This window comes from Schistocerca serialis, chromosome 2 (assembly GCF_023864345.2).
Source record: "Schistocerca serialis cubense isolate TAMUIC-IGC-003099 chromosome 2, iqSchSeri2.2, whole genome shotgun sequence".
In the NCBI taxonomy this organism is placed as follows: Eukaryota; Metazoa; Arthropoda; class Insecta; order Orthoptera; family Acrididae; genus Schistocerca; species Schistocerca serialis.
Window position 1 is genome coordinate 982,485,018 of NC_064639.1, and position 118,028 is coordinate 982,603,045.

The following is a 118,028-nucleotide window of genomic DNA, read 5'->3' on the forward strand; positions in this document are numbered from 1 at the left end:
CTGACAGAATTACAATGTCATCAGCGAACCTCAAAGTTTTTATTTCTTTGCCATGGATTTTAATTCCTACTCCGAACTTTTCTTTTGTTTCTTTTATTGCTTGCTCAATATACAGATTGAATAACATTGGGGATAGGCTACAACCCTGTCTCACTCCCTTCCCAACCACTGCTTCCCTTTCATACCCCTCCACTCTTATAACTGCCATCTGGTTTCTGTACAAATTGTAAACAGCCTTTCGCTAGCCTTTTACCCCTGCCACCTTCAGAATTTGAAAGAGAGTATTCCAGTCAACATTGTCAAAAGCTTTCTCTAAGTCTACAAATGCTAGAAACGTAGGTTGCCTTTCCTTAATCTATCTTCTAAGACAAGTCGTAGGGTCAGTACTGCCTCACGTGTTCTAACATTTCTACGGAATCCAAACTGATATTCCCCGAGGTCGGCTTCTACCAGTTTTTCCATTCACCTGTAAAGAATTCGTGTTAGTATTTTGCATCTGTGACTTATTAAACTGATTGTTCGGCAATTTTCACATCTGTCAGCACCTGCTTTCTTTGGGATTGGAATTATTATATTCTTCTTGAAGTCTGAGGGTATTTCGCCTGTCTCATACATCTTGCTCACCAGATGGTAAGAGTTTTGTCAGGACTAGCTCTCCCAAGGCCGTCAGTAGCTCTAATGGAACGTTGTCTACTCCCGGGGCCTTGTTTCAACTCAGGTCTTTCAGTGCTCTGTCAAACTCTTCACGCGGTATCGTATCTCCCATTTCATCTTCATCTACATCCTCTTCCATTCCCATAATATTGTCCTCAAGTACATCGCCCTTGTGTAGACCCTCTATATACTCCTTCCACCTTTCTGCTTTCCGTACTTTGCTTAGAACTGGGTTTCCATCTGAGCTCTTGATATTCATACAAGTGGTTCTCTTTTCTCCAAAGGTCTCTCTAATTTTCCTGTGCGCAGTATCTATAGGTTCGTTTGAGCAGCTACCAGACAGCGCCAGCCAACAGGCTGTACTGCGCATGCGTAGCTACGATGACGTAGGCAGCCCGTGCTTGGTGCTTGCTCTGCTCATACGCTTTCCGTCGCATTTCTGGTGGAATTTCGTGCGTGGTGAGGCATCTCGCAACCCTGCGGCATGTTGTTGAGCGGACATACAGAGTTGTGCTTGGAGCAATTGTTGTATCATATCCCGCCCAGATAAAGGATGCAAATAACGAAGCAGTTCTTGGCAAAATATAATTTCAAAATTAGACTCCACAGCTCGAAGTACCATAACGTTTTGCTATGGGGTGACTGACAGATTTTTATTTTTTTTTCTAATTCGTACTCTGCAATATTGTTATGTAGCATTTACAACAGGTTTACATCTACAGAGCACTGCAAAAAGCTAGTAGGATGGAACACAAATTTCTTGCAAAAAAGAATGAAACAGTTTCTTGTGTAGCTTGCACCGGAATAAAGGACAATAAATTTCATGACTATTTCAAAATGTGAAAAAAATTAACAAGGTTGTCTGCGAGGCAAAGAAACTGTAGAACTGACAGTTTATATTCCACTCTACGAATAAATATGAAGCCATTTGGGGAGTTAAAACGACAAAACATGGTATGCTGCCACTCTACAATTTAGCATAGAATGGCATTCTATAAATTTAAGACGTAAACACCAATTAAGAAATAGCTTCAGGCCTAGAGGAAGTACTAGACAAGTGCCTTGTGATCGAAAAACACTTTCGCAGAAGGCAGACTTGTAAAATTCTGCTACAGCTGTCATTATATTTGAAACAAAATATTTAATTCAAAACTACTGACCAAATTTGCCTACTTAGTCAGCTTCAAGTAAATGTTTACGTTTGTAGTATTAAGGGATCTTTCAGTGTCATAAAAGGAACAGAACATCAGAGACTATTCCAGCAGCATCGGAATTTCATGAACCATACTAAAATGCTTCATTCCGCTCTAATTGCACATTTCTATGTCCAGATGCACTATGAAGTACATGATATTCAGCTTTTCATGTGGTTTTCGTGATACCAATTTTCTTGGTCCAGTACTGTATTTTCATGTTTGGTTCTTTATTATGGTATAATGTCATTCGTCCCAGAAAATGAAAATTTGCACTTGAAATTGAACGAAGTTGAAAGTAGCCAATAAAGCGGAAAGAAACACTTCGTTTCAAATAAACTTACTCAGCTTGCTCTGCGCATGCGCAGAACTGGCAGCTTGGGTTCGCCGGAAAAATTTTTCCGGGTAGCACCCGGCTACTTGCTGCTACTGTCATACGGAAAACCGGCCACGCTTCAAGTAGCCAGAAGCGGGAGGAAGACACTGCTCATACGCGAATTGAGCTCTGCGCATGCGCACGAGCCCGCTGGCAACTGCTCATACTAACCTATCTTACTCCTAGTGAGATAAGCCTCTACATCCTTACATTTCTCCTCTAGCCATCCCTACTTAGCCATTTTGCACTTTCTGTCGATCTCATTTTTGAGACGTCTGTATTCCTTTTTGCCTGCTTGATTTACTGCATTTTTATATTTTCTCCTTTCATCAATTAAATTCAATATTTCTTCTGTTACCCAAGGATTTCTATTAGCTCTCGTCTTTTTACCTGCTAGATCCTCTGCTGCCTTCACTACGTCTCTCAAAGCTACCCATTCTTCTTCTACTTTGTTTCCCCCATTCCTGTCAACGGTTCCCTTATGATCTCCCTGAAACTCTACAACCTCTGGTTTAGTCAGTTTATCCAGGTCCCATCTCCTTAAATTCCCACCTTTTTGCAGTTTCTTTAGTTTTAATCTACAGTTCATAACAGATTGTGGTCAGAGTCCACACCCACCCTGGAAATGTCTTATAATTTAAAACCTGGTTCCTAAATCTCTGTCTTACCATTATGTAATCTATCTGAAACCTGTCAGTATCTCCAGGCTTCTTCCATGTATGCAGCCTTCTTTTATGATTCCTGAACAAAGTGTTAGCCATGATTAAGTTGTGCTCTGTGCAAAATTCTACCAGGCAGCTTCCTCTTTCATTTCTTAGCCCCAATCCATATTCACCTACTGTTTCCTTCTCTCCCTTTTCCTACTCACGAATTCCAGTCACCCATGACTTAAATTTTCGTCTCCCTTCACTATCTGAATAATTTCTTTTATCTCGTACATTTCTTCGTCATCTGCAGGGCTAGTTGGCATATAAATATTTACTACTGTAGTAGGCATGGGCTTCGTATCCATCTTGGCCACAATAAGGCGTTCACTATGCTGTTTGTAGTAGCTTACCCGCACTCATTTTTTATTCATTATTAAACAGACTCCTGCATTACCCCTATTTGATTTTGTATTTATAGCCCTGTATTCACCTGACCAAAAGTCTTTTTCCTCCTGCCATCAAACTTCACTAAATCCCACTATATCTAACTTTAACCTAACCATTTCACTTTTTAAATTTTCTAACCTACCTGCTCGATTAAGCGATCTGACATTCCATGCTCCAATCCGTAGAATGCCAGTTTTCTTTAATTTTTGTAACACAAAAGAATATAATTCACAAAGTACCAATATCAAATTCCTATTAGGCCTACTACAAGCAAAAAGCTCTGTTAGGAAAGTGTTACACATTTCATTCATACACACCAGTTTTTCAAGCATAAGATCGAGAAGTAGTATTACGAAATTTTTATATGAATTTGAAATCCTATTATTCTATAATTTGTTTGATGTCCCCGTATCTTCTCCTTTCTCGTTCTAACAATGTCATCAATTCTGTAGCTATTCCTGCCACTGTCAAAATTTGTTCGCCAATAAACTTCAACAACCCTGCCATAATCACAGGTTTAGTTATCCCACATGTTCCTATAACACTTTTCACATTACTTCCAGAATAAAACTTAAGTGGCTGTTAGCTGGGGACTGTACAACTGGTCCTCACTAGTGTAGCAATCTGACCAAAAATTTTCTGTCAAATTATTTTCTTGGATACACTGAGAAGATAATACATAATCCTCCTCATCTATTACTCCTGTTAGTCGTTTTCAATTCTGGTAGTCTGAATCTATGGATTTCGCAAGTAATTAGAACACTGATCATTCACAAACCCATCAACCACATAATCAGACAGCAATTGGCATTCATTCGTTCAGCTTCACTCTGCTCAGTTCATATAGTGCAGTCAACTTTTGTCTGAGGGAAGTTTTATTTCTAGATGCAACCAGGATTCTCCTGACAAACATCACGTACACTATGCACACAGTCAAAACTCAACTTATTCATTCAGAAAACTTAAAATGAATGTGTTCAAAAACCAACAGGGATGCGTTTTCAAAATCATACAAAGAATCGATAGACCAACATGCACCGGATGCTAGCCACTTGTGAAACAAGTTTCCCCTTCAAGAATATGAATTTGGCACCCCCTTTTCCCAGTAGCATCTAGCACAGCCACATTCCTGTAGCCAGAAGCAGGAGAATCCACTAAAACACGATTAAATTTCACATGCACATGAGCCCACTCGTAACTGCTAAAATGAATCTAATGTAAACAGTTGTGACTTCTTGCTCATCGGAGGCCTTTTTATTGTTATGAAGCATTGCCCACGACATTTTGCTGTTGGCAGATGCTTGCATGAGCACTGTCATTGTATATGGCTAATTTCCTTGGCAATTTATGTTTAGTTTTTTCTCTCATGTTTTATTGTTGAAGTACTATTCTGCAATAGCAGGATATAGTAATATCCTTTGTTAGAGTATTGGTTCTTACCAGTCAAATCACAAAAATTTAACAGAAAACTAAATGAAAAATTCCTGGAACTTTAAATAACTCCCAGATTTTTCCCGGATCTCGCACATCATATACTCCCTGGATACAGTTCAGGAAAGGCACCCCTCTTCCTTTCCCTTTAACTCTTCTGCCAGGAGCCACTGGCTCCAGAAGCTTGTGAAAGCTAAGTCCTTTTGCATGTTTCTTCCCTGCTGCCACTTTGTGAGTAGATTTTTTTATCTGTCCATCTACATTACAGCATATGAACTAATATTGTAGTGTTATACATATTTTGCAACAGGTTAGAAAAAATTGCTTGTCATTAGGATTTGTGGAACAAGATCAGACAAAAATCATAGGCAACATCAGTCATTACAATATTCATTAGTACTTTATTGATGCTTCATATTTTCCAAATTAACAACACTTAATCTTCTTCTTCATCTGCTGCTCCACCACCTGAAGTGGCCTTCCTCAGATTCTTCCTCTTGACACGGCCTGGACGTCCACCTCCGAAGGGAGACTTCAATGAGAAATCTATGTGCTTCTGAGAGTCCAGCCGAACAATAAAGCTCGGAATATTGACAACCTGTTTCCGAACACTGAAAGAAGAAAATGAGAAGCATATAAGTAAAAAATATTATTTATGGCTAGAGAAGAGTTAGTAAATTGAAATGAGTTGTCAAAGCTACTAAATTCTTTTATGGCATTTGAGACTGAATTGGCAACACTTAGCAAGCAATATTCTCTGAAATATGAGAGGTTTCTTCTGAAGTGAAGAATGACCCCCTAAACACACTAATACAATTGCCATAAAATTGGCAATAATAATGCTTCCTCATACCCAACATTATATATTTAAAGAAACAAGTTTATAACATTCAGTGTAGAATTTACAACTTCCTAGCCTAGAAACATTTCAGAAGTGTTAAAAAGTGGTTTTGGATAAAAAACTTTTCAACACTGTTGCCTTTATTCACTTACTGATTACAAGGGTATACAAGAGTTCTGGGGTTTGGAAACCAACCAAGTGGTGTTCTTTACTAATTTGGCACTCCTTAACACGGAAATAAAAGTTTAATCCCTAATATACTGTCTTCTCTGCCCAGCTACCACTCATCCCAAACTACTTCAGGCTAATTACTATTGGTTGCAAAATCTATGGTTGCATAATGTAACTTGTACAGTATGTTGCAACCCTTCTTGTTTGTAGGATGGTAAGGTAGAGGGGGAGAACGACTTCAAAGCTTAAGTTCTATAACCACCACTGAAAACGACAGCTGAGACAGGTAGGTTCTTACATTTGTGAGCAGTATTATTTCATCAAAGCCATTTTCGAAAGGTGTGTGAATGGCCCAGATAAATGGAACTTTTAAGTAAAGGACATTGACAAAAGAATTTGTGCAGAAATCCTCATTTGCTTGTTTCAGCACAAAGTTCAGAGATTAGAACAACTCATTTGCTCTACATCTGCATGGAACAATTCCACAGAAGCTGAGTGAAGCTAAAATTATCAGTTTTAATTTAACTATTCCCACAGTATGGAATAAACACAGAGGAATTACATGTCTATGATTGTTACTTCTATATGACAAAAGCAGCAGGAAGGTAAAAAATCTTGCATACAAACTCAGATTTTGACAATCAGACCTGGCCCTCATTGTCTAGGCCTGCCAATCCACTCAACACCATCAAAGGATACATTTGAATTCTCTGAAGTCTAAATACACCATTAAAGTAGAGTCTTACTCCAAGTGTGGTACTGATGCCAATGGGAGCCCAAACAGAGCTTAAACAAATTCCGTGAAAGACTTTGGACTTTCAGAAGATGCAACAATTTCTGGGACCATGTATCATGGGGAGGCCACAATGTTTGGATCATGGATTTACTGCACACTTAATAGTGCATTAGGAAAACAATGCACAAGCAGTAAGGCGTAATACCTTTGAGATTTCAGAAAAATCTAAAGAGATATTTTACATGTCAGTGGTGTACCGGTGCATTGTGACCCTGAGCACGAGCTGGTGGATCTTATCCCACTCATTTTTCTATTTACATTTTTTCAACACTAGTCATTGTTTTGTTCATATTACATTTGAAAGACAACATTATGAAAAGACTTTTTGCATGAACTTTTACTGAATTTCCAATGTTATTTGGCTGTTTACTAATTTTTATTATTACAGCAAACATTTTACTTATTTCTATATGATAGTTAAAACACTGCCAGGGGCCTTCAAACTTCTTCATATTTGATTGAAAAACAAGAAAATGCTTCTCATAAAGTTGCTATTATAGTACATCCAACCTTACATCCCCATTTTTGGCACACACATTTACAAAAATGTCGCACTGTACATGGTTAGCACACAAATTGCTGGAACAAAGTTTTCAAAATGCTAACAAGCTTTTTTCCTTAATTCGAAGTCACCTTGGGCATACAAGAAAACTGCTTTCATTCGATGTAGTAGATACATTTTTAATTGATGTTTTCTGTGTCTGTATGAAAAATATCATCATGCAACTTGTAATGTCGAAAGCACATTTGACCTTACATTAGGCTCATATGTTGGCATATTTTAACTCAATGAAGTTATTTACACCTTTGATGCTTGACTTGGGCTTTCAAACCTTGAAACCGTGTCTGCAGATTGCAGTGTCTAGGGGCAAAGCAGTCCCAGTACCTTACCAGATTTGACATATTAGGGATTTCAGAAATTATTACAAGCATACATTATGAGGAAAATACCACAAAAGCAAGGACATGAATAGCTGGCACCTGGTAAGTGTCAAAATCTCCATATTTTCTTCTTCTATTTCACTTCTCATTTAACTTTTTACCATTTTATTGCACTTTTTCACTACCTTACTGTAACTGCTTTCTAACTTCAATGGGCACAGATTTTAATGATGGCACAAAAACAATGCGTTGTAGACCTACTAGTGTCACACTTTAGTATAAAATCATTATTTATGGGCAAACATAAGACAATCACTGTCAACATGTTTCCTCAGATCAGCATACAAAATGGACTACAAAGAAAGGGTAGAAACAAAAAGCAGAACGCACTGCCTCACACAGGACAGTGAAATTGAGAACGGCGAGCTAGAGGACTTATTGCACACAATGCATTACCACTGTTTAGTTTGCTATGTTTATACTATGCAGCTCCTAAAGAACTACACATCTTCCAATTCAAAATTTTAATCTTCACTACAGAAATACTTACACTCATATTGATAACAATGGGTTGGAACAATTGTTTCCCCACCCTATCTGCACCTTAACACCTACTCACCTTCAAGGGCATCGTGTAACTTACGGTACAAGAATTTATAATGAATTATCAGATAAACTAATTTGCATTTGTTATTTACAAGGAAACTACGTTGTCAAAAAGTATAACTAACTGCATTAATATTATTGACCAGTAGACTAACTTAGGCACAAAAATGGAGGACAAACAAAAAGACCATAGTACACTAAAGATTTTTACCACTCCATATCTTCCTCAATTCACTGGCGCCCTAGCTCAAAACATTTCAACAGTACTTCACAGGTATGGGCACTGCAAAAGAGTCTTAGCAGACGTTGAAAAATGAATACTTCATTTTTCAAGTGGCCTGCACGAAAACACTGACATGTATTAACCTAGGTAAAACAGAAAGTAACAATAAAAATCTGTCTTCCAGTAATATTACATAGAATGTTGCAATTATCATAAACTGTTCTCCAACATACCGAATATGCCTCTGCCGAATGAGAACTCTTGCATGATGGATTGATTTAGCAAGACCCAGTTTGAAAACCTGGGTCTGTAATCTTCTCTCCAAGAAGTCTTCAATCTTCAAACCCAAAACATAATCAAGCTTCATACGACCTTCATCCAATACTCCAATTCGTACCAACCTCCTCAACAAGGCATTACCTGCAAATCAGCAGCAAAAACTGATTGTTAAAAGTCAATAATGATGAATGACAAAAAATACACAAAATTACCCAAGTATAATCACAAATATGAAACATATGACATTTTCCCCCTGTATTTGCTCCTGCTATCAGAGGAGAATTACCTGTAACAATACTTATGTAGTGTGCACACAAAAATACATGTATTTCCTTGGAATACTTTAATCATTACCTGAAGACCTTAAGTTCTGATGCAACTGGTTCAATGCAATAAAATGAGACTTCATTTTACAATGACAAAATGTTTTTAAGGAAAAGGCAACTGCTTACCTAAAAAGGATTTGTGTATGATCCTCAGAAACACACACAGAAAATGAATACTAGCTCACAAACACCTCTCCCCCCCACACATCCATCCATGCTCACGATAGCAGCAAAACCAGTACATGATCTGGATGGGGGAAGAGTCTTGTGCACAGAGTAGAGAAAGGAAAATTTAAGGTGAGGTAATGAAAGAGAAGTCAGCAGAGGTTTAGGCTAGGGGGACTGCAAGAGCACAGGGTATGCTGAAAAGAATCCCGATCTGCATGTGCTGGAAGGGAGTGTCCAAACAACCCATGTAACCTAGCAGCTGTTTAAGTCACTGGCATGGCAATATGTTCGGCAACTAGATGGTCAAAAGTTCTTGTTCGCCACAGCCTGGCGGTGAACATTCACGCACATGGACAGCTGGTCAGTTATGATACCACCCCACTTGCGTAACACTGCACCCAACAATACCACGTTGACAGCTTCACTACATATGTCATTTAGAGACTGCCGCCAAGTTTCTGTGCACTATGCAGGTGCAAATTCTGTCACCAGCATATCCTGTACTCTACCACTCCCCTGGCCTCAACATCCACTAACTTTTTTCCACCGCCTCACCATACACATAGCCTCCTCTCTTGTGTGTATCACTCCTTCACCATCCAGACTGCACTTTCTCTTCACACAGTCCCACGTGGGCTAGTACTCTTACTAGAAAAATAGCAAGAGCTTAAAAACTAGTTTTAACTTTACTGTTAGATGTTCTGTGCACTTCACATATATCCTCTATAGGTAACTGCTTGCCTTTCTCTTACTTTGTGCAGCTCACTATTAACACAAACACACACAAGCATTCCATGAACAGATAAAAATTAACGATACTAACCCTCAAATAAGCGACGAGGGTCTTTCTCCTCCAACGTCAGCAGTTCTCTTGCAGCCTTCCGTATTTTGGCCAATGTGTACTTCACACGCCACACTTCCCGCTTGTTTCGCAGGCCGTATTCACCAATGATCTTTAATTCTTGATCAAGACGAGCCTTTTCATATGGACGCCTTGGTGTGACATAGGTCTTACTAAAGACCGACGGTATGCGGCCGTTAACCATATTCAGTTACTAGCCTTCACCTAAAAAAAAGGTAATTTTATAACAGTTCACTTTTCTGAATAATCTGATGGCAAATATAAAATACAATCTGTATATGTACATTTATTTCAATGTTAAATATGAGCAACAGGCAAGACTGAAAATTTGACAAATTAGAAGAAACTGAGAAACTCAGCTAGGTAAGTCTGGGATAAAAACTCACAAATAACAAAAACAGATCAAACAAAAAGTATATAGTAAGGTAAACTCAATTTGCAATAAGCAGAATATTTAGGGAAAGGAATTATAAAAACACTGACACGAAATCAATCAGGTCTCACAGCAAATACTGGCAGCAACAGGTCACAAAGATTCTTTCTCACGAGTATGTCTGGTGCTTCACTAAGACATGCAGCTCTTTCAGCTGTGAGTGGAGCAGAGAAGATACAAGAATGGTCCGAGATGAAGTGTTGGAAGCACTGAAGGAGAACTAACTAAATTTCCTCATTCTGATGTTACACCTTAAAAACCAGTCACTAGAGCTTAATATTAATTTCAACATTGTTTATTCATCCACACACAACAATTACAAAACTCTTGTTTCAGAGCCATGAATCAGTCTGGCATGGAGAGCCTGACTGGGATTAAACTCTGAATTTTTTCTAGCCTCATAATGATTAGAGATTCTGACATACAAACCAGTCTCTTGCCCAGTAATGAGGCAATCTGGAAACCTTTTTTATTACTCATTGTATGCAACACACACACACACACACATTTTTCTAACTAAAATATCATTAAAAATGTCCAGAGATGTCTTGAAATGGTTATTACAAAAAAGCAAGCTTTATGACTCCCTATTCCGATAACAGCCTTTCCTCACATGTAACCAAAATAAGATACTTAATTCTATATATTAAAATTATATATAAAAACAAAGATGAGGTGACTTACGGAACAAAAGCGCTGGCAGGTCGATAGAAACACAAACACAAACATACACACAAAATTCAAGCTTTCGCAACAAACTGTTGCCTCATCAGGAAAGAGGGAAGGAGGGGGGAAGACGAAAGGAAGTGGGTTTTAAGGGAGAGGGTAAGGAGTCATTCCAATCCCGGGAGCGGAAAGACTTACCTTAGGGGGAAAAAAGGACAGGTATACACTCGCACACACACACATATCCATCCAAACATACAGACACGAGCAGACATATTTACTTTAAATATGTCTGTATGTGTGTGTATGTTTGTGTTTGTTTGTGTGTCTATCGACCTGCCAGCGCTTTCGTTCGGTAAGTCACCTCATCTTTGTTTTTATATATAATTTTTCCCACGTGGAATGTTTCCTTCTATTATAAAGATACTTAATTCCTCGCAGTTGCCCCAAGTATCTCATAGAAAATGTGCCATATGTGATGGTATTAGAGCAAAATTAATGAATATCTCAGTGCATCCCACTAACAGCAGTGGAAGCTCTTTGGAGGTGAAGAAGCAATGATGCTTCTAACTTACAGTTTTCACCTGCCACAACAAGCAGTTACACAGCACCACTAGCATGGTTTCCATAAACAAGCTGGATGGTACCAATTTCAGAAATTTATGGCAGTGGAAAAGTGAATCACAAACAACCCACATTGACTGAAGTACAACTTGAATGAAATAACAGATTCCATTGGAAGAGGTGGGCAGATGGGGTGCAGTGTTGCCTGAATGCAGACAGCCACACTTTACACAGCTCTACTGAATGGCCTCTTCCACTTTGTTCCAGAGCCATGAATCAGTCCGGTAGAGAGCCTGACTGGGATTAAACTCTGAATTTTTTTCTAGCCTCATAATGATTAGAGATTCTGACATTCTGCTCAGTCTCTTGCCCAGTAATGAGGCAATCTATCTTTTTACTTCCCCTACTAAACAAAACATGTCTCATAACATGCACATACACTCCATGTAAACACAGTAACAAATAAACTATTACAGAATTTTTCACAGCCTTACTTAACTTAGAAAAAGCATTTGATAATGTACAACCAAGATTTAACACCAACAAAAAGATGAATCAAGCTACCAAGTGGGAGTAATCCCAGTACCTGGGGAATGAAAGGCAAAGTGCAACCAGTGTATTCAGAACACCCATTACTTATCACTGCACCAAGATTCACTAGCAGCAAATAATTTTCCCTATACTAAGTTACTTAGATCTTGCATTTTTTGCAGATTATGATCATCATATGCATAAAATAGGCAACAACATAGTACCTGACTTTTTTTTACCTAGTTGAGGTTTCATGAATAACCTTGTAATGTTAGTTTAACTGATAAAAGTGCTATAAATACAGGTGTGTTGCATACACAGACATCAGCTAATGCTCTAACCTTACCACAGCATTTACTTCCACCATTTGGGATGGCCACAAGTTTTCCAGTTGAAATTCCCTGATTCCCAGACAAGTTTTAGCATATTTCCACAACAAATTTTTAGATCCTAAGGGTAAGTTAAAGTTGAAAATCCACTTTGCACCTACAGTACACGAAACAATAGTGCAAACAAGAAAACATCTAAAAAACTTTCAAGCAGATGGTGTTTCCTGGTGTAAGCAAAAATCTTTAAGTACCAATAACATCTTGTGTATGAACTGTTTTTAGATGGAGAAAGCAAGCCAATTTGTGTGTGCGCGCGCTTCATTAAGATCACTGATATTTTATTTCAATAAAACAAAAGACATTTCAACACAAAAATATGCATTTCCTTGGAGTCTCAAGATTAATTTAAAATACCTTCACAAATTTCAGGAAGAAGTAGGCATCTTCAAGAAGTGATAAGGCAGGGAAGAATTGTGTAAACATAGGTGACCACCAATAAAATGTTGGTTTTACTGTTTGTTATTGTCAGTAATTACCGAATGTGTTATACCTATTATTTTACAGGTATTGTGCAAATTTTCTTTCGAGAAATATAGGTGTACATAGCGTACAAACTGCTAGCAACAGTTTTCATATTATCATCTTCCATGATTTCTAACACATAAATTACTTCTGAAATGCCAAAATGTACTTCAACAAATAAAATGTCTATGAAATGCCACACTGTACACTACATGTGCGGTAAGACAGTCAATTACTGAAAGCCATCACCCATGGCCTCTGGCCTGCTGACTAGCACCACAGTCCTGGGTCCATTGACAAACCATGAAAATCCACTGCATTAAGCCACAAAGGGGCCCAGCCTGTGGGCAGATCGATGAGACCAGATCTGACAGGCAGGGCATGCACAATAGTGGTAACTGAAATGGCTTCAAATTGGCACACCCCGACCCATCAGATACCTGCAGAAATGGCTTCCAGTTTTTTGCTAGTCATGGAAATCCTCTAGTATGGAGAGCAATTCACAAGCCACAGGCAGCATATTGATGAAATGAGACCATGGTGATCAATCCATGCACAGGTAACTTTTTCAAATACTCTGAGAATCAATAATGATGAGGATAGGTAGCATTTCACCGTAAAGATGATTGCTGAGCCACAGACAGGAATGTAGAAAGCCACTCAACTAAATTTGTAACCACAGCTTCTGTCAGAAAACGAGGTCATACACACATTCACACAAAATTCATTTGAGCAGTTGCCAGAGAGTGCTAGAAAACAGGCCATACTGTGCATGCACATCTACGATGACGTGGGCAGCCTGTGCTTGCTGTTTCCTCTGCTCATACACTTTTCATCGCATTTGTTTGGAATTTTGTGCTTGGTGGGGCATCACCTGGCCTGGTGTTGTACCTGTAGCAATTGTTTTATCATACTCTACCCAGATAAGGAATGCAAATAAGGAAGCAGTTCCTGGCGTAATATCCATTTAAAAACTAGACTACAGCTCAAAATACCCAACATTTTGCATGTGGCGACTTAACAGTTTTTTGTTCGTACTATTGTTTTGTAGCCTTTCAAATCAGGTTTACATCTACACAGCATTGCAAAAATGCTATTAAGAAGGCAGACAAATCTCGTGCAAAAATAAAAACACAGTTCCTTGTGTAGCTTACCCAGGAAGAGAGAACAAATTATTTCATGACTAATTCAAAATGTGTAAAAAATTAACAGTTGTCTGAGGCAAAGAAACTTTACAACTGACAGTTTATATTCTACTCTATGAATAAATATAAAGCCATGTGAGGAGTTAGAATGATAAAACACAGTATGTTGTCTGTCTACAATTACAAAAATTAAGAAATAATATCAAGTATAGAGGAAGCACTAGACAAGTGCCTTGTGACTGGAAAACACTTTCACAGAAGGCAGATTTGTGAAATTCTGTTACAGTTGACAATATATTTGAAACAAAATATTTAATTCAAAATACTGGCAAAATGTGCCTGCTTAGTCAGCTTCAAGTGAATATTTACATATGTTCATACGTATACAGCATTAAGAAATCTTAGTGTCAAAAGAAACAGGACATCAGATACTACTAACAGCATTGAAATTTCATAAATCATACTAAAATGCGTAATTCAGCTTGAAGTGCACATTTCTATGTCCAGAATAACACTGAAGCACCTGATATTCGCCTTTTCTATGTGGTCTTTTGTGATACCAATTTTCTTGGAGACCAGTTCTGTATTATCTCATGTTTGGTTCTTTATTATGGTATAATGTAATTAATGCCCAAAAATGAAAATGTGCACTTGAAATTGAACAAAGTTTGAACTAGACAAGTGTGGAATGAGACCTCGTTTCAAATAAATTCACTGCCTCGGCAGAAAAGTTAATGGAAGCAAATTTATCTACCAAACCGGGGGGGGGGGGGGGGGGGGGGGGGGGGCAAAAAAAAAAAAAACCAACAACTTAATTATGACAATGGTCGATTGATGATAATGTGGAAATAAAATCAGAAAACAAACTACTAACTTATTTTAGTCTTGAGTGATTATAGGAATCTACATTAATTCATTGATGGCTCCCAGCCACAGAAATCTGTCTTGTTTTCATTTCACATGGGAGTTAACGAAGAGAGAGCAGCAATTAGCATATACATGGGTCACGTGAAGAATGACCCCACTATAACAACATTGCTCTGCACATGCACGAACATGGCAGCCTGGTGGCACCAGAAAATTTTTTCCAGGTAGCATCTGGCTACTTTCTACTACTGCTCATACAGCAAACAGCCACACTTTAAGTAGCCAGAAGTGCGGGAAGGCACTGCTCATAGGCGAATTCAGCTCTGCGCATGTGCACGAGCCTGTTGGCAACTGCTTAAACGAACCCACAATCACTCAGACAACTCATGCACACACGACCGCCATCTCCGACCGCTGTGTCTATAGTCCCAGAATCAGATTTTAACAAACCAATCATTCTCTGCTCTTCACTGGCAGCTGCTACGCTAGTGGCAAGAAGTGGTGGCAGCACTTACTATAAGCTGAGGGGAGTGATAGGAAGGGGACAAGCAGTAGGAACGAGGCAGATGGGAAGCGGTTAACGTAATCAGCTGCACTCAGCCAGTGACTGTGCATGCAGGAAATCATTTCATATGCTGAAACAACATTATTTTAGGGTTTTTTTCCAAATTTCCTCGGCATGTTTCAAGTTCCCCGATTTCCAGAACCTCTGGCAACCCTACCATCCAATTTGCTTGCTTTGTTATTCTCAAACCCAGTAACAGGAAGTTCGTGCATTTGCAATAATATAAACAATCTTAATATAAGAGATAAAAAGTCTAAATTATCCACAATAAAAATAGGCAAGGTATCAAAAGGTTAACAATGCTTATAATTAGCGGTAATCAGAGCAATAGGAACATTTAATTGCAAACATTCTTGAGCTTTGTTTCAAATTTCGAACCTTCAAGGTCCAAAGTATATTATTAATTTATAATAAAAGATTGGTCCTTCCATGGATGGGCTGCTGACAAGAAAAAGTTACTTATTTTAAAACACTGTTGTATACATGACAGTATGTAGATTACTTAACAGATGTTGTCTACTACTGACTCAATTTGTGGTCCTCTCATCAGCTTAATGGTGTGACAAACAGTGATATGTGAGCAAACTGTGCCCAATAAGTAATTCTATACTTTATCTTTTATTAACTTTGGCAATGAGCCTTATTGCTATTTTTTTTTCCACAATGCAGTAACTATAAAGTCTCTCCACAATACCAAACCACACACAGTGAAGGGATATATTACATCAAAATATACCATCCGTGTATGTGTGTCCAAATATAGGGAAAACCTTAGCTGATCAATAATGCCCAATGCCAAATATACATTACGATTATTGTTGTTCGAAGTAAAATTTTTTTATCAAAAAACATTCCTAAAAAATTACAAAACCTCTTTATATAAAAACTTCAGGTCAAGGCACAAACCTCTACCTTGCAACCCGCTTGCCAAGTGCTATGCACAAACTCCACAGCAGCAGATATTGTGCACACGTAAGCCACATTGGAAATCAGCCACAAGACCCCAGAGAAAGTTACCACCTACTTTGAGAACTAAGAACTTTTCAACTAATTTACTGCGGACAGGTTTAAGTGGTACTGACAGTTTTGCACGTCAGTTCTAGGTCCCTTTTGACAAATAGGTTTCACAATAGGAAACCTAGGTACTGAGCTGAGGTACAATAGAACTATTTTAAATTTGTACAAATGTTACATCCGCATTTTTAAAATATACAGACGTGTTAAAATATAAAGTTTTAACAAATCTAGGTTCCAAACTCTCTCCCACGAAAGTCTTACTACCCGAACCTTTAAATGAAGTAAGTACTGCTATGTGCATATCCATAACAATCATACTATCAACTAAGTAAACGGGATCATTGACATAAAATCTTTAAATTTGTCACCAATAATAGATCAGCAATAACATTAATAATTTAAGAAACCATTTCCCCAACCTTATTTACACTATCCTGGCCTCCAACTTAACGAAATAGTGAGTTATATATATTGTAACTGTGTACGTACATCCATTTCTTGTATTCACAAACACGTAACATTAACCATGCCATAACGATAAGCAAGCGCCTTGAAGTCCCGACACCTAACCTAATCTAGTTCTACGGCTAAATTACAAATTTAACACCTCCCTACAATCACGATTTCTGGCAAAAAGGGTAGTTGGAGTTTGATATACCCGGCCATCCTCATTTAGGCTTTCCCAAATCGTTTCAGCAAATGCTCCGTCAGCTTAACTACGGCCACTACCTGCGCTAACCTCCAACATTAAGTTGTTCACATTGTTTGCGTATATAATGGGGATATTTGTTTCCACTGGCAATTTATCCCTGGTAGGATGAATGAAACGTTACATACGTAATACTAATTAGATGTAAATTGAGTCCCGAAATCATGATCGAAATTAACACCTGTCCACCGTAATAGTGCGGAAATTCAAAACTGCCTACTGAAATACTACAATTGAAATAACGTCACTAGATTAATCGCGAAAGATATTACTGCAGAATTAAATCATGCGAAAGACCATCAAAAAATTACCATCATGCAGCAGACCATGTGATTGAGAAAGTTCGTAAAGTAATCTACAAACATCCACTTATCTTAAACTTTTACCGAAAGAGATACCAATTTAACAATGTCAAAACTCAAAAAATAAACAAAACAAAATAGAATTACAACAAATACAAACCAGCTTTAGAGACAAACACGACCCCAATTTCCAACTACCATCCGACCCCTTGCTTCAACGACTACTCAAAGAGCAACCATACACCGGAAGACACGTTAACCGGGAACCAAATAAATCTAAGGAAAGATATAACAGTCTCATACTACAAAGAATTCTGTAAAAAATCGAGGATCGTTCCAGATCGAACGACGGTATATTTCACATAATTATTTAGTTTGTGATTTGCAGTCAGCGCAGGATACGGTAGCCTCCACAGTAACCACTTTACGTCCGAATCGCTGAAGTGCTTCATTCGTTTGTTCGAAAGGGGAGGCCAACTTTGTTTGCCCGCTTTTGGTCGGTTGGCGACACGCTGCGCTGATCGAATTTCATTTCATTATCTTCCTGTAAATCATTTACATGATGTAGGAATTGTCACAACAAAGTTATCATACTAGTACAAGTACTACAGACATAATAATGGAATATCACTTTCAAGGCATTTTTCAAAAGTACAAATTTAGACATATAAATTAAAATTTTTGGCAATAAATTTACACACGACCAAAGTACTCATCTACGTTATAGAAAGTTTTGCTCAAAAGGTAATTTTTAAGCTCAGTCTTGAATTTTACTTCATCTATTATTTCCTTCATGTACACTGGCAGACCATTGTAAAGTTTTATTTCAAAATAACTTACATGCTTTTGGGTTTGTGTTGTCCTTACTCTTTCTACATAAAAATTCTTACGAGTTCTAGTATTATATTTATGGCAGTCCTCATTTGTACATAGATTTTTCATATGTGCTCTTGTACACAGAATGCTTTTAAAAATATACAGTGATGGTATTGTGAGCATTTGCAGTTCTTTGAAAAGGGGCCTACAATGAGCTCTTGGAGAGTTATGTGTTGTGATTCGTATAGCTCTTTTCTGAAATTTGAAGATATCTGTTAAGCTTGATTTAGTTTTACCCCAGAACACTATGCCATAAGACACGATGGACTGAAAGTAAGCAAAACACACTAGTCTAGTACAGTCTGTGCTGCATACTCTAGATAATATCCTTAATGCAAAACATGCAGAATTGAGCCTGTGGGATAAGTACTTGAGTTGGTCTTTCCAGCTTATGTTTTGATTAATGTGCATGCCCAAAAACTTTGTGGATTGTACACACTCTATCTTCTTATCCATTAGTTTTAACTGGAGGTCCATATCTCGAGTTGCTTTGCCATACTGTATATAATTTGTTTTACTTAGATTAAGTGTTAACTCATTAGCATTAAACCAATGTTGAAAATATTTCAGGACTATATCAGTTGTGGTGGTTAATGATTTTTTATCATCACTTATAATTATTCTAGTGTCATCTGCGAACAACATTACTTTGGTAGAAATATTAGGATTTTTTATGTCATTTATATAAAGCAAGAATAATAAAGGACCAAGAACACTGCCCTGTGGGACACCTATTTCCAATTTCTTTGCATCTCAGACCCACTTGATTTTCTGATTTTTATGTCCTGCGATGATTTCTACCACCTGAGTTCTATCTTGAAGGTAAGATTCAAAGCACTGCTTCGCAACTCCTTTTACACCTATTGCCTCCATCTTGTTTAACAGAATTTTGTGATTTACTGTATCAAAAGCTTTAGATAAATCTAAGTTAATTCCCACTACACCCCAGTCCTTCTAAAACGATTTTACAGAAACTATTCCATAAAAAAATCATTTTGTGCATTACCTATTGATTTACATGTCAGCTTCATGATGATACATCCATCATTTCGTTAAGGGCCATAGCGTAGTCATAGTCATTGTGATATTTGCATGTAAGTAAAACACTGCGCATAGTTTGAAAAAAAAAGTTTGCAATGAAAAACAGGAGTCGCTATGATTTTGCATTTGGTGCATATTAAGTAAAATGTTTCTGAGTACGAAATTTAGCTGACATATTGAATTTTTCTTTAGACTTGGCTGGAGGTCTCTATCGGTCACAAATTTCGAGAAAACAAATCTTATGTACACACTTATTTGCGATCACACACGCCACCGATGAAACATATATAAAATTCCTCATCTCTCATAAACAGTTTGGAATATCGAAAAGAGTTTGGCAAGTATTAGCATGCAAAGAGGAGAATATTTTGCCATATGGTTACTATGCTTAACTTCAATATCTCTCGTGTTATTCCACTAACTAAGACTTTTGCAACTAAAGAATGTAATTTGTAAGGACCATTGATAGATGGTGAAACGAGAAATGCTGTGGCCTGCAGAACAACATAAGTGAAGACATTGCACATTTGTTTTTGTTACCGAGGATGTCCTTTTTCGTAAGCAGTTGACCTTACTTGAATTTCCCACTTAATAAACTTACTGATTCACTGTTTCGGAATTCTCTCGCTATTATGTCTCCACCATATGTTAGTGAGGGGACATTATGTAAAATCCGCTGTGTTTTGCAAACGAAGCAAATTTTAACATGATAACAAGAGAAAAGTGGAGTTGCTGAAAATTCTTCTCTGAAAGTTACAAATGGTTAGCAACTCAGCCGGAAATGAATCGCTGCTTTTGTTGCATTTTTAGCGGAATTATTTTTTAGATACTAACCAAAGCAGAGGTGATAGTAGAGTTTTAGGATGGTCACCTCGCAAGTGTAGGCAAGGAGAGGCTACACTTAATCTTTACAAAAAATATGGGCGTAGGCTTCACCACTGCCACCTGCCCACGACGTGGTCGCACATGGAACTTGAGATATGAATGTGCAGTTTGCAAGTGGGAGCACCATGCTACTGTACGCATAGGCCTTTGATGTATGGTTTGTTGAATCGAACACTACAGAATGAGCTATGAAGGTTTTTTTTCATTCTTATCTAGACGTCTTTTTTTTTTGCAAATTTGGAAAAATGACATCGACATGTTACTGCGAATGAAGAAAGAGGAAAGTGACTCAAGTGAAAGTGAAGCAAAATTACCTGCAAACAACCAATGTTGACTCAAAGGCCATCAGGCACATCCTTCTGATTATTTTGTATTTATTTAAATGAAATTCATGCAAACATGATTAGTCCAGTTCGTGAGTTTATATCGTATTGACTTCAGTGATCTTTCAGTTGGTATGGGTAGATCACATAACTAATGATGAGGGTATTGAATAGAATTGGTGAGAAGAGGAGTTTGTGGCACAACTTGACTAGAAGAAGCGATCGGTTGGTAGGACATGTTCTGAGGCATCAAGGGATCACAAATTTAGCGTTAGAGGGCAGCATGGAGGGTAAAAATCGTAGAGGGAGACCAAGAGATGAATACATTAAGCAGATTCAGAAGGATGTAGGTTGCAGTAAGTACTGTTAGATGAAGAAGCTTGCACAGGATAGGGTAGCATGGAGAACAGCATCAAACCAGTCTAAGGACTGAAGACCACAACGACATGCGAAGGCTGGCTGTGGGCTGGAGTCTGTGCACACCATACTGCCTGCCCTACAAGAGACAGCAAGAGGTAATATTTTACAAAAATAATGTAATATACAGTCAATCGATGGTTTTTTTGGTTTTTAATTCTTTTTAAACTAGCTATCTTCGCATGTTTTCTGCTGCCATGAATTTCATAGTTCTGTACCGCGTTATTTACCTATAGTCGATCAATAACCTCTTAAGGGTTAAAGTACTCATCAATAAAAACAACTTCTACAATGACACCAACTGCGAAATCGCGACAAAAATGAGCTGTTTCGCACAGTTTGGTCAAGTAGGTTAGTAAACATGTAACTTTTGTAGAGAATACTGTTTTTTTCACGATTTCGAAGTTAGTCCCATAATAAAAGGAAAGCTGTTCTTATTGACTGATGAGTAATATTTAACCCCTTAAAAGACTATTGGCCGTTTTTAAATAACTCTGCAAAGTTGTTCTGAAGACTTAGTTAAGTTGTGGGTCAGTTGTTGATTTGATTACGTATGATTCCCCACTTCATGTACAACTTGTAGCTTTTTTTTGCTGCTGTTACAGAGGCCAAACCAATGCTAGTGGGATTGACTAGTACATACACTATTTTCGCTGAAAATCATTTTGATATTTCTTATGTAACGGAAGAAATACTCATGGACAAAGAAAAGTACGAACATCTGACGGAGTCTTCAGAACCACCACGTAATTATGAATATCTAGAGCACATAGAGGGTGGAGAAGATAGATAGTTACAATTGGAATGCCTAATGGAATACTCTTGGCTAGTATATAGCCAACAACAGAAGGCTGCATTTTTTTCTTTACCTCGTGTATTATTTTCTGGTCCAGATAGTGGGGGCAAGCGTTCTATGGCTCTAAGATGTTTAGTTACTTGTTCACTTTGCAAACACACTCTAAGAAAAAAAGAAAAAAAAAACGATGCACCACGAAGGAATTATTCGAATGGGACAGAAATCGATAGCAAAATAAAGAGTTTCACAAACTGAGCGGGTCAATAACACATGCGTCCAACTCTGACCTCTATGCAAGCAATTATATGGCTCAGCGTTGATTGACGGATTTGTTGGATGTCCTCCTGACGTATATCGCGCCAAATTCTGTCTAATTGGCTCTTCAGATTGTAAAAATACCGAGCTGGTTGAAGGCCCCTGCTTGTAATGCTCCAAAAGTTCTCAGTGGTGCGAAATCCGGCGACCTTGCTCGTCAAAGTAGGCTTTGGCAAGCTCGAAGAGAAGCAGTAGAAACTCTCGCCATGTGCAGGTGAGCATTATCTTGCTGAAATGTAAGCCAAGGATGGCTTCCCATGAAGGACAACAGAATGGGGCATAGAATATCGTCGACCTACTGCTTTATTGTTAGGGAGTCACAGATGACAACCAAAGGGGGCCTGCTACGAAATGTAACTGCACCCCTGGTTTTTGGGTCATATTGTGGGCAACAGTCAGGTTGGTATCCCACCACTGTCTGGAGCGTCTCCAGACACATCATTGCTGGTCATTGGGAACCATCACTGATGGCAATTCTAGTCCAGCCAATGGGATTCCAGGCAGAATGTGTCGATCACTTCCTTCTTTGTGCTGTGTATGGCCATGGTTCACCCATTCCTGCCAACATCGTCGAGTAGTGGCATCGCTCCTACTCAAATGTTGAGTGATTTGTTGATTACTCCAGTCGACTTGCTTGAGCCTAACTACATGTCGTCTCTCAATTACTGACATCTGCATGTATTGTTCATGAGCCTGTCTGTGAGGTATAGCTAATGTCCAACTGAGAACATGGAATGAAATTTGCAAAGACTTTATGCTGTGGTAACGACATGTCCCATGTTTACTACTCTTGCCACCTGCACAGTGAAATTGTGCTACAGTGTAACACATTTACCCATTGGCTGACACAGTTTACAATTTTGCATTTACCATTGATACCTTTATGAATGTCAATTTGCGAACAGTATTTATAACTCCTTCATGGTGCGTCTTTTTTTTTTGTCTTATAGTGTATAAAATAGCTACAGACCTTGGGAAACTGTTCCACTATCGATTACCATAATATGAAGGTGTTAAAAAAGTAACCATTTCAAAAGTTTATATGAAAATTATGGAAAGTATGCCTATATTTTAATGGAAACTGAGAAAAATTATTAAATCAAATAGAGAGCCGCTGATTCCTGTAGTAAAGATGACCATACTATGTGGTCGAGAAAATATACCATTAGGAGATGATGGTACACTAAGTGATGCAATCAGCCAAGGAAAATATTGAGCAATTTTGAAATTTCATATTGGCTGAAGTGATTCATCTCTCCAAAACCGTTTAGAGACAGTGCCAGAAAATGGTACATATCTGAGCAAAACAGCTCAGAATTAGGTGACTGACTGTTGCCATTCTGTTGTAATGAGAAAAGTACTCAACAAAGTCTAAGAAACAAAATATTATGCATTCTTTGGTAATGAAACAATCTATACCAGTGGTACACGACAATAAAGTGTATGTATCAGGTATTTGGATGTACAAAATAGCACAGTAGACAAAGAGTTTATACGCTTTCTGTCTGCAACTGATCTGACTGGTGCTGCATTAAGTGATAAAATCATTAAACACTCAAATCAACTAGAACTACAAGTTCAAAATTTGATATGTCAGGGTTATGACAAAGGCGTCAACACATATGGAAAGTTCAGTGCTGTACAATCGCACTTAAACACAACCAACCACTAGCGACATAGAGGCACTGTGCAGCACATAAACTAAACCTAACTACCATGAAGGCCTGCAACTTGCCTAGTGTTTAGAATATGATGGGAATTGTGTTCAAAAGTACCCAAAGCCGAAGAAAGCACAGAGGTAAAAAAAGAAGAGGTTGTCATTATGTCACAAACTTGAAGCTGGCGATCACCATCTTATGTAGTCCAAAACATTAATTTCACAACATTTATACTTTCATGGTTCGCTACAGTGATACTTCCCTGTGATGTTACTCTGACATCCCCATGCCCAGTCTCGACCGCTCGGGTATCTGTCGGCTTTTGTGGTCATATCCTAAATAGCTTCTGGCGCTTTAATTGTGTGGAGACTGTTTTATCAAAAGTGCCAGCTTGTGGCACTTGTGGATGTACTAATAGATCCGATCGTAATCTTAAGTTTAAAAGAATCATATTTCATTTGTAAGTGGAGCCATTCAAACAATATTTTCTTTTATTCCGTACTGTGTTTTTCATAGTCGTCCAAACCGCAAACACACCAAAATTGGAGTCACACAACACATGGCTACGTGCCAACTCTGACTATTGGTGTGTAGGTCATGCCTTAAATTCCTGCTGCTGATAATTATTCATTCATCACAGTTACTCACTCTTTAACTAAGAAAGATACTGGCTAGAACAGTTGGAGACAGCTGTCTTGTGTGTGTAAGGTTTATGTGTATGATTCTATCAATGTGTGTGTATGCTTTACTTCCTTTGTTAAAAAGACTTTGGCCAAAAACATATGTGAACAGTCTTTTCATCATGCCTGCCGGTTGCTTGGAGTGGGAATAGCAATCTAACTGCTTCACAGTATGGTTATTCCCTCATGAAGTTTGTTGTACATAAGCCACTGAACTTCAACAGAAACAATAATGTACAAAATTACAAAACCAGAACAAAAAAACTGACATTCATTACGCCACATTAAGGTTTTCTGTAGCACAAAAAGGGTTCACAATAGTGTTACCAAACGGTTTGATCACTTACCCAGTGATATAAAATGACAGTAAAGTAAAATTTGAAATTAAATTGAAAACATTTCTCTTTGACAATTCCTTCTGTTCCGCAGAAGACTATCTGTTACTGCAATGTGTACATGGTCATGTGTAGGAATTACTGATTCACATCTGTTTGTCTTTAATTAAAAACAAAAAGCTAATAAATGAGCTATACTCAGTGAATACTCAGTTAAATACTAAGTTAGATGTACAGAGACAAGAACTAAGTGATCAAAATCTTTCTTTAAGTGAAAAACTAGAAGCACAACTAAGTGAGCAAAATGTTTCTTTAAATGAAAAACTAGAAGCACAGAGTGAAGCTTTTGAAAAACTAGAAGCACAGGGTGAAGCTTTAAATTCTAAATTTGAGGGGGTTAAATGATAAAGTGGGAAATTTACGAATACATTTAAAGAATGAATTAAGTAATTCTTTAACTGTACAAATGTTTATGGACTTTAACCAAAATTAGAATGATCAATTTGAGGAGTTGACCCAGAAATTAGAATTTGATACTGAGGACAAGTGTACCAATATAGAATCTGAATTTAATGAGAAGTTAGGGTCATTTCAAAGTGTGTGTAATGTTACATTCGACGCAGTGAAACAGAGGTTACATACCTTAAAAGAAACCATTGAAAGACATGACAAACTGATCCCTACTGTCCAATCGCTAATTGCAGGGATCAACACTCGTCTAGATGCAGTAGAGAGAAATTTTAATGAAAACCTAGCAACATCATACACCATAAATATAAGCGGTCTGGAGGAACAGTTAGAGGAAAGTTGCTGTGAGGGTAAACACAGACAGCGTTCCACCACATTTAGTGTTGGATCTCGATGATACTAAAAGGCACAGACGATTTGTGGAAGGAATTTAAACTTATCCAGAATAAGATAGAGAAGGGGGTAGCCTCACAGAATGTAGTGTTGATTAGTGAAGTAGTAACAGATTTACAATGGGGCGCAAATTCTGGACTCACCACGCAATTGCCCAAATTTAGACCAGATGAAGATGTGCACCCAACCCATTTCTTAAAAAGATTTAATCAAGACTTACCAAAAAATTGGGAAGATGCAAAAAAAGATAGAATTTGCTGTGGGTTACCTTCTAGGAGAGGCTTCCAAATGGGGTACAGTGAATATAGAAAATTTCTCGTCTTGGTCGGACTTTCGGAGAAAGTTTAAGGAGAAATACTGGTCATCAAGTGTGCAGGAGAAGTTAGTATCTGATTTATGGGACCCAAAGTATTACAATACTATGTGGGGCACAATGAGAAAATATTTCGAGTGGCATTTAACAAGAGCCAAATATTTAGATAAACCAATGGAGGAACAGGGTTTGGTATGGATTTTGATAAGGCGATTACCCACTTGTAACACTGGAAATGCATATCCTCCTATTTACATCTATTGTACTATAAATTTTTTTCGTTATTTTGTTACTTGAAGATATGACGTTTCTGTGTCTCTGTATATTGTAATTGTTTTACTATTTGTATATACATATTTATGCATTTATGTCGATGTATAATTGGTTTGTTTTGTAAATACTATTTGTATTTTTACGCTGGGTCTTGCCTAGGGAAAACTATGCTATCGAACGAATACATCCATAGGCTGTATGGAGAACCAAAGTGTTCAGGATCTTGGGTAGTGTTAACTCTGCCACGTGGAACGCGGGCAGAGCAGAGGGAGTCCGGCTGGAGTAGTGCGGTTGAGCAGGTGTGTTGTGTGACGCTCCCGCGAGTTGCCGCGCTTTTGGGGTTTGGCAGCATGTAATTGCGCTCGACTTGCTATGATAGTTTCTGACACGGTGTCGCGGACGGGAAGCATTAGCTGGCGCACATCAAGAGCCCGTTTCGCCTGGTGACCGTGTCGAGAAGGCGCGCTAACATCCAGTTTCTGCAGCAGCGCCGGCCGACAATGAGTGACTGTGGCCACCTCCTCGATCGACAGCTTCAAACCTTCAATCAACCAACAAGGAAAAACCTTCAATCAACCAACACAGAAGACTGAGAGCACGTAAAGTTTTAGAACTGTATGGCAGACCTCAGCTTTGCAAACTATTTCATTAGCATCAGTAAAAATACAGCAAGTCAGCATGAACCTTTGTTGCTCATTGTCCCAATTGCATTACCAAGCAGGGTCCCTTCCCTTTCCAGAATGAACCCGAGTGTCGTTGAAATTCAGACGCCAGCATTAAAGTAACATCATTCCATTTCACTGCTTTAATTTCAAAGTTCAGTTAAGGTATTCATAGCTGGCTACAATACTTAGATTACACAAGCACAAATTAAGAGTGCAAGTTTTGTTAGCATATTTTAGCTTACCTGTGACTGCAGCTCAGCTTGGTACGTACCAAATGTTACTATTGTTAATTGTCCAGAATCATTTAAGTCAAGTTCAAAGTTAAATCTCTTATTTCTAAATTGCGTAGATTCAAGTAGCTTTTGAAATGATTGTTGAGGTAGCCCTAGACTAACCTTATTTTACTGAATTTCGTAGTGCTTCAGGAACAAATCTCACTATTAATTTCAGTCACTAAATTAGCTTTCAATTTTCCGGTTTTATCAATTCTTTTGCTAAATTAAGTCAGAGTGTAGCGAAATTTATTACTTCTGACAAACATTCTGTTTTCACACTACACATGTCAACCTTCAGTTGCCACGCTTCTAGTGCTAATTATATGTGTAATAACCTTTCTTTTTCAGTTACTATAGTAATTGTCCATAGGACTGGCGACCGTAATTTCCCCCAAATCTCAAATATCTAATTACCGCTAGTTAATTGTTAACGTAACGGCCGCAAATTTACTTTCTTTATTAACTTTACCCCTTTTCAAAATTAATTTCCACCAGTTTCATCTGCATTTTTCCTTTCATTTAGATGTAACCCTTTCCTCCCTCTTTACCGACAGATTAACTTCGGTGACGATTGCTTTTCCCAAATTTCTATTAGGTACACGCGGTTTAAATTTTCACTGTCATTAACACGTTCGCTGCGGTCGCCAGTGCGAGCCGCTAACGCGCGAGGCGGACGCTTGTAAGCGCACGTGCGCTGAGAGCTGAAATCATAGCCCTGCGAAACCTGTAAGTTTGTGGCGAATAAACTAGATGCCGCCAGCTGATTCGTTTGGAGTTCGTACGCTGGCTACCAGAGGCGCAGCGTTCCACTCAGTCAAAACAGTTCGGGGCTAGCTGCCAGGAGCGCTGCAATCACTTCTCTTTGCAGCCGCACGGCCTTCTATGATTTTTATTTCGAGGAAATAACTTTACATAGTTACCGACTTAGCTCGCCACTGTATCTTTTCATAATTCTTATGGATGAATAAAACTTTGTTCTGCAAGGGAAGTCAGCAGTTTCAAGTTATAATAAGATACTGCTGGAATTTATATTTCGTAATCCATACCTGGCTGAATACAAATTATGAACACGCCTAAATTTTGATCGCAAGACTAATGTCTAGTTTTGCGACAAATTCATGTTGTGCACGAACGTAATATTGGCAACGAATATAACGTCTGCGGAAGAGGTGCTAGATATAGAAATACAAGTACACTTTAGCTGCATGCCGATCATGTGATAAATGCTGCCTGCTGTCTGTCGCTTATAAGCGTTACATGCATTTATTGCAAACAATTCTAACAAAGCCCCTTATTTATTTATTGTATTGCTAACTGGACAGAAAATGCAATTCACACAAGTGACAAATCCACTCCATTGAAAAAGAATTAGTCGGAAAACACCAAAAGATTTATAAAACGAAGAAAAAGAAACAGGACTCGTCTGCAATGTGGTGCTATGGAAACCCAATCACAAATATATACATATTATAAAAATGACTGTATGTGTATGTATGTATGTTCCACATCTCCTCCTACTGGACCGATTTCAACGAAACGTGGTACACATATTCCTATTATCGGAAAACTATCACTGTAGGGGTAAGAACCACATACGACACATACGTCAGGAGATATGACGTCATGAACAATGTAATTCGTCAAAAACGGCCGCATCATGTGACGATATTCCACATCTGCTCCTAAACTAGTACACCGATTTCAATCAAATTTGGTACAAATCTTCTCTAAGGTAATGAATCATTTGCTATGGTAGCAAAAACTACTTACGATATATAGTTCAGGAGATATGACGTCATAAACAATTCTGTTCTTGAATAACCGCAACATCAGGTTTGTGATTTCTATTTATTATGTCATTACTACTAAAGCTATTCGCGAAGAATTTTGCAGAGGATATGCATATATACCACTAAATGTAGCTTTGAAATTATATCATAGTATGACACGTAGTACAGGAGATATGACGTCAAAACTATGAAACGCACGAAAATCCGTCCCACTATGCATGTGGTTGTAATGTATTACGTCTGTAATACCAACTCCATTCGCACCTCATTTTGCAGTTTCCTAATATTCTTCCCGGGGAACATGGAAAATTATATTCTTGTGGGACACATAGTACAGGAAATATTATGTCATGAAGATTGACCTGTGTGAAAACGGAACTGAGATGAATGGAAAATAGATAGCGATAGAACAGGAGGCGATGGACAGAGAGAGAAGAAGCAGATGGACTAAAATAAGACAGGAATGAATACACACCCGGGCAACGCCGGGCACTGCAGCTAGTAACAAATAAGTTTTCAAGGTGTAGAGGTGATGTTTTTATAGCAAACCACAAATAAGTCCACATACGGTACTGTACAGAAACATCATATTCTGAGCAACCAATGTAACTATATTTACATGGCTATCAAATAAAACAAACACTTTACAAATCAAACACAAACAGATCTTCCTCTGTAGATACGACGTCCCATTACATTATGGATGTGTAATTGTGCAGCAGTTCAAACAGAATCCAGGTTGGTTTGGACACGTTATACACACGTATGGTGTATCCGTACGCTTGCCCCGTGCCGCGCACGTTTTACATCGCTTCCGCATAACTTGCTTCGTCCCTTCCGTTGCGTCCCGCTTTTGCACAACATGTGTGTCTTTACATTTGTTACGCACACCTTTTGTAACGTCCATTGGTGGAAGTAGTCCCTTTATTATTTGTATTCTATAATCATACAAAGTCATATTATGCCCTGAGTATTTATTATATAGGTAATGTGCATTGAACATTAGCATGTCAACTACATGGAAGAATAGTTTCTTTGGCCAGCGGATTGTCTTTCGTTCACATAAATAATAAGACAACATCTGGTCCTGCCTATCGGTCCCAGACATACAACTATTATATCTGATAATTGGCAGTGGTTTCGCGACTATTTGCTGGCGTGCATTCTGCACACGTTCCATTGTATTGGGGTATTCTGTGGAAATATAGGAGACCTCTCGTCTATCCTTCCATTTGCCGATCATTACCCCGTCCGAATATCGTGCTATGGTGTCCCCTTTCCCCAGCTTGGCGCATACCACGTCTTTAGGGGTATTTTTCCTATTTACCCTTAGTGTCCCGGTGCAATGTGTTTTTGCATTCAACAGGGTTTTAGCTAAGGCAAAGCTGTTGTAAAAATTGTCCATGTAAATGTGATGGCCAACATTCACCTTCTCTTCTAACAAATGCAATACTATCTTTTCAGCATGCCCTTTTCCCCCCATATCACCACGCATCCCCGTGTACACAGCGCATTTATTGATGAAGCCGTCTGGGTTATTTAGCATGTACAATTTGATGCCATACTTATTTCTTTTGTTTTTTATGTATTGTCTAAATGACAATCGTCCCCTCCAAAGAATCATTGATTCATCTAAAGAGGGATCCCTACCTGGATAATACACATTACACATTTTGTTGTTGAAATAATTCAATATAGGGCGTATCTTATACAGTCGATCATTTGGTTTCGGTTCGCCTGACTCTGGATTTTTTGCAAAATGCAATGCGCGTAAGATAAGCAAATATCTGTCTCTGCTCATACTCATCGTTATTCCTTTATTTTCGAACAGCGGATCCCTCTTCCAGTAGTCTTGTAGTCGGGCACATTTGACATTACCCATATGTAATGAAATCCCCAGGAAGACAAGTATTTCTTCTATACTTACGGGTTTCCAATTACTAATTCTAGAGCCCTCTTGTGTATTTGCGCTCGCAAATATATTCCGTGCGTTATCATTTGTTTCGTCAACTATGAGCTGCAGTATGTCATCTGTAACCAGTAGCCTAAAGAAATCCATTGGCGTATTGCCAGCAGGCTTCATCAGCAAACATTCTGCTTTCGTAAACGGGTGATACTGCATCCCATGTGGTTCTTCATGCCACGTAACACCTGGTTTGCTTACCTCTGCGAGCGCTGGTTCTTTATCGTCGGCGATTTCCTCATCATCGTCGCCCGTATCGTCCGATTCCGAACTGTCACGAAACATACTGGACAGTTCTGCTTCCACACTGTCATCACTGTGGTCTGTTTCTGCAGTCTCCAAATGCCAGTCACCCTCATCTGGTTCGTCCTCTCTGAACTCTACATCACTATCTTCTAACACACGTAGTAACTCATGGTCAGTATATTGGTCACTCTTCCTACACTTTTTCGCGTTCGAAGGCCCCGGTGTCGGTTCATTCGCCGCCATTGCAAACAATGCACAACACAGACGACAAAAAACGAAAACACACAACTGCAGACAGGAACACGTTACGTGATATGTCGTTGGTTACTTGAACTAACACGAGTGCACAGCCGAACAAACTAAACTGAGAACTCTGCTAGTGAACGCGCCGCTTATATGCGTCAGCCGCAGCGAACATGTTGACGGCGTAGCGTAATGGTCAAGCGCATTGCTCACGAAACAGTCGACCTGGAATCAATACCAGGTGCTTCCTAATTGTTTTCATTCTTATTTTCCTTGGTTTCGTCAGATTTTTCAACTATTTACCGTAGAATTTAAATACATTCAAGTAGTATATTTATATAACTAGGCGAAAGTTTTAATGAAAATAAAGATTTGAAAGATTCTTGTGATTACGTGCGCTACTTTTTATTCATTACGACAGTAGAAGTTTTGCCATTTTTATGGTGACATATCATAGAAACATGTGAAACATATATGTTTCACTCTAGGCACATTTTATGAAGGCATTGTTTGAGCAGTTACATTTCTCTGCAACATGCTTCATTGGAAAGCACACTTAATTCAAGTTTTAAAACTAAGGTGTTTCCTCTAATAGTTTGGATGCAAACCAAGCGTACTAGATCATAGGGGTGTCCACAAGAGCACTGAATTGATGCAGCACGGTCGAATGTATTTTAATTGCATCTTCTCTTGATGATACCTCTCGCTGTTGTTGGAGTTATTCAGGGGCACTTTGTAATCTTTTAATTAGATTTTTGACTTGACGATAGAAATATACATCTACCGTAAATAACCGAACACTCTGAAGATACGAAGTAAAATAAAAATGAGAAAAAAGAACCAGGACGGACCTGGGCTTGATCCCAAGTCGCCTGTTTCGTGAGCAATGCGCTTGACCATTACTCTACGCCAATAACGACGAACAGAGCGCTAAATAGGGTATAGCCTCCTATAGTGCTATCGGAACAACTTTCGAGAGTATGTTCTCCTTTCCTATGGCCAACTCAGGCGAAATATTTCGGGCACGTTATGTGGAGTCCCACCTCTTTCTAGAAACAATTCGGACGAAATCGGCGTGTCCCAGTTGGCGACCTCCCCTAGTGAGAACTCAGCTAGCGAGCGCACCGCTTATAAGTGTTACCCGCACTGGCTTGCTGATCGCGGCAACGCTTATGAGCGTCAGCCGCTCTGGCGTGTTGATCGCGGAAACGCTTATGAGCGTCAGCCGCTCTGGCGTGTTGATCGCGGAAACGCTTATAAGCGTCAGCCGCAGCGAACGTGTTAAGGTCGATAAGTGAGGGGGAGGTTACGCACTTACGCTACGAAAGACATATTATGTAGCGGGTGGAAGACAGTAGAAGAATTACTATCCTTTGTGGACGCACTGGATGCAATAAATAAGCCGGTTGGAGTGGCCGTGTGGTTCTAGGCGCTACAGTCTGGAGCCGAGCGACCGCTACGGTCTCAGGTTCGAATCCTGCCTTGGGCATGGATGTGTGTGACGTCCTTAGGTTAGTTAGGTTTAATTAGTTCTAAGTTCTAGGCGACTGATGACCACAGCAGTCAAGTCACATAGTGCTCAGAGCCATTTGAACCATTTTTGCAATAAATAAAGACTGAAACGAGAATACACATCAAAATGAGAATCAAAACTACAGGAGGAGTAATAATAATAGCTCTGGTAATTTCAAAAGACATGAGACGAATTTGGCTGGAATACACCAATATAATCGGAATAAGGGTAATGAAAATTATCAAAAAAGCCTTCGAATATAGGCCCAGTACCTACACAATAATTTGTTCCTGGCAATAACAGGGCTCAAAATAGAAACGTCATACCTAGGTTTGGTAACCAGCAGTGATTACAAATAATAAGGAAAACGTAAGGCGATTTGGATCCAGGACTGGGCGCCAGGTCGTAGAAGTACATTAAGAGGCCTACCTCATAATAAGTATATTTCCTTTATGCATAAAATACCAACAAAAGAATGGTTGCTATTAGAAGAACCTGTCGTAGCTACAATTACTCCACAACCGACTATAGTTGGAAAAGTGGAAGATTCCAAAGTGGACATTTTTATTAATTCTGGCAGTGAAGTGTCACTTATTTTTAGTGAATTATTTAATACGTTAAGAATTAGCAATAACTTACCTGTATTACCAGTAATAGCAGTACATATAATCGGTATAACTGGAACTAAAAGCAAGGTTGTCAAATACGAAACCCAAGTAAATTGTAACATCAGTGAGATCACGTTCTGGCAAACACTGCTGGTAGTAGAAAATATTAATAGAGATGTTGTTTGGCTTAGATTGGCTGTCAGAGTTTAAAGTTATATTGAATTTTGAAGAGAGCTGCCTTTTTTTTGGACTCGGGGAATATTAATATTGTGTTACGTTTCTACCAAACAGTTATGTATAGAAACAAACGACTGAACACAAGAGTTTACGATTAACCGCGACAGCACAACTGTTACCAGAGATGGAAAACCTAAGTCATGCATCACAACGAGCTGACATACAAAATAAAGTAAATGGATCCCCAATATTAACCAACGACCAGAAAACAGATTTAGGCGAAACTCTATTAGAATATGAAATGGTATTTTCGGATAGTCCAGGAAGTATTAGTGACTACGTATGTAAATTTAAGATCAAAGATGATACACCATTCTTCTGTAAACCGTGACCGTACCCGACACCGGTGAGTTTAAAAGAAGCGGTTAAGGAGGAAATAAATAAAATGGTAGATAATAAAATAAAGAACGCAGTACTAGCGTTATAAATAGTTCCTTGGTAGTGGTGAAAAAGGCTACAGGCGGTGTGCGGCTCATACTGGACGCGCGCACTCGGAATAAGCATACAGAAACCGAAAGAGATAGACCCGTTAACATTGGCGAGTTATTATCCAAATTTGAGAAAGCGCAGTATTTAGCTCAATGGACCTGACTGCAGGGTACTGGCAGATCCGGTTTCATGCACATTCAAGGCAATATACAGCATTCCTTTTTGATGGAAAATCATATCATTTTAATGTGTTACCATTTGGGCTAAATATCCCGATATCCGTTTTTATATGCGCGCTGGACGAAGCGATAGGGAGAGAGTTATTAAAGGATTTAATTAAATATGTAGATGATATATTGATAATCACCCCCCTCTGGAAAGAACATAACCTAACCTTGAGGAAAACCCTAAAAAGATTTAAGGAAAAGGATATTAAAATAAAATTGTCCAAGTCACACTTTGCAAGGCAAGAACTAAAATTCTTGGGACATATCGTAGGTGTACAAGGAATTAAGCCTGACCCAGAACATATAAAGGCTATTAAGGAGTGTCCACCGCCTAGAAACATGACAATTGAAGGAATTTCTTGGAATGGCAGGGTATTACATACGATATGTACAAAATCAAGAGTTGAACGACCCTCGACTTTTGCGCTTATTACGAAAGGGAATACCTTGGAGTTGGGACCAAGAGGCACATGATGCTTTTGAAAATGTAAAGAGGGCGCTATCAGAATCACCGATACTGCACCATCTGGTGATGGGTGAACCATTTAAGATTTCGACCAATGCATCAGTCTATGGTATAGCCGTAGAGCTTTTCCAAGGTGAATGGGAGTTAGACAGTACAGACCATAGGTCAATATCTTTCGCTAGCTGGAGTCTCAACAAACATGAATTAAATTATATGGCAACAGAAAAGGAATTATTAGCAATAGTATGGGGCATACAAAAATTCCAAACACCGACATGGGGGTCCAAAACATGTCTCTACAGATCACCAAGCTCTGTCATTCCTAATGAATAGCTGATTACTACACAGCAGATTAATGCGGTGGATGTTGTTTCTTCAAGAGTATGACATTAAGATCCAGCATGTAAAGGGTTCAGAGAAGATTGTACCCAACACTTTGTCTCGGCTGCCAGTAGGCCTGAAAGAACTAAAGCGTTCAGAAGGACCTGGCATAATCTTTGAGATTTCTTACATTAGAATACACATGCAACAAGGTGCAAGAGATGGCTCAGAAAATAACAGAGAACATCCAACATGACCCTTATTTTACGGACATCTTTGCTATGTGTGTTAGAAAATCGCTACTGCCTAAACAAGAGGGAAGATGGAAGATTGTACGATATAATCTGTTCTAGAGAGACAGTAGGACAACACACATTGGTGTTTACGTATACCAAATTTAGTAGAAGACGAGTTGGTGTGGCACATTCATAAGGGGTATGGACATTTCGGTATAAAGAAATGTATTGAACAAATGAATAAATTCTATTACTTTAAAATGCTAGGACATAAATTAGCATCAGTCATTAATACTTGTGTGATTTGTCGGAAAGTAAAAAAGGATAACATCTTCGTTAAATATAAAATGTAGCCAATTATTCCTAAAGCGTTATGAGATCTAATGGCTGCAGATTTCTTTGGACCAATACCAAAAGGAAGAGGAGGAGTGGCCTACATTTTTGTCCTCATACAGTGTTGGTCAAAGTATGTTAAATTCTACCCAATTAAAAAAGCAAACACACCAACAGTGATACATTCTCTACAACAATACTTTCTTACAAACCAAAACGATTTCTTTCTGATAATGGACCTTAGTTTACTAGTAACGAGTTTAAAGAATTTTTAGCATGGGGAGGAATTTGTCGAATATTAATATCCAACTATAATCCATCTTCTAACCCGTGTGAAAGAATTATGAAGGAAATTGGGAAACTATGTCACACTTGCTGCCATGAAAACCATACAACATGGGCGACAAAAATTAAAGATTTCGAGCTTATTTTAAATGAGTTACCACATTTATCAACGGGATTAACACCTTTGGAAGTATTAGGTAAACCCTTTGTAGGTGAACCACTTATTAAAGGTTTTACTTGGCGATAACAACCTACTACTGATAACCGACTGAATCGAATGATAGTTGCTTAGAATTTAGTTAAGAGAGCACAACAACAAGTTGGCAGGGATAATGAACAGGCCATAGAGCCTCAGTATAAGGTTGATGACCTCGTCTTAGTAAAACAACATCTTCAGAGCTCTGCCCTGAAGAAAGAAACGCATAATTTTTTTCAAAAGTACGTGGGGTCTTGCCGAGTACAATCGCTGACCCACCCAAAAACCTTATTTTTAGTGGACCCTACAACTGGAGAAGAAAAAGGGAAATATAATGTTAAGGGTATAAAGTGGTATATATCCCAGGGACATTAACATTCCTTACTTAGAGGGACTTCCTTTACGCAGGTATACTTACCAGCTGACTTCAGTCTAAAAAAGGTGCAGCTCTAACACCAACTACTACAGGAATCGTATGGGGATTGGCGAGTTGCTACAAATAATGAGGCTAATCAGCAGGGGCTCTACTTCAGTAGTGTGTGATGCAAGTTGAGAAACTGGGTTTAATGTGAGGCATCCTAGAGTAGCCTGAGTGGTTGCGGTGACCACTGTGTATGGATGGCACAATGGTCAATGCATCTGCCCAGTAAGCAGAAGACCCGGGTTTGAATCCCAGTCTAGCACAAATTTTCATCTTGCTCTATTGATATAAATGAATACCCATTGGCAGCTAATATCTTTAACTGCTTAGTGTCTTGATTCATAGTGGCTACAGGCTAAAAATGGAGTCTTTTTTTTCGGATATGTCTGAAAGAACAGACACTAATGTGACCTTCAGTGTGGGAGATACACACCAAGTTCAAACTATGATGGGAACTGGCGATATGCTGAGATCAGAATAGGCACAATGCAGTGAGTAATGAGGTTAACCAACAGGAGCACTACATCAGCAGTGTGCAGTAAAAATTGAGAATTTGGTTCTGACAGGTGGTGCGCTAGGGTAGTTTGTGCAGGTGTAGTGACCACAGTGTCCGGATGGCACATTGGTCAATGTGTTTGCCTAGTAAGCAGGAGGCCCGAGTTCAAATCCCAGTCTGGCACAAAATTTCAACTTGCCCCATTGATATAATCAGTGTCCACTGATAGCTAACGTCTTTATTTCCTTTGTGTCTTAATGTGTAAGTGCCGATGTTGTGCCTGTCTGAAACTTACCATGTTAACTTTTCTGTGAGTAGCACTCTATCATTCCCTTATATATTATTATTATTATTATCTTCATCATCATTTTATTTATTGATCTTGGTTGCAGCCATATAGCCAGTCCAAACATATAATTTCTTGAAAAGTTAACATAAACTGGAATTCCTTGATGAAGAAGCTGAGTAGCGCAGTTGCCGCAGTCTAGTGGTTATGATACTAGATTGTTGCATGGAGGGTCGTGAGTTCAAAACTCACCTGAACTGAAAAATTTTAATTTCTAGAAGTATCCACAAATGGCAAGAAGCATTGTACTGGAATGTTCTGTAGCTGTATATAAACCGTATGTGTTCTGGCCGGAGGCAGTTCGCTCCACGCTCTTGTATGTGCAAGTTCTGAATAAACCTCCGTTAAGTGAAGTTAGTGTTCATTATTCATCTGCTTACACCGTCCTCTACGTGACGTTATTCAGGTGGAGACGCTGGGTATTGGAACTTGTGATACAGCACATTATTGACAACACAGTGGCTCCCATCAGCCTATGACAGAGCCACTGTTTACGTGGTGAGAAACCCGAGTTCGAGCCTTATTCAACAGATTGCAATCTATTGGAGACAGAAGAAGAGAATGTCATGATGACAGCAACTGTGTGCCACCACATGAGACATCCTTCCAGGTTCTTTTGTGGCGATAGCCAAGATCCAAACAAGTAGCTGAGTGTAGAGCCAAATTTAACAAATGGGATGACACCATGTGTTTGGCTAACATATTTTTCTACTTGGAGGGCACTGCCAAGCAATGGTATGAGAATAACAAGGAGAAGTTCACAAGCTGGGAAGTATTCCAGGCGGAAGTACACAAGTATTTCGTCTACACAAAATGACAGAATTGCAAGGCTGAAGATTAATTAAAGTGCAGAGCGCAGCATCCAGGAGAAATGACAGCATCCTACATTCAAGACATCTTGGATCTGTGTAAAATAGTGGATCCTCGAGTGAAGGAGGAAGATAAGGTTGCACATCTCATGAAGGGTGTTGCTGAGGACATGTATCAAGCCCTACTCCTGAAGGAGGTTTCGACAGCAGACGACTTCATAAAATGGTGCCAGTATATCGAGACAATGCATCAAAAAAGAATTACATGCAAGTAGCTTGAACAGCTTCCAAATGTTGTATCGATGTCTGTTATGGAGGAAGAAAATGATTTCACAAGTGGTCTTCATCAGATAGTGAAAGAGGAAGTTCTGAAGGAAGTTGGATTGCACGGCAAATGGAAAACCGAGATGCTTCAAGGGGTCATAATGGAGGAAGTGGAACAGACATTGAACCCCATCTCTCGTCCTTCATTTCCCTTTGAAACGGTAAAAAGTCAAGATGCAGGTGAAGTTACATTCCTACAATGCCGCTTGAGGAACCTGTTTGGGCACCAAGGAAGACTGATGATTGGAGGATCCAGAATAACCAACCAGTATGTTTCCACTGCAGACAACTGGGACATGTGGTGTGCTATTGTTGAGAAAGATGACAGATACTTGATGATGCCTATGCCAGAAGGCAGCAGACCAATCTTAGCCGACGCCAACTTGGGGATGACAAAGATGAACAAGAAGATGTGGGTGCATGACGACGTAGGTCACCATCGCTGAAAGCTAGCCATTGGAGAGGACACTCCCAACACGTCGATCAAGGTATCCATCACCGTTTAGAAGCTCCAGCCGATCACCTAGCTGCCACAACCTGGAAAACTAAAGGGTGCGACCTTCCTTGGAGGTGAGGCCGCCGAAGAGAAAAATGCTCTGCCGTCGATCACTACAAAAATGACAGGAAACTAGGTCGATACGTCATTTCGGAGAAGCACTGTCACCAGTTGCAGAAAACCATATTCGTTGACAACAAAACATCTCTGCTGAAGGTGGCTATTGGGAAACATGTAAAACCTACAGGGAGATGTGTCATTCGTGTGGGTATAAGTGGCCATACACAGCCCTTAGAATTCATCATCTTACTAGAGTGTAGTCATGACGTCATTCTCAGATGGGACTTTTTGAAAGCTTCTCAAGCATTTATAGATTGTGGTCACTTGAAGATTATGCTAGACAAGATGAGATACTGTGGACAGGAAGATGCGCATCCATGTGTGTAGAGACTATGTTTACTGGATTAAGTGCTCATTGCTGCAGTCAGTGTTAAAAAGGTAGCTGTCATGTGTCCTGCCATGCATCAACCCATGGATCTTGTAGTGGAATGTAAGAGAGGCATACCACTGAAGAATAACTTGGTCATCCCAGCCTCTGTCATCTCCTTTCAGAACGAATTCGGTGAATTGTGGATAGTTAACTGCCACCGAGAACCACAGATCCTTCCAAGAAGCATGTGCGTAGCAAATGCTGAGCCGTTAATTGCAGAACAGCTGAGCATCATAGAAACCTCCCATGCCGAGTCTGTGGGCAAAATTAGTGTTACCACTATGAGACAAGATCTAGCTCGACTATCACCAGATCTCACTACGGAACAACAGATGAAGCTACATGCCATTCTTCAAGAGTCCTCTGAATGCTTCAATCCACAGGTGAAGAGCAAATTAGACAAACCAATGGTGAAGCACTGGATTAACACTGGAGACCATCAACCAATAAGCCAGAGAGCGTACTGTGTGTCAGCAACGGAACGTCAAATAATTTGTGACGAAGTAGAGAAAATGATGAAGAATGACATCATTCAGCCTTCGCAGGGCCCATGGTCGTCACCAGTGGTTCTCGTCAGGAAGAAGGATGGCAGTTGGCGCTTTTGTGTTGGTTACAGGAAGCTTAATAAGATAACTAAAAAAGGACTTTTACCCTTTCCACGAATTGACGATACACTAGATTGTCTGAAGGGGGCTAAATTTTTCTCAACCATGGACATGTACTCAGGATACTGGCAAATCAAAGTAGATGAGCCTGAACGTGAGAAAACTGCATTGATCACCCCTGAGGGCCTGTATGAGTTTAAGGTAATGCCATTTGGTTCGTGTAATGCACCAGCAACTTTTGGACGAATGATGGATAATCTTCTAAGGCACCTGAAGTGGGGGATGTGTCTCTGTTATTTAGATGACATTATAGTGTTCTCAGAGACATTTGATGAACACATAATAAGACTGAGGGCTGTTCTTAAGTGTTTCCAAGAAGCCAGACTGAAACTTAATCCAAGAAAGTGTCTCTTTGGAGCAAAAGAAATCAGAATACTTGGGAACCTTGTGTCAAATGAAGGTGTGCAGCCAGACCCAGAAAAGGTGAGAGCTATAACGGAATTTTCTATTCCTAAAAGTATTATAGATGTGAGAAGCTTCCTTTGATTGTGTTCTTATTACTGTCATTTTATAGAAGACTTTTGCATCAAAGCCAGGCCACTCCAAGAGTTGTTAAAAGCCGATGCTAAATTTATCTGCGGTGGTGCTCAACAAGATTCTTTCGATGTGCTGCGAAAAGCTCTGATGACTGACCCTGTACTTGGTCTGAATGATGTGAGAACACCTATAAAACTACACACAGATGCCAGTGGATACAGGATCGGTGCTGTTCTGGTGCAGATTTTGGATGGAAAAGAGAAGGTTATAGCCTATGCTTTTAGGACACTTACAAAAGCCAAGAGAAACTACTCAACTACAGAAAGAGAATGTCTTGCCGTGATCTGAGCCATGTGCAAATTATGACAGTATCTCTACAGAGTGCCATTCACAGTTGTTACAGACCATAATTCACTTTGTTGGTTGACAGGTATCCAACAGGACAACTCGCCAGGTGGGCACTACATCTTCAAGAGTATGACATTACCACAGTGTACAAAAGTGGAAGAAAACACCAAGATGCTGACTGTCTCTCAAGAAACCCTGTGCAAGACCATCAAGACTTTGATGGAGATAGTGACTGTCTCTCTGTACTCCAGGATCTCTCCGCTGAGCAGAAGAAGGACGCCAAGATATCTCAAATTATGCTTGCCTTAAATTGGTCAGAGGATGTGAGAGGACAATTTAAGGTAGTTAATGAATTACTTTGCAAGAAAAACTTTGATCCGTTTGGAAAGCGGTGGCTACCATTGATTCCTAAACACATGTGCTTAGATGTTCTACAGAAATTCCATGACACACCTGAGGCCCAACATTTAGGATTTATTAAGACATACAATAGGAACCGCAAGACATTTTTCTGGCCAGATTTATTTAGGAGTGCCCATCACTATGTGTTGCACTGTCAAGAGTGCCAAAGGAAAGGCAGTTCCTCAGAAACCACCTGGCCGACTCATACCAATTCCACCAGCTGCAACACCTTTCCAGCATGTTGGGATTGACCTCCTCAGATGATTTCCAAAGTCTGCAAGTGGCAATAGATGGATTATTGTTAGCACTGATACCCTGACATGCTATGCCATTACAAAAGCTGTGAAAACAGCCGAAGCATTCGAGGTAGCCAAATTCATCATAGGAGACATCGTATTAAAACACTGTGCCCCAAGGTCATTAATTACGGATCGAGGCGAAGTTTTTCAATCGAATCTTGTGACAGAGATAAACCATCAGTGCAACATTACTCATCACATCTACATCTATGTCTACATCCATACTCCGCAAGCCACCTGACGGTGTGTGGCGGAGGGTAACTTGAGTACCTCTATCGGTTCTCCCTTCTATTCCAGTCTCATATTGTTCGTGGAAAGAAAGATTGTCGGTATGCCTCTGTGTGGGCTCTAATCTCTCTGATTTTTATCCTCATGGTCTCTTCGCAAGATATACATAGGAGTGAGCAATATACTGCTTGACTCCTCGGAGAAGGTATGTTCTCGAAACCTCAACAAAAGCCCGTGCCGAGCTACTGAGTGTCTCTCTTGCAGAGTCTTCCACTGGAGTTTATCTATCATCTCCATAATTCTTTTGCAATTACTAAATGATCCTGTAATGAAGCATGCTGCTCTCCGTTGGATCTTCTCTATCTCTTCTATCAACCCTATTGGTACAGATTCCACACCAGTGAGCAGTATTCAAGCAGTGGGTGAACAAGTGTACTATAACCTACTTCCTTTGTTTTCAGACTGCATTTCCTTATGATTCTTCCAATGAATCTGTCTGGCATCTGCTTTACCGATGATTAATTTTATATGGTCATTCCATTTTAAGTCATTCCTAATGCCTACTCCCAGATAATTTATGGAATTAACTGCTTCCAGTTGCTGACCTCCTATATTGTAGCTAAATGATAAAGGATCTTTTTTTCTATGTACTCACAGCACATTACACTTGTCTACATTGAGATTCAATTGCCATTCCCAGCACCATGCATCAATTCGTTGCAGATCCTCCTGCATTTCAGTACAATTTCCCATTGTTACAACCTCTCAGCATCATCCGCAAAAAGCCTCACTGAACTTCCGATGTTATCTACAGGGTCATTTATATATATTGTGAATAGCAACAGTCCTATGACAATCCCCTGTGGCACACCTGAAATCACTCTTACTTCGGAAGACTTCTCGCTGTTGAGAATGACATGCCGCATTCTGTTATCTAGGAACTCTTCAATCCAATCACACTATTGGTCTGATAGTCCATATGCTCTTACTTTGTTCATCAAATGACTGAGGGGAACTGTATCAAACGCCTTGCAGAAGTCAAGAAACATGCATCTATCTGGGAACCTGTGTCTATGGCCACGCTCATCTTTTTCGAAACCCATGGTGATTCCTACAGAGTAGATTTCTAGTCTCCAGAAAAGTCATTATACTCGAACATAATATGTGTTCCAAAATTCTACAACTGATTGACATTAGAGATATAGGTCTATAGTTTGCGCATCTGTTCGACATCCCTTCTTGAAAACGGTGATGACCTGTGCCCTTTTCCAATCTTTTGGAATGCTACGCTCTTCTAGAGACCTACGGTACATCGCCGCAAGAAGGGGGGCAAGTTCCTTCGCGTACTCTGTGTAAAATTGAACTGGTATCCCATCAAGTCCATTGGCCTTTCCTCTTTTGAGCGATTTTAATTGTTTTTCTATCCCTCTGTCATCTATTTTGATATCTACCATTTTGTCATCTGTGCGACAGTCTAGAGAAGAAACTACAGTGCAGTCTTCCTCTGTGAAACAGCTTTGGAGAAAGATATTTAGTATTTCAGCCTTTAGTCTGTCATCCTCTGTTTCATTACCATTTTGGTCACAGAGTGTCTGGACATTTTGTTTGGATCCACCTACTGCTTTGACATTAGATCAAAATTTCTGAGGATTTTCTGCCAAGTCAGAACATAGAACTTTACTTTCGAATTTGTTGAACGCCTCTCACTTCGCCCTCCTCACATTACATTTCGCTTCATGTAATTTTTGTTTATCTGCAAGGCTTTGGCTATGTTTATGTTTGCTGTGAAGTTCCCTTTGCTTCTGTATCAGTTTTTTAACTCGGTTGTTGTACCACGGTGGCTCTTTTCCATCTCTTATGATCTTGCTTGGCACATGCTCATGTAATGCATATTGTATGATGGTTTTGAACTTTGTCCACTGATCCTCAACACTATCTGAATTGAGATAAAACTTTTGTGATGAGCCATCAGGTACTCTGAAATCTGCTTTTTGTCACTTTTGCTAAACAGAAAAATCTTCCTACCTTTTTTTAATATTTCTATTTATGGCGAAATCACCGATGCTGTAACCGCTTTATGATCACTGATTCCCTGTTCTGCGTTAACTGTTTCAAATAGTTTGGGTCTGTTTGTCACCAGAAGGTCTAATATGTTATTGCCATGAGTCAGTTCTCTGTTTAACTGCTCAAGGTAGTTTTCAGATAATGCACTTAAAAAAATCTGAGTTTAGAATTTCGTTATTGTTTACATCTGCTTACAGCCAACTTTCCGTCCCTAGTACTATGTGGACATTGTGACCGTTTATTAATGAGAGCAGTTCTGGGACCTTTCTATAGATGCTTCTGCAGTTTACTATTACCACATTAATATTGTCATTCCCTGTTGTGTTTTGCCTACTGCTACCTTGTCGCATCTCAGGAGGCATTTTGTCAGGCCTAGGGAGGGAATTCTCTCGCCTAAAAAACACACATGTGCACTCCACATGTACTCCGCTGCTTGTAGTGCACATGACAACTGCCTACCATCCACAAACTAATGGGCTTACTGAATGCCTTAATAAGACCTTTGCCGACATGCTATCAATGTTCATCAGTGTTGAGCAGAACAACTGGGATAAGATGCTACCTTTCGTGACGTTTGCCTACAACACCGCCAAACAAGACACCACAGGATTTACACCATTTTTGCTGGTGCATGGGCATGAGACGACGACGATGATGGACACTGTGTTTCTGTTACATCCTGATGACGTGGACGACAACTACATCGGCCAGGTGTTAACCAGAACTGAGGAAGCTCAGCAGTTAGCTCGACTCCACATGCTGCAGGCTCAAGAAAACGATTGCCGAAGGTATGACACGAGCCACCACCCTGTTGTCTACTAGCCTGGTGACCTTGTCTGGGTCTTCACTCCTGTTCGGAAGATTGGTCTCCCTGAGAAGCTCCTCAGGCCCTACTTTGGACCTTATAAGGCTGTAAGACAGTTGTCTGATGTTGAAGATTTTGACCCCAACACAAGACGATGACAGATCAGAGATACGGTCCATGTCCTTCGAATGAAGCCCTATAAGGGTCCTGCAACCCAGGGTAAATTCAAAGTTCCAGTGACAGGCAACAAGCGAAAAGGCAAAGAAGAATGTAGCGGCAAGAGGAGTTCTAAGAAGATCACTGCCAGGGCGAACATCAGTCATCGGGGGTCGGAGTATGAAGGACCGGTGACTCATTCCTGTAACACCGAGACGCAGAAGAAGCTGAGTAGTGCAGTTGCCGTAGTCTAGTGCTGCCTGCACGCTAGTTCAGCGTGTTCAGTCAGAGGGTTTAGCTAATGTGGTTGTGATACTAGATTGTTGCATGGTGGGTTGTGAGTTCAAAACTTACCTAAACAGAAAAAATTTAATTTCTATATTCAGTTTGAGTACATTCTAAAAGTATCCACAAATGGCAAGAAGCAATGTACTGGAATGTTCTATAGCTGTATATATACTGTATGTGTTCTGGCCAGAAGCAGTTCGCTCCATGGTCTTGTATATGCAAGTGCTGAATAAACCTTCATTAAGTGAAGTTAGTGTTCATTATTCATCTTCTTACACTGTCCTCTGCGTGAAATTAATATAATTATCATCGTTTTATTTACTGACCTTGGTTGCAGCCATATAGTCAGTCCAAACATTGTCTTGAAAAGTTAACACAAACTGCAATTTCTAGATGAACAATACAGAAAACTAAACATGGACAGACAAAGCAGAATATTAGAGATGACATAAATACATCTGCTCCTGACACACACACACACACACACACACACACACACACACACACACACACACACAGACATGACTTGCCCACCCTTAACAGTTACAGTTTAAAACAAATTCCATTTCTAATTTATATTTGTCTGAATTCTTCATAAACAAGAGAATTAACAAATGAGAAGGAAGTGAACCAGCTATGTAATCAGCCTAATGGATTCCCTTCTGTATTGAAGACAGCCAAAGGTGATGTGATTAATGTCCTGGAGCCCCCCCTCCCCCCACCCTGTTGCATTACAGCAACAGTATGAGGTGGAATCCAAAAAGGTGTTGCCACTGGCAGCTGTGGTTGAATTTCAACCTGCCAATGATCCACATGAACTGCCTCTCATTACCTAATCCATGTGAGTTGTGTTTCAGAGCCCACTCCCCTGAATACCATCAGGCCGTTGTTAGATGAGAGTGGATTTGTTTGTACCATGTGCCCTTGTGCAGGTCATTGGTCTTCTGTGCCTTGTTCCATTCATTCTGGGCCATGTCTTGAACTATCACACTAAGATCATCCACTGGGATGCATTGCTCTGATATACCACTTATTGCTGTGTCCTTAGCCAACTGGTCAGCTTTCTCACTGCCTATAATCCCAGCATGGCTCTTTATTAACATAAATGATGCTACTCTACCAGAGTTCTGCATCTCTGATATAGTAGCAGCTATTTTATATGGTAAATAATAAACAAGTGGTTCCTGAAGAGGGGCAGCAGCCTTTTCAGTAGTTGCAGGGGCAACAGTCTGGATGATTGACTGATCTGGCCTTGTAACATTAACCAAAACGGCCTTGCTGTGCTGGTACTGCGAACGGCTGAAAGCAAGGGGAAACTACAGCCGTAATTTTTCCCGAGGACATGCAGCCTTATGAGATCGACAGGAAGTGCAAAATGGCTAAGCAGGGATGGCTAGAGGACAAATGTAAGGATGTAGAGGCTTGTCTCACTAGAGGTAAGATAGATACTGCCTACAGGAAAATTAAAGAGACCTTTGGAGAGAAGAGAACCACTTGTATGAATATCAAGAGCTCAGATGGCAACCCAGTTCTAAGCAAAGAAGGGAAGGCAGAAAGGTGGAAGGAGTATATAGAGGGTTTATACAGGGGCGATGTACTTGAGGACAATATTATGGAAATGGAAGAGGATGTAGATGAAGATGAAATGGGAGATAAGATACTGCGTGAAGAGTTTGACAGAGCACTGAAAGACCTGAGTCGAAACAAGGCCCCGGGAGTAGACAACATTCCATTAGAACTACTGATGGCCTTGGGAGAGCCAGTCATGACAAAACTCTACCATCTGGTGAGCAAGATGTATGAGACAGGCGAAATACCCACAGACTTCAAGAAGAATATAATAATTCCAATCCCAAAGAAAGCAGGTGTTGACAGATGTGAAAATTACCGAACTATCAGTTTAAGAAGTCACGGCTGCAAAATACTAACGCGAATTCTTTACAGACGAATGGAAAAACTAGTAGAAGCGGACCTCGGGGAAGATCAGTTTGGATTCCGTAGAAATGTTGGAACACGTGAGGCAATACTAACCTTACAACTTATCTTAGAAGAAAGATTAAGAAAAGGCAAACCTACGTTTCTAGCATTTGTAGACTTAGAGAAAGCTTTTGACAACGTTAACTGGAATACTCTCTTTCAAATTCTGAAGGTGGCAGGGGTAAAATACAGGGAGCAAAAGGCTATTTACAATTTGTACAGAAACCAGATGGCAGTTATAAGAGTCGAGGGGCATGAAAGGGAAGCAGTGGTTGGGAAAGGAGTGAGACAGGGTTGTAGCCTCTCCCCGATGTTATTCAATCTGTATATTGAGCAAGCAGTAAAGGAAACAAAAGAAAAATTCGGAGTAGGTATTAAAATTCATGGAGAAGAAGTAAAAACTTTGAAGTTCGCCGATGACATTGTAATTCTGTCAGAGACAGCAAAGGACTTGGAAGAGCAGTTGAACGGAATGGACAGTGTCTTGAAAGGAGGATATAAGATGAACATCAACAAAAGCAAAACGAGGATAATGGAATGTAGTCAAATTAAATCGGGTGATGCTGAGGGGATTAGATTAGGTAATGAGACACTTAAAGTAGTAAAGGAGTTTTGCTATTTAGGGAGTAAAATAACTGATGATGGTCGATGTAGAGAGGATATAAAATGTAGACTAGCAATGGCAAGGAAATCGTTTCTGAAGAAGAGAAATTTGTTAACATCGAGTATAGATTTAATTGTCAGGAAGTCGTTTCTGAAAGTATTTGTATGGAGTGTAGCCATGTATGGAAGTGAAACATGGACGATAACCAGTCTGGACAAGAAGAGAATAGAAGCTTTCGAAATGTGGTGCTACAGAAGAATGCTGAAGATAAGGTGGGTAGATCACGTAACTAATGAGGAGGTATTGAATAGGATTGGGGAGAAGAGAAGTTTGCGGCACAACTTGACTAGAAGAATGGATCGGTTGGTAGGACATGTTTTGAGGCATCAAGGGATCACAAATTTAGCATTGGAGGGCAGCGTGGAGGGTAAAAATCGTAGAGGGAGACCAAGAGATCAATACACTAAGCAGATTCAGAAGGATGTAGGTTGCAGTAGGTACTGGGAGATGAAGAAGCTTGCACAGGATAGAGTAGCATGGAGAGCTGCATCAAACCAGTCTCAGGACTGAAGACCACAACAACAACAACAATAACTCTTTTTGTCCTCACCAATTGATGTTAATATTTGAACCATGTAGAGTGTCTCCTTAAGTGTTACAATATGGGTAGTTGCTATGGCCATCCACTACTTTTGTGCCCATTCAATGACTAGGAGTTTGGTGGTGTAAATTGATGCCTCTTTTGGCAGGCAAACTAGTTCACTCTTCTTATTTTTAATATTTATAAAGGCAGAGCCAATGGATTCCCTGTATTTAGACCCATTGGTATACATGCACATGACACATGGGCACTATCCAAGAATGCTTTCTAAATTCTATTGTTCAGTATTCTTGTTACTGTATTGCAATAGTGCAAAATGTTTTGTTACTGAATAAAAGCTCATACTGTATTAAGGATATAGACTTCTTTGAATGCAGTAAAAGTAACCATTTTTCATGGATTTTTTCCCAAGCAAATTAAAAATTAATGTTAGATCTGATGATTAGTTTCATTTCTTACACTTTTTCTTTAAGGAATCATTTTTTGGAACACACTGCACACTCCCTGTAAGTGCTATATCAGGTAGAAGGATCTCTGGCATACTGGTCATCGGCGGGAATTCACAAAGTTCTTCTTTTGGACCTATAACAAGATAATTTTGTATAAGCAATTTTCAATATACTTCCTGTCAACATACATAGGATAACTGAAAAATATAAAGTTCTAACAAAGTGATGATATGTTGAAACAAATGCCATTTTCTTCACCCATAAAATCGAGACAAAAGTGTCCACTGAAAATAGACTTTTGAAGACATGCAGAACGACTATATATGCTGATAGAGAATAAAATTTAGAATGCTGGTACCACTGTCAGCTTATGTTTCCTGCCAATGTCAAAAATACTGTTTTGAGAAAAACATTTTCGAAGGTTTGGGTTACAGTTTTTGTAGTTAAGTTAAATTCACGTCTAGTCAACAGTCCCTAGACCATACTGCAATCCTTCCAGATCAGGTCCTCCTCCGTCTTCTTTGTGGCAGTGGTGGTCCTGTGGGTGTCTTTGGCAGCTTCTGTCGTACACTGCTCTGCTGGCTCAATACCCTTTTGACCTGCTTTTTTGCAGAAGCCATAACAGGCTGGTCGGATCTCAATTTTGAGCATGTTCATAATTTCCATAATGCCTGTTAGGCTGTCAAAATTACATGCTATCACATCAGTGTGATGTTGACTACTTATTTTCCTGTTGTGAATTGTTTTTGGAGACACTTTCTCTTCCTTCCAGCATGAGTATAACATATGAAGACATGCAGATCGAAGAGGTGGACAGTGTTAAATTTCTGGGACTACAACTCGATAATAAATTCAGTTGGGAAGGGCATACCACAGAATTGCTTAAGTGCCTAAACAAGTCCGTATCTGTCACGAGAATGATGTCAGATGTAGGAGATAAAAAAAAAAAAACCTTGAATACTTTGGTTACTTTCATTCTATTATGTCATATGGGATCATATTCTGGGGCAACTCATCAAACTGAGCAAAAGTTTTCAGGGTGCAAAAGCATGTGATAAGAATCATTTGTGGTGTAAATTCAAGAACATCTTGTAGAAACCTGTTCAAGGAACTTTGTATTCTAACCACTGCTTCTCAGTATATCCATTCCTTAATGAAATTTGTTGCAAGTATTACATATGTATTTCCAACCCATATCAATACTAGGAACAAGAACGATCTACACAAAGACCTAAAATCACTTACCTTGGTCCAAAAAGGGGTTCAATATTCAGGAACACACATTCAATAAATTGCCAGCAACCATTAAAAACTTGGTTTCAGGTAAAGCATGGTTTAAACAGAGTTTGAAAGACTTTTTGATAGGCAACTCCTACTCCATAGATGAATATCTTAACAGAGGCTGTTAAGCCAGCTTAAGTAAAAATATCTGTTAGATTTCAGTTTTGAGAACACTTGGCCACAACAGTCAAGATTAGGTATTTTGTGTATGATAAATTTATTAATAGTGCATAACAGTGTTTCATTCTGACAGCGTGTTAATTCTGTAAATATTAGCTGTTCCAGTTTACTGCATTGTATTAACCTATTTTGACTATCTCCTGACAAATGATCAGGGTAGCAAGTATTATATTTGAATGTTTTGTGTTTTTATGTTATACTTTCTGACATGTTCCACACCCATGAGAATCATCTCATTTTTTGGGTCTATGGAACGAAAACAATCTAATGGCTCCCAAATGTAATTACTGCACTCAGAGACAGGTGATCCAGCTATATGACCTTGAATTATGTGCTGCTATTGGATCTTACAGAATGAATGGTGCATTTGCAGACATAATTCATCATACTATTCAGTTTATACCTCAGAATACTGCCACCATATCTACAATAATTTATGATATGATAGGCTATGTTATAAGAAAATAACCCTAGAATGATGCTCTACTTTGAGCAAAGTAATCCTACAAGGAAGTTATACAGCTTAGTATCTTTAAACATGTTCATACATAACTACAAGTGGAAACAGACTGTATAAGGACAACACACAATTTTCTGATTGCAGAAATGGGTAGTTTTTTTTAATTGTAATAGCTTCCTATAGTATTTCATTACAAACACATCTTGCATTGAGCATAGTGCATGGATGTGGCAGTAAAGCCAGTTCAGTGATTTGATTTGATTTTATTTCGTGTTCCATGGGTCCAGCTGTGTTGGGTTCACGAGGACGTGGAAAGAGTCAGTTTTTTACAAATACAATATGACAGTCTTATAGCATATACAGACATTCAAGTACATAATTATATAAAAATTTATACAGTAAATTCTTTGAGCAGCAATACAGAAAAAAGAAAATACATATTTTCTTAGAATCATTAACGCACTACAGATAACAGATACAGAGCTCAAATTAAATAACATTCTTAGTGGCATTATGTCAACTTGTATTACATAATATTAAAATTTTACAATTTATTTAGGTAAAAATTCATCTAGACTGTAAAAAGCTTTTTCTAGCAGAAATATTTTTAGTGTTTCCCTAAACTTACTCTTGTTATGAATCTCTGTCTTTATTTCAGGAGGAAGAGCATTGAAGAATTTTGTTCCAGTGTAGTGGACATCCTTTTGCGCCAAGCTCAAATTTCTATGCTCACAGTCTGTCATTCTTCCTCCATGTGTTATGCTCATGATAATTACTGTTTGGTTGAAATATGTCTATATTTTTACAAACAAAACACATGAGAGAAAAAATATATTGGCATGTAGTTGTGTATATTTTAAGTTTTTGAAAGCTATTTCTACACGAGTCTCTTGGGCACAATCCACATATAATTCTTAATGCTCGCTACTGTGGTATGAACACTTTCCTTGCTAATGGCTGGTTGCCCCAAAAAATAGTGCCGTATTCAATGAGTGAGTGATAATAGCCATAGTATGCCACTTTTGCAGTGTTAGATTCAACACATGTAGTGACAAGCATGTGCAACAGAGCTAAGCCTCTTACAGAGATCTATAATACGTGAAGACCAGTAGATTTTCTTGTCAATGTGCACTCCAAGAAATTTTGCTGTTTCCATTCTTTCTATTGGCTGATTACCACATGTCACACTTATCTCACTCTCCTTTTCTGTTTTTGTACAGGACTGAATAAAGCTGGTCTTACTGGAATTTAATGAGAGACCATTCACCTTGAACCACATCTGAGAGTATGCGATTAATGAGTTCCTCAAGATTACTATCTGTTCTATTGCTCATAAAAATTGTGGTATCATCAGCAAATAATGTAAATTTACACGGCAGGCTTGTACATGATGGTAGATCATTTATAAAAATCAGGAATAATAGCGGCCCAAGAATTGAACCCTGAGGCACTCCACATGTAATGGAACTCCATTCAGAATGTGAGGAAATGTCACATACTCCACCTGAGCTATTCAAGACAACTTTTTGTTTTCTGTCTTGGAGGTACGACTATAGTCAGTTGCCTGCAACACCACTTATTCCTATGAATTTTGCTTTTTGCAAGAGAATCTGGTGATCAACACAGTCAAACGCTTTGGATAAATCACAGAAGACACTAGTGCTAGCATTTTTTTCATTAATGGTTTCTAGGACTTCATTTGCAAGTGCATAGACTGAATCGTCTGTTGAACGGCCCTTTTGAAAGCCAAATTGGCTCTTGCTGAGAACTCCATTCTTCATAAGATGATTAGTAATTCTTACATGTATTAGCTTTTCTAGAATTTTGGAGAAAGCTGTCAGCAAAGAGAGAGGTCAATAGTTAGTAAGTTCAGCTTTATCGCCCTTTTTGTACAGGGGCTTCACAATGGCATACTTAAGTCTACTGGGAACAACACCTTTCTGAAGGGAAGCATTGAAAATATGACAGAGAATGTCCCTTATCCACACACAAGAATATTTCACTAAATTACTAGATATATTATCAACCTCTGCAGAGTTCTTACTTTTTAGAGACATGATGATTTTCTGAATTTCTTCTAGAGTGACAGGATTAAGGTGTTTATGACCAGCATCGGTTAGGCACTGAGTAGAAAGTGGGCCATTGTGCTGATAAACGGTGGTGTAGCGTTCCAGGTAGGTTACAATTGCAGCAGATCGAAATAATTGAGTCTTAAGTGTCTCTGAAACTCTCATGTTGTGGACACAACAAGTGTAACTCATTGATTTCTTTTTGTCTTTGGGAGTTCCAAATGGTTTGAAATGGATCCTTTCAACTGAAGTCAATATATTGCAAGAGGAGTTATAATATCTCCTTAGCAAATTACAAGTTAACAAGACAAGAGCCATATCTCTTTAGACAAGTAATAAACAGAATGATAGTATTATTTCCCTATGGTAAACCTGGAGGTAAAAAAAATGTTTAAAGTGCAGAATACTATAATTTCTCATATTCTCATCAGCCCAAGCAGATTTCAGTCTGTTGTTGTGAATAAGTAGTTTGACTGTTTACTGCATAACTCCAGAAGATTTGTTAACTGGGTTTATGTGCCTATTCTCTTATAAACTCACTTTTTGTGATAGCTGGTTGTTTGTCTTTTGCATTGAATAAGCAATTACCTATTGTCTGAGGGATATACGAAAGCAAAGAGAAACCCTTTACCTTCAACCACAAATATGTAGTAGGTGTGCAAGTCTTACACACAGAGGAAAAGGACCATAACTCAGCCAGTTAGAAATACCACAAATTAAAAAGCAGATGTGTATGCCCCTGCACCTAGTGATGTGGGCAGAGCAAATGCCCAGTGGGCAGAACATTTATAAATCAGAATTTTCCAAGAAATTTGGCCAAAACAGTTGCATTCATAAAAAGCTACTTTCTAAAGTTTTTACTGCTAGAATGTAAAATTTACCAATTAAAATAAGCGATTGGATGATACTTCTGATATAACAAGTTAGTAAATGTTTACATTTAAAGATCATGTGTAATTCATTACCTTTATTACTAAGAACAAAAGGAAAGCAGAGAGAAGTTTTTTTTTTTTTTTTTTTTTTTTTTTTTTTTTTTTTTTTTTTTTTTTTACTACTACTATCATTCCAACTTGCTGTATCAATCAAGGAAGGGTGTGTTACTGACAGCTACTTATCATTTCCAAAATCCTTTTTATTTTTATCAGTTCTACTCTTCTACTCTTCACTCCTTCCCTTTCTCTTTCTCCTCCCCCCCCCCCCTCCCCCCCACCCCCATCCCCAATACACAGACAGCAGACAGACAGATTCAGAGAGAGAGAGAGAGCATGTGTTGAACAGCTCCTCTGGTCATAGCTTTGTAATGTAACACTCTTCATAATCTGTGTCAAATCTCTGAGTATTACTGAAGAATGATTATTGATAGCAAAATTATTACTGAATGTGTTAAACAGCTGGCATGTGTTTCTTGATAATAAATGTATTCTTAAACGTTGACCTGTTTTTAGTGAGAAAACAAAAAAAAATCTATTGTCAGATGTACTGACATTTGAGACAGACTGTAGTTTTCTGTTCTGCTACTTTCTTCATCAACTTTTGTATGACTGCACCATTGTGAAGATAAAATGAGTACACTAACATAAAGATTTAGTAACAAAGAATCAATGCCCGGTGATTCCCACAGTAGGCGATTCCTAGAGAACTGGCGATACTTGGACTCATGTAACTGGAATCTACACATGACTCATCCCTAATCAAAATCATTATGGATGAATGTTTTTTACTCTGTTTGTTACAGTAGTACAGAATAAGTAAAAATACTATCTACAGGCTACCAAATTACTGTAAATTACATATTAGAATTTACTTCAAGAATTACTTTTGAACTTGAGTTTAGTTTTCTTGTTTTATTATGTACTTGGGGGAGTGAAGGAAGGAAAGATAAAGGTTGGAACATGGAATGTGAGGACACTACTGCAAGCAGGAAAGTTAGAGAATGCAAAACAGGAGATGAAAAGGAACGTATTAGATGACCTTGGTTTGTGTGAAATGAGATGGGGAGAAAATGAGGAGATAGAAAGTGGAGATTATAAGCTCTTTTGTTCAAGGGAAATCTAGAATGGTGAAAACAGTGTAGGAATATTGATAGGGCAAAAGCTGAAAAATAAGGTAATCAAAGGAACAATATATTGATGGAAGACTGATGATGATATGACTGAAGGCTAGTTCAAAAGGTTTGGTGTTAATACAGGTATATATGCCAACCAGCCAGCGTAGAGATGTGGAAGTGGAAGAATATTATGAGAAAATGCAAGACCTCATCAAGAAAGAAAACAGGAATGCCTGCATTATCATCATATGGGACTGGAATGTAGTGGTGGGTGAAGGAAGAGATGAAGATACAGTAGAAAAAATTTGGATTAGGAATAAGAAATGAGAGATGTGAATGACTAATTAATTTCTGTGAAGAAAATTCATTAGCAGTGGGTAACACATTATTTGAACACCACAAAAGGAGACATTGCACATAGATATCAAATTTGAATAGGGAAATATATCAGATGGACCACATCCTAATACAAAAATGGTTTAGGAACTGTTTGAAGAATGCCAAAGCTCATCCAGGAATGGATATAAATTCACACCACAATCTAGTAGTGGGAGACATTCAAGTGAAGGTGAAAAAAGTCTGGAGAGGTAAAGCAAAAGAAAGACTAAACACAGAAAGACTCAAAGAGGTAGGAAAGCCATCAGATCTGGAAAACAAATTTATGGAAAAATGGGAAAGAGGTAGTATTGATGAAAGTGTTAATGACAAATGGATAAAAATGAGGGGAGGACTCATGGACTCTGCCAAAGAAGTACTAGGAATTAGAGTATCCCAAAGTACCAAAAAAGAATGGATAACAGAAAACATGTTGAAAAAGATGGAAGAGCGGAGAAAGTGGAAAAATGTAGAAACTGAAGAAGGCATAAAGAGGTACAGAAACTGAATAATGAATTAAGAAGAGAAACTGAAGAAGCAAAGGAAAAATGGATGAAACAGAAATGCGACAAAATAGAGAGAATGGAGAAAGAGGGGAAAGTATGAAATGATGTATAGAGTGGCTAGTGAGATAGTTTTTGAATGTAAAAGGAAGAGGAATAACATGGAAATAGAAAGAGCGGATGGTACTCTAGCAGGAGAACCACAGGAGGTTTTGAACAGATGGCAAGGATATATTGAATGTCTGTATAAGGGGGATGAAATACAAAGCGAAATTAAGGTTGAAGAGGAGCAAGATGTGCCAGAAGGTGGAAAGGGATTCACCATCTTGGAAGCAGAAGTAGAAAAGGTACTGACAGAGATGAAGAATAGGAAGGTATTGATGATTTGCCAGCAGAACTGTTGAAGAGTCTGGGAAACAAGTCAAGAAAAGAAATAGTCTACCTCTGTAATCACATATATGACAAAGGGGAATGGCCTGAGGACTTCCTCGCCACAGTTATGATACCAATAGAGAAAAAGTGAAATGCTAAAATATGTGAAGAGCATAGGACCATCAGTCTAATTTCTCATGCAGCTAAAGTGTTGCTGAGAGTGCTGAATAGAAGGCTATATGGCAAACCAGATAGAGGGATTGCAGAGGAGCAGTTCGGATTTAGAAGAGGAAAAGGAACAAGAGATTCTATTGGCCTGTTAAGAGCTATAGTGGAAAGATATATGGAAAAAGGTAGAGAAATCTTTGCTTTTTTTTATAGATTTAGAAAAGGCTTTTGACAGAGTTCAGTGGAACAAGTTGATGGATATTTTGAAGAGGAAAGGAGTAGATTGGAAAGAGAGACGACTGATACAGACTCTACATTTACTCTAGAAAGTAAGGATAAGGATTGGAACTGAAATGTCAGAAGAAAGAAGCATTGGGTGAGGTGTTAGACAAGGTTGTGATCTTTCCCCACTGTTGTTTAATGAATACCTTGAAGAGATTATTGCGAAAGGCTTAGGTGGGAAAAGAGGAATATGTATTGGTGGAAAGAGAATAGAATGTATAAGATTTGCTGATGACATGGTATTAGTGGCAGAAAGTGAGCGGACAGTGAATAACATGCTGAAAGATCTGAATGAAGCTTGTGTGGAATATGGGATGCAAATAAACACAGCAAAAACAAAGAGTATGGTCATCAGTACAAGACGCAGACTGTCCAATATTAAAATAGGACAACCTACCATTAGCCAAGTAAGTGCATTTAAATATCTTGGAAGCACAATAACTGAAGACTTGAGATGTCACCAGGAGGTGAAAACTCGAATTGCCAAAGTGAAGGAGGCATTCAACTGAAAGAGGAGACTCTTATGTGGTAAAATTAGATAAAGGTCTAAGGAAAAGGCTTGGAAAAAGTTTTGTCTGGAGTGTGGCACTATATGGGGCAGAAACATGGACACTGAGACAAGAGTATGAAAAAAGGTTAGAAGAATTTGAGATGTGGATGTGGAGGAGAATGGAAGAATAAGCTGGATGGAAAGAGTGAGTAATGAAAGAGTATTGGAAAGGGTTGGTGAGAGAAGATGTCTGCTGAAGGTTGTAAGAGAAAGAAAAAAGAACTGATTGGGACATTCATTGAGAGGGGAGTGCTTGCTAGCAGATGCTTTGGAAGGATTGGTTTGTGGGAGAAGACTGAGAGGAAGAAGGAGATACAAGAGAGGAAATTATTCAGACCTGAAGAGGATGGCAGAAGACCGGACAGTCTGGAGAACTACCACGTGAAAACCTGACTTTCGGCAGAATACTAATGATGATGATGATGATGATGATGATGTACTACCTCAAGAACTGGCCTCATTAAAAATGTATAGTTATGTTTACAGTCCAATTTATTTCCCCTAATAACTCGTTCCTAACTCTCAAGCAGTTTTTTTCGACCCAACCACTACAAAAGCTTATCCAGGGTGGAAAGTTTGCAGATGTGGAGAACTTCTACGGACTTGTTTTCAGCAACAGTGTGCAGATATTGTACCTATTTCAGGCACAATACTGATAGAAAAGGCTTTATAATTCACAAAAAAGTTAAATGTTGAAAACTTTAATGCTTCTTCTGCTTGGTTACAGTGCTTCAAAGTAAGATGTGGCATTACTGGCAGCAGAGTTTGTGGGAGGCTAACGTTGTGTTTAATGTCAGTGTAGAATGTTGGAAAGAGTGTTATCTCCCAAGTATAATTGCAAAATACAGTCTGAAAGATATTTACAACACAGATGAAGCAGGACATTTTTTTAACTTGTTGCTAGACAAAACATTGGCATTTAAAGATGATCCCAGCATTGGGAGAAAGAGAAACAAGCAAAGAGTGACAGTACTCTTTACCATAAATTCATATGGCTCTGATAAACTCTGTCAACTAATGACTGGCAAGTCGGCGAAGCCTCGGTATTTCAAGGGTGTAAAGTCATATCCCATTGAGTATGAATCAAACAAGAAGGCATGGATAACTGCAAACCTCTTTAAGACTCACCTCGATAAGCTTAATGCTTGCATGAATTGTGAGAGGAGGAAAATACTTTTGCTTCTAGACAATTGTTAGGCTCATTCTCTGGCACTACAGTTCAGCAACATAAAAATGGCATTTTCTCCAGCAAACTGCACAAGCCATGTTCAACCTCTGGACTTGGGCATCATTGCTGCCACAAAAGCAAAGAACAGGATAATGCTGGTTCAATTTGTTGTCTCACATCTTGACAGTGGGAAGGAAGATGCTAAACAGGACGTGTTGCAGGTAAACAAAAGAATTGCTTTGTAGGTTAGGACACTCTTTACTCATACAGTACACATATATGTATATATCATTCCCTGTCAGTTCCCTCTAAATTTCACTAAAATTTGTAGAATAGATCTATAAATTAAATTAAATTCAGCACAGATACTTATATGTAGTTTTTATTTTTATTTATTTATTTTTTACTTATCTAAGTAATGCAGTATGTAAGAGCTGCTTGGGATCAATTGAAGCCAAACACAACATGCAAGTGCTTTCGAAAAGCTGGCATCACAACTGATGAATCTCAAGCTGACACGAAAAATGTGAACATTTTCATGTAGATTTCGATATACCAAAAGACAATGACTGGGCTCATATTTCAAATGGAACTGATTTTTATGTATTTGTTGATTGTGATGCTGATACTGCCATGTGTTGCACACAAAATCAGCATGAAATAATTAAAGAAGTAATGCCACTATCAGCTGAAATTAATAGTTCTGAGGAATCCAAAGAATCGGATGGTGAATCTGTGGACCCTCACAGTCTGCCAGAAGCACTTACTGCACTCGAAGTAACACAATGTTACGTAAGATCAAGAAACATTAGAGGTTGCACGTGAAAACTTGATTTAAGAATGCAGTATTGCTTCCAAACAACAACTGTAATTGATTCATTCTTTAGGCCTAAACAAATTGTTCATAACTTAAGCATAAGCCTGTCTGAACTACTGTACCTACTACTGTACAATATATGTACCTTCTGTTTGCATGCACTTGGGTTTAATAGAAATACATTAAAAAGTTTCATTTTAATGTTAATCTCACTTGTACATTTATTTTATCATCCCCCTTCAAAGACGTATAAATGAGGTTTTACTGTATTGGTAATTGTGTAATTCTTATGATTCTCAACATAATGTATTCTTTAACATTTGCCACTTTAACTTGTATGGGTAATTGACACATCTGTATCTTTGTCATCTCTATGTAAAAATTTTCTGGCACTGGTGTTAGCAGCCATTATATTCTCTCACCATTCTGCAACAGGTAGTTTAAAAAAAAGCAATTCTGGATAAAATCTTACTCAATATGTATTATACCACCCTCATTTGGCATTAGTCTTTCATATATGTGTTCAAGGATCTCAGAAGTGGAAGGTCAGTCCGTGTTTCTGTCAATCCAATGATTTCACAGAATTTTCTTGGTTGGAAGGGAGGTCCTTGTATGTCTCTGAAGCATGAGGTGTCCAGAGATTGACAGTAACCAAGATATCTACTGCAAAAGTGTATTGGACAGAACTGCTACTTTTGGTGGGTCAGGAAGTCAAGTAAATTATGATTTATTTCTCTTGCAAACATACTTTTAGCACACTGAGAAAATGAAGTATAAAAAAAGTTACAGAGTTGGTGGCCTGAAATACTGGATGTATGTGTTTATGCTGCATTTGTCGTTCCGCTGAAAACTGCAACACTACCACTGACTGATAAGTCATTTTTGTCAGTGACACACATTTATTTTTCCATAGCTTGCAAGATGGTACAAACAACTTTTATCATTAATGTCCGTCCATGCAGGCACATTGCACTGGTGGTCCAGCCCGATCACCAACCCTGGAGGGTATACACTCCGGCACGACTGCGTGGAAAACACAAGACAAAGGCCGGGCAGGATGAAAAGCATCGATGCATGCCATGAAATAAGCAAATGCAGAGAACCTAGTGTGCACGCATTTGTAGGAAGTCACGTTAGCTTGACCCAAGTGGTCTGCAGTGAGAAAGGTCGGAGAAGTGTGTTGCATCGCATTGACCAGCTCGCGCTGTCTGCCTGCTTTGTCCCTTGGTGGCTGGTGCATGATGCACCATTGCTGAAATTTGGTGTAACAGAAAAGTTGCATGCGTGCAGTTGCTGGGCAATGGTTGCTTTTGTCAGCTGTGCCACAATTACACTGTTCATGCATTTCTGCAGTGCAGCCACCACACAGACCCCCCATCGGAGAGCGGGGCTCCATAGCTGCAAAAAAAGTGGTGATACTGGCCTGTGGCACGTGAATGTTTAAAGTTTGCTTGCTGTGTGGTAAGAGTGTGGGTGTGGTGGTGGTGGGTCGGTTGGTGGTGGAAGGGCAGAGGCCCGTGACATCAGTGCACCGGACAGGAGAGTGTGCCGTGTGCATGTCCTCGCGCTGTCAGCTAGTGATAGTGGCAGCAGCACATACTGCGTACGAACTGTCAATAGCAATGTGTGGCATAGGCATGGGGCTGCGAGACACTTGGGTAGACACCTCGAAGGCCAATGCAATAATATCTTAATAACAAGCCAGTGTATTCACTAGTGCTACAGTTAATGCACTACAGTAGGACAAAATTCACTATTTAAATTGTTCAGAGTGGCATCGAGAATGATAAGTCCAAGTGTTTCATGCATTTCACTGTCCCACAAGTTTGCTGACTGACTCAGTTGTGGAAGCACAGTGCAGCACTCAATTCGGCTTCAACACTTGGGACAATGGAGGCCTGAAGAGTATATGGACATGGACATGGTCAAAGGCACTGTGCTGGAATTTCTCCAGATGTAATGGTTGGTGCATGCCGGTTGAGATGTCACACAAATTCTTCCATGTAGAACAGGGGACAGGCACTAGCTCCAGTTGTGGAAGCACAGTGCAGCACTCAATTCGGCCTCAACACTTGTGACAACGGAGGCCTGAAGAGTATATGTGAGTATTGTCATCGTGACCCAAATGCAGGTTCTGAAGCTGTTACAAACAAGCCCGGCGGTGCAGATTGTGGGACCTGGAGCTTGACAGCAATACGAATACGGTAACTGGTGCAGCCGTCAATCCGGCTCCAATGCCCAACACGGCAGAGGCACAGGGATGCGAACACAGGTCCAGGAGCCGTGACGGACACTAAAGAAGTTGTCTGGAACTCAACTGGAGCTACCAGCTGAAGGCGTGGCCAGCTGTAGACAGTGTCTCTACAGCAGATGGCAGCTCATGAATGCCAGATTTAATGGCGTACTGCAGCTGGGGCTCATGTTTGCTGTTTTGGGCGGCTTGGGATGTTGACGATGGAGCATGGCCGTTTGAATCAGATGCAGCAGCTGGCACGTGTGACATACTCCACTGGTGGTTGTGGTGGGCAGAGTCTGGGTGGCAGTGCTAGCTGCTTGGGCAGTGGTGGGAGGCGGATGCGGTGGCACAATGACAGCAGGCTGCAGCTGTGCATCACCGGTGGCTATGGGTGCGGGCTCTGTTTGACTGCTGGTGGCAGGAATGTCCTCTGTTGTCAGATCTTTTGCCAGGTTGAGAAAGTGTGTGGCTGCTGGAGAGGGCAAGATGTAAGCTGACTTGATGCGGTCGTTTGAGACTGTAGATGGCTTTCTGTTGCACTTGATGTCTAGTCTTTTTCCTCCTGGGGCAATCATGCAGTGCGATCCGGAGTAGGGTGGCCGAGAAGTTGCTGTACCACATCGTTACGCAACATGAAGTGCATGGAGAAGTGCTGGTAGATGTGCACGAAAACCTTCCCAGTGCTGTGCCACATTGGAGCATGAGCTCGGAGGCCAGCCATATGAGTACACAGACATTCTGCCTGAGAGGGTGCTATGGTGTCATGTGGGTGTGGTACTACATCTAGAAACTCACCCAGGATTGTCAGAGGCTGCCCATAAATGATGTCAACAGGTGATGCGTCGATCTCCTCCTTCGGCATTGCTTGCAGGCTGAGCAGCACCATTGGGAGTGCCTCTGCCCATGAAGTATTGTGGCAAGTGAGGGCAGCTTTCAGAGTCCTGTGGAGCATTCAACCATGCCATTTGACACTGGACTGTAGCTTGTTGTCCTGTATAATTGAATGCTACACAGTCTGGCGACATGCGTGAACAACATGCAGCCAAACTGGCAGCCATGGTCAGTTGTCATGTGACTGGGATACCCGTAGCGTGCCACCCAGGTCTCAACGAAGGCAGTAGTGACAGTCTTGGCAGTGATGTTCATGACAATCATTGCCTCTGGCCAGCAAATGAAGGAGTCCACCATAGTTAGGAGATACCACTTGCTTTGATAGAGGGGAAGTGGGGTGACGAGGTCCGCACTGATGTGCACAAATCAGTATGTCGCGCCAGGGAAGATGCCCATGGGTGCACGGGTGTGCCTCCCAACTTTGGCATCGTGACTTGCTGTGTAAGTGCATGTCCTTTCGCAGCAGTCATTTCGAAGTCTGGGCCAGACTAAGTGCACAGCCATGAGTGTTGCAGTGGTGTTGGTGCCGGGGTATGACAGCCCATGGACATGGTCAAAGGCACTGTGCTGGAATTTCTCCAGATGTAATGGTTGGTGCATGCCGGTTGAGATGTCACACAAATTCTTCCATGTAGAACAGGGGACAGCCACTAGCTCCAGTTGTAGGCTGCTGGAAGCATGACGGAAGCTGTGCAGTTCTTCAGGACTCTCCTGTACTTGGGTGATGTCCTCAAAGTTCACAAAGGGTAAGATAACAGCACACAGTCAGTTAGCCGTGCCGGCTTTGTGGCTATCGATATTTGTTCAGAGATGTTAACCTTTTGGCACATGTGCGTCGGTCACGAGGTGGTGCAGCAGGGAGTGGATGGAGAGGCGAGCGCGAATGAGTTGACTTGTGGGTGAAGAGGTGTTTTGAAAAGGCCTTGTCCAGGTGACAGTCGTAATGGTTGTGTCTTGAGATGGTCTATGCAGCCAAGCAGTTGGTGGCTGTTAACATCTTATTGGGAGATTGTAGTGGCAACCTACTTCTCTAATGCTGTTGGGTGATTATTTTGCTGACTTGATAACGTGAACTGATTCTAGTTACGTCTTTCACTGGCCATGTACTTTCTGCCTTCCGTATTGCAAGTGTTCCTCACCTGAGACAAACTATTAGCGAGTGCTGAGTTACGAAAATCTGTTTGTTACTTGTAAGCTACATTTAGCAGTCACAGTTCGTTTCAACTCTTGCAATACTGCTGCTATGCCTCTTTATTTAAAGTTGTTTTATGTGGTTGATTTTGGTTTTATTGACATAGCACTGCTTGAGACAATTGGTTCTAGCATGTTGTTGCTGTGTCAGCACGCACAATTTGTTAGACTATAATTGTTGACAATTTGTTCTACATCTGTGCCTAGGTGGTGGGTCTGGGCTACACCTTCAGGTTCTTGCTTATTCTTGAATCTGAGGGAATTGAACGTTCCATTAAGACCCAGGTGCACCCAATGACAGCCCTCTGGATTAACCATTTGGGAGAGAGGAGCACCTGCACAGTGAAGCCGGACACACCTACTGTACTCCATGCCCTCAGTCGGGCCGATAAATCAGGCCTGAATGGCACAACTAGGTGTGGCCCATGTTGGCCACTCCACACGACATTCATGTGCACACCTGTCAGGTGCCGTGGGCTGGGAACTATTTGTAAGAGAAGTGTCTGATGTAGATTATTGCCTGTCTAGTTGGGAGTCCGTATGTAAGGTTACTCTTTCCTTTGAATGAATATATTTGGGCAAGGTTTTAAAACTATCTGTAAGTGAACTTACGATAACCCTTTAGGTGAGCAGTGTTTTCTGTTTTCTTTAAAAGGTATTACCTGTCTCTTTTGAAAAGCTGTTATACATTTGTTAGGAACTACAGCCAACTGACTGGGAGTTTATTATTATACACGGTGGTCCATTGATCATGACCGGGCCAAATATCTCACGAAATAAGCGTCAAACGAAAAAACTACAAAAAACGAAACTTGTCTAGCTTGAAGGGGGAAACCAGATGGCGCTATGGTTGACTTGCTAGATGGCGCTGCCATAGGTCAAACAGATATCAACTGCGTTTTTTTAAATAGGAACCCCCATTTTTTTTTTTTTTTATTACGGTGGAAACTCTATTAACCGTCATCTTCGGGACCGTGGTCGTGACGGTTGAGCGAATAGACGGATAACAGAAACACTGTATTCCTCCAAAACATAACCTCAATCAATTATTTTATGTATAGACACATATCACTCTCACAGAAATATAATAATATTTCAGAGCGAAAACAAATTAAACACGATTGTAATAGCAAATAAAACTATTTATTACATGATAAAAACATCTGTACAGTAGCTACAAAAGTTGCAAAATACGTAATGTACAGTACTGTACTGTACTATAAACTTACAGGCGAAATAGTTCATCTAGCTTGGAAATAGTCAGTCAATTTCTTCTGCCTTTTTGATGTTCGAGCTTTCACTGCGGCAATATTTCGTATTTTTCGGAGCAGTAGTGCCTGCGTTGCATTAGCCTCTTCTTGACTTTCAAGCCATTCTATACGGTTGGACAGCATTGTTTCGGCCTCTGGATGGCTAATAGTTTGTTTTTCTTCATGGTTTGAACACTCGTCTTCATCAGCCCCTTTTTCTTCTTCTTCTTTGGTGGCACTTACGCTGGCAACAATTTCATCACTCAAAATTTGAAAACCCCCGTCCACTTTGTCACACTCTAACCACTCTGATACTTCTTCTGAGGTCAAATTTGTGGTGATTTGTAAATTATTGCACAAATTGACCATCTCGTCAACTGTCACACACTCAGGTTCCACCGATTCTTCACCTCTAGGTTGAGGCCAAAGTTTACTCCAGCCGTTCTTGAGATTTGCCACTGACAAATCACTCCATGCACTGTCAACATTGAAAATGGCATCTTTAATACTGTAAGACCTCCAAAACTGTTTTACAGCTGTTGATTCATCAGATTAGAGCAAACTTTTGATAAATATTTTTCTATAACGACGTTTCATGTTTTCAATGATTCCCTGATCCATGGGCTGTATAAGTGAAGTTGTGTTTGCTGGAAGGAAGAGACATGTTATGTTGCTGTCATCACTTTTCATTTCACAAGTAGGGTGCGTTGGGGCATTGTCTAACAGCAATAGCACTTTCTGTGGCAACTTTTTTTCAGCCAAATGTGCTCTAACTTGAGGTACAAATTGTTTGTGAAACCAGTCAGAAAAAATTGATTGATCCATCCAAGCACTCTTCTGGGTGTAGTATTGTGCAGGGAGAGCATTCAAATTCAAATTCTTGAATGCACGAGGTTTTCTTGATTTCCCAATCACAAGTAGGGGTAGCCTATGATTGCCGGTCGCATTTTCGCAAACCATAGCAGTGATGCGATCTTTCTGTACTTTGAAACCTGGAGCAGCTTTTTCAGAGAGTGATGCTAATGTCCTTTGTGGTGAAGCCTTCCAATGAAGCCCAGTTTCATCACAATTGTAAACTTGCTCCCTAACAAGATTAAATTCAGCCATTTTTTCTTTAATTTGTTCCCGGAACTCAGCAATTACAGAGCTATCGGCACTGAGTTTTTCCCCACTGATATCAAGTTGGCGAATGCCATGACGAAATTTAAACTTGTCGAGCCATCCGATACTTGCTTTAAAAGACGAGTCACCATCAAGTTTGTTGTACATTTCAACAGCCTTGGCCATTATTATAGGCCCTGAAAGTGGAATCCCCTGACTTCTTGCTTGTATAAACCATCGGTACATTGCATTGCCCAATTCATCATATTTTGCAGGTTTCATTGTCTTTCTTGTTCACACATCTCCATCCATGCTCTGCATTGTTGACACATGTTGTTCATTTTATCAGCATCATGTTTTATATCGTTAACTGTTGTTCTTCCAATACCATAAATCAGCGCTACACTTGTCGCAGTTTCGCCCTTTCTTAAGCGTTTTATAATTTCAAGTTTTTGATTAAGTCCTAAAACAACACGTTTACATTTTTCAGACATTTTATCAAGTCACTGTATCACACACACCTGCACTAAATATGGTAGTATTGTATTGTATTGTATTGTATATTTATTGGTCCTGTGAATCATACACTGTACAGGGGTACATAATGATATAGGACAAGTCAAATAATTTTCAATGAAGTTTAACAAAAAAAACTGTTGTATGGTTTTCAGTATATAGCAATATAACTCTAACATATGGGAATAACATTTCACAAATAAATTTTACACGCACACATTTCATACTTTTGGCCTTGATTATACAGACATACACATATATGTAATAGACCACAGACAAATATAGATGTACACATTTCTTATTTTGGCCTTAATTGTATAAACTATTTAAATTTTTCACATATTTACATTGTAGTTAAAAATTCATCAACACTATAGTAGCAATTCTGTAGCAAGTAGTCACCGACTGCAGTTTTGAATTTATGCATGCCAGTTATTGCCTTAATTTCTTTAGGTAGTTTGTTATTCAGTTTTTTTCCTGCTTGCAAGGGTCCTTTTTGTTTTAGTGTTGTATGAGAAAACTGTGTATGTAAAACTTGATTGTTCCTTGTGTTGTATGAATGGATATTTTGGGTTTTTGGAGCAATCTTGCTATTTTCATCTACGATTTTCCTTATGAACATTAGTGTTTCTAGGATATATAGGCATGGTAATGGAAGAATAGTGTAAGATATTAGTCAATAAAGCTTATTCAAGTGGACAACACGTAACACGGCACAGCCCGCTAAATACACTGCGACAATTACAGTCTTCTCGCCACAATTGGAAACCGATCCAGTGGTGATTGTTGACTCACAAGTGAGACAAAGACAAGAAAAGGGGGAGATGTGTTAGCACGTCAACTGAAGGTCATATTTTGTGTACCATTCTACGGCGGGTGGGTACATTCACTTCCCACTAAAATAAAGTAAATAAACAAAGTGAACACGTCACTGCACCTTAGAGCATTCTGTTATTACAGTATTATTATGCTGTTACAGCAGTGACGGTTAACAGAAACTGACGGTTTAAAGAGTGATGGTTAATCGAGTTTTTACTGTACATATTCATGCAGTATGTAAAAAATATGAATGTTTTAGTTCGACCATTTTTTTCGCTTTGTGATAGATGGCGCTGTAATAGTCACAAACGTATGACTCACAATTTTAGATGAACAGTTGTTAACAGGTAGGTTTTTAAAATTAAAATGCAGAACATAGGTACATTTGAACATTTTATTTTTGGTTGTTCCAATGTGATACATGTACCTTTGTGAACTTATCATTTCCGAGAATGCATGTATGATTACCTGTAAATACCACATTAATGCAATAAATGCTCAAAATGATGTCCATCAACCTCAATGCATTTGGCAATATGTGTAACGACATTCCTCTCAACAGCGAGTAGTTCACCTTCCGCAATGTTCGCACGTTCATTGACAATATGCTGCTGCCTGTTGTCAGGCATTGTCGGTGGATCACGATAGCAAATATCCTTCAACTTTCCCCACTGAAAGAAATCAGGGGGACATCAGATCCAGGGAACATGTGGGCCATGGTATGGTGCTTCGACGACCAATCCACCTGTCATGAAATATGCTATTCAATACTGCTTCAACCACATGCAAGCTATGTGCCAGACATTCATCATATTAGAAGTACAACGCCATTCTGTCATACACTGAAATATCTTGTAGTAACATCGGTAGAACATTATGTAGGAAATCAGCATACATTGCACCATTTAGATTGCCATCAATAAAATGGGGGCCCATTATCCTTCCTCCCATAATGCCGCACCATACATTAACCCGCCAAGGTCACTGATGTTCCACTTGTCGCAGCCATCGTGGATTTTCCGTTGCCCAATAGTGCATATTATGTCGGTTTACGTTACCGCTGTTGGTGAAGGAAGCTTCGTCGCTAAATAGAACATGTGCAAAAAATCTGTCATCATCCCATAATTTATGGTTCAAATGGCTCTGAGCACTATGGGACTTAACATCTGAGGTCATCAGTCCCCTAGAACTTAGAACTACTTAAACCTAACTAACCTAAGGACATCACACACATCCATGCCTGAGGCAGGATTCAAACGTGCGACCGTAGCGGTCACGCGGCTCCGGACTGAAGTGCCTAGAACCGCTTGGCCATTTATCTTGCGCCCAACAGCAGAACTGTACATGACATTCAGAGTCATCGCCATGCAATTCCTGGTGCATATAAATATGGTACGGGTGCAACTGATGTTGATGTAGCATTCTCAACACCAATGTTTTTGAGATTCCCAATTCTCGCGCAATTTGTCTGCTACTGATGCGCGGATTAGGCCGGTATTACACTATCAAATTTCTTTGTCCAATATCTTTGTCCAATATCTTTGTCAAAGATATTTGATAGTGTAATAGGGACTTTGTCAAATGTCGTCCAATATTTGATCAAATCTAGGGCCTCGCTGTATATTTGATCAAAGAAACCGCTTGTCTTCTGTTCACTGCAATGTGACATGTTATCACATGGAGCGCTAGCATCGCTGCAGCATTCTGTCATCTGTAGTGTTTTTACAACCATTGCCGGTAAATACAATTGGTGTGTGCCAACAACTACAAAATTAATAGAGATGTCTGAAGCTGATGAGGTGCTTTACAACGTGAGGCACCCTGAATACAAAAATAGATTAAGAAGATTGGAGACCTGACCTGACCTGACCTGACCTGACCTGACCTAACCTAACCTAACCTAACCTAACCTAACCTAACATACCCCTCTCCTGTAGCAAGGAATCGGAGTGTTACAGTGACCCTGTCTTCTGAAGATGTAGCAGTTCTTAAGTGAATATTGTGCTTTGTGATATGAGGATACACTTCGTTGAGCACATACAGAAATATATGCTCATCCATTCTTAAGTAATTGATATACGACTTGACGTCTTCTACTGTAAGCTCACGTAACAAGTTTTGTTGAATGCTTTTATCGTGTCGTCGTAAAACCCACGGCTTCACCCAGATTAGATTAGTTTTTTGTTCCATAGATCCGTGCTGAGGAGATCCTCGTGGATGTGGAACATGTCGATTTTTTTAATAACAATACTAATAGTATGAATAAATACATCATTTGTTTCTATTAAAAATTTCGCCAATGGAGTAGAAGGAGTTGGCCAGTAGTAAGTCTTTCAGGCTCCTTTTAAACTGATCTTTATTTCTAACTAAATTTTTTATGTTTCCTGGCAAATTATTGAAGATGAGTGTTCCTGAGTAGTGGACCCCTTTTTGAACTAAAGTAAGTGCTTTTAAGTCCTTGTGCAGATCGTTTTTCTTCCTGGTATTGTATGTATGAACTGAGTTGTTTGTTGGAAACAGAGATATATTATTTACGACAAATTTAATATACTGAGAAGCAGTAGTTAGTATATCCAGTTCTTTGAAGAGGTTTCTGTAGGACGTCCGTCAATTTACTCCACAAATAATACGTATTACACGCTTTTGGACTCTGAAAACTTTTGTTTGACTTCAAGATTTACCCCAAAATATTATCCCATAGACATTATGGAATGAAAGTAGGCAAAGTATGCAAACTTTTGCATTTTTATGTTGCCTATGTCTGCTAACACTCGAATTGCAAATACAGATTTGTTAAGGCCTTTCTGCAGTTCTGTGGTGTGCTCCTCCCAACTGAATTTATTATCAAGTTGTAATCCCAGGACTTTTAAGACTGTCAACCTCGTATGTATGGTTCCATTTTTTCCCCACTTCTTTTCCGCATGTGCACACAATACAATTGGCGTACATACAACTTCTGCGGTTAATAACAAGTTGTTGTCAGCCATCTTGAACTTTGACGAAAAATTTGATGACAGTGTAATACCCCTTCTAGCGCTACGTCAAAGATCTTTGTCAAATATATTGGACGGAATATTGGATCACATCTTTGATCAAATCTTTGACAAAGAAATTTGATAGTGTAATACCGGCCTTAGCTGCGAGAGCAGCTAAAACACATACTTGGGCATCATCATTTGTTGCAGGTCGTGATTACCATTACACATGTGGCTGAATACTTCCTGTTTCCTTAAATAACGTAACTATCCGGCGAACGGTCTGGACACTTGGATGATGTTGTCCAGGATACTGAGCAGCATACATAGCACATGCCCGTTGGGCATTTTGATCACAATAGCCATACATCAACACAATATCGACCTTTTCCGCAATTGGTAAATGGTCCATTTTAACAAATACCGTCCGCACTGGCGGAATGTTATGTGATACCACGTACTTACATGTTTGTGACTATTACAGTGCCATCTATCACAAAGCGAAAACAGTGATCCAAGTAAAACATTCATATTTCTTTATGTACTACATGAATATGTAATAAAAAATGGGGGTTCCTATTTAAAAAAACATAGTAGATATCCGTTTGACCTATAGCAGCACCATCTAGTGGGCCAACCATAGCGCCATCTGGTTTCCCCCTTCAAGCTAGACGACTTTCATTCTTTGTAGTTTTTTTGTTTGATGCTTATTTCGTGAGATATTTGGCCTGGTCACTATCAATGGACCACCATGTATATGTTATTTCTTCACTATTCATTAATGCAAAACACAGTTATTCACAATTCATGTGTAAGGTTACTCTTTCTTTTAAATGAGTATACTTGGGCAAGGTCTTAAAACTGTAAGTGAACTTATTGTAGCCCTTTAGGTGTTCAATGTATTCTATTTTTTTTAATATCAAAAGGCATTATCTTTCTCATCTGAAAAGTTGTTATACTTGCTCTGCTATCAAAAGCTAACTGATAGGTTTGATGTACAAATGTTCTCACTTGAAGTTTATGACAATTGTTATCTGTTGATTGACTTTAATAAATATTGTGAACAATAAAAGGTGAATGGTCCCCCAGTACTAAGGTCCTGTCCTTCTGCTTAGTCGTTTGGGCATTTTATGATATGTCGTGGTAATACCGGTTTCAAATGATAGCAGAGCACGTTTGCTCTGGTTTAGCAAATTGGGCGGGTATTTCCTTGCCTAGTAATTAATGTCATTCACCCTTTATTGTTTCCTGAATTCTTTTTTGGTATTTATACAGATTTACTAATTTGTATGCTGTTAATGTTTCGGTGGTCAGGGGTCTGTCATTCACTTTGTTGTTTGGTTGCGATTGCATGTGACAAACCGGGCTTGTTTTGGATTACGCTGGCGGCACTATTTCCTTTAAATTTAATTCTAGTGTCAGGATAGCAATATGTTCCTGTCAAAAATTTCCAAGAGTTAACACCATGCAAGGCCAAACACCAGAGTTTAACGTCCGTCATCTGGGGTCTGCCGAGGGAAAGAAATTGTTGAGACTTCTCGGGCACTTTCCTGATGTTTTGACTACCAACCTAGGAGTCTAAGGGGTGGAGTATAAAATCCATTTGAAAGATGATGTCCCGGTGAAGCAATCTCCATATAGAATGAAAATTTTTAGGGGGTTGATTCATGGTATGATGAGAGATGGGGTAATTAGGACCTCTTCATCTCCGTATGCCTCTCCAGTTTTATTGGTACCTAAGAAGCAAGTGGGAGATTGCCATCCTGCTGTGGATTATAGAATTTTGAATGAGAAAGTTATTTTGGAGTCTGTCCCTTTGCCAGATCCCCACAATTGTTTTACATGGTTTTCCGGTGTGCGTTTCTTTACTGTTTTAGATTTGAACCAAGCATATTACCAGATCCCATTAACTGAAGATTCCAAGCATGTCACTGCTTTCTGCACTGACTGGAATTTATACAAATTTAATAGAGTTCCTTTTGGGATTTCAGCTGGAGCCGCTGTCTTGTCTCGTCTTCTAAATAATGTTCTGGCAGATATCAAGTTCAAATTTGTTTATAATTATTTGGATGATGTGGTCATTTATAGTGCCACCTTTGATAACCATTTAGAGCACCTTCAGCAAGTTCTGTGTTGTACGAGGGAAGCTGGGCTCACAGCCAAACCATCTAAAATTAGTCTAGCACGCTCTCAAATTTCCTTCTTAGGGCATTTAGTTTCTGCTCAGGGTATTAGGATTGACCAGGAGCATATGTGTGATTTGCTCAGGTTTTCTCCTCCCAGAAACAAAAAGAGGGTAGCCCATTTTGTAGGCATGGCTAATTTCTTTCATAAATTTGTATCCAATTTCACTCAGTTGGTGGCCCCTCTCAATACCTTACGTAAGAAGGAAGAAGCTTTCATTTGGGATGAGAGCAAACAAGCCGTGTTTGAAGCAATTAAAGAAGCCTCAAGTAATCAACCTGTCTTGGCTATTCCTAATTTTGAATTGCCATTTATTGTGCGGATGGATTCTTCCAATTCTGGAGTTGCTGCCGTGCTTCTGCAAGTATTTGATGGGCAGCAGCACCTGATAACTTATGCCTCTAAGAGATTGTCACCGGCAGAACTCAAATACTCTGTCTATGAGTGGGAGGCACTTGCTGTCCTCTTCATGTTAGACAAATTTAAGTTTTATCTTGAGCATAGAGCGTTTCAACTTGAGAAAGACAACCAGGCCTTGAGCTGTGTGTTGGGACGTCCGTAGAAGACATGAAGGATTGCACGATAAGCCATCTGTATTCCCACCTTTTAGTTTATGGTCAAGCATATCAGGGGTACCGAGAACCAAATTGCTGACACCCTAAGCCACAAGTGTGAGGAGGATACTTCCGGTTACAGCTGTTTGGAAGCTCGGTCTGTAGATTCCGTTGGTACCATTCTGAATGAGATACCGTCTTTATTTGCCGATCTCAAGCAGTAACAAGATGGTGATCCGATCATTAACCTGATTAAGCACGAATTGATTTTGGGGGGGGGGGGGGGGGGAGGCAGGTTGAGGGATACTTGTTGCACAAGGGGCTGGTGTGTCCTGAGGGAAAGAAAGGTAAAGACATTAAGATTTGTTTACCGATGGAGCTGATACCTGCCGTATTTTGCTATTTCCACAATTCTGTGGCGGGCGGACATTTAGGAGTGCACAAAACTATCACCAAGATCAAGCAACATCTTACATGGCCTTCCTTATACCGAGATGTTAGACATTCGGTGGGGGAATGGGAAAAATGTAAGATGGCGAAACCCAATCAGAATTCAGAAAAAGGGTTCCTGAATTCCACTCATGAGGAACACCCTATGCATAAATTGTACATTGATTATATCAGACCCCTTCTCAGACCAAAAATGGGAACCATTACAGTCTGGTGGTAATCAATGCGTTCTCCCATTTTACTTGGTTGATTCCCAGCCGTGGAGTTACCGCTGCCTTGTTGATTAAACACCTTACGGGCATATTTTCGGTATTTGGTCCGCCTAAGCTGTTGGTGAGTGACAATGACTCAGCATTTACTTCCAAGGAATTTAAGAAATTTTGCTTTGGAAACACTGTGCACCATATAACCACCACCACGTATTATCCTCAGCCCTCATTTGCTGAAAGAGTCAACCACAATCTGAAATCCACATTGATCATTTCTCATGCAAAAGACCAATAAAGTTGGGATGCTCCAATGCCCTGGCTAAAGTTCGCATTTAACTCAGCTTGGCATGAAGCTATCAAGGCAATGCCAGCATCTTTAGTGTTCACGTATCAGCTTAACTCGCCACTGGCTAACTTGTGGTCATTGGACAAAATTCTACCAGACAAGATCAATCCCGATATTATGCAGCGTAACTGGAAATGGGCAAAATGTAATATCGAGCTACCACATAGAAGGCAGACTTATCAGTTTAATCAGGGTAGGTGCCTCTTTAGGAGTAAAGTGGGTGATTGTGTGTTTGAGGGGAATTTTGGTACCAGGTCAAAGTAAGAGGACGGTCCATCCGGGAAATTACGCACCTGATTTCTGGGACCCTGTCAGGTGCTTAAATTCCTGAGTCCTGTGAATATTCTGGTACGCAACCTGGCCACTGAGAAAACATCCAGGGTGCATGTTAGACAGTTTTTTTTCCACCTGGCCAGCTAGTGGCTTTGTTGGGGAGAGGGGGGGGGGGGGGGGAGGTTAAGCCATGCCAGCTTTGCAACTATCGATATTTACTCAGAGATGCTAACTTTTCGGCCCTTGTGAGTCGGTCACGAGGTGGCGCAACAGGGAGCGGATGGAGAGGCGAGCGTGAGTGAGTTGAGTTGTCAGCTGGAGATAAGACGGTGCGATTGCCCAAGGAGGGGAGGTACCCCGGTCGGTGAAGAAGTGTTTTGAAAAGGCATTGCACAAGCAACAGTCATTACGGCTGTGTCTTGAGATGGTCTGTGCAGCCAAGCAGTTGGTGGCTGTTATCCGATTACATCTTATTCGGTGATTGTAGTGGCAACCTACTTCTCTAATGCTGTTGGATGATTACTCCACCAACCTGATAAGGTGGCCTGATTCTAGTTACGTCTTTCACCAGCCATGCACTTTCTGCCTTCCATATTGCAAGTGTACCTCACCTTAGACAAACTATTAGCGAGTGCTGAGTTGCGAAAAACTGTTAGTAATCCATATTGTGGTCAGACCCTACACAATTTGTTGCACCATTTTGATGGAACTCTTGTTGCTTGGTGTCTAGTACTGTTAGCACTCTGCCTTACCATCCAAGCCGTGGGGCTTATTGTGAATAATGTTTTAAAACTGAGTGTTTAGTTTGTTCGAGACAATTGGGTGGATTTTGAACTGTATGATATAACAAAGTGCCCTAACACTGTGAGGTACTGGTGGGGAGGTTTGAATGTCGGCATACACCAAGGGCCAAGGGCTCAATTATCGTAAGGTTAAAATATCATTTGGTGCAATTTTTTTTTTTTTTTTTTTTTTTTTTTTTTTGTGGTCTGGGGGGGGGGGGGGGGGGAGGAGCATCACGTGTGGTGGAAGTCAGCTCAATCAGTTACTTAAAATATCTCAACTCAGTGTGTGTTTAATTGTTACTTGTAAGCTAAATTTAGCAGTCACAATTTGTTTCAACTCTTGCAATACTGCTGCTATGCCTCTTTATTTAAAGTTGTTTTAAGTGGTTGATTTTGGTTTTATTAACATAGCGTTGCATGTTGTTGCTGCCTCAGCACGTGTGATTTGTTGGACTATAACTGTTGACAATTTGTTCTACATCTGTGCCTAGGTGATGGGTCTGGGCTACACCATCAGGTTCTTGCTTATTCTTGAATCTGAGGGAATTGAACGTTCCATTAAGACCCAGGTGCACCCAATGACAGCCCTCTGGATTAACCATTTGGGAGAGAGGAGCACCTGCACAGTGAAGCTGGACACACCTACTGTACTCCATGCCCTCAGTCGGACCTAAAAATCGGGCCCAAATGGCACAACCAGGTGCGGCCCATGTTGGCCACTCCACACGACATTCATGTGTGCACCTGTCAGATCCCATGAGCTGGGAACTATTTGTAAGGGAAGTGTCTGATGTAGATTATTGCCTATCTAGTTGGGAGTCTGTATGTATGTAAGGTTACTCTTTCCTTTAAATGAACATATTTGGGCAAGGTTTTAAAACTATCTGTAAGTGAACTTACGATAACCCTTTGGGAATGCAGTGTTTTTTATTTTGTATAAAATGGTATTACCTGTCTCATTTGAAAAGTTGTTATACATTTGTTAGTAACTACAGCCAACTGATAGGCTTCATGTATAAATGTTCCCTGACAGGGAGTTTATTATTATAAATGTTATTTCTTCACTATTTGTTAATGCAGAATACAGTTATTTACAGTTCATGTGTAAGGTTATTCTTTCTTTTAAATGAGCATATTTGGGGAAGGTCTCAAAACTGTAAGTGAACTTACTGTAGCCCTTTAGGCATTCAGTGTAATATCAAAAGGTATTATTTTTCTCTTCTGAAAAGTTGTTATGCGTGCTTTGCTATCGAAAGTTGACTGATGTCTTTGATGTACAAAGGTTCTCATTTGAAGTTTATGACAACAACTATCTGTTGATTGACTTAATAAATATTGTGAACAATAAAAGGTGAATGGTCCCCCTGCCCTAAGGTCCAGTCCTTCTGCTTAGTCCTTTGGGCATTTTATGATACGCCATGGTAATCGGTGGCTATACTGCCTATCCCCAAAATATGATGGATGTCAGTAGTAAACTGCAACATATAATCTAATTGCTGGTGTTGCCACCGTGACCCCTTAGAGTGATTGTTCTGAAATGTGTGAGTGAATGATTGGGGTCAGTGAAAATGATGAATTGTTGGGCTTATAACAAAGGGCAGAAATACACTAGTATCCAAAATTAAAGCAACAAACTGTTATTTTCCTGTCCTGTGTCTAATTCGCAATATAACCATACAAACTGTCAACCAGATGTCCGTAGGATAGTGTTCTGCACGGAAGGTGGCATTCCGGTCAATGGACAACTATGCCAACGATGATGTCAGGGCACCTATGAAATGAGGTAGTTTGCCGGATACCCTTTCATCCACTATCGCTGTGCACACAGTCAGAGATGATGCAGTATGGCACAGAGAAGATGCCTAGCAGTGGCGGAGGGCCATAAAAAGAAAGGAAGCAGGACAGTCGCAAACTGATGTGGCCCAATGGCTGGATGTGAATTGTTTTGTTGTTTCTCAGAGGTGGTGACAGTTTATAGAGACTGAAACTGGATACTGAAGGCCAGGGCAGAGCTGGCCACATTTGACTTCAGAACAGAGGACCATCATTTGTCTGTAAGGGCACGAGAGTACCACCTTAGTACTGCACAGCAATTGGCATGTGAGCTCACAGCACCTACTGGATGTGTTGTATCAAGGCAAATAGCATGCAGAAGGCTTCGGCAGAGTGGTCTTAATTGCCGGAGACCTGCTGTATGTCTACCTCTGACGGATCTTCACAGAAGGGAACGTCTAGAATGAAGTCATCAACATGCCACCCGGATGTTTGAACAGTGGACCCATGTTGTTTTCACAGATGAGTCCCAATTTAGTCTGGAGAGGGATTCTCAGTGGATTTGCATTTGGAGGGAATGTGGAACACAATTTCGGGACCCAAATATTGTGGAAAGAGACTGAGATCAAGGAGGATCCCTAATGGTGTGAGCAGGAGTTATGTTTACCACTTGAACATCTCTTCATCAGATTGCATGGGTGAATCAGCAAGGTTTAACTGCTGTCAGGTATCGTAATGAGATCTTGGGACCTCGTTTGCAGTTAATGAAAGGTGCTGCGGGCCCACATGTTATACTGATGATTGATAATGCTCGACCTCATATAGCATGAGTGGTTGATGTTTTCTTGGAAATGGAAGATATTGTACACATGGCATAGTCTGCTCACTCTCCTGATTTGAATCCAATGGAGCATGTCTGCGATCCACTAGGCAGACAGCTTGCATCACGTCAGTATCCACCAACTACTCTCCAAGACTTCAACATGAAATTGATAACATAATTCACAGCATGCCCCATCACTGTCAGGCCTGTATTGCTGCCAGAGGAGATCACACCCCATACTGAGCATATTAACCAGTTGTCAGAATAGGTGCACAAATATGTTAAGTTGGAAGAGCATTTTTCTCTACCATTATGTATGTTGCAGTTGTTTGTGTTCTGTATTTTTTACATTTTTTTCTATTGCACTATCATTTCTTTATATGTTTTGTGGCAAAATAAATGCAACCTTGCAAAATTTCCTTTTGTTGCTTTAATTTTGGTCACCAGTGTTTCACCACTGCAGATACTGCAAGCAACTCATGGACATAAATGCTCCAAGTGTGTTGCAGTTCACATAGTTTCTTAGAGAAAAAAACCAAGCGGCTGCCATCTCCCTCTGACATACTGTTGTAATGCCACTCTGATGTCCATCTGGCTGGTGCCCATCCCTACACCTAAATCCGCGTCGCTTCTGCAAGATTCCATTTTGAGTCCATGAAGCCCTGCTCCAATGCATCCATCCAATTCACAGGGGTCTTTCCTTTTAAGTTGGGACCATTTAGTACTTTAGTCATAGGCTCTTGCACGTGTTGGGCAGATGGCGGAGATAAAAGTTCAACGTCTCAAGGTAACGGCATAATTCTTTGGGCTTCTGCAGATGCAGCATTGCTTAACTTTCTCTAGTAGTGGTGTTGACACATTGGGGGGCCAAGGAACTCAATTTCCACCATGGAAAATGTGTACTTCATTGGATTGACAACAACACCAGCTTCACTCAGATGCTGAAAGACGGTTGTTATGTGGCATTGGTGGAGCTCGGGCAACTTGGAGTTCACAGGACGTCACTGAGGTATGCTAAACAAAATGGCAAGCCCCACAAGATACCATCCAGGATCAGCTGCTAGGTATGGGTAGCATTCCGAAGACTGAAGATCATAAATGGACTTTTGAAGAGCCCAAAGGGTGTTACTATAACTGTTTTCTCAATGTCTTTGGACACCACCAGAATCCGGGTGTATGCCTCTGCACAACTGATCTTGCTAAATACAGTGCAGCCCACCAAGGCATGGCTAAAGTTTTGAAGGTGTGAGATTAGGTGTCAGAAAGGCACCATCTGCAAATTAAGGGTGTGGTAGTCCCCACACGGGCACCACAAATTGCCTTTTTTTGGGACTAAATGTAACGCCAATGACCATGGGCTGCTTGATGGTTGAACAATGCCTTGCCACAACATTGCCTTGAGCTCTGCATTTGCTACTGCAAGTCTATCAGGCACGAGTCGACATGGGCAGCACGATGTGGGAGAGCCGGGTGTGCTTATTCTGTAGTGCACAGTTGAATGTTTAAAGTGCTTTGGGGCACCAGCTGGGCAGGTGAGGTCAGAGAATTTTTTTAGGATGTCAGAGTAAGGTCCAGGGCACTTCACATGTTTTACACTATAGAATTGTCAGCTGGTACTTTCTGCTATCTTTATATTTGTTGTCACTTCAATCAGCTGGCCATTTGCGATGTCAGCTAGGAGCCTGTAGTGGTTGAGAAAGAATGTGTCCAGTATCAGCTCGTTGATGTTGGCCACAATAAATGTCCACGAGAATGTGGGCATAGTCCTAGGTCTAAATTTTGGTTGTGTATGCTGTAAGTTTTAATGGCTGAATTGCTCACCATTGTGAGGGAGAGTGCCTCAGACAACCTGCGGCCTCCTAACATAGAATGGGAGAATTTCCAAAGGTTGAAACCCGTGTCAACTGGCATTTGGGTGCACAAAGGGAAGATGGCACTTAGTCGCTTCATTGCGAAGCACACCTGATACCAGTAGAAGTCCTTTGCCAGCTGCTCTGCTGTTCATGGACTACCGTTAGAGCAGCTGGCACTGGGTTGCCAGTTGCATAACCCAGTTGAGCAGTGGCTGGATCAGCTGGTGCTGTGGTGCCTGCTGCCACCTGCCTGTGAATGTGCCAAATGGTCGACTTGCGTGGTGAGAGCTGACACCTGTAGAGCCAAGTTGTGCACTAGCTGGTGTAGATTAGCATCAGATGTGGTGGGTGCAGGTGGTGCGTGCTGCCACGGAGGTGGGAGAACGGTGTCATAAGCTGCCTGGTTGTGGTGGTAGGCACCATCACCACTGCATTGTGCACCCTGTCATCCAAGTTTGCAACAGCATCCAGCTGCATCTCTGTCTGCACTACTATCACTGCTCGCAACTGAGCTGGGAGGCTGCGCAGCCACATAGTACGTAACATCAATTCCAGAACCACGTCGGACTGCACGAAGCACCGCAATTGGTGCAGGTACTGTGGGGGTCTCCACTCACCACATTCATCTTGCCCCAGCAGTTGGTACAACCATTGTTTCTCTGATGATGAGATCCACCAGATCAGCTCTTCCTTGAGGCTTTTCTATGATGACGGCATCGGCAGGGTGGTGATTATATCCTGCACTTTGGCGATGTAGTTTTGGTCAGTCGGCTCACTACGTGTCTTATTTTTGCAAGGTTATGTGGTTGCTCATGACGACTGCCTCCACTTGGCTGAAACATATTACAGGATCGTGGGGTCAAAAGGGAAGTAGCCTGACGAACATCCAGCTAGTGCTTGTGAATGCTGCAGCAACAGTAGGGGGCATCGGTGTGGCACAGCTCTGCATGCCAAAATTTTCCTGTGCTGTCAGTCACTGTGCGGCATCTGCACATGTAGGGCATGGTTGTAACTCACTCTCCAGCCTCTGGTTGTATGCAAGCAGATCTTCGATAGTCTTTTGCAGCTCTTCTAAAGTCACCATTTTATCTTAGAGTCAAGTCCCCACACAAGGGGAAGCATACAATGAAAAGAACATGACACACAACAAAAAGAAACACAAAAAATAACAATAGACAGTCGTGGGAGAGGCATACAGAAAAATAAAAATGGAGCACTGTTCAGGTACAACAGCATAAGTGCCAATCTCCTCGTGAGTCCTCGTCACTCGTACCGATGAATGGTCATCACCACACACTAGCCTCAGATCACACTGGGGTCACCAAACCAGTGAAGCAAGGACATAGTTATCACCGTTTACAGTCATAAATATGCAGTGAACTGGCTTTAATGCTGCACCCAAGCGCTAAGCTCAAGGGAGAAGTTGGTTACAGGAAATGACAAGAGTCATTTTTGTCAGTCACACACTTTTACTTTTCCATTTCTTGCAAGATGGTACAGACAATGTTTATCATTAATATCAATCTATGCAGGCACGTTGCACTGGCAGTATGGCTCAATCACCAATCCTGGAGGGTATACATTCTGGTGATGAGACATGGCATGACCAGGTGGACCATGCGAGACAAAGGCTGTCTCTACAAAGTTTGGTTTTCAGTGTGTCCCACGGAGTGTTGTGACTTTTTTTGGATGGGAGAAAAAGCACCTTGAAATGAATGGATGCACACCATGAAATAAGCAAATGAACAAGATGTCATAAATGTTTTTGTGAGGAGTCACATTAACTCAACCCACGTGGTCTGAGGAAAGGTTCGAGATGTGTGTCATGTCACATTGATCAGCTTGCACTGCCTGCCTGCTTTGTCCCGTGTGGGTGGGAAAGCTGCATGTGTGGGTCATGTGAATGCTGGGCGTGTTTGCTTGTGTTGGCTATGCCACAGTCCTGCCTTCACACGTTTCTGCAGTTCAGCTGTCATGAGTCTATAAAGATTTTTATAAATGAATGATTGGCAGAGAATGTATTAACTTATGGAGAATGGATACAGAGTAGCAGAACTTGTCTAGTAAAACTATTTTGGAAAAAAAAAAATGTTAGTTCCATTCAGAGACAGGGAAAAAATACCCAAATTTTATATCTGTATATTGGCAGTTAATAAGGGTACAATAGAAGGTGTGTTCTAGTTCTAACATCTCCATTTTTCTTTCTCAGGACTGAAAGAAAATAAAATGTGATTTGGCTTCAAATACAAGGTCACCTTTTGCATATATGTGACACAGGTGGTAGTACTGTATGTCACACAGGATTCTAGTCATTGTGGAGAGAATGAGGAGGGATTTTGTTATTAGAAACGGTGACTTTCATTACAAGAGCAGTGAGTAATCATTCATTTTTCCATGTGTGTTTTGTGCCACCTGTTGAAATTAATTGGCAGTTAGAGTGAGAGATGTTGATGGTGTCATAAATGTGAAGAAGGCAGATTTTGTGAATTCAAAGAAGGCCAAATGTCATGTGACAATGAACTAAAAGATTTTTGGCCTTGCGTCAGCCAGTCTGAAAACATGGTAATGAGAATGAGAGCAGCTGCTTTAAAGGATCATCAATTGAGTGAGGATGATATTGCCAGCATAGTTGGTATTTCAGTGGGACCTATGCTCATAAACCTGTGTGACAACCTAAAAATGTGGAAAGTGTCCTCCAAATAGGTTCCAAAAATGCGGATGGATGACCTTAACAACTGTGACAGTGGATGAGTTATTGTCCCATTTTTCAACCCTGAAATGAACCTCAGTGAAAGCAGTTAGTCTCAATGCTGAAACAATAATGACTGTCATGTGTTGGACAGCAGGGGCATAATCCTTACTTACTGTGTTCCAAAGGGCACTACAGCAATGGGCGTGAGGCACAAGATGTTTTGAAGAACAAGCTTCTTTCAGAATTGCGAGAATAACAGCCAGAAAGTTTGGACAAGTGCTCTTTCACAAGACAATGAGCCAATGCATTATGTGAATGTGTCCAAGAATTTCTTCTAGAAAACAACTTTGAAAGGGTTTCTCAGGTACCTTACTTGCCTGACCTGGCTCCTAGCGATTTTTGTCTTTTTTTGCAACAATAACAGGGATATCCATGATCACAGTTTCTCCTTTCACAACACTATTACATCAGCAGTTTTCCAGTGGTCAAAAAAGACACTTCAGGTATTTATAGTGGCTATGGAATCATGATGATGCTATTAAGAAAGTTGTGGATGGTTGCAGGGAGATTACTTTGAGAAATGACGTATGTTTCAATTTTTCGTGAGATTGTTTTGTGGGAAAAACAGATACCTTAGAACTTTGATGCACGTTGTAACATACTGTTCATCAAAGCAAAAACAGATTATTTATATTTTTAGTGAATCAGGAAATATATAAAGTGAAAAAGTGCCTCTCATTATAAGTGAGATTTGAGGAACAATGCCTACTCTATGGTCTCAGAATAAGGTTTTTTGAAATCCTTTGGTTCTTATTGAACAAGGGCATAATGTAGGCTCCAAGTCAAATGGCACAAAGCTTCTACTCCAGAAAAACCATCCCACAATCGCAACTAGTTGATGGAACAGCAAAATTTGGCATCAGTTTTATCATACCTGCCACTAGAAAGAGACACTTTTTAATTTTTAGCTAAGGCACTGTCACATCTACAGTGGGAAATTTACCATACACCAAGGTACAGGCCGGATGTGTTTCATGTAGTATATTTAAGACATTAGAGTTACACAGCTGTCAAGACAGAGGAATGTTTTAAGGAAAAAAGTAACCTAACCTGGAGCTGAACTAGTTACGCATCCACAGGATGTCTTGGTGTCAGCCATTCTATTCTGTTTCTACGTGATGTGCTGGAATGTTTTCTATTTAGTTACTACACTCTGTAACTTTAGATAAAATCAACATATTCCATTTGCAGAAAAGTATATCTTCATGGAATAAATTAGAATTCTAACAGGGCCAGGCAGCTCTGAATGATTTTTGAAGGACTATTTCCTTTTCTGTGTGTTCATAATATAAATGGACGATAACCTATACCGTGTTTCATTTGTGTTAGTGCGAAGTATCCCAATATGAAGACACAATGTTCCTTCACTCTGCCTAAAAATAATGTATTGATATCATCATCATCTTTGTATGCATCAATTACAACAAATCCAATACACATTTAAACAAAAATACACATGTGCAACTATTTAAACTATATAAATATCACACAGCCAGTTTACACACTATGTCGGAAGCCTCAATCCAGTGGAGCACCTCGTTGGATGCTTCAAGTAGACTCTTGATGCCACTGGGAAAATATCTGTTAGGTTACTCATTTACAAGGTAGCTCATTGGATGTCACCATAGTTACATGTTCTGTCAGTCTCAAAGCCCCTTGCACTTACTATCTTCAGTCCGATATCTGTTAAGCTGTACCCACACCTCTTTCAGATGATAAAATCCTGGAACTTAAACAGTTGGATTGTGAAAAAGTTCATGGTTCTTGGTTCCCATGGTTTGCCACTCACATTTCCACTCACTGTCATGGCCGAACCCAATGGAGAGCATTCAGACTCCTCCTCTCTATGCTGGTCTTCTGGATTCGAGGTGTTTCCTAGGCAGTGAGAGAAATCTTCATCAAGAGAAATTGACTAATTATTAGAAACTTGCTGGAAAAGATTTTACAGAGCCGCCTTTCAATGAAGATGAGCTGGACATGTTTGACGCTATTGGCAGCCAGCCTGTAGATGTCTATTTGACAGTGCCACTAACAGCTCTCATACTTGCACTCAAATGAATGTCCATTTTCTTCACATGAGTGCTGCAGAGCCAAAGCGGTGCACAATATTCTGCTGTAGAATATACCAGTCCATGTGATGCTCCATGGACAACTGATGTATTTGCTCCCTCATGTGCTACCTGCCAGCTTCCTTACCGTGTTCATTCGTGTTTGTACCTTCTCAGCTGTGTTGGAGAGGCGTGTATGATACGTTAGCATTCTGTCTAATGCGACACCAGGTATTTTGGCTTACCATTTGAGCCATGCGTGGCTTGTGTTACCACCATAATATATTTTACACCCTCTTTTTAACATACTTCCAACTCACTACGTTAATTTAAATTACTACTGTCACTGAGTTGCTGCTTTGCCTCACTGTGACCGGCACTAGCAGTGCGTATTGATGTATCCCCTCTCATAGTATCTTTGCTAGACTGCTATGACTTCCTGGTCATTGTCTGTCGTAGGAGAGTTCGGGTTGCGAGTTCGCATCGCGAGTTCCAGTCTGCCAGTCAGTTGGAACATGTTTTGAGTGCAGTCCGGACCTGCCAGTTGGGGAGTTCCAATGCAGCACTAGTGCAGACGGGTTGGAGCAGCAGTGAGGTCTGCGTCGACATGGCTCGTCCGACCATTGCTGCCACGCATCACTTGAGCCGGGCCACAGCCTTGGTGGATCGTTGGTCAGTCGTCCTACCGAACGACACGTTTGGGCCATGCGTGCGTGCGTGCGCTGTTGTGCGTGTGTGTGCATCAACTCCCGATTTGTCTTAGTGCATGCTTAGTTGCTGTTGGGTATCATTCAGGTCTTCGTGCAAGTGTTTGTCAGGTTGTGTGTGTAGTTGTGATTTGCATCGACAAGTTATTTTAATGTCGTCGCCGTATTGGCTCTGAGAGGTCAGTCATCTCGTCGGGTGGTGTGTAACTGGTCCTCTGAGCATTTCTGGGCCCTTTCAGTTAACATTTAACATCTTGTGGAACTTGGGTCGGTCCTTTCCTGGTGCAGGGATGTCATTTAGTCAGTGGGCACGCTTCCTCTGCATGGTGGGCTCCAAGCCAGTATTTCCACCGTTGTGTGTCTAGAAGTGAGTGGGAGACGCACCAGCAGTGCAGTCGCGACAGAGCAGCAGTCGCGGACGCACCGGTGGGCAGTCACTCGGTTGCTGTGGACCCGGGAAGATATCTCCACGCGGTGCAGTCGGCTGGGTCTGCTGCCAGTCCCTGTGCAGTGTCGGAGCATGTGTGGAGCTATTCCATCACTAAAAGCTTTGTGGTTCACCAACCCAGGATGTCAGAGTTGAGTAGTGGTTTCAAGTACCCATGCCACGTCCATTCATGTTGTGTAGTTCGCTGTTGGGGAGATATTTGTATTTGAATTCTCATGTACCAATTGGTGGCAAGCAAGTCGTTTGTTGATTGGTTCATGGCTGTCCCCTGGTTGGGTTCCGACGGATCAAGTGTAGTTGGGCTCACCATCTGTCTCAGCTAAGTGAACGAGGGCAGACCGACCTCCCTGGAGGCTTCAGAGTGCCACCGGTGTTTAATTATCTGTTTTCAGCTGCTTAACATTTAAGGCTTATGGTTATTTGTTGCTTTTTTCTTAAAAATTTTGGAAAATTAATTCTTAAATTTATCTTTCAAGCTTAAACATTGGGTCTTTTGGCACTTAAAAGATTATGGTAATATATTTTAAAATTTTGAAACTTAATTGTGGCCTTCTGTCAGTGGTATTGCACCTTGCATATGTATGTTCTATCTGCTTAGCCTTAAGGCTTTCCACGTAATCATGATATGTTTTTTTTTTTTTTTTAATTTATTTGATTTGCCTCTTTAATTGCACTTTAATCTGTTGATTTTTAAGATTTCTTGTTGTTAAACATTCTGGCCTTCTGCCTTTAAAAGTCTATGGTAATATATTCTACAATTTTGAAATTTAATTGTGGCCCTCAGCCATTTGTATTGCACATTGCATATGTTTTTCTTTTAAATCATTTTATTGCTATCTTAATTGGATTTTTATCTTGTTGGTTTGTTAAGAATTATTGTTTGGAGGCCTTCAGCCATGAAAGAGTTGCATTCGGTAAAGGTCCGGCTATGTGCCACATTGGTTGTAAAGGTCATTAAATTACAATAAATGCCAATTAGAAGGAGAAACTGACCTCAACCTTTCCACAATACTGTTCTGCCCAGTGGGTTTGGCGGGCATATCACCATTGTATTTGACTATGCCAAGAGAACCGAACTGTGGGGTAATCTCTGCTGATGCTAGACGATTAGAGAGATGGAAAAGATGTTCTGTTCGGAACATTAGGTCTTAGTTGCCATGTCTGGAAAAAAATAAAAAATAAGTCAAACAATGGAAAATCGAGGATGGAATATAACAACATTATGAAAAGGATAGTTGCCACCCACCATACATCAGTAACAACATTATGAAAAGAATAGTTGCTACCCATCACATAGCAGAGCTGCAGATAGGCACACCAAAAATACTGTCAGAAAGTGAACTTTTCAGCCAACAAGGTCTTTCGCCACACACATGCAACACAGCTCACACATACATGACCAGGGTCTCAGCAGCCACCAGCAGCCAGAGACTGGGGTTGTGTGTGAGAGTTGCTTTGTGTGTGTGTGTGTGTGGGGGGGGGGGGGGGGGGGGGGCGAGCGTGCGCGTTTTTTCTAACAAAGGCTTTGTTGCCTGAAAGCTCTCTTTCTGACAGTCTTTTTGTTATGCCTATTTGCGACTCAGCATCTCCACTATGTAACGAGTAGCAACTATCCTTTTCATAATACTGCTGTGTCTGAAATCATAAAGTTTGGCAACACTGTTCATTATGTATTCTTCCCATTCAGAATGACATTCACTCTGATATGAAATTGCAAGATCATCTGCATATTGGAATTTCCGGCAGATCTGCTGTGTAGATATTGAATAACACTAAAGCACGAACAGTGCCTTGAGGCAACCCATCACAGAGTATATGCAATCTACTCTTCTTTTCAACTTGGTGAAATTTTAACTAACTACTCCTCATTAGGCCCTTGTGCCACACTGTGCCATAAGCTACCGACAGGTCAATGTAAACTAGTCCACACTGTAATTTCTTCTGGTAGGCAGTTTCCATGTGTGTAGTCAAGGAAAACACTTGGTCACAGCAACTTCTACAGGGTATAAATCCAACTCATTCACGTGGTACCACAGGGGTCTTTCCAAGAGTTTGTAAGCACAGTTAAGTAGAGATATCTGGCGACAGTGTTCTGCGGCTGTTCCTTTTCCTGGCTCTTTGATAGCAATAACTTCAGGTCTCTTAAATTCTGCTGGTAATGTTCCTGTTTGAAGAATTTAGTTAAAAAGGAGACCTAGCTGTTTCGAAATGTAGGTCCACAGTGCACCAAAAATTCAGTACAGAACCTGTCTGTACCTGCAGCTTATCTACATTCTGTTTGGTTAAGAGCTGACTCCAGTTCAGTGATTGCAAATGGAGAGAATTCTGAATTATGTTGCAGAGATTTCTTGACTTCAGTGAGTTCTTTCTTTACTTGCTGAAAATTTGCTTTATCTGCTGGAACCTTGAAAACTCTTACTAAGTGACTGGTGACAGAATCCCAAGAGACCATTGACTTCTGTGTGTTGTGGGAATGGTCTTCTTCCAGATTCCAGATGAGAGTCCAAGCTTTTATGCTGGAATATGTGAAGTCAAAGACTTTGGTTTCTCTGTGCCATTTTTCTCTTCTTTTTGCATTTAAGGAATTCAACAAATTCATAGCTGTTCACAGTTTCCACTTTCCTTGAAATTATTAACTAGTTGTTTGATCTCTTGGTTCGATCCAGGAATGCACTCTTTACAGCACCCTTTAGGTATGGTGGTTTTGGTTCAGTAGGGCAGAAATCTCTTCTACTGGCTCATCCAATGCTTTTGAGAATTTATCCCAATCAGCTTTTTGAAAGTTCCTGGGGTATACAGGAGCACATTGTCCTGGAGCAATATCTAGGCTGTAGGAGATGAGAATGGGGCAATATTAGCTTCTGAGAAAGTCATGAAGGACTAGTCTGATAATAGTTCCACTATTATGCCCACAGTTGACAGGCAGAGGCCAGGCATATTCTCTCAGCCGCATTTTCTAGACTTTAATGTGCTGTTACTTTTTGGATCATAGTGTGGAGCTTTAAGATTTTTGCTTCCATCTTCCACTTTCAGCCTCCATTCATGGCTGTGGCTGTTAGTCATCTACATATAGTGCAGGAAGTACTAGTACTGGAGGTTGCTTGGGCCACTGGAGGATGACCAGTGGTTAGTACAATAGAGGGCTGGTGGCACTAGCTAGACCCCTGGAGGGGGTGCACACCTGAGGCAGCTACAAGAAGCAGAGGAAGGGAGATTGAGATTTAATATACAGTCAATTACAAGGGCATTAGATATTGTTATGGACCACATGTTGTGACTGGATAAGGGTGTAATTCAAATTTGTCTTTTCAAAGCACAATCCCAGTGTTTAACTCATCAGCTAATGGAAGCCACCGAAAACCAAAACATGGAGTGCAAGTGGGAATCTGAACTCCAGTCCTCCAGAACTAACTTCATGAGGCAGATGGAAGAAGTTTAAGTGAATATTTGAAGATCAGAAATGGTTTCAGGATTTACACATCAGCAAGAGCTTGTCCTTCACAATATTGTTGAAGTACCAAGTAATGAAGAACCAGTGTTACCCAAATATTTCAACTATATGTTTATTTAGGGACAGCCATGTAGTGGCGTGTGCCATTCATATTGACTGATACTCATCCTCATGTACTGTCACCACTGAGATCTTCCATTTGTTGGTGGACATATTCATTTACTTGAATGCAGCTGCCATTTTGCACAGGTGTGGCACCAGATTTCAGACAAGCATAATGGCATTCTGCATGTTGAGATTTCAGTTCCTCAATGTGTTGTGTGGACTCCATGTAGCATGGTAGAAAAGGTGCCACTTTTAATGAGGTTTGTCATGTTTTCTTTTACTGCCAAGTTGGTTAGTCACTGGATGGCCCACATGGTCATTTAAGCTGATACTGATACAGGTATTGTCAGCAATATAGCCACCATTTCTGCCTACCCTTTCAGACCAGAGAAAAAAAATTGTAGAAACTGAAAATTTTGAATGTCTTGCCGAAAAAAAATACAAATGTGCGTTTTAAGCTTAATCTGTAATAATTTGTCAAAAATAAGTAACTCATATTTCATATGTAGAAAGAATGTATTTCATCAAAAAATCACCACAATGATACAACAAACTGGAAATTAATTTGTAGAATCCCCCCCAAGAGGAAACGCCCATTTGCTATGAAACAAATTTTGAATTAATATTTACATGCTAGAGAGTTATCACTTCTGTATACGGTATGTTACAAAACAGTTTGAATTTTTAGAAAGGCACAAATACACATTACATTTGGTACACCGTGTTTTGTTCACTTTGTACAACCTGCATTTCTACAACATCCTGCAGTAGACAAGTCATCAACTGTGGGCCAGCGTGCATATTCATCGAGCCTTCTGTCCAAAGAAGGCTGATTAGCAGGTCAGTACTTTTTTGCAGGAACCTGTGCTGCCCAATTATCAGGGTTTTCAGTGGAAGGCCTTCATTTAATAGAGAACAAAAGTGACTCTTCAAGAGCCATTCTGAAACCATAAAAATCTGGTTTATCCGTCACAGGTACTCCAGCAACTTGACAAGCTTCCTTGTATCCTGTCCAGGAATTGATGCAAGGTCTATGAGATGAATGCATTTCAGAGTCCATTTCCTTGTTTTTATAAATGTTCTGCAGGCCTCCACCATCTGATCACAAATGTGAACTCCTCCCAGGCTCATATTGTTCTTTTGTAGCAACTGATGGACAAAGAACATTGACACACACTTTTACCTTTTTGCTCCACTGTTCTACATTTGTAACTCGATTGCATCCGAAACGGTTTGATGCCAATGCCACTGTGTGCATGTATTTTCAACAAATACCTTGGTGTCCGAAAGCTTATTTTGTGATTGTCTTTTTGTTGTGCCTATCTGTGACTCAGCCTCTCTGCTATATGGTGAGTAGCAACTTCCCTTTCATAACAAGTATGTACTTTATTTTACAGAAAGTAGATGAATATTGTGGAGATAAAATTAAAAACATGGAAAAATATTTTTTTTTTTTTAAATATAGCAGTTGCTGTACTTTTTGTGATGAATGTCAGATGTAGATACCCATATTAATTTCTTTTAGTATCTATACCATGCCTCTGCAAAAATATATGTCTTTGATTTAGCTAGTACTAATGCAAAAGTTTTCATGCTGAGAGCTGTTTAACATAACATAGTCTATATAAGCCTCTCATTTTAATTTTCTTATTTGGGAACAATGGACATTTGTTTGCAACAAGTAAAATAGACCTAGGGACAAGTACGGTGTACCCAATTCACTAGGGTCCACGCACTATTCTCTAAATCTACTTGTCCCTTACAGGATCGTGTGGCACAGTAATTCTGTTTCTGCTTCTACACTGCTGGAAAAAAATTTGAAAGATGACGTCAGTTTTGATCTGATAACAGCATAATGCCACAGGGGGGAGAGCCAGAAGGCTCAATTTGCTGCATACATGTGAAGCAAGCAGGCAACCATGCCACAGGGACACACTTGTGCTTTCTAGAGCCAACTGAGTGAGTTTGAAAGGGGTCAAATTGTGGCCTACTGAATGGCGAGATGGTCCTTTCAGAGAATTGCCACACAATATGGATGTGCTGCATAGTCGTGCAACAATGCTGGTGTCAGTGGTCGCATAAACATTCTCACACCCTTAGACGAGGTTCTGAACATCCACATAGCACAGACGCCTGGAAGGATCATTCTATTGTAATTCTATTGTACATGTGGCAATGGCAGGTTGTAGAGCTATCACAGCATGGATAAGGGGGCTTATGAGCCCACACATGTCAACACAAACTGTGGCAAACCGATTATTAGCAGTGGGACTACGGGCACACACACCTGTAGACCATCTTCCACTAATGCCACAGCAATGACCTGCATGGCTCAACTGGTGTCCACAATGGACTCATTTGGGATGATGATTGTTCAAACCCCTGTCCAGCCATCCAGATTTAGGTTTTCTGCAATTTCCCTAAACCACACCGGAAAATACCAGGATGGTTCCTTCAAAAAGAGCACAACCGATGTCCTCCCCCATCCTTCTGTAATCAGAGTTTGTGCCCCATCTCCAATGACTTTGCTAATCTCCTCCTCCTGTCCCCCTGCCCCTTCTTGACTGGTGCCATCAGAGCAGCACTTCCATCAGAGCAGCACCTGGAAGAAGGGATGGCATGCTGTGGTCTTCCGTGATGAAAGCCAATTCCACCTGCATGCAAGTGGTAGTCATTCACACGCCTGAAGTAGATTTTGAGTGCTGTCTCGTAGGTGCACTTGTCCAAAATACACTGGCTCCACTCCATGCCTTATGGTCTGGGGTGCAATAAGCTAACTATTGTTCACCTTTTGTGTTTCTGTAGTGGTCCCTAACCAGCACTCTGTGTGTGTGTGTGTGTGTGTGTGTGTGTGTGTGTGTGTGTGTGTGTGTGCAGAATGCTGTTACACCTGTTCTTGCAACAAGAAGGTAATGTGTTGTTCCAAAAGGATAATGCTCACCACAATACTGCCAGTGAAATTCTCTGTGCTCCAAGAGACATGCAGCAACTTCCCTGGCCAGGAAAATCTCTTGACTTGTCTCCAATGTAGCAAGTTGGTATATGCTGGGAAGAGAAGTGAGTCATGCAACTTGACGACCAACAATTCTTACAGAGAAACATGAACAGGTCACGTGGACATGGCACAACGTATCCTGGAACAACTGGATGCCAGAGTCAGCGTGAACAATGCAGTCCAGGGAGGTTACATCATATACTAATATGGGTGTTCCAGCATGGTTTGATATCTGGTACCTCAGAACCACTTGTGCTGTTGATTTGTAAACATAATAATTTCATGTACTCCTATTCACTGTTGCAACAAAGCTTGAATGAAGAGGGAACCTCTAAAAGGATGTATTAATGTTTTTTTCCAGTGGTGCCCATACACTGAGGTGACAAAAGTTGTGGACTAGGGATACACACATAGTTGATTCACATGAAAAGGTGTCCAACATGATTGTAGTTGCACAACTGGTTGAACATAGAATGGTAGCTGGAGCTAGATGCATGGGACATTCCATTTTGGAAATAATTACAGAATTCAATATTCTGAGCTATACAATGTCAAGATTTTGCCGAGAATACCAGATTTCAGGCATTACCTCTCACCACGGACAACAGAGTGGCCAATGGCCTTTGCTTAATGACAGAGCAGCAGTGCTTGTGTAGAGTGTCAGTGCTAACAGACAAGCAACACTGTGTGAAATAACAGTAAAAATCGTTGTGGGATGAATGACAAATGCATCTATTAGGACAGGTTGGTAACATTTGGTGTTGATGAGCTATGGCAGCAAAAGATCGATACGAGGGCTGTCTCGGAAGTACCCAACCTACCAAATAAAACACAAAAAATTGGGAAAACATGTTTATGTCTTCACAGTCTCCTTTCATGTTGATACAATTTTGAAATGTTCAATAGCTTCGATACCCTGTTTATGGTGAGAACTGTCAAACTCTGCAAAACAGCCATCAAATGCAGACTCCACCTCTTCATTTTTGGCAAATCTTTTACTATCAAGCCATTTTTTTCAAATTTGGAAACAGAAAATAATCGGAGGAGGCTAAATATGGTGAAGCATGAGGAAGCAGTTCAATCTTTAACTAAGTGATTTTGGCCATGGTGACAACAGATGTGTGAACTAGTGCATCATCTTCATGAAGCAAAGCTTTATTTTTTGCTAAACATGGCCATTTTTGCTTGAATTAATCACTCAGTTGCTGCAATAAGTTTGCATAATATTCCTCATTGATTACTTTTCTTTCTGAACATAAGCAATGAAAATTATCCCACACTCATCCCAACAAAATGACACCCTGACCCGGCCTGCAAATGGAACTGGCTTCACCTTCTCTGGTGCTGATTCTTCCCTTTCAATCCACTGTTTTGACTTTTTGTTCATCCCAGGTGTGACATGACAGGTCCATGGTTACGAATAAATGCTAATATTAATTTATTACAGGGAAAAATCACCAAAAACTCAACTGAAACATCCTAACAACACTGCTTTTGCTCCATTGTGAGTAGATGCCGCAGCCATCAAGCACACAACTTTATCATGTTCAAATTTACAGCCAGTGCGCAGTGTACAGCACTTTTTGAAATGCCTACGATGTTCACTAGCTCGTGCACTTTCAGCCAGTTATCATCCACATCCATTTTGTGGCCTTCCTTCACAGTTTCTCAGATGGGTGACTCATTTGGTTGATGCTGTGATACTATGTTGCCATCTGGTACAGCCATGCTTAAACTGTGTCATTCAATATTTTATTATTGTAAACAAAGGAGCAGACTTTCCCAGAGCAGAATCTAGCTTGCCTGTAATATAAGCTGGACTGTGGCCTTTAAAATGAGAATGCTGTATCACATAATGACCATTTTATCCATATTTACAAATTTGCTGAGTGTTCACAACTGATGGCTGCCAAGCAAATACCAAACAGTATAGCATTGTCTAACAATATCTAACTTCAGATGTTAGCTTTATAAGACTGGTACATTCTACCATAGTCATAAGGTCTGGTACTTCTGGGACAGTCCTTGTATAAGATGCTTTTTCCAGTTTAGAAACATACGCACAACTAGAGAATGATTTTTATGGCATTACCGGGTAACTATCCTGCCTATTTTAATTTTTGTCAGAGGAATGTACCTCTTACCATTAGAAACTTAATCATTTTTGTGTGTGTTTTTTCTACTGTTTTAGCAAATGTTTGCCCAGAAACAAATGAGTATGTCATATTGAATCACACTAATCCTGTACTAATAATTATAGTTCAAGTAAAAAATAAATGCTGATAAATAATCTGATGAAATCCATGTTCATTCGCAAAAATCTTATCATCCACACTTAACAGGAATAGATTTATAACTATATTTTTGGAAAGGAATTATTAATGACTCCAATAATGTTTCAACACTAACAAGTATCTCATCATTGTCTATTTTTAAAACTCTACCATCACTCATATTTGTAGATTTCATCATGGAAATTCAGGTCTGCCAATTCACAAATAGCTTCTTTTTTAATTGGCCAGATATGTTTGTACCAAGCTCAGAACAAGAACATAAGCAACGTATTAAATCTCATTTTAACTTGTGAGAGTTGTTCATTAAAAACACGTTCTATTTCTCTGTACGTATTTCTGCAACAGATGAGCAAGCAGGTTAGCACTGGAACCAGGAAATAATTATATCAAGCTATACAACAATGAAAAGTAGATCATACAGAACTTAACAGCCTAAAGAATGTGACCTGAATAAAAGTACTGATGTTTGAGAAATAAAAAATTTGTCGTTTTCACAATAGGTGGTCCTGAATTGCCACAATTTGAAAAATGTAGCTGATACAGCTAACATGGAATTGGTCTAACAAAAAAATTTTACATCAATTACAGAAATAAATTATTTATTCTTTAACAATATACAACGTACACTTACATTCAAGAATAAAATTACTTTCTTTAGCACAGCCACATTTTTTTTACGTACTATTCTGCATGAACTTAATGCAGATCATGGTAATTACAAATTTTAATGTAATGTTCTAAATTTCATTACTGACACTTATGACTATTCAGTACAGAAGACTGTACTTCTTTTCATCCATGAAGTCATCTCTAATCATGCCTGCAGCATGCGTACAAAATGAACAAGTTAAATTCACCCTGTTAATATAACAGGAATTTTAAATAAATTCAAGGCCTTCATACTTCATCTCAGCAACAGGAGTTTCTTTAAGCAGTATTTTACCAGTAACTGTAAATGCCATAACAAATGTCCGCACCTCTTTAGAAGTCTCCATCGTTTTGAGTGCTACTATTATACTGTCATCAGTTCCTGGCAAAAACTTGAAAGATGAAAATCCATGGGTAGGAACAACTTCCCCAACGAAAGTAACCTGTAAAAAAAAAAGTTACAAATGTGCACTGGGCAACACAATACAAAGGAAGACATTCTCTTACAAGAGATTTACAGATGAAGTACATGAAGAAATATCATAGCTTTATTTTGTCCCTGCATCCCTTGATCTTACAACAAAGGTCACAATCAACTCACTTTTGTAACCAACATGCAATATCTATTTAGAATATGCACAAGAATTAAAAATGGCACCAGATATCACTAGCAATATGCTTGTGTTATGTAAAGTGAGAAAAATGGCCATGTCAGTTCCAAAGCCCACCCCAGTGTGAAATTCCTGCTGAAAACTAATTTTATGCATATAAACACTTTCTGAAAATCACATCCAACACATCTGGATTTAATGCAAAGATATAAAAATAATGTTATCAATTTTAAGAAGCAGTAATGATTAAAAGTAGTGAAAAGTAATTCACAGACTGTTGGTTGGTTGGTTTGTGGGATTAAAGGGACCAGACTGCTACGGTCATCGGTCCCTTTTTCCAAATACGAAAAACACCCACAGAGAATAAAAACGAGTAACAGAATAGATAACAGACGACACAGAACAAGAGAAACTTAGACAAAGACCAGACAAGACGAACTAAAATCACACAGAGTGTGACTGTGGTTGGCTGACCATAGAAACAAAAAAGGAAAAGCCAACCACCGAAAAACTCACTAAAAACTCAGATTAAAACCGTAGGCCAATGGCCAGAATCAACACAAAAGAACATAAACACTCAGATTAAACGATAAAAACATAAAAAACCCCTGCCTGAATAAAACGTAAAACTAAGCCAGCCATAGCAGGGTCATCAGATAAAAGGGCAGGGAGTGTATCAGGTAGCGCAAATGTCTGCCTGACCACAGCTAAAAGGGGGCAGGCCAACAAAATGTGGGCCACTGTCAAAGCCGCCCCGCAGCAACATAGAGGAGGGTCCTCCCGGCGCAGTAAATAACTGTGTGTCAGCCGGGAGTGGCCAATGCGGAGCCGGCAAAGGACTACTGAGTCCCTGCGAGTGGCTCACAGGGATGACCGCCACACAGCTGTCGTCTCCTTGACAGCATGGAGTTTATTACGCGTTGTCATTTTGCGCCATTCATCGTCCCATAGCGCAAAAACTTTGCGGCGTAAGACTGCCCGCAAATCAGTCTCTGGGAGGCCAGGCCAACATCCAGAGATGGTTTACTGGTGGCCTCTTTCGCCAGGCGGTCAACATGTGCATTGTCCGGGATACCGACATGACCGGGGGTCCACACAAAGACCACAGAGTGGCCGCAACGGGCAAGAGTATGCAGGGACTCATGGATAGCCATCACCAGATGAGAACAAGGGAAACACTGGTCGAGAGCTCGTAAATCGCTCAGGGAATCGCTACAGATAACGAAGGACTCACCTGAGCAGGAGCGGATATACTCTAGGGCACAAAAGATGGCGACCAGCTTAGCAGTGTAAATGCTGCAGCCATCCGGCAAGGAACGTTGTTCGGAATGGTCTCCTAGAGTTAGCGCATAACCGACATGACCAGCAACCATCGAACCGTCAGTGTAAGCAATGCCAGAGCCCTGATACTTGGCCAGGATGGAATAAAAGCGGTGGCGGAAGGCCTCTGGAGGGACTGAGTCCTTCGGGCCCTGTGCCAAGTCGAGCCGAAGGCAAGGACAAGGAGCACACCATGGGGGTGCACGCAAAGTGGCCCGGAAAGGAGGTGGAACAGTGAAAACCCTAAGCCCAGAGAGAAGCTCTTTGACGCGGACCGCGATCGTACAACCTGACCGGGGCCGATGTTCTGGCAGATGGACGACCGATTGCGGGAACAGGAGACGATAGTTTGGATGCCCAGGCAAGCTAAAAACATGAGCAGCATAAGCGGCCAGTAAATTTTGGCACCTTAACCGCAATGGAGGGACACCTGTCTCTGCAAGTATGCTGTCCACTGGGCTGGTCCGGAAAGCACCAGTGGCAAGCCGTATCCCGCTGTGGAGGATTGGGTCCAGCACCCGCAACGCAGATGGGGATGCTGAGCCATAAGCCAGGCTCCCATAATCCAGACGGGTCTGGATTAACGCCTGGTAGAGCCGTAACAGGGTAGAGCGGTCGGCGCTCCAGCGGGTGTGGCTCAAGCATCACAGAGCATTTAGATGCCGCCAACACGCCTGTTTAAGCTGCCAGATATGAGGCAGCCAAGTCAACTGGGCATCGAAAACCACCCCGAAAAACCTGTGTGATTCCACCACTGCAAGAAGTTCGCTGTCAAGATAAAGCCGTGGCTCTGGGTGGACAGTGCGTTGCCGGCAGAAATGCATAACGCAGGTCTTTGCTGCCGAAAACTGGAACCCATGAGCTACAGCCCAAGACTGTGCCTTACGGATAGCACCCTGTAGCTGACGTTCAGCAGCTGCAATGCCAATACAGCTGTAGTAAAGGCAGAAGTCGTCAGCATACAGGGAAGCTGAGACAGATGTCCCCACCGCCACAGCGAGCCCGTTAATGGCTATTAAAAACAGGCAGACACTTAAAACAGATCCCTGTGGCACACCGTTCTCCTGGACTCGGGAGGAACTATGGGAGGCCGTGACTTGCATGAGGAGGGTACGATACGACAGAAAACTGCAGATAAAGATCGTCAGAGAGCCCCGAAGACCCCATCCATGAAGTGTAGAACGGATGTGATGACGCCATGTCGTATCGTACGCCTTCCGCATGTCGAAGAAGACAGCGACCAGGTGCTGACGGCGGGCAAAGGCAGTACGGATGGCTGACTCCAGGCTCACCAGATTGTCAGCGGCGGAGCGGCCTTTACGGAACCCACCCTGAGATGGAGCCAGAAGGCCCCGAGACTCCAGTACCCAATTCAAGTGCCGGCTCACCATCCGTTCAAGCAGCTTGCAAAGAACGTTGGTGAGGCTAATGGGACGGTAGCTGTCCACCTCCAAAGGGTTCTTGCATGGTTTCAGAATGGGGATAACAATACTTTCCCGCCATTGCGACGGAAACTCACCCTTGACCCAAATACGGTTGTAAAGGTCAAGTAGCCGTCGCTGGCAGTCCACTGACAGGCGTTTCAGCATCTGACAGTGGATGCCATCTGGCCCAGGAACGGTATCAGGGCAAGCGGCTAGGGCACTGCGAAATTCCCACTCACTGAATGGAACATTGTACGATTCTGGATGGTGGGTGCGAAACGAAAGGCTCCGACGTTCCATCCGCTCTTTAATGGAGCGGAAGGCCAGGGGGTAATTGGCAGAAGCGGAACTCAGAGCAAAATGCTCTGCCAAGCGGTTTGCAATGACGTCGGAGTCAGTACAAACTGCTCCATTCAGTGAAAGCGCAGGGATGCTGACAGGGGTCCGATAGCCGTAGAGGCGTCGAATCTTGGCCCAGACCTGCGATAGTGACATGGAGGCCAATGGTTGATACATACCGCTCCCAGCACTCCTGCTTGCATTGGCAGATAAGGCGGCGTGCTCGCGCACGCAGCTGTTTGAAGGCGATAAGGTGTTCAATGGAGGAACGTCGCTTGTGACACTGGAGCGCCTGCCAGCGATCTTTAATCGCTTCAGCGATCTCAGGCGACCACCAAGGCACAGTCCGCCGCCGAGGGGACCCAGAAGAACGGGGAATGGCAGTTTCGGCGGCAGTATCGATGCTGGTGGTGGCCGATTGAACCACCGCATCAATGTCATCACTAGAGAGAGGCTCAATAGCGGCAGTGGAGGAAAACAAGTCCCAGTCAGCCTTATTCATGGCCCACCTGCAAGGCCGCCCAGAAGACTGACGTTGTGGCAGTGACAGAAAGATCGGAAAGTGGTCACTACCACACAGGTCGTCATGCACTCTCCATTGGACAAATGGTAAGAGGCTAGGGCTGCAGATCGAAAGGTCGATGGCGGAGTACGTGCCATGTGCCATGCTGAAGTGTGTGAAGGAACCATCATTTAAAAGCAAAAGATCGAGCTGTGCCAATAAATGCTCAATGGTGGTGCCTCGACCTGTCGCCACCGACCCACCCCACAGAGGGTTATGGGCGTTGAAGTCGCCCAGTAACAAGAAGGGTGGCAGCAATTGGGCTATCAGTGCAGCCAGGACATGCTGCACGACATCGCCTTCCGGTGGAAGGTAAAGACTGCAGATGGTAACAGCCTGTGGCGTCCACACCCAAACAGCGACAGCCTCTAAATGTGTTTGTAGAGGGACAGACTCACTGTGAAGAGAGTTAAGGACATATATGCAGACGCCACCAGACACCCTTTCATAAGCTGCCCGGTTCTTATAATAACCCCGATAGCCACGGAGGGCGGGGGTTCGCATTGCTGGAAACCAAGTTTCCTGAATAGCAATGCAGAAGAAAGGGTGAAGGCTGATAAGCTGTCGCAGCTCAGCTAGATGGTGGAAGAAACCGCTGCAGTTACACTGGAGGATGATATTGTCCATGGCTGAAAAAGGCGTTGAAGGGACTGGGAAGGCAAATTACGCTGCTGGGTCACCTACTGCCTCTGATGGGGCACCTGGGAAAGTGCTAACTATTGCGTCTGAGGGACCAGCGAGATCAAGGTCCTCAGCGGACGCAAGAATCTCCACCTCATCCTCAGACGGAGAGCTTGTAGGTAGCGGTGGAGCAGGTGCCACCGCAGGTGCCTTGGTCTTACGGGTCTTCAGTGTCGTTTTGTCTCGCTGTTCCTTTGGTTGCCGTTGCTGAGAGGGCTTATTGGAGTCAGTCTCCGAGACCGAAGATGATCGCGAAGCTTGACAACCAGCGACCTGTGGCTTCTTCAGCCACTGGTTGGTGTCTGCTGTGCCGCTGGTAGGAACCTGGGAAGGGAGTGACCCAAGGGATCCCTTCCGAGCGAGAGGCGCCGAAGAAGACTGACGCTTCTCTGGCTTAGAAGTGGGGACTGGTGTCCCCAGTGGTTGAGAGGGTGCTGCTCCCGAGGTAGGTGGTGTGGGAGCAACAGTGAGAGAAGTGGCCCCCATCGTCAAGGGGGCAGGTGAGGTCCTCTGACTCTGAGAGCTGACTGTGTGTCTTGCAGCTGAAGGAGCTGGAGCAGGAGTGACAGTGGAGGCATAAGATGACATCATGTGCACGGGATGTAGCCGCTGAAATTTCCGCTTAGCCTCAGTGTAGGTCAGTCGGTCCAGGGTCTTATATTCCATGATTTTGCGTTCTTTCTGTAAGATACTCCAGTCCGGTGAGCAAGGTGAATGAGGCTCTCCACAGTTGACACAGATGGGAGGCGGGTCACATGGAGTATCGGGATGAGATGGGCGTCCGCAATCTCGACATGTGAGGCTGGAAGTACAGCGAGATGACATGTGACCGAACTTCCAGCATTTGAAACACCGCATCGGAGGAGGGATATATGGCTTAACATCACAATGGTAAACCATCACCTTAACCTTTTCGGGTAAGACATCACCCTCGAAGGCCAAGATGAAGGCACCGGTAGCAACCTGATTGTCCCTCAGACCCCGACGAACGCGCCGGACGAAATGAACACCTCAACGCTCTAAGTTGGCGCGCAGCTCGGCATCAGACTGCAAAAGTAGGTCCCTATGAAAAATAATACCCTGGACCATATTTAAACTCTTATGTGGGGTGATGGTAACGTTAACATCCCCCAACTTGTCACAGGCAAGTAACCTGCGTGACTGGGCAGAGGATGCCGTTTTTATCAAAACTGACCCAGAGCGCATTTTGGACAAGCCCTCCACCTCCCCAAACTTGTCCTCTAAATGCTCTACAAAGAACTGAGGCTTCACAGATAGAAAAGATTCACCATCAGCTGTGGTATAGACGAGATACCTGGGCGAATACATGTCACTGTCATTCATTGCCTTTCGTTCCTCCCATGGTGTGGCCAGGGAGGGGAACGATTTGGGGTCATTAACATTAGCTTTAAAATGAGCCCTCAAACACTTAGAGACTGCTGGTGGCTGGCCGCCAGTGAGAGATGATGTACCACACTTCATTGCGGGTCATCCGCCCTGATGCCACCTACTCCGACCAAGGGCCCTCCCCACGGGCGCCACCCAGCCGCAGCAATAGCCACCTGGCAGGATGGCCATTGCCGGGAGTCCTGATGCCCCAGGGAGATGGGCATCTACTCCTTGGTATACGTGGGGAGTTAACAGCGCAGGCATCAGTAGAGCGATCCCTGTGTTGTCAGGAGGCTACAACCAACAGGGTACATGGCGGCCCCACCACAACGGACTGGCTACCGTGCTGGATGTTCGGTGACATGCGGTCCATGGTCGTCGTCAGTGCAGAAAGTGGCACTGCACAGTGCAAGGTGGAAAGTGCACGTAAGAATGTATCCATGTCCAAGAGATGGAGGGCGGGCAGGACTGCAATGCAATGACGAATAAGCTGGCGAAAGTTCTCAACGCAAAATGGACACAACGCACCAAATAAGGTGCACTTCCCCAATTGGCTCGCTCTTCGGAAGAATTTAGAAAGATGGAGGTCAAACCCGAGAGGGGACCAACACATAAGGCCGGAACGTTTGAGACTCCTTTTAGTCGCCTCTTACGACAGGCAGGAATACCACGGGCCTATTCTTACCCCTGAACCCGCAGGGGGCTCACAGACTGTGCCAAAATATTCTTGAAGATTTAGATTATGGTGAATGATTTCAATCTTGATCCAGAAAGATCAAAAATCAGACTGCATTCAGCTGTCACAGACTCGACTGCGTTACCAGAAACTATACACATTGGGTCCAGAAATAATGATCTCACACTGTGAAGATCTAAGTGCTAATGAAAGATAAATGACCAATCAGTTATGATGCTCCACAGAGACTTTTTCATTGAATTTTTTCTACATAACCTTACTTTTGAACATAAGCAGTCAATTTTAGTAATAGTTATTACGCTATAAAATAAATATAAATAGTCCTTTAGTACTTACAGTTTTTCACAAGTATATTTCATTATTGTCATTACAATATATTGCAGAGATTAGAAGAGATGTGTGTGCATGTTTCATCAAAATTTAGTGACCAACATACTAATGGGGAGACAGTACATAAACATTATGTTTGGAAATTTGTGGTAAGTTCTTGTGGGACCAAACTGCTAAGGTCATCGGTCCCTAGGCTTACACACTACTTAATCTAACTAAAGACACACACACACACACACACACACACACACACACACACACACACACAAAAAGGGAGAACTCTAACCTCCGACGTGGGTTTCCAGTGAACCAAGCTCTATGTTTAAATACATTACTGCCGTTTAATTCATTTTAAACCCCATGTAACAGTATTTTTAAATAAGAACAGTGGTCAACAGGATAACCATTGTTTTGCAGGCAACACACATGTACTTAATTATTTTCTTTTGTAATACTAGGAGTCTCATGGCATTTGTTGAATTTCCCCAAAAGATTTTGTCAGAATGAATAACTGACTCAAAGTAGTGGTGATAGACTACCTTTCTGTTGTCTATATTTGTGAAACATAGCAAAATACACACTGCAAATGCTAAGATTTTAAGTTTACTTGCTAAGCAGTCAACCTTTAAATTTAGATTTTTATCAAGATTTATGCCTAAGAACTTCACACTGTTTGCATCTGTGAAATCCTGATCATTGTGAGTTGCCTTTATTCCACTCCATTCTAATGCTTTAGCTCCAAACTGCAACATTTTAGTTTTAGTTACATTTAGTTTTAGTCCATTTTGGCAGAATCAATATGCAAGACATTTTAGAGTATTTTTGACACTTCCTGGAATTCTTTTAGGTACCTCACACTTCCAATTAGAACTGACATATTGTCAGTAAATAAAATTTAATGAACATCAATGACAAGTGATAGGTCGTTTACACAGAAATGGAAAAGATTGGGAATCAATACTGAATGTTAAAGAATTCCTCAGGGAAATTTTTTTCCAGTTTCAGGAGTAATTTCTTGAACTGGAAGTTACAGTTACTCCTCCTTTCCTAACTGTTAAGTAAGAGTTGAACCACTGTAAAGCAGTGGCCTGATTCCCTATATCCGTAATTTGTGAAGACGGAAGGAGTGGGTCACTGAATCTAACACTTTTGTAAGATCACATGATATTCTTGAGACCTTCTTAGCTTTATCTAATGTGGAGATATTTTATCAGTAAACTCACTGAAGTCATTTACAATGCTTTTCCCTGTTGAAATCCAAACAGGGTTTTAAAAATTGTGTCATTTAAAAGAAGACATTTTTAAATCTATCTTGCTGCAATGTTTCCCGACACTTTGGAGAAGACCAGTAGAAGAGAGATAGGGCAGTATCCCATATCTTATGTTGAACCCTATTTGAATAATAGTTTTTTCTCGGCATATTTCAATACATCTGGAAAACATCCCTGCTCAAAAGCTAGCTTATAATAACTGACAGTGGTTGTGAAATTATGTTATGTAGACTCTTGACTACAGAAGCGGGTATCTCATCCCACCCAGACGAGGGTTTTTTTTAAGACAGTTTCTCATTTTCCACAACCCTTCGGATGCTTCTTTCAAACACTTTAAAAGATGAGTTCCATTTGTTTACCAAGATTATGAAATTTGCTTTGTCTTGTTAAGTTGCCATATCTACCTCCGATCTTGCTGCATTTAAGAAGAATTTGTTGAAACAGTTTGACAGCTGAACAGGATTTATTATAATATTTCCAAATTTAATTTTCAAAATCTCTTGACTATTGACTTTGGCTCCTAATTCTGACTGAACAAGTGATCACAATGCTTTTGCTTACTTTTATGTTTGAGAATAAATGTACTATTTGCTATTTTTTAGCTGCTACTACAGCTTTCCCAAATAAAACATTATCGTGTTTGACATACATAACAAAATCAGGATTTCTGTTCGATTTTAATTCATTACGTAGTTATCTTTTTTCTAGCACTAGAAATTTTTGTTCCTGGTGTAATCTAAGTTTACTATTTATGTTTATTTGACAAGATCTAGTAAAAAAGACTCATTAAATATATCTAAAATACAATTTAAGAATTTGCCATGGTTTACAGTGCTTTAACAGTAGTGGTCTATTGGTCAGCTTACACTAGTTTTTTTGTGAAATACATCCATATTATTCTTCCTGGAATTCCTTTTACACACACACACACACACACACACACACACACACACACACACACACACACACACACACACACAAAGAACCAGTACTTAGAAACATGTCAAACTCTAAAGGAATATTATTGGAGAAGAACGAAATGTTACAGAAATAAAAAGAACTAACAAAAATGTCCCCCTTCTACATGGCATTGTAGGCACCATAATGGAAATGGGTTCTATTACAAATGACACATGAACCACAATACAACAGCTATTGTGTGATTCACACATTAAACCAATCTTATAGTGCGAAATACATGATCACATAAGTTTTGCATTCAACAGTTCTGGTACTTATAGTCAGGTAAGCCCATCCCCTTAGCAAGGTTGTAACATATCACACAGGAAAATCTGTTTTTAATTATTTTAATTATCCTGGGGCCAAAACTGCATAAAAGGCAACACTAATATTAGTTTTTAATTGTTCTGAGACCAAAAACCACACAAAACAACAATTAAATCTGTTGTTAATTGCCAAGAGACTGGTGTAACATGTTCAATAAGCTGTTCACAGTTCTCTGCTACAACTGAAATCAAGAAACAGTACTTTCCCCAACAGATCAGAGTGTCTCAGGGATCACATTCAGGACGTGCTGTGCAATGCATGCCTTCAATTCAGCAACATTTGTATCTGAGCACGTTTCAGATAACCCCACAGCTAGAAGTCACGCTGACTAACATGTTATCTGTACAGCCAGGCTATAGGAAAATTGTGGTATCATGTAACGAAACCACCCCACGAACATCAAAGTTAGCAATGGAATTGTGAGTTTCCAACACACACTGGTAGCATTAGGGTGGGATCTGGCAGACTCAAAGGCACTTTTACACTGAGCCACACCTCCAGCGGCTCTGGACCATGAGCCGCCTCTACCTCTGCAATATGGTATGGTCGGTGACAGTGACTCTGCCCATTCGCGCTTTGAGTCTATGTAGGTGGCGCCTAGTCAATACTCCGACACCACTATTTGTGCTTTAGTTCAGAGAGCCTCTTCCTTGTTGACACCGAGCTGCATTATTTGTAATGAGCCTCTGTATGTTTACAGAAATACAAGTTCAGTAAATCATCTTTTTACTATGTTAATTTGTTCGCTTATCATTTCTGCTCCTGTCCAGCATTCCTAAAATAACAGTTGCCACACCACTCTGTAGGCTAGCTATTCTTATGGTTGTGTATGAAGTCTTATACAACAGAAATGGCAGCTGACAGTTTAAGCAGTTTCAAAGTTTCCTTTGCAGCAGCTGTTTCACTGGCTGTGCAATGTGCAGAGTAGTGCCATTTTGCATAAAAATGATCCAACCCACATATACACGCTGCTGATGGGTTGGAACAATGCTGGTGTACGAAAGACTCTCATAGTGTGTACCAGTGGTAATATAGGTACAAGGAACTGCAGGACTCATTTCCTTGATAAAATATGGCCCTATGATAAACAATGCCATCAAACAAGTCACCTTTGCAGAATGAAGTGGTATTGGCTGATGTGCATGCAAATTTTCTGTTGGCCATATTGTATAATTCTGTGTATTGACATGTCCTTGCAGGCAGAAATGGTGTTCATCTGTCCACAGAATGTTTCATGGCAATTCATTGTCCACTTCCATGCAAGCAAGAAATTCTAGAGCAAACATTTGCCTTTCATGCAGGTCAGCATGAAGCAACTTCTGAACATAAGTAATTCTGTATAGATAGCAAAGCAGGGTGTTTTGTCGAATTTTATGTACCATGTCCACAGGCAAGTCCAAAGCTCGTGCAACTCCCCATGCACTGCATGTTTGCACACCACCACTCAATCGCACATGCAATACTGCAACCACACCTTCTACGCAATACTGCAACCACACCTTCTACTGACGTCAGATCAATTTTTTTCTCCCACAGCCACATTGACATTCAAAAAGATTGGGTCTTTTGAAGTGCAATCACTTCTCCAGAGCCTTGGCAGCAGTGGATAAATGCCTCTTCATACCCTTGAGTGTCCAGAACTTCTGCAGAGTAACTAGCACACAGTCACCATTGTAGTAGAAGAGCTTGATCAGCAACACACAATCCTGCTTGAGATAGGCTTGCCGAGCAGCTCAGATGCAAACTGCGGAACAGCTGTGTACCTGGCATCCTATGCATATTCTGTCACTTACAGCACCATCTGGGGGGTAAGATTTTCGCAAATTTTTATTTGTTTACACAACTTTTCCCTTCTATTCGATAATATTCAGTTCAAATTTGATGTAATTCTGAACAATGGTTCTTATGCTTACAGTGTTTTGGACCTGGAACTTTAATTATAACCACACTGTATATACTGGTTGGTCGGTCAGTCTGTCAGAGCTAAGGCAATTAGATTATCTGAACATGAGAGAGGCATGAGATTAAGAAAGAAGAATTCAACCTTTGCCAATAATCTTTTTAACAGAAAACCACTCATATGACTTGAAGAGTGTGAAGTTTTATACTTCGTTAAGCAAAGCTGAAGGATGGCCCTTCTGGAAATATTGGAGACCAACAAAAACATGATACAGAATTCCAGGTTCGTATTAAACCAGTAAACTCTTCTATTCTTTACTAAACTAACTCCCATGTACAAAACTGCTTGAAACTTTTTACTTTATAAATGAGTCAATGGGGTCAAATATTTTACATCTAGCATTGAAGTGAGAGAAAGTTTAGAAACACTCATTTATGTTTGAAGTTTGTTGGCGGTCACAAACTCAAATACTGGATGAGTATGCTGTTATGGTCTTCAGTCCCAAAAACTGGTTTTATGCAGCTCTCCACACCACTCTATCCTGTGCAAGCCTCTAAATCTCTGAGTAACTACTGCAGCTTGCATCCTTTTGAGTGCTTACAGTATTCACCTCTTGGTCTCTCTCTATGATTACTCCCACACTTCCCTCCAATACTAAGCTGGTGATCCCTTGATGTCTCAGAATAAGACCTATCAACCAAACCCTTCTACTTGACAGGCTGTGCCACAAATTTCTTTTCTCCCAGTTCTGTTTAGTATCTCCTCATTAGTTAAAGGATCTACATATCTAATCTTCAGCATTATTCTGCAGCACAACATTTCAAAAGCTTTTCTTCTCTTCTTGTATAAACTATTTAACACCCACGTTTCATTTCCATCTGTGGCTACACTCCACACAAATACTTTCAGAAAGGACTTCATAACACTTAAATCTGTGTTTGATCTTAACAAATTTCTCTTCTTCAGAAACATTTTTCTTGTCATTACCAGTTACATTTTCCACCCTCTCAATTTCTGCCACCATTTACTTTGCTGCACAAATAGCAAAACACATCTGCTACTTTAAGTATATCATTTCCTAATCTAATTCCCTAAGTATCACCTGATTTAATTTCACTACATTCCATTATCCTTGTTTTGCTTTTGTTGATGTTTATTTTATATTATCCTCCTTGCAAGACAATGTCCATTCCATTTAGCAGCTCTCCCAAGTCCTTTGCTCCCTCTGACAGAATTACAAAGTCATCAGCAAATCTCAAAGTTTTTATTTCTTCCCCCTGAACTTTGAGTGGAGTCTGTATAATCTACACTCAGTTTTAAGAAAAATATGGCTTTGAATGCATCTCAATGTTTATGTCATATCTCCAGAGGTATGTGCTGCACAATGGTAATTTTGCTGATACCTTTTGTGGTACATGTAGACACTGTCTGCAAAATGTACTGTAGACAGAATAAATTAAAACTTCATGCTTGATGCAGCAGTTTTACTGCATGAACAGCAAAAAAGATTAAGCAATAAACTTTTTTCCTTCCATCTTTTGTGAAAGATGTCAATGTGAAAAAGTTTTGTGAAGGTTTGAAATTATTTGTAAAGGTTGTTGGAAGTTATCAAGTGCTTTCACACTCAAATAGTGGATGAATTTATTCTGGCTGCCTCCAGGCATATACACAGTTTCTAATGTTAATACTTGCCTTATAGTGTTAAACTTTTAACATAATAATCTTATATTAATGAGTGGATTATTACAGCATTTATTTTTTAAAAAAATCTGGTGAATAATTATATGAAACATAGAAATTCAAATTTCTGTTGCCTCTGGAAGCTATCAGAGAGACAGTCTACAACTGGGACCAGGTGACCATGCCCTGAGTTAGTCTTTTTGTAATGCAGATGATCAAACTCGGTATCCTTTTTCTCCTCTGTTAAATGAAGTTTCACTTATATAAATGTTAGAGGACAATTTTCAGTTAAACTTAATTTTTCATCATTTGTTAAATGTATCCGAATATAAAAAACTGTTTCCTTTTTCATTTAATGAAACTTTCTATGTGATGAAAAGAAATAATATTTTCTATGTAACCTCCCTACATGTAACTTTTTGTACCTCTTGTATTAATAATATCTGTGCAAGCCTTACATAATTTGATCTGTGTTTGTGACACTTAGTAATCAGATGACGATGGCCTAGGAAGCCGAAAACTTGTTATGACCAAAAATTTAATTTTGCAGAACATTAAGAAGCAATTATTCAATATTACTAGGAGTATATGTACATAGTATCAATTTATTGTTACTATTAAACTTTCATTCAATGTATTACTGTTTTTTACCTTTATATCATCAAAGTTTTCATCAGCTGTGATAATCATGTTAGTTCCTCTTTCATTATCCAGATTTTCATCATATTTTTCTTTTGAGGAACGTCTCGGAAGGAAAAACCAGCGTTTATGGTATGTACTCCATGAAACTGCTTCATGGATCATGTATCCTGTAAACAATATGAGCTGTTACTTTTGTTTACAGTAAACTAATACAGAAACTATCTCTTCTAGATGCAAAATTGTGTTACATTTCTTCTCACACATGAAACCATTTCTTTCATTTGCTTGTATAAATATGTAAATTCTCCAAATTCCTACTTCCAGACATCTTGCAAAAGTGTGATACATTTGAGAGGAAATAATTTTTATAAACTCATGTAAAATATTTTCTTTTGAGGTGGTGGTTGTTCACTTTGTTGTCACTTCCAACTTTGCACATTTTACTCAGTGGCATGGGGCACAAACATCAAGCAATTTTTTACTCTGCACAGGTCGAAAAGATATAAATCTCAGAGGCTGCTGGATTTTAGACCACTTTCTGTATGAGATGCACTTTGATACTATCACTTCTTCACATTTTTCCTTGCTAAAAACGGGTTGTGTGAGGAATTTATGCATACTTTGAAACAAAGTTCGTGTGTAGACGCAATATATTTTGCATATAGTTGCTTTTTATGTACTAATCTGGTGGGAACGTACTTCTAACATTTAGGGAAAAGTAAGAGATTAAAGGAATACTAGGACACACTTTTACACAGGAAGACAGACTCTTTAAATATTTGGATTAAAACAGCAAGCTGAATACATATAAAGGTAATTTTGGCATGTTCACTGTATACCTTTTCCATCATATTCTGCACATTTCATATCACATCTTCCCCTTCTTTTCTGCAAGTTGGTTCAACTTAAATAGGCTATGTCCATGACACATGAAGGAACTGAGGCCCTTGCACAAGGGCACTGTGTATCCCAAACACACATTTCAGACAATGATGCTCCTGCACTAAGGTATTATAGCACTTATGGAAAGCATGACTTCAATGGGTCAGTGACTAATCAGAAGCTTTTAATTTATTTTAAACAGTGTCATCTAACAGGACTAATTTAATGATGTCTCAAATACGTAAGTGGTTCTGGTTCAAGTATGAAAGTTAAAAGAACTTCAACATGCAACCATAAATCTTATTTATGATTTTATGAGTAATGTGTATGTGTTCAGAGACATTAGATTACCTTTAAGCATGTATCAAGGAAAGAAAACTGACAATTGTGTACTGAAATTAGTTACCATCTCATTAAATGTAAGTTATGTGAGGTATGCTTGAATATGATTACAAAACAATAAAGGAAATTCCTGGAAGGCAACCACTCAGTTATAGCAGACTGATGTGTAGCATACAGCCACACAAAATGCTGTTCACTAGCTTTGAAGCTCTGCAGACACCCAAATGCACAGTACCGTGGCCCTAGAAACACTGTTGCTGCGGCTACAGAGAGAGAGAGAGAGAGAGAGAGAGAGAGAGAGAGAGAGAACATACAATTTTTCTTCACATTGTTACAAAGGGTTTTCGTCAACACAGCTGATGATGATACCTGGAAATTCAATCCCTACAGCACGTCTAATCTTGTTGTACTTATCACGCCAGTTTATATGAGAAACTTCTCCAGACACGGAGACTGTTTTAATCCATTGAGGGTTGAAGTTAACAAGCTCTCCCGAACTTGTGGTCCATTCTTTACCAAGGCCACCGATGTACAAGGTTTGATCCTTCACTGTAGCCCACTCCATTTTGAAACCTGAAAAGAGTAATTTTCATAAGCGTATTTTATCAAAAAAGCAGTCTGTAACTGAATCTTAAAATGTTAGTTTATTTATATTACCTCTAAAACTCAAGATTATTGTAATAAAATCAACTTTGAAAAAAGACAAACTGGATATACAAATATCCGATGTTAGAAAGGGAAAGAGGGGGGAGGGGAAGAGGGTACGAGGGGAAGAGGGTACGTGGGGAAGAGGGTACGAGGGGAAGAGGGTACGAGGGGAACGAGGGGGGTAGGGTACGATGGGTACGAGGGGGGTAGGGTACGAGGGTACGAGGGTGCGAGGGTACGAGGGTGCGAGGGGGGAGGGTGCGAGGGGGGAGGGTGCGAGGGGGGAGGGTGCGAGGGGGGAGGGTGCGAGGGGGGAGGGTGCGAGGGGGGAGGGTGCGAGGGGGGAGGGTGCGAGGGGGGAGGGTGCGAGGGGGGAGGGTGCGAGGGGGGAGGGTGCGAGGGGGGAGGGTGCGAGGGGGGAGGGTGCGAGGGGGGAGGGTACGAGGGGGGAGGGGGGAGGGTACGAGGGGGGAGGGGGGAGGGTACGAGGGGGGAGGGGGGAGGGTACGAGGGGGGAGGGTACGAGGGGGGAGGGTACGAGGGGGGAGGGTACGAGGGGGGAGGGTACGAGGGGGGAGGGTACGAGGGGGGAGGGTACGAGGGGGGAGGGTACGAGGGGGGAGGGTACGAGGGGGGAGGGTACGAGGGGGGAGGGTACGAGGGGGGAGGGTACGACGGGAAGAGGGGGGAGGGTACGACGGGAAGAGGGGGGAGGGTACGACGGGAAGAGGGGGGAGGGTACGACGGGAAGAGGGGGGAGGGTACGACGGGAAGATGGGGAAGAGGGGGAGGGTACGACGGGAAGATGGGGAAGAGGGGGAGGGTACGAGGGGGAGGGGAAGAGGGGGAAGAGGGGGAGGGGAAGAGGGGGAAGAGGGGGAAGAGGGGGAGGGAAGAGGGGGAAGAGGGGGAAGAGGGGGAAGAGGGGGAGGGGAAGAAGGGGGGGGAGGGGAAGAGGGGGAGGGGAAGAGGGGGAGGGGAAGAGGGGGAGGGGAAGAGGGGGAAGAGGGGGAGGGGAAGAGGGGGAGGGTAGGAGGGGAAGAGGGGGAGGGTAGGAGGGGAAGAGGGGGAGGGTAGGAGGGGAAGAGGGGGAGGGTAGGAGGGGAAGAGGGGGAGTGTAGGAGGGGAAGAGGGGGAGGGTAGGAGGGGAAGAGGGGGAGGGTAGGAGGGGGAGGGTAGGAGGGGAAGAGGGGGAGGGTAGGAGGGGAAGAGGGGGAGGGTAGGAGGGGAAGAGGGGGAGGGTAGGAGGGGAAGAGAGGGAGGGTAGGTGGGGAAGAGGGGGAGGGTAGGAGGGGAAGAGGGGGAGGGTAGGAGGGGAAGAGGGGGAGGGTAGGAGGGGAAGAGGGGGAGGGTAGGAGGGGAAGAGGGGGAGGGTAGGAGGGGAAGAGGGGGAGGGTAGGAGGGGAAGAGGGGGAGGGTAGGAGGGGAAGAGGGGGAGGGTAGGAGGGGAAGAGGGGGAGGGTAGGAGGGGAAGAGGGGGAGGGTAGGAGGGGAAGAGGGGGAGGGTAGGAGGGGAAGAGGGGGAGGGTAGGAGGGGAAGAGGGGGAGGGTAGGAGGGGAAGAGGGGGAGGGTAGGAGGGGAAGAGGGGGAGGGGAAGAGGGGAGGGGAAGAGGGGGCGGGGAGGAGGGGAAGAGGGGGGAGAAGGAGGAAAGGGGGGGAAGGAGAAGGGGGAAGGAGAAGGGGGAAGGAGAAGGGGGGAAGGAGAAGGGGGGAAGGAGAAGGGGGGAAGGAGAAGGGGAGGTACTTCAGGTCACTGCTTTGTAATGTAACACACTTCATAACCTCCCCTTCTCCTTCCCCCCTTCTCCTTCCCCCCCTTTCCTCCTTCTCCCCCCTCTTCTCCTCCTCCCCTCCCCCTCTTCCCCGCCCCCTAGGTCAAATCTCTGAATATTACTGAAGAATGATTATTGATAGCAAAATTATTACTAAATGTATTAAACACCTAGCAAGTGTTTTTTGATCATAAATGAGTTCTTAAATGTTTAACTGTTTTCAGTGGGGAAAAAAAGCTTTGTCAGTTGTAACAACATATTTGAGACAGACTATAGTTTTCTGTAGAGCCTTTCTTTATCTACTTTTGTATGACTGCACTGCTTTGAAGGTAAAATGAGAACACTAACAAAGACTCAGTAACAAAGAATCAATGCCCAGGACACTAGAATCATTTGATTCTGATACTAGTTAATTCCTAGAGAAATGGTGATTCACGGACTCATGGGATCTGAATCAGCACGACTCAACAACCCTAATTAAAAACATTATGGATAAACTTTTTTACTCTAATTTTTTTGTGGTTGTATATCGTTAAGTTAAAATACTACCTGCAGACTACCTACTTAATATAAACTAACCTTTATTTCAAGAATTACGTTTAAACTTGAGTTTTATTTTCTTTTTTTTTTATTATTATGTACTGTCCCAAGAACTGACCTCATTAAAATGTATAGTTATATTTACAGCCCACTGTATTTCCCCCTAATAACTCTCCCATAAGTCTCAAGCAGCTTTTTCAACTTGGCATTTATGAATTTTGGGTATTTGCTCCAACTTACAAATACCCAGGCATTTTGCATCACTGATCAGAGAAGCACCATCCTTCTCCAGCATCTACTGGTGACAGCATTCACTTCAGGGAACCCTCTTCCCAGAAATCTAAGGATCAAGCAGCTCGACTCCAGCAAGTGGATGTAGGAGCCACAGACACTGGGTTCTAGGGCTGACTACTACTCATCTGTTCCTTGTTACCACAGTGAATAAGCCCTTGCAAAAGTCCCAACATTTGAAAGTACTTCAGAAGGAGGAGAAGAAGAAGAAGAAGATGAAGAAGAAGAAGAAGAAGAAGAAACCTCAAGAGAAGGCTACGTCACTGACCCCAGATGCACCAGATCCTTCTGAGCTATTCGACTCAGAATCTATGTTCATTGATGCTGTTTCACCTACACCTGTGACACATTGATTCTGATGGCTGGCCTGTCTCCTTGGCTGCTTCATGCCTAACCACTGTGCCCTCGACATAATTCAATGTAACTGCAATGGCTATTACTATCACGTATCAAAACTACAAGTAATACCCACCTGTTCTGCGAGCTTTATTGCTGTTTAGTAAACATATTTCACTGACAATCATTCTCCAACATATTGAAGCTACCATGGCATCTGTCAGAACCACTCTGATCTCTTCTCATATTGGCCACCCAGAGCATCTGGAGAGGTCTGTACGTTAGTTCACATAAATAACTGAATCTCCCCCCCCACCCCATACTACATTGGAAATAATAGCAGTAAGAGTGTGAAAGACACCAGCACTTACTATTTGCAATATTTTTTTTAGCTCTGGACAGGGCATTTACATACACTGAGAGAGCTGCCTTCATCAACAATCTTACCTCCCTGCTCTCCGCCCCCCCCCCCTCCCCATTTAGAATGCATATGCACACCACTGCCTGTGAGGGAGTACCACGTTACCATGTTATTCGATGGATCCTCTGACCAACTTCTTTCTCATATTAATCTCTGTCTTCAAAATAGTGATGTAAAATGCCTGGGTATTTATAGGTTGGGACAACTCCTTGAGAATAAGTGGAGAGTTACTAGAGAGATCTTTGATGAGATCAATTTATGGGGTAGTACATAATAAAAAAGAAAAAACTTGAGTTTAAAAGAAATTTTTGAAATAAAGTATAGTTTGTATTAAGTAGTTAGCCTGAAAGTAGTATTTTTATCAACTACTGATTCAGAGAGTTGCCGATTCTCTGGGAATCAGCTAGTGTCAGAATCAAATGATTCCAGCATCTTGGACATTGATTCTTTGTTATTAAATCTTTTTTTTAAGTCAGCTTTCTCTTTTTATCTTCGCAGCAGTGCAGTCATAAGAAAGTAGGTAAAGAAAGGAGCAGAACAGGAAACTATAATCTGTCTCAAATGTCGTTACATCTGACAATAAAGCACTCTCTTCTTGTTTTTCATTGAAAACTGTTTAACATTTAAGAACACAATCATCAAGAAACATATGCCAGCTGTTCAATACATCCAGTAATAATTTTGCTATCAATAATCACAAAAATTTATAAAAAATACTTTTTTCTACATGGCCAGATTTCGGACATTTAAAGCTGCTTTGGGAAAATTCGCAGGTAAAATTCTCCTTTATACATGCCCTGCCCACTGGGCATTTGCCCAGCGCACATCACTACCGATCACGTGTGAACAGTCGAGATCCCTGAAGACTGTTTACAGCAACCTGAACTGGGGAGGACCTATCTGCCTTATGGGCTAACTTTCTTGTCCAACTACCACAGGTCAACATTAAGGGAACAGAGGGAGTAAGCACTCCAAGTATGGCTGATAACCACCTCACACTAGAGGCAAAAAGTGACACCAATAGGATGGAATGCAAGCGATCTTACTTTCTCTGAGCTTCGAATATGAGAAGCAAAGACCTTAAATTTTGGATTATATAGTCCTTAATTAGGCTAGGACACTTCAGGCAGTGGGGAGGATGATCATCTCTGCAATTGACAAAGAAAGATGGTGACTCGGATAGCAAGTTTTCATGACACAGTCGCCCAGCCCCCACGAATTGGGGTGTTCATGTATTTGGAGGACATATGCTCAAAGTGTTGGGGTATGAAGCATTAACCTAGGTATCCAACTCTGCTACAGATGAAACTATTACCACAGTTTTTATTTTGAATCACACTTTCACATTAACCTAGGCTGTGCTAGCTTATCAATTTTCTGCTTTCTCTGTTTGTGCACATATAGCACCATACACCGGACCAGCATTATGTAACAGGGCGAAGCTGATACCTAGTATTGGTAGCTTAGTTGACCTGGTTCATCAACCTGAGCATACTATTCTGGATATACAGATGAGCCAGCGTCCAGCCCAAATTCCAATTCCCCCTCCCCCCAAACTCAACTGTGGACAAACTGCTTGAGTGAACTCACAATTTAAATGTTAAAATTAAATATTCATATTAAAATCTCACTGAATCATACACCGATAGAATCTCCCAAAGGTTTATTAACATACACAACACATACTGTGCTCCACAGAAACTCAACTGCAATCAGCACATTATGTCACAGCTGCCATAAGTAAAATTTAACTCTAAGTGAGACATGAGTCTTAAACAAAAGATTTTCAAAGTGCACAAGTGAAAATTTCACAAGCCACCAAAGGATACAAAATGACAAAATTAGAAATGTGAAAACTGAAAAAACTTGGTAGAGTATGTACAAAAAAGTTAGAAGAAAACATGAGCAAAAAAAGCAGTCGGAAGACAGAGGAAATCATCCACCAGAACCAATATAGAGAAAAAAGGAAACCACAGGAACAAGCAGAATTCTAGTTGGGTGCTAGTGTTATCAAGTCCAAGATAAAACAATGAAAAAGCTATATTGTTTGTAAATGAAGTGGAGTCGTAGTAAACAGGTTGATAATCTAAAAAATATTATTATTAGGCCCTATCCAAATCTGGAGAACAAACAATGCAATCTTCTTACCACAAACAATTCAGTTGGCAATGATAAACCAAAATGAAAATTTACACAATACTAGAATTGACATGCACGCCATTAAAGAAATGACAAAGTGTCCATCACTGCATTAGGAGTCAGTATTACAATTGCCAATAAATACATGCCTGTAAGTTCTGAATATACTATCAGGTAACTCCTCTATATTAGGACTATCAGTTCCACAGATGGAGAGTTACACAAAGGATACACACAGTCAGTTTTCAAAGATTCACTCAACATAAAAGTTATGCTGTCAGACTATCTGTAATTTGGTAAGAGCGGCAGTGTAACTTGCATTCGGTAATGTAGGTAAGCACATGTGTTTCATACTATACGCCTAAGGCATCAGCGTCCTTACCAGTACCATGTAGTTACGAACCTTTTGAAGTCCTTCCATCACCATCCGGTAGTACCACCCAAGGAATAACTTTATCATTGTCGATTTCGTAAACCACCCCCGTTCTGTCATCAAACGCTAAAATTTTGGCATTAAATGTTACTAGTTCTGACAGTTCCATGCCCCTGCCAGATTCGCCAAGGTTGGATTTTAAAGTCAAAGGTTCCACATCATCCCAGGTCACTAATATTTTTTCCGTTTTTGCATTCCAAGTCAGGTATCCCTTTTTCAAGCAACTTCGCCAAGCATTTTCTTCGTTTGCCTGTTTGGAACTTTTATCCATATCACTTATAATACCAATACGAAACATGACACCCTTTGGTGTTGTCATTGATGGGGTCAATGGGTAAGAAAAATTATAAAATTCTTGCTTTATGGGAGGTAAATACAAATTTTTTATGTTGTAATCTACAGACGCGTGGTCTTGGGTAAGAACTATATTTCGTAATTTATGCCGACTAGATGGACTATAAGTATATAATACTAATAATAATATCAAAACGCCAACAACAATTAGGCTGACGAAATGTGTCTGAATCCTTAACGTACTGTTCCCAACACGGTATGCTGTTGGCGTCCTGATTGCTTGCCTCCAGTCTCGCAATGTCATCATTTCACTGCTTTCTGAGGCGACTGGCATGTGTTAAAACTCAGTGCACAAAGTATGAAACATAGAAATACATAACTAATAATAAACCCCCCCTTTTGTCACATATTCACACCTACAACTTTCACGTCCCCATGTTCGTCTGCGTTACTCCCCCCTCCTGTCATCATACAACACCTGGGCAAACTTCAGCCAACTGTACACCAAAGATAAGACATTTCTCGGAGAAATGTCACTGCCCGCTATATTGCGAAAATTCAATGCGGACGTGGAACTACGTACTATTTTAAATCACTATGTCGTTCCGTGGTGCAAGCTAATTTTCCTTGGGTTATTTCTAAGAGATTTGTCTAAATAATTTGCAGAAAATCATTGTAGGTTTTGGCTGCGTCATTTACTTAGCAAGTTGACTGCCATACACGGTGATGAATGTTTCATCACTA

General features: G+C 40.8%; 2 protein-coding genes across 7 annotated transcripts; both read right to left on the reverse strand.

Annotated features, from left to right (window-relative positions):
• Positions 1-5,129: 5,129 nt before the first annotated feature.
• LOC126458403 (40S ribosomal protein S9) lies at positions 5,130-17,838 on the reverse strand. The gene is made up of 4 exons (XM_050095415.1): positions 17,713-17,838; positions 9,864-10,106; positions 8,501-8,687; positions 5,130-5,359 (listed from the first exon to the last, which is right to left on the reverse strand). Exons 2-4 carry the CDS (start codon positions 10,084-10,086, stop codon positions 5,185-5,187), a joined length of 585 nt encoding a protein of 194 aa, XP_049951372.1. The 5' UTR covers positions 10,087-10,106; positions 17,713-17,838; the 3' UTR covers positions 5,130-5,184.
• Positions 17,839-49,115: 31,277 nt separating this feature from the next.
• On the reverse strand, positions 49,116-117,780 carry LOC126458404 (soluble calcium-activated nucleotidase 1). Of its 6 annotated transcripts, none has more exons than XR_007585630.1 (6): positions 116,961-117,780; positions 110,779-110,982; positions 109,195-109,352; positions 95,382-95,495; positions 86,553-86,720; positions 49,116-49,236 (listed from the first exon to the last, which is right to left on the reverse strand). XR_007585630.1 is itself a non-coding variant. In XM_050095416.1 (6 exons), the coding sequence occupies exons 1-5, from the start codon at positions 117,616-117,618 to the stop codon at positions 62,439-62,441; spliced, it is 1,248 nt and encodes a 415-aa protein (XP_049951373.1). In that variant the 5' UTR covers positions 117,619-117,780; the 3' UTR covers positions 49,116-49,236; positions 62,407-62,438. The 6 variants fall into 6 exon arrangements, 5 of the variants coding, with proteins under 5 accessions (XP_049951373.1, XP_049951376.1, XP_049951374.1 ...); XM_050095416.1 differs by lacking the exon at positions 86,553-86,720 and adding an exon at positions 62,407-62,552; XM_050095417.1 differs by lacking the exon at positions 49,116-49,236 and adding an exon at positions 92,057-92,160 and having other exon boundaries at positions 86,601-86,720.
• Positions 117,781-118,028: the final 248 nt, after the last annotated feature.

Coding starts and splice junctions, on each gene's coding strand:
- LOC126458403 (XM_050095415.1), bottom strand. CDS start 10,086: ATGGTTAACGGCCGCATACCGTCGGTCTTTAGTAAGACCTATGTCACA. Junction 8,688..9,863: donor CCCTCGTCGCTTATTTGAGG/GTTAGTATCGTT, acceptor GCTGATTTGCAG/GTAATGCCTTGTTGAGGAGG. Junction 5,360..8,500: donor ATTCGGCAGAGGCATATTCG/GTATGTTGGAGA, acceptor TTCTTCTTTCAG/TGTTCGGAAACAGGTTGTCA.
- LOC126458404 (XM_050095416.1), bottom strand. CDS start 117,618: ATGCCAGTCGCCTCAGAAAGCAGTGAAATGATGACATTGCGAGACTGG. Junction 95,496..109,194: donor AAAACTTTGATGATATAAAG/GTAAAAAACAGT, acceptor TTTTTTTTACAG/GTTACTTTCGTTGGGGAAGT. Junction 62,553..95,381: donor CGATGGAGACTTCTAAAGAG/GTGCGGACATTT, acceptor AATGCTCCACAG/GACTCTGAAAGCTGCCCTCA.